At 40.8% G+C, this 126,397-nt stretch overlaps 3 protein-coding genes across 3 annotated transcripts; 1 reads left to right on the forward strand and 2 right to left on the reverse strand.

Annotated features, from left to right (window-relative positions):
- Positions 1–13,818: 13,818 nt before the first annotated feature.
- GTF2F2 (general transcription factor IIF subunit 2) lies at positions 13,819–92,516 on the forward strand. The gene is made up of 9 exons (XM_083883132.1): positions 13,819–13,945; positions 20,277–20,350; positions 20,843–20,861; positions 21,662–21,806; positions 28,530–28,568; positions 50,506–50,587; positions 82,277–82,376; positions 87,165–87,308; positions 91,680–92,516. Exons 1-9 carry the CDS (start codon positions 13,880–13,882, stop codon positions 91,797–91,799), a joined length of 789 nt encoding a protein of 262 aa, XP_083739258.1. The 5' UTR covers positions 13,819–13,879; the 3' UTR covers positions 91,800–92,516.
- On the reverse strand, positions 41,308–42,081 carry KCTD4 (potassium channel tetramerization domain containing 4; the record flags this gene model as incomplete). The annotated part of the gene is made up of 1 exon (XM_083883142.1): positions 41,308–42,081. One exon carries the CDS (start codon positions 42,079–42,081, stop codon positions 41,308–41,310), a length of 774 nt encoding a protein of 257 aa, XP_083739268.1.
- Positions 92,517–100,188: 7,672 nt separating the features above from the next.
- TPT1 (tumor protein, translationally-controlled 1) lies at positions 100,189–105,387 on the reverse strand. Its single transcript, XM_083855457.1, has 6 exons — positions 105,241–105,387; positions 104,921–104,994; positions 104,098–104,288; positions 103,264–103,369; positions 101,856–101,972; positions 100,189–100,419 (listed from the first exon to the last, which is right to left on the reverse strand). Exons 1-6 carry the CDS (start codon positions 105,266–105,268, stop codon positions 100,417–100,419), a joined length of 519 nt encoding a protein of 172 aa, XP_083711583.1. The 5' UTR covers positions 105,269–105,387; the 3' UTR covers positions 100,189–100,416.
- Positions 105,388–126,397: the final 21,010 nt, after the last annotated feature.

The raw sequence follows: 126,397 nt of genomic DNA on the forward strand, positions 1-126,397 counted from the left end.
TCCATCATCTTGTAAATACCTCCAGGTGTTTCTCCATGATCCATGAGAGGGTCATGTGTCTGCTCTGCAGAGCCTCACACACCATTGCCACTGAGGCCATGGCAGCCTAATGATCCTTTCCACAGCTTGAAGTTCTCTTTTTTTCTGTTCAGCTGCTTTGTATCTCTCCTGTCAGGGCAATGAAGGGCTGGCCTGACCTAGAGGGACATCTGAACTGTGTGAAAGCAAGCAAGCCAAGCTCCTAGTGCTGCTTCCCAGTGCAGCACCACTTCCCATCTGATGCCCCACAGCACCAGGAGATGGTAAATCCAAGTGGTCGGTTCCCATCGAGGGAGAAGAGGCACGATGGTTAAAAGCAACTTCAAGAAAAGGAGACCAGCTGGCTGCTGGTGTGTACAAAGCCTGTAGCCAGGGGGAAGCTGTCTAGAAGTCATGAAGGTGTTCCTGTTGTTTCCAAGGTAACTTCCATCTTCTGCCACCCAGGTGAGGCTCAGCCTTTATCATCATGTGAGCAGAATACAAATAATGGGTCTGATGTAGAAAACAAAGCTCACACAAAACCATGTGTTACCCCAGCTGCTCTGCTAGTGATTTCTCACCTTCTACCCTTCCACATCAGACTACTGAGGCAAAGTGGCAGGAGCAAGGAATTAATTCACCACAGCTGAGCCTTCCTGACTCACTGCCAGATGGAAGTCAGCTAATTCAAAATCATCACAGGTGGCTTTCCAACTGGAGTTATGACTCAAGAGCCCAGGAACCTCATCAGTGCACAGCTCTTTGGTGCCCACACCACATGGGCCTGACCTTCCCTGCATGCTCATCTGAGAGGATCCATAAATTGTTGCCTCAAAACCATCCAGGGATCTTCTAGGGAAATAAAGGAGTGAAGGCTTCTCAGACTTCATCTCTGTGGCAACCATGAGAGAGCTGGGCTGTTGTCACCAAACCAAGTGGCACTTCTTGTATGGAGTCACATGGGTCAGGTGCTATTGACCTCTGCACCACCTGTGACAGAAGTCACTGGATTTTAATTGCCTCTTCAAAACCAGCAACAGAGAGGAAAAGAGGAGTGAGAGGATGTGCCCACAGTCATGTACTGAGTGTGATACTTTAATCCTTTGATGAACACATTATTGTCCACAAAGGGAGTTTCCAAGGGCAAAGAAACTTAAGGCCAACACTGAAGACTTTGTGCAGTTCTTCCTGTCATTATCATGTTGTGTGCTGGCAGGGAGCCCACACCAAAAACACCAGCCTTCCATGGAGCCCTCCCAGGACACACTCCCAGGTTGTGGCCCTGCTGCTGCCCTTGGTCCAACATCTTCTCTCCAACACCTTTTCAGAACAGAGAACTCAGAACTCTCACTCAGAGAGGGACACAAGCCCCATAAGAGGGACCAGGCTAAGCTGTTAGGGCAGAATCGAGCACGAGACCAGCACCACAGTGTTGAGGGTTATGAAGAGATCGTCTTGAGGTTTCTTGAGGAGGTATCAGTATTGATACTCTAGCAGGACAAGTGCATGGCCAGGAACTAAAAGGGAATCTGCAATGATACTAAATGCAAACATTATCTGAAAAACTTGGCAGCAGGAGGCTCGCCTTTCCAGGTATTTGCAGCTTTCCTCCATTATCTGCTTCAGGTGTCAGCTCTGATTCACCCATAACACCCTGTGTCACAAAATGTCACATCGATGTGACTTTTTTAGAGTATTTCAGAGCACAAACCCCAGCACTGCCAATACTGAAGAGTTCCTAGCACTGTGTGCTAAAAAGCTCTGGTTTGGAATATGAACTTCAATTTGGGAGAAACAAATTTGGGACACTTGCTAGCATAGTTTTGAGGGTTTTGGGATTTTTTTTTTTTGCCAAATATACCCCCAACTAGAAGCCTTCAACCCTCTCAGGTCACAAATGCTGAGAAGAAATGTATTGATGCCTAAGAAGCAGCTCCTCAAGCTGCTTCTGGCAATGCTGTACCCCAGGCAAGGAGACTGGCTGAGGTCTGCTTCCCCATGCAGGGGTTGCAGCAATGCCAGGATGAGTGGATCTGTGAACAGGGAATCTGTCCACCCCAGAAGATCAGACTTCTCCATCTGTGTGCCTGAGCTGACCAGTAGGAATCTTGTGGCCTGCCCTCTTGAAGGATGTGGAGAGATCCACATTGCCTTGTAAGCTTCTGCAATGAAATTACGTATCACAACCATCAGCTGAGGCAACCAGTGAAATTTCTGTCCCATACCTCTTTGTCCAATCCTGCTCATCAGGGTCCTGGAAAATTGAGTGTGCGCCCTGGTCATGCACCAGGTGGTGGTGATTTTCTCTAGCACTCAGAGATGGGCACAGCCCAACAAATTGATACCTCCTGGGACATGGACAAGTGAATTTGTAACCTCTCATCTGGGTTTAAGCACACAGAAAAAGCTGGAATCTCGACCAACATCCAAATAGCAATATCAAGTGAAATTATACAGGCAGCTGAGGCATCATCCTAATTTGACTGCTATAAATCCTCAATTAGCAATTGAGTAGTCTTGGTTACAAAGTCATATTAAAAACTCTTCACCAGAAGGAATTCTTGGTTTAGCAGCGAATATGAGACAGTGAAAATCTGCCAAATGCTTGGGAATTTGAAATGCACTAGGCACAACTTCACAAAGGCAAAAGAAACCTTCTTTCTCAGCCTGTCAAAAGATGCAGTCTTCAACTCTTCAAAAGAATCAACTGGGATGAAATGATTCCAACAGGCAACATTTCTTACAATATAATTTTTCCATTTCTGGTCTTCCAGCCCTGATTCTCGAAGAAAATCCTACAATATCTTTATGAGGTAAATCTAGGAACTGTATCTCACTACTTTCCTGAATACTAATGTTTTAGAACACATTACCATCCTCCTCTCTGCACCTTTCCCAATTATCAATCTCCCAGTGCTGTACATCATGCTACTATCATTCTACAAATTACCTCCATCTCTTTTCTCCCTAGGATATAACCACCAATATAGTCTTTATTCCACAGGTGCTGTCAGATGTCTAGCTCAGACACAGGTCTAATTAAACGCAGAACAATTTTTCCCAAGATGCAGTTAGGTTTGAAATTCACCTCATCTCTCCTCTGGAGAGTACATGCCCCAAAACTCATCTGCTTTCTTCAGATATACTAGCTGGCTTCGGAAAAGCTATTACACCTACGTAAAAATCTTTATCTTGAAACCTTTGGCTCTTACAATACTAGCATGCCAAAAGGCTTCATAGACTGCAAGTAGGAGGGGCAGAATGTGACTGGGTCTGGTTTCTAAAAAATAGAGAAGTGACACTATGACATGCTTCACAGAAGATCTCAGATTCTGTTTCACAGGATACAGTGGGGTTTGAGCACTAATTTAAAATAAGTGCTCGCTTCTCAGTAGCAACAATATTCCATAGCTACAAACTCCTGGGAAACTCAGACTCCCCTTCACTCCTTCAGCCCCTGCCTGGAGGAAATACCTCTGTACTCCTAGAGGAGACTCCTCTCCATAAGGGAAGCAGCATTTGAGCTGCCCTTTCACTGAGCCTCAGTTTCCCATCTGTAGAATAAGGAAGGAGGACAGGCTCAGGCTTAGCCACTCCAGGCTGCATCTCCTTCACTGCTTATCCATCACTGCTTGTGTTTGCTCCTGACCACAGCCAGTCTCTCCAGACAGCCACCTGCACTGGTCTCTCCCAGGGGTTTGTGCATTCACTGTCAACTTACTGCATGAGAGGGGCAGTGTGTACTCCCAATATGTCCCAAGGCAGCTTTATAATAACTCTATTGTACATTTCCACAGTGGGGGAGGACTTGAATCTCTTCTCCTTGAAGCCAGGCATCCTAACTGAGACTTTCAGAGATGGCTTGGAGAAGGATCACATCTTGTGGAAGTCAGCAAACAGGGCAGAGGACAAAGGAATCCCCACAGCGTGGGCCAAGCCAATGCTGCAGCAATGCCCCCATGGGAAGTGCTGACAGTGTGGGACTGAGCTGTACAGAAGAGAAAACAGCCTGCAGGGTGACTCATTGAAGGAGAATCACCACAATTAATATTTATCCATTTAGAAAACAGAAGAGGTAAACTTTGACTGTGGCCAAAGTTTTAATAAAGCATGAGGCCTTTCTCATACCTGTAGTATTTTAAGCATTCTCCTCCCTCAGGTTGCTCTGTTAGCTCTTAAGGGCTGGGTTTACACGGCTCTTGCTCTCTCTCTCATCATCTCTAGCAGCATCTCTTTCCTCAACTGGACCTCTAATTTCCACAGATTTATGGCAGTATAGTACCTTTAGGCTTTGGTTGAAACTGATGGATGGTTTCAAAAGTTAGGGATGGAGCCACTGTCAAGCAGACACCTACAGAGACAACATGACCTTCTATGGGCTTCCTTCCCATAGAAAAATAAGCTAAATGATATGTAATCATAACATTAAAGGCTCTATTATAATGCAGAAACATAGAAGTACAGAAATAATGGGGTGTGAGCAGCCTAAACTTTGGCCTTCTTTAATGTTTCGCTACTTGACTTGGCAATTTTAATTACTCTTTCAAAGAATAATTTTTATATTCAATGCAGTATTTTGCAATGACATGTTAACTTTGATGGACTCTGTTTAAGTGGGGAAAGATGCCTTGTAATTTTCTGTTGATTTTCACCTTTTTTGCATTTTTCCCTCACACACTGAGAGCAGATTCACAAACCTGTGCACAAATATGCAGAGGATCAGCAATGCAGAAGCCATCCACATCTTTGTCCCCATGCCATGGATTATGGGAGGCCTATGAGTGTGATCCTCAAGCCTTGCACAGAAAGGCTTATTGAACTTGACAGCACCACTTGTGTGCAGGGAGATGACTCACTTGAGCAGGGGGCTGTGGAATCTGCCCCTACTTGTTGAGCCACTTTCTTCATAGCATATACTGGCTGTTCTGACAATACTCACGTTTCTATTTTCAGTCACTGCTTACAAGTACAGACTAACAACAGTGAGGAAATGGAAATGCTGCTACCAGCCAGCACTCTCCCGGCACTCTCAAATGCAGTTTACAGAAACTACATTATTGGAGAGGATCAGAATGGACAATTGCTCTAAATACATTTAAAAGATGTTATTATCTGCCAGAGACTTCACTTTTCCTAAGAGGAACGTGAATGAATATCTGGCACTTTCTCTAGCAGGCTAGAGGAGTAATTACTCCTGTGGTGACTCGGACTCTTATCTTTGACAAGTTGTCAAGGATTTCTGAGACTAGTGAAGTATCACAATGTTTTCAAAATATCAGCAAATTTTCTAGTGAAGAGCTGTACGGTTATGGGTGCTTGACTGAAGCACCTCTTAATGGCTGTCAGAAGTAATTTGCAGTGTTGCTCAGCAGAGGCAATGGATGGTTTAATATCCAGGCCTTTTGCTCTGCACAGGCATGTCATCTAAGTACATATTGTACCCAAAGGAAATTGCTACCCATTCTTTGTACATTTGCTTCTCTTTGTGTGAAGTTGCCTGCTACTCCAGCAGGCCAGTTCAAAGTCCCTCATCAAAACCATAATTGTGGTTCAATCAACAGTGTTTTAAAAGAGGGAAAATGGCTTCACCATAAGTGCTCCAGATGGATGTCATGACAAACTTACAACTCATCAAAGTGTGAGGACACTTTGTGTGACCTGCCTTGATTTTCAAAAGCTGAGTTTTATTGAGCAGTTATCTCAACAATTTTGTGTTGTTCTCCTTTCTAATCCTGCAGTGGTCTCCTTTCTGCAAAGGGTTCTGTATGCCTTGAATGCCCATGATGAGCTGGCAGGCACAAGTAACCTCTTATGTCTGGGTTTTCTTCAGCAGAAGCATGGTTGATATGTCACTGAGATCAGAACAAAAAGTCAAGGAAAGCAAAACAAAGAAATTTAATCTTAAGTCTGCTATTCATCTCTCCACATGCTGAGAAAATCCTTATGTAGTTTTCCCTTTTTCAGTTTCAGCCCTCCACATGTTGAAAAGTATTATACATCTGTATTAACATAGTAATAATACCTAAGATTAATAATGAAGGAAAAGCCTATCTCAGACAAAACAAGGACTCAAAGTCAGTCTAATGAGATTCCAGTGGAAGAGAAACAAGACTTTGTTATTCCTAGCATTGTTAGAAAGATAACTTCTCTTTCACCCCAGAAGTTCTCCATGTCAACAAAGAAAGTTTAGGCAATTTAATGAAGAGGTTAACATTCAGCTTTGTTAGAAAAAGCTTCAATGACTCATCCTCAAGATTATATGAAATGAAGAGTTGACCTGATCATGTGGAGATTCCAGAAATGACAAGTGTGTGTGAAACAAGGGATGAGCTTCAGGAAGAATGTGGATGTATCCCACAAGTTGCTGCCAGATGCTCAATCTGGAGAAGAAAGTGTTCTCACTGGTAAGTCTGCAGTTGTTAATGAGAAGCAGGCTATCAAGAAATGGCCTCTGATAATAAATAATCCTAGAATCATTGTATTTCTTCCCCTCAGCCCCATGTGTCATTTGCCAGAAGGTAAAATGAATCAACCTGAGGCCATTAGGGCTAGCTGTGATCTCTGCCCTTCTCATGACAATTTGGCCCCCACGTTCTCATTGGATTCCTAATCTCATTGGTCTTATTTTCTGTTTTCCTTGATTCCTTTTCTGTTTATTTTCCTCCCACTGACTGATATGCCATTTCTGTTCTTTTTTTTCATGTTTAAGCCGTAATAATTAACTAGAAGGCAAAATTTCAGACCTTATTTAACCTCACCCATCAATAGAAATCCAGTAAAATATGATCCAATTGCAGGTCTGTAACACTTCCTAGTTTATTTATTTCAGTTTGGTGGGAAAGCTGTTCTTTGTGGCAAAGAGAATGTATTTTGCACTGGTCTGTAATAGCATTGTTAGCTTATGCTGAAAGGAGACAAGCCACTCTTGCATAATCACATTTATTAGATCATTAGCACTGTTTTAAAGAAGTGCCAACAAGCGGCACATAGGGGAAAAAGCGAGTTATCAGCAAAGGCCAATAGGTGGAAAAACTATGGAGGGATCCTGCAGGCAGCACAGAGCAGTAATGAAGCAGATACCTCTGATGTCTCCAGTTAATTATCTCAGTGAGAGCTTGTTGTGAGGTGCTGCTGTGGTTGAGCTGCAACTAGGTGCAAGGGTAGGACATGAAGTTAGATGTAAATGCATGTGGGTCGTTTCCTTTAATGACAGCACTGACTGTCTTGGTTTGGGAAGACAGATATCTGCCAGGGAAAGCTGGATTTCCCCTTGGAATGGAGAATGTAAATCCCCTCCACCTTCCAAATTATTATAATTTTGTAATCAAAGGCTTTTCAGGCAAAGATTTGGGAATAGGAATAACAGTTCCTATTATTCTTGAAATATTGAGAATACCAATGTAGTACTACAGAAAACAAGCAACAAAACAAACAAACAAAAAATCATAGAAACCCTGACAGAGTCAGAAATATGACCTGACACTCTGTTGGTCAGGGTGTTGGAAGTAGTCTAAAGTAAGCGCTCCTTGAGTGGCAGATGTAGTTCTGTTGGAGTAGAGATGGTCCTGTAAAAAAAGGGTCCAGTAATGGTGAGATGAGTCTGGTCTTTCTTTGAGAATCCAGTGGAAAACCAGAATGCCTGGTGTTCCTACATCTCAGTTTCTATCTAGGTAGGAATGGTTTGGCTCCCCCCACTGGGTGGAGCATCTCAGGAAGGAATGATGTAATGTGTCATGTCACTGGTGAGCCTTAATGGCCCATTTCCAGAAGATATCCCCCTGGAGGGAGGATGTGTCATGGAAGAGATAAGGAACAATACCCAGCATGTTTTAGCAGCTGGCCCCCCTCGCCCCTGGAGTTACAAGAGATTAAGGAAGTGCCTCCCCAACTGGTTTCAATAGATGGAAGAGAATAAACATTTTTTTTTGTTACATAACCCAAGACGCTGACACGTGGCATTGAAGGGTCCCAGAGTGATCACTTCTGAAGCAGTGACACCCACAAACTAGTTGCCTTTGTTGCATTTACATGTACACACAATCTCAAAATCATATACACCTGCTGATGCTTTCAGGCTGGCAGGCTTCCCAACAGAAGAGTCCTGTTTTTCTTTAGGAGCCTTGTAGATTTGTTCTTCTGGTCACTAATGTTGTTTTTGCACAGTTTAGTCACATAGCCTTCTCTTAGTCTCATTGGGAAGCTCCCTCTGCAAAACAGTAGTTCATTAGGAGATAATTTATGCATCAATAATATACCTTGGTGACTCTGCATTGTCTATACCTATAAAATAAGGGGAATATCAGTGAAACAGAATCAAGTTTGTTTAATTATAACACAAGAGAAATAAATCCATTGAAAACAATTTTTTTTTTTTTTTGGTAGCTGAACAGAAAATGCCTTGCTCTTCATCAACTCATTAGTGGAAAGTCCAGGAGATGAGTGACTGTAGATGCTGCTGACCTTTTGTGCTGAGGTAGTACATTACCAGAGAAGAGGATGAGAAAAAAATGTCAAGGAGTGCAGGAGAACAGGTAAAAACTCAGTTCTATGTAACATCTTCTATACACCTATGATGAAAAGGCACTTTGGAAAGCAATAAGTTGCTGAGACCTCACATTACCTTTGTACTATTGCTAGGTTAAAAATGTTGCATGCTTAAAGTTCCTTCTTGAGAGGCACTGGTGAAAAAGGCTAGATAATGCTTTTTTGTGCCTGAGAGGCACAAAAAGTACCTTGAGTTAAAGAGAGAATGCCAATTTAATGGTCATTTTAAAAGAAATTATTTTAAATTAGGTACCAACCAAGTATCCAAAATTCTCGGACAAGTGTTTTCTTCCTTTGAAAGAAAATAATTTGCAGTTGAGTCTTTCAATTGTCTCTCTTCCCCCACTCCCACTCCTTCCTTGATATGGTGAAAATCCTAACAAGAAAGAGTCCAATCTGCCTACAGTCAAATTTACTGTACACTGTTAATATGACGGAAGAGATGGTATAGGTTGGAACTGCAAGCAGAGGTACAATGCCATAACCGTGAAAACTAAGTGTTCTCCAACACATAGCTCAGATGGGGCTATGTGGGGCTGTAAATATATAGAAAGAACTAAAAATTGTTAATTAATGAATGAAGGCTGCCCTGTGTTCAGAACTGCCTTTTTATATTGTGTTTTGCAGCAAAAGTGCCATGTTGAAAATTTCATACTGCCTAGGATTGTACTGAAATGGGAGCTCAGCCCTGTGCTTGATGTTTTCCAAGTCTCTGCCACAGAACAGCTTGGAGTAAACAAGTCTGTTATTAACATGTTGCTCAAAAGCAGTCTGAAAACACAAAAGCTCCAACATATATTTTTGCCTTGAAAAGATTCAGTGAGTATTTTTGCTGCCTCAGGAAATAGATACGCAGCTTGATGGGCCATGCCCTGTTTTGGGAATAAGTTACACAGAATTTCTTTTCTCTTATTCCAAAATAAATGATCATGCTATCCCCAGATGTTCTTTTCGTCTTTGCAGATTATTTCTTCTCTTTTTTCCAGCTTACACAGACCAACAGCACTACAAACAAGAGAATGATGCACTGCAGTTGAAGGTGGCAAAAGTTTGCCTTCCTCTTACTCAAGCAGTTTCAAGCAATGATGGTAGTTTTGAGATTTAATCCTCACATCCTTGTAAGTCCATGAAGTCTTTGCTGGCTGAAAATTCAGGTATTCAAAATAGACGAGAGATCCTTGCTGGCCGTCAGAGCTCTGTTGATGCTGTGTTGTACTTGTTACAGAGTAGGACAAGCAACGTTGTAACAGTCTCCCTCCATTAGCTCTCCTCTTCCAACATGAGTTCCCCACAGACTCTAATTTGTTGATCAGGAGGTCGGCTTGCAGGAATGAGTGAAGTTAGAGCATCAGCTGTTGGTGGAATAGTCTTCCCGGCTCAAGGCTCCCAAACCAAATTCAGCATCTGCAGCTGATACGCTCTGCACCTTGCAGTGAATCTCAGCTCTGGCTCCAGAAGCAAATATTTTTGACCCCATTACCTCCATGACCCCATGGAGGCCCAGCACAGCTCTGGTGTACAGAGCTGAACTCAGGGACTGTCCAGATTTGGGGAGCACTCAGCTCCTCCAGAATGTGGAAACCTCTCTGATGGTGTCCATCACCAATATCCTGTGGGACCACCAGCTCCCAGGAGCATATCTTCCCTAGTTCTTGCTGGGCTTTGAGGAAAGAAAATGGATTCCTAAATGCAGAACTCCTATCAGCTTCAGCGGGGCAGCACTGGCCTTTTGCATCTTCTGCTGCACTGGTTTTCACCCAGCATCACCAGGCTGCATCAATTAGCCTGTTCCTAAAACAGATGAAGAGAAATTTTGTGTGGCTGCTGATGACACTGCTGACTCTTCATCTCACCTAGCTGGACAAGGGGAAAATAAAGAGAGAAAGGCTGTGCAATTCTGAATTTGGCCATCTCACTTCTCAGACACATCTGTTTCCATGCAGGCAAGAAGAAAATGGGTGACTAACACACTGCTCTGCAGCTCAGCAGCTGGCCCCTGGATCCTCCTCCATGGCACTAAATGTGTCCCTGGCAAACACAAGGTTGAGATTTTAAATGAGGAATTAATGAAAATGCACTCTTTTTCCTGCTTGTTGTCCCTTTAAATTCAGTTTCCATGGAAACAGGTATGGAAAGGCTGTCTGGAGGAAGCCAGGAGAGATCACGGCAGGGCTGCCTTCCCCTCTGGATTGTCAGCTGAGCCACCCCAATTGTCAGGCTTCTACATAGGTTTTTGCTATTGTCATTTACACTTGGAATATGAGTGATGATTCCTCATGGATTCCCTCTCTAAGGAGTTCTGAGAGTTCTGGTCAGCCATGCTCCTGTTGCCTGCTGCTGGGCTCTTTGTAAGTGGAGCTCCTCTCCTTCCATCCAGGGGGCACAGGCTCATCTGAACCCCAATGACACTGCTTTGCTGCAAATGTCACCCCTGATAGAGGCATTCATTCCACTGCTCCTTTCTTTTTGAAATTTGCTGGTGCATGTGATCTGAGTACACAGACTGAGCTGGGAGCAGTGGCAGAGGGACAACTTTATTGTTAATTCAGTGTTTATCCTGGGAGAGCATTTGAGATCCCTCCTGGAGGACTGCATCCAGCCCTGGGGTTCCCAGCACGAGGCAGACACAGACCTGCCAGATAAGGTCCAGAGAAAAGAAAGTAAAATGGTTAGAGGGTTGGAGCACCTCTCCTATGAAGACAGGCTGAGAGATTTGGGCACGTTCAGCTTGGAGAAGCAGAAGCCCCAGGGAGACCTTTTTGCAGCCTTTTAGTATATTGAAGGGGCTGACAAGAAAGAAAGACACTTTTTATTCAGGGCCTGTAGTGAAAGGACAAAGTGCAACGGTTTTAAAGAGGGTAGGTTTAGATTGGGCATCAGAAAGAAATGTTTCTAAATGTTTCTAATGAAACATTGGAACAAGTTATCCAGAGAAATTGTGGAAACCTTATGCCTAGAAGTGTTCAAGGCTGTGTTGGATGGAACCCTGAGCAACGTAATCTAGTGGGAATTGTCCTTGCCTGGGGCAGGGGGTTTGGAACTAGATGGTCTTTAAGGTCCCTTTCAACCTAAACTGCTCTATGATCTTACAAGCAGGATCCAAAGCAGACTGTAAAGCATTGGTGTTTGTCTGTGTGGATCCACTCTTTTTCCAGGTGAACAAAAGCAAAGGGCCTTAGACCTACAATATTTTGGGGGTGACAAAGTCTCAGAAAATGGGGCTGGTCTTACAACTGTTGAGATGCATCCACTTCCATTTTTATTAGCATTTGAAGAGCCTCTAGTGTGTCTGTGTAAGGTTGTCTTAAAGAAAACTGAATTTTCAGTGGAAGTTGAGTAACAATATAAGATCTATCCACCCTCCCAGCTGAATTCTGCAGACAAACACAGTTCCAATGTAAAAACAAGAGCAATTTTAAAATGTAATTAATTTTAAATGTAACTAATCCTAATCATCCTAATAGTTCAGTGTTAGCTGTTGTTGCTTCATATACATATAAAAACATCGTCCTCCTTGGTTACCTAGATGCTTTTCTATAATTAGAAAGCCAGACTATCATATCTGAGATGTAATACTAAGATAATTCTTTGTGAACCAGATGAGCAATTTCTTGCATATTGTACCAAAAACCCCCTTTGCTTGCTGCTGGTATAGTCTCAGATAGAGTATAACCTTCACTGTTGAGCAGCTGGAATTCAAAGAGGGTGTAAACTTGTACTGGGGGGAATTCAGAGAGCAATGGATATAACCAGAGGTCTAGAAAATAGACCTAAGATACTGAACTGAACAAACTGAAGTTATTTAGTATGACAGGAGGCAAATCAACGGGCTACATCCCAGTAAAAGGATAAAGTAAATAAGAGAGGAAGATAAAATGTTTTCCATGCCATAGAATCATAGAGTGGTTTGGATTGGAAAGGACCTTGAAGATCATTTAGTTCAAACCCCCTGCAGTGGAGAGGGACACCTTCCATTAGACCAGGTTGCTCAGAGCCCTGGCCAACCTGGCCTTGAACACTGCCAGGCATGGGGCAACCACAACTTCTCTAGGCAACCTGTGCCAGTGTCTCCAGCATGTCCATGTCTTTCTTGTGCCCACAGCAGAGAGAAGGGAGGTACCAAGGCTAAACTGCAAAAGGGTAAAACCTCCCCAGGGATAGAGACAGTCGTAAAATAAGGACTTAGGTTTTTCTAAGCCAAATACCCCATCTCAGAGTAGGATGGGTAGGAGCTTTCTCTGTCCTGACATAGGACATTTTCAGTGTCTGAGATGCCCTCCTATCTTTGGACAGTCTGTTCCAACACTTCCTTGTGAGTTCCCTTTCTGGGAAGGTAAGCTTAGTTCTTTACTTCTTTATTCCCAGTAAATAATTCATCAGCTGTGTTTTCCTCACTTTCATGGCCTTTGGGCACACCATGATGCTCTGATCCCTTTTGCAGGAGCTGCTCCTCTAGCTACCATTTCACTCCCACACAGAAGGGCACCGTCGTGGCAGTGCCTCCTCTATCCAGGCTGCTCCTCCAGTTCCTCTAGATCATTTGTAGGCTGCTGTCTTTCTTCAGCATGCTGGGACACCTCTTCTGGTACAAGGAGGGAATAACTTTCTGCTCTGCTTTGCACTGGTGCTGCCTTGCCTTGAGTCCTATGTGAAGTTTTGGGTGCCACAATATAAAAAAGACATTAAGCTGTTACAGAGCATCTTAAGAAGGGCAATGAAGATGGTGAAGGGCCTCGAGGGGAAGCCGTGTGAGGACCAGCTGAGGGCACTTGGTCTGTTCAGCCTGGAGCAGACTGGGAGTAGGGCTCATTGCAGTTACAACTTCCTCCTGACAGGATCCCAGGGAATGGCCTGAAGTGTCAGGGGAGGTTCGGGTTGGATCTCAGGAAAAGGTTCTTCACCCATAGGGCGGTTGGGCACTGAACAGGCTCCCCAGGGCAGTGGTCACAGCACCAGCCTGACAGAGCTCAAGGAGCATTTGAACAATGCTCTCAGGCACATGGTGTGACACTTGGGGATATCCTATGGAAGGCCGGGAGTTCGATCCGATAATGGTAACGGGTGCCTTCGAGCCCAGGGCATTCTGTGATAACGGAGCTTTCTGCGGCCACCACCGACCCCGCCCTTCCCACGGCCCCGCCCGCTCGGGGACTCGAACCCGCGGCCTCGACGCACCGAGGGCCCGCCCCGCGCCGAGCCGTGCGAGCGGAGGAGGTTTGTCCCTCACGGGCCGCCGTGCGCCGGGTGCGCTTCGCTGCCGCTCTCGCCGCTTGTTCGTCTCGTCCGCCGCCCGGCCCGGCCCGGCCGCTGCCCCGCCATGAGCGACAAGGGCGAGCTGGACCTCACCGGCGCCAAGCAGAACACGGGCATGTGGCTGGTGAAGGTGAGGAGCCACCCCGCCGTGCCCGGGGTGGGCGCCATGAGGCCGGGATTGCCCGCGTCAGGCTCGCCCTGTGCCCGGGACAGCCGCTGTGCCTGTTCCCCTCCTCGGGGACAGCGCGGGGCTGGGCCCGATGCCTGCTGAGTAAAGGAGACACCGCAGGGAAAGTTGGGGAGCTATCACAGAATCAGAAAGCTGAGAGGTTGGCATGAACCTTAAAGATCATTTAGTCCCATGAGGTGGGTAGGGACATCTCCCTCTAGACCAGGTGGCTCAGGCCTTATCCGGCCTGTCGTTGAACATTTCCGGGGATGGGGCATCCACAGCTTCTCTGGGCAACCTATGCCAATGTCTCACCACCCTCACAGTAAAACATCTCTTCCTTGTCCTTGGTAGTGGTTTGTGACGAGCAGACATGGCAGTGTAACTTTTATTTCCCCAAAACTTTGAGAGTCGGAAAAAGTTTTGAGTGTGCCCAGATTCACGTCCTGATTAGAAAACTGTCCTCATCCAAGAAGGAAAGTGAACCCCAGTGTCTTGTCCTTACAGCTCCCTTGGCTGCTGGTAAAATACAGCTGCAGTGGAGGGGCTATGAAAAGGCAATGAGGGCATCAAATCAAATCAAGTCTCTTCGGTGCAGGGCCACACTCCAGTCTGGTGCCACCACTGACAGGCTGGCACTGCTCTGTTCCCTGGAGGGTTTTGATGCCAAGACATTTTGCTGCCAATACCAGGCATTGTTTCAGAAAGAGGGACTTGAAGCTGATGGGGGACCTTGCCCCCTCCTGCTTCAAGTCCCCTCTGGGCATGCTGCTCTTTTTCCAGACCTCCGTTTATTCTGTCTTGGGAGAAACAGTTTCTTCCTCCCCTTCCTCCTTTAGGAATAGGTTCAGACCATCAACTGGAAAGAACCTGTGGGGACAGGGTGGTACCCAAATATTAGTCCTTGGTGGTGAGGGGAGTGTAACACCATCATACTTCAGGTACATCATACTTCAAAAGTTCTTACTGTGGCCCTGAAAAATGGTTGGGGATTGCTTTGCTGTGCAGAGTTTTTGGTGGGCAGGTTGCTGCATGTGGCTTTTTCCATGTTGACCCCTGAGTGTGTGGTGTCACAAAGCCACAGTGGACACTGTGCAAGTGCTCTGACTGCAGTAGCTTTTCCTGGGCACTATCAATGAATGCTGGCAGCAGAAAGCTGCAGAGGTAGATCATGACATACTGAGTGACAGGATGATAAAATGGCAGATGAAATTAGGAGTTGAAAGATGTAACCTGGTGTGCATAGAGAAAAACTATCCTAATTATATGTGAGCAGCAGTTGGGTTTCTGCTGGTTGTTGTCATTCAGGAGGAGTGTTTTTTTTTCTGTGAATGGAGATATCGCCATAAGAACATGTCAAATGAGCAGAGTCAACATTAGACATGATTACAAAAGACATGGAAAACAAAAGAGAAAATATTGTTGTACCATCATGTCGCCTCTATCCTGAATACTCTATGTAGCTGTGATTTCATCCCCCCTGCTGTGGGAAGTGTCCAGTGGACCTGGGAACAGTACAGAGGAGAGCACCAGCTCTGGTCTTGGCAACAAGGAACAATGGCTGTGGTAACTCCTAAATAGGTTGTTACCTTTTAGGCTGGCAAGAGGATTGATTTGGAATCTGGTAGAGATCTGAAGCAAAGAGTAATGTCATGGGTTGATAAGGAAGAAGTGAATAGGCAAAGGTGAACAGGAAAGAATCAGTTCAAACATAATTAGAGATGCGTCAGATTAATTCATTAATGGGACTCAGTGCAAGCAAAGGAGGTTTTGCACAGTGTGTAGTTAAATTTTAGAACTTCTTGCAATGTTCTGAATGTCAAAATTTCCCAGAAGCTCAAACACAGTCAAATTCAGGCAAGAAAATTTAATTGAGAAATTAAAAAGTAATAAGCTGCCAAACTCCATGTCCGCTAAAACACCCTAGAAATTAAAAGATCATACTGGGGAAATGTATTTTCTTTGTATGTTCCTCCTGAAGTGACTGCCATTGGCTGCATTTGGAGACAGGACACTGGACTTGCTCGTCCTTTACTCTGATACAGTTTGATGCTTCCTGAAGCAAGGAATTTTCAGGCACATGTGTGCTTACAGTTGATGCCACTCTTTAATGAGAGAGCAGGACTGAAAGGAAAGCTGGAGCATTACTCTTCCAAGTAAACGTTGATGTAGTCCTTCATGATGTGTTCTGAACTTACATCTGTCTTCTTGTATATTAATGATAGTAAAAAACATTAAAAAGATGCTAACACTGATAGACCATAACTTGGGGTATTCAGGATTTTATTGTTTGATTTCCTTTGGACTTGAACTTGGAAACAATCACATCTGTTAGTAGGACTTCCAACTCAGAGGCAAGACAGTGTATAGTACCTGTACTTTTTATCTTCACTAGCTAGGACAACAAGGCTGGATTTATCCTACCTTTGAGGGAGGGAGCATTCAGCTCTGATGGAATAAAAAACCTGGCTTATTTGATTTCCTTTTATCATGCATTGTGCTAGCACAGGAAGTATTCCAGAGAGACTACTTAACAGGCAATAAAAAAGTGTAGTGATGAGTATTTTATAAGCATGAGCAGTAAGAGGTACCATAAAGAGAGTGAGTTGCTTTAGTACAAATCCAGAAAGCAACTGGATTTTTATTTTTGTGTTTTCAGTGAAAGCTAAGCAATAGTAAGATTTGGTTATGTACTTGTGAAGTGAAGCCCATTTAGTGTTAATCATTAGAATGTTAATTTCTTGTTCACTGAATGTGTTGGTCAGATTTTTTTTTTTATTTAATCTGCTACATTGTTCTATAGATAGAAAACTGATATCTTTATTTAATTATTTTTGTATGTTCAAAGAAAAATTAAAACATAGAGTCTGACATCAGCCTTAGTTTCTGTTGTATGCACGGCTGTATAGAGATGATTAGATGGATTGCTACGTAGAGAAAGAGCTAATTTAATGTTTTGCAGAAAAAATGGAAGGTGTTTTTTACAGATAAGGGCTGCTTGTGTGTTCCCTTCTAAAGGCAGGGTAGGAGCTGTGCCCAAGCTGAAGGAGAAGTGGAGCAGGGCCCTTGTGTCCTGCAGTGCCTGCAGCCTGCCTCGTGTACTGCAGCCTGGGTGAGTGTGTGAGATGAGTAAGGAGAGAACAGCAGTGGGAAGAGGTCCTGAAGTGATGCTCCTTAGCACGTCAGATTTGTTCGAGTGATTAAATTGCATTTTTTTCTTTTTTGGGGAGAGGAGTGTTCCTACCTACCAATCCCAGAATAAAGGCCACTTGTCCTGAAAGGCTACATTCACTTGGGCAGTCACTCAGTCCACAGGTCACTCTTTCTGTGGGTATGTATTTTTCAAAATCCTGCTGTGGGATCTCAGAAAATTCTGCCCTGTAAAAAACAGGTTGCTCTTATTTTCTGTGTGTTCTTTTAAGGATTTTAAAGAGTTTGATACCTGACTCTTTACCATAATTATTATGTTAAAATTAAAAGAAAGGTGCATAATGAGATGTCTACGACATTTAAGATTTTATTTAGTCTTTCCTGATTGTTTACGTCATTAGCATGTGGGTTTGTGAGTGGCACCTGGTTTTATCTGAAGTATCTATGGGTAGCTGGAAGTAATCCTTTGATCACAGCCCTTCATAACCCTTTGTCTTTCTCTGCATAGCCCTTGACTGCAGGCAGAAAGATGATTAAATGCACTCTTTGAGACTTTCTCATGCAGCTGAAAGTAGTATGATCGATCTGCAACCTCTTAATTTGACTAAATTCCCAGTCTGAATGTATTATATAGCAAGTCAGTGATTTTAACACCATGAGAGCCCTTCAATCCTCGTCCACTCATACTGAATGTGCATCTACCTTATTAGCTGGCAGTATAAATAGAGATTAGGTGCAAGCACGCAATTATATTGCTGTTGAGTCAGCTGGAGCATGTCATAGCATTCATCTTGACTTTAGAAAGAAAACTCTATCTGATCTGGCATGGAATCTGCTGTAGAAAGTTACCATTTTAAAAACTGAAAAAATATATGTCAATAGATTTTGCCAGTTCATGGCTTTCTGTTGTGCTTTGTGGTATTTTTGACCAAAGTTGTCTGAACTTTATGGGAACCTGGAACCTGCCATTTAGTTTGTCTGAGCAGTTGGGGCATCTGGATTTTGTAGTAATTCCACATATACTTCATGATGTGCCATGAGTCTAAATGTAAGTGCTAACTAAGCACCAGTTCCAGGATATCTTCTGGAGTTCTTGAAGAACTGATAAATGCCAAATTAATGTTAATTTAATTTGAGCTTTAGGAAGTTAGGAGGTTGTTCTTTGTCAATAAGTTGTTGGAACGGGCTTTTCTCCCCAGCTTGGCTTAGTTTTACTCTATGCAAGACAAAAATTAGGCTTCAAAGTGCTTCTTTGCTGCTTGAAACACAAAATGCCCCTAAGGCATAGCTTAGTTTAGTGCTCTTTCTTACTGGCTGTGCCTCACACCATTTTTCCACAGGCACAGGTGTTTTCAGTAGCTGTGGACTGTGTGAGCCAGGACAAACTGTGCTGTGCCAGTAAAGAACATGGCTGTAAAGTTCTGAGGAGTGTGCTGCTTGCCTGAGGCCTTTATTGTCCATTTTCAGCCCAGGTTACCTGATGCTGCAGATACCTTTGCAACTGAAGGAAATAGTGTGTAGGTGAGGTAACAGCACTGCAGCAGCTTTTAATCCTCAATTTATGCAGGTCTTGTTCCTGTCCCTGGACTCATCACTACTTTGTGCAGCTGTTCTGGAAAGTGGGTTGGGAGCTGCTTTGGTTGTTCCACTTGCTAAACACAAAATCAGCACAGCTGAAACATAGAAGTCACCCACTCCTCCTGGCTAGATCAGTCTACTCTTTCCCCCAGCTGCATGAAGGGTTTGCCCAATGCAGCAGAGCTGGGAATGGGTGATGGGAGGCAGATTTGCCTGGGCTGGTTCTGCTGTTGGAGGAGTGGCAGTAGGCTGTGGTCTGCTGCTCAACGTGTCTGAGGTTCCCAGGACTCTAAGCCTTCCTTCAGAGCAGAAATTGCTTAACTTTTCATCCCTGTGGTTGGTTGATTTTTTTCCCCAGAGAGATGATAATTTCTAATGAATATTTCAAAGTATAATTTTATGCAATAAAATATCAAGACTCCTTAGTTTAAGAATATGATATTGATCTTTTTCTGCCTTTCAGGGTTGGATAGTAGTATTTGAGATTGAAGTTACTAAGATTTTTCTCTCGTTTGAGATTATGTTGGTGTTATTTTTGTGCTACATTATTCTCTTTGCTCTCACTAACAGAATATATATGCATATATATATGTATGTATGTATTTGTGCATGTATATGTATATAACAGCTCAAGAAGTGGCCTGGCATGAGTTTCATAAAGTTTAACAAGGCCAAGCACAAGGTCCTGCACCTGGACTGGGGTAACCCCCAGTATCAATGCAAGGTGAGGGAGGAAAGGACTGAGAGTAGCTCTGAGGACAAGGACTTGGGGGTGCTGGTAGATGAGAGGCTGGACATGACCTGGCAATGTGCACTTGCAGCCCAGAAAGGCAATTCTTCCAGGGCTGCAACAAAAGCAGCATGGACAGTGTGTCAAGGGAGGGGATTCTGCCCCTCTGCTCTGCTCTGCTCCGGTGAGACTTCCTCCATGATTGCTGTGTCCTGCACTGGGACCCCCAACATAAGGACACAGACTTGCTGCAGCAGGTGCAGAGGAGGCCAGAAGGATGATCAGGGAGCTGGAGCACCTCTTCTGTGAAGACAGATCAAGAGAGCTGGGTCTGCTCAGCCCGGAGAGGAAAAGGCTCCAGGGAGACTTTACAGGTGCCTTCCAGTGCCTCACAGGGGCTGATGAGAAAGATGGGGACAGACTTTTTAGTAGCGCCTATAGCAGTTGAACAAGGAGTGATGGTTTTAAGTGAAAGGAGGGTGGATTTAGACTAGTTGTAAGGAAGAAATGTTTTATGTTGAGGGTGGTGAGGCAGTGGGACAGGTTGCCCAGACAAGTGGTGGATGTGGCACCCCTGGAAGCATTCAAGGTCAGGTTGGATGGAGCTCTGAGCAAACCAATCTAGTTGCAGATGTTCTTGCTCATTGCAGGGGGTTTGGACTAGCTGTCCATGGAGGCCCCTGCCAACCAAAACCATCTATGGCTCTCTATTGTTACTGTATTCAGCTTATACTTTATTCTGAAGTGCTCAGGGTAAAAGCATTTTAAGTATTTACACATATACAATTTGTATAGTATTTTGAAATCTGCTTTTCTTGAAATCTGTTCTCCTAGGTCCCCAAATACTTGTCACAACAGTGGAGTAAAGCTTCAGGAAGAGGTGAAGTGGGAAAACTAAGGATTGTCAAGTAAGCCTTTACTCTACATTTACTGGTTGCATTTCAAAAAAGTTACCTGCGTAAAATAAGTGTATGTTGCACCTGTTGTGAGACATAATCCTGTTTCTTGCCAACAGTGTGCATATTTCTCTGATCCATGAACAGTATTTGCTTGTGTAGTGATTAGGAATGTAAACTGTACAAAACTGTACTGGGGAGTCACTCTGTGCCATTACATGAGGTTTGATTTCCTATGTTTAAGGAAACCTAACTGTGGAATTTGCTTTTATTTACGTGTTTTATTTTGCTGCCTCTGTTCTCACATGCTGACTTTCCCCATTTATTCTTGGGCATCAGCATAACAAAAAATTGAACAGCTCAGGAGTGAAGACTAATAATAGAACTAGAATTCGAATTTGCCCTTTTATCAGGAGAGCTAAACTTGAGGAATTAACTTATGGAAACGTTAAATATTTTAAAATATTTATATGTTTATTAAATATTGCATATTTTCTTTTTCAGAAATCAAGGAAGAACAGAAGTAAGTAATTGCTTAAGTTTATGTTTTGAATTCTAAAAACTGTTTAGAATGTGTTGGTTTCTAATGTCACATTTTTTTTGTTATACCTCTAGTGAAGCATTGTGCCACAGAATCAGGAGGAGAGGATTCTGTTAGTAGCCCTGCCCACAGATGCCTGTGGGAATTGCATCAAGTCTCTCTGTTCCCTCACTTTGATTACCTTCTCTTCAAACATTTTGAGATGTGTTAGTGCAAAAGGTTAAGGAGGATGCTCAGCAAAAGCACATGGTATTGCTGTGAAGTGTCCCTCTCAAGTTCCTGGCTGTGGCCTGCATTTAGGGATTCTGGTTATCCAGTTCCCCCTTCCTTAGCTTCTGTATTGAGCATACAGTGTGAACGTGGCAAAGGAGCTTCTGGGCTGTATGCAATTCAGGAGTCCCAGGCTAGTAACACTTGTGGTGGTACTTCAGCACTTTTTCTGAGCTCACCTGGCTGTGTGAAACATTTTTCAGCACTCATACTAAGCAATGGCTGAAAATCTATTATGCCATATATTTTAATAAGTAAAATCAAATTGTTCTCTGGCTTCAGGAGGAAGTAATTTACAACTTTTTGAAAGCTGAGTAAATTTTATTAAGTACATGAAAGCTTTGAATTCTGTATTTCGACAAGAGATCAGTGGAAGGACTCTTATATCATCATTTATTTTTGAAATAGAAATGTGCTACACTACTTGTAGTTCTCTCTTTTTGTTTCCCCATGACTTGTGAAACAGTGTAATTGAGTCTGTTTAGTAACACTGTGGCAATTGTGACTGTTAGGTGTCATTTACTTTGAATGAAGAGCTCGCAAGCATCAATGATATTGGAGGAAAGCCTGCTTCAGTCAGTGCACCAAGGGAGCATCCATTTCTTCTGCAAAGTGTGGGAGGACAGACCTTAACAGTGTTCACAGAGACTTCAGTAGGTAAGTTAGAATTAAACTTGTTATGACTCCAGTATTTCTGCTTTCAACAAACTCCGTGCTGTAAAAGACAGAAGACTTAGAAGTCAGATTTTGGCTGTTTTGTTGTTTTCTGCGTAGATAACACTGTTGTAATGTTATTGTACCTCTCTGATTACTTGGTGTGATCAAGCAACTGATTTAAGTTCTCTGGGGTGATTATGTACATTTCAACTGAGTCTGCTGGAGAGGGCAGAGGGAATGTGCAATGCAATACAGAGTGCAGTACGTTGAGTACATTCTCCTGTAGCGTTTTGACTGAAAAAACATGCTTTTGTGTCCCCATGTATTTTTTGTATGAACTCGTATTTGTTTTTTTCTCCTTGAATTGGTGTCTGCTCTGAAAATAATTTTATAGGAATGCTGATTTTCCCTCTATCCATTTTTTTTTATTTAATCAATTCAAAATTTTGCATTTCCTAGCAACTAGAAAAAGTTATTTGGATTTACTGAGTAGAGGTTATTATATTAACTGGGAGCAAAGGGTAGTTAGTTACATGAGAAATGATTAGGATGAAGCACTGAATATGCATAGACCCTGTCAAAGTTGTTTTTGTTTGAGGTTAGCAAGCATGACATAAGCAGTCAATGAGTTTTCCTGAAATTGATTTAAATGCAAAATGGCTCAAATCTTTTGCTGTTGCGTTTAAGCTCATAGAGTGACAGTCCAATCAAAAATATACTTTATTGTGCTTTTCTTGCTTGACTATTTTTTGCTTTTAAAAATGAACGTGGCACGAATATTCCAAACTCCAGTCAGATTCCTTACAGGCACCATGTTTCTGAAGCTACACTCATGTGCTTAAATGTTTTGAGCTCCATGTCCCTTTTCAACAAATTTCTAAGTGAATGGCTAGTGAGAAAATGGATGTCTGAAGAGTGGACTGGTACAGATGTCCCAATTGAAAGAAAGGCTTCTACTGTATTGGATGCCAGAAAATCCCCATGGAAAAACCCACTATATTGACCATGGAAAAACACTCTATTAAAACTTACATATCTTTGCACATTAGTCAATCCACAGTAAGGCAGTAATAGGATATTGAAATTCACTGATTTCTAGGTTCACAGACCAGTATTAGTCTTCATATTATAATTAGCATATTTTTTTCTGAAAAGCATCGTGTTCCCTTTCTTTTTTTAAACTGCACCATGTAACACAAGCAATTTGTCAGTTTGAACCGTGGGCCAAAGACTAAGCTGGTATGGAACTGCAGATGTCATCTAGAAGGGTGTAATTGAGGAATTTGGCAAATGAAATATGGATAAAAAAAGTATTTCATGCACTATTATTCTCAGTCGATACCCTTATTGATGACTGACTTAAATCAACCAGAGCAAAAGGTGTAAAGCAGTTGAGTTTGTTTTGTACAGAGTGGGTTTTTTTTTTGATTGTGAGTTTGTGATTTGTTCCCCCCTCCACCTTGTTTTTGAGCACATTGAATGTCCTAAGATCTATTCCCTGTTTAGTCCTTTAACCCTGGGATCCTTATGTTGTAGTGACTGTCTTTTTGATGGCTTTTCTGAAATATGCTGTGGTCTTGGAAGATGCTGTAGGCAGTTTTTATATTCTGGATAATTCAGCACTTCACATTGACTCATCAGGTCATTTAGAGCAAGCAAAAAAGATCAAATTTGACAAGTAATTTAATATTTTCTGCATGATGTAATTTCTGGTCTTCTGAATGGATTTTCTGTGGGTTTTGTTTTGCTTTGTCTTAACTGAACTTGTTTCTCTTGCTTGTAGTGTCGGAAGAAATCCTTTAGTTCTTTCACTGTAAATGTCTGCATCTCTGGTAGTCCCATATTTGTTAATAGACAGCAGTAGGCTCTTCTAAGGTGCAATTTATTGTGTCCAAAATGTAATGAATTGCAGTTTCTTGCTCTTCTGCAGTGTGTATCTGAGCTAATAGGAAGCTTGATAAAGTGGCTGCCATCCCAGATACTGTTAAAAATCTGGCCTGTGCTGGCTTTCACACGTGCCGTGTCTTCTCTTTGTTTTAGTTCTGGGATTTCTCCCATTTCTTTTCTTTTCCTTTTTCTGTATTATAAAATAGCCCCAGTGAATAATACTGGGTACTCTGAAGGTGGTAGTTGCAAAGCACCTCCCTGATTCCTTTGCAAGGCTGTTGCACATGTGGACACTGTGCTGTCTCCATGGCTGTGCAGATCACTGAGGCCTGTGGTGGCGTCCCTGAGCAGGAGTGTGGCAAAGCTGGTGGGAAGCATGGCTGCCATCGTGTCTGCAGAGGGATCCAAAGCACACTTGTCTCTTGCTGTCTAGGTCTTGCTGTCTAGGCTGCTTGTGGTATTATTTCTGCATTAAATATGAACTACATTCTGTTCCATAAACATCACCATATGTACATCAACAGTTGCTATGCAACAATGCTATTTGTGCTTCCACTCATTTTATCTTATCTTTGTCATCAGCTATCATAGCTGTGGTTTTTTGGTGGGTGAAAAGCAGAAGGTTTTGCATATATTTTAATGTGTCTTATTGAACAAAATGAATTCTTATGTGTGTAATGCTAGCAACTATCTAGGGGTAATTCATGGGCCTCATAAGTAGGGTGTATTTGGTTAAAATTGTTTTCTGAGCTTCCCACTGGCAGATACCCTAGCAGAAGATAATGCTGTAATTTAACAGTAATTTCTTTCTTGGTTGAAGGAATGGGAAGACGCTTTTGTTAAACATTTAACTGCAAACTTTTCTGATTATGTTTATACGTTACTTCCCGTACTGCTTTAATTGCCTGATGCTTAATTTTTCTACCAGCATGTAGTTTAGATTTGCTGGATCTTAATATAAATAAAATTGCAGCTTTTTAGAGATGATAAAAATTTCTTATTGAATTAATTTTTGGAAAAATGTGCTACTAAATGACTTGTGAAAACACAGATCTTGGCAGGCAATTGCATCCCAGACTGTAAAGGACTGATGGGTGGAGAAGATTTTACACTGTAGACACAAATAAAGTATAGGATATTTCTGTAAAGTTGGATGAGATGATTCATTTTATTTCAATTTTGAATATATCTTCACAACTCCCCCTTCTTAAGTGGGATAGCCATAATGTCTATTTTTGCATCTTTAAATTTTTTCATGCTCTTTCTATCCTACTGAAAGTAAAAAGTGTTTAGAGAATTCCATTGACAGAACACATACCAGAGCTTTGCTTCTGAGCAGCGTTCATGCATGGATTGTCTCACTCTTTCATGCTTCACAGAACATTGCTGGCTTTTATAATTTTGTTTTTCTTCAGTTTCCTGAGCCTTCTCTCCTTCAGAAATTCAGTTAATGATGCTCAATTATTTTTTGTGTTCTTGTTCAACAATACACACTAGTCTGCCTAATATATCCAAGAACAGCTCCTTTATTCCCACATTCCTTGAATATTCTCCCATTGTTTTGAGTTGTTGGGTTCTTTTCCTTTATACATCTTCTCATATATGAAAGAACCTTTTCTGAGTTTGTAAGTGAATCACACCTACCATGTAACATACAATGTGCAATTGTATTCCAGTGAAAAAGAATATTCAGAGGTTTTTATTCTGTATTTTGTATATATTATTTTTAAATATCAACTATATCCAGCCATTAAAGAGATGTGAAGGGAACAAACCCTAATAAAAACCTTTCATTAAAGCAGTTACTTCTTTAATTACACTTATTTATTCTCAGTAAAATACAGTGTGCTCAGAATCTTGATGCCTTGTAATACCGTTTGCAGTTCTATTAGATAAGTGTATGAATTTCAGAAAACTGTTATTTAGGAAATAAACACCCTCACTGTTCTGCCCTCTTAGTGCAGCTTGATGAGGAGTTTTGGTGTGTTCCTGTCTACATTAACAGTACTTTCCAATTGTTTCTGTTCAGGCTGTTACTTAACCACATATTTCAGTCTCCAGTAGGTTTTGGGATCTAACCTAATGCTTCTTTGTTCTGTTATGTACTTCAGTCTTTTTTGGACTGTTAGCAGAAGCAGAAAACCTATCAGCAGCCTCATGATCAAAAGAAATAGAAACAACAGCAGCCTTTCAAATCTATGGCATTTATGCAAATTTCCAAACATTTTTTCAGAATCATAAAAATGAAACCCTTGGTCAGAAAAGGAGAATTTGTGGCTCAAGGTAGCTTAATTACAGAGATAATTTTGATGGCTCAAAATTTTGTGTGTATTAATTGAGATATACAGTCCATTTAGAAAACAGTTGCAGTTGCTTACATCATACCCCTTCTCCATCTCAAAAAAAATTGGAAATTATGTTTATTTAATTACTTCATATGCTTGTTTGAGGGTTAAAAAAGTACTGTAAAGCAGGTTCAGCTGGCTGGCAGGGATAAGCTAATTTTGTTTTCATTTCTGTTACTAAAACTATAGACTGTTAATTCCTGTACAAATTTAAGCAATTGAGGATATAATGCACAAAATATATGGTCTGTTAGAATGGGCCAAGTATGATGGGAATAATATTTTTGCATACTTAATTGATTTAAAGTACCTTTTGTTTTCAGTCTCACTGATGTACGTGTAAAAAGCCAGCACACCACCACCACCCTCTACCACAATGACAACAAAAAACCCCAACTAACCAACCCCAATCTGTTGATGTTTAATCAGTGATGTTTATAACTCTTGCACGTTGTAGAGGAGGCTGAGCAGCTGTAGTCTGCATTAATGAAATATGTTAAGTAGACATAGTACAACTTCCTTTACCTTCTTCATTATATTAATGCTGATAAGATTTTTAAAGCAGAACTTGTGACCTAATCATAACAAAACTGAATTGGCTAATGATGAGGAAGAAAAATGCTACTTTTTTGCCAGACTTGAATTTTGTCTGTTTTTTTGTCTCTGCTGCTGGGGGCAGATACGAACACACACACTTTCCCTGTAGACGTGAGGTACATTTATTGCTGTTTGAATCAGAGATACTCCTGGCAATATTTGAGTGTGATGTCTTTGGCAATAGTTTTGGTGAGGTAGATCTGGTCTTCCTTTGAAACTGAGTTGAAATTGAACAGCTTAAAGTCCACTTGCATCTCAGGTCTCACTTCAGACAGGTGTTCGTATCTGTATATTTTTATGTTCTTCATTTCATCCTCTCTGCTTCTTGTGTGTGCACTGAATGTTTCCTTCATTTAGCTACAATTGAGTTAGGGTATTGGTTGGGCATTTGTTTTATGTCATGCTGTAAATGTGCCAAATATGCACAAAAAATAATGTCAACAAGAAAATACTTGACAGCAAACAGGCTGTCCTGAATGTATGTCTGAAAGTTGGCAGGGATCTTTACTCACTTTGTGAATACTCATGGCTGGGAAGGACCATATAATGATTGTTTCTCATAGAGGAAGCAGGTGCCTTCAGCTGCTAAGACTAATGACAGGCACCTGGTGTAAAGAAAGAAGGAGCTGTAAGATACTGGGTTTTAGGTTTGTGTTTAGTCCTTAGGCTGTCAAGCCATCTTATTGAGAAAAGAGGGACAGAAGTCTTCAAAGGCAGCAAGAATCATTGACAAGAAAAAGGTTTTCTGAAATACTTCATGTTTTCCATTCTTTTGATACCCAGCCTGTAAATGACAGAAATTATCAACCTTACTGAACTTGAAAATTACTTTGAGTTAGAGCAGTAATTCACTCTTGCCTGTAAGTAAATAGCCTGTAATGACAGCTGTAACTTGCCTGAGTTGAAAGCAAAGGACAAGTATGTTTTACCATTCATTTCCAACTGTGTTTCAGGGAAGTGAAAATGTTCTTTTTGTTCTCTGCATCAGAATATGCATAAAAAGGAGAAATATAGGAGGAACAGTCAAATATAATACTGAGAAATTAATGGAAGGGTTTAATCTTTTAGGATTTGGTAGGGGTTACAACTCAGGTTACCACAATACATCCGCTGGCAGCCATTTCTTGAAATGAGGGATTGGAATTTCTTGCAGAAAGCTGTTTCCGAATTGTACTCAGCCATTCACCAGAATGATAATTTTTTTAGCAAATCACTTTGCAACACTGTATCTGTTTCATACATACTTACGATTCTCTGCTACATGGAACAGGAGATGTTTCTAATTATATGTATTGTACTTGACAAATACACATGCTTGACCAAAAAATACCAATGGACTATAGTACCATTTAAGAACAAATAATCAGAAAGGAAAAATCTTGAAGAAAGAAATTCTTCCATGGCCTGTAGAAAGGGTAGAGAAGAGGTTGATCAAGGTCAAAAATTTACCTAATGTCAATTAAGAACATTATTTTGCAGAACCCTGACTATTTTTGTAATATACAAAAATATTTGTTTGTCTAAACTGACCAGATAAATGAACTGAAATAAACAAATACTGTACATTGCTTGAGCATAGTCCTACTATTGATTTTGTATAAATGTGTAACTTTGTTCACAGAGTTTCGTCAGCGGTGCAATAGAATTCTCTCATTTAACAGTTGCTTTTTAATAGTTTCTCCCATTCCTGAGTTTGGGCACTAAAAGACTATTTTTTTTTGCTTCTGGTAGCAAATTATTCTTCAGAAGGTATAGTTATAAACATTAATCAAATGCAGTGATTTTGATTTTATCGTAATTTACCGTTCTTTACTTTGCAACCCAGTTGTTACGTGTAATTTCAAATAATCATCACAGAAACATAATGATTACTTTTCTGTTTATTTTTTTCCAGAAAACCAATCAGAAGAAAAATCAGAAAGTGGCAGTGCTGGTGAGTACAGACACTTTCTTTGAAGCACTTAAGAAATTACTTAATATTGCAGATTTTGAGTTTTGCTTCTTAAGAAATTAGTAGATTAAAAAAAAAAAGTCTTTTTTTTTTACATTTTGTAGAATATCATTACATTAAAAAATAACTTCATAAACTGTTTATCTGCTGTTCCCAAAAGTTTAAATTATTAATGTTTTTTATTTAAAAGAAGGGGAATAAAATGGTAAGGGAGAGGTTTAGAAACATAATGTTCTTTACAATGTTGTTTTAGATTTTTTATTTATTTCTCAACCTCTTTTTTTGTTTTCGATTTATTGTTTAAATAAATTGAGGTTTTGAATTCTCTTCTTTTGGTTGAAAAGTTTCTAACACATTTCTAGGTCTTTTGTTATTTGCTTCCAATTGTATAAACTAAGCAGCCATAAAAATAGTCCATAAAAAGTAGGATTATCTCTGATGCAGATGGATTAATAGTACTGGGACTAGAGTGGCACTTGTTAAGTGATAATGGCACAGATAGGAGATGGGTCATGTGAAAGATGTGAAAGAGTTTCAAAATCCTACTTTTCTTAAAAGCATTTCCTAAACATAAGTAATGCTAGTGGGTATTTAAAATGTCTTCTTGAAAGTACTTTTTGGACACTTAAACATGGAGACATCTGCTTTTCTAATATCTGACTTCTTTGAATTGCATCAAATATTGTCAAAAGCATATAGTTTGTGTCTGGCTAAAAGTAGGGTTTGGGTTTTGTTTTCTGTAGCAGGAAAAATGTAAAATGGAGATTCCTTCTATTATATTGGCCTAAGCCACTCAGAAGACTGGTGTTAGGAGTGTTATGGTCTGCAGACTTGTACTGAATCCAAGGTGTGTTTTATAGCTTGCAATTCTTCTCAGTTAATTGGTAAAACCTGTTCAATCTCATTGTGTGTGAATCGTGGTGCAGTTTTAAGATAAGAAGGGCTACTTCCTAGAGACTGGTAATTTTTACCACTTGAAAACTGAAATTCACTGCTGTGTAGTGTCTCGTGTAAATCAGATATTGAGATTTTAACTGCTAAAATGAATCAGAATTTTGATACTTTCATTGAGTTGTTTTTTAGCTGTAAGGGTGCACTCTTGGTTTTGCTTGGCTATTGTGGTTTGTTTCAGTTTGTGTTTGAATGGTTGAATTGTTTGCTCTTCACTCGTGGTGCCTCTTCCTTGTTCTGTGAATGTTGTGTAAGATGGCCACGTGTTTAGTTGTTTGTATTTTGTTTCAGCCAGAAGAATGAATTACTGTATGGTGTGAGCTGTTTAAATATGCTGACAAGATGAGTTGTAAATCCATTTGATGGAATCAAACTGGTTATGGATTCATTCTCTGAGTGACAGTAGTTGGTTACTGTGGGGCATATAAAGGAGGGCTCTCAGCCATCAGTTACATTTTTTGCTTATTCACTTTTTTCTCAAAATCAGATGACCTTTTCCAAGCTACCTCTCAAGTAACTGAGGTTATTTAGTACGCAATTTTTCTGTTAATCTACTGTTTCTTGGCCTACATCAAGTACTTTTGAGGCAAAGATGATGTCTTTTATGTATTTATTTAGCATGTTAGCATAAAAATATCCTTTTGGGTATTATGTAAGGTATATGTAAAATATGTAAGGTTTATTCATAGTAAGTAAAGAAAGTAAATCAGATATGACATTCAGAAACCATTTGATTTACATCCTTAAAACATTTTTACATTGGTAAGGTGCTATCAAACTTCAGAAGTTTTGTCATAAATCCTTAGTATTATGCATGACATTTTTTAATCACATTTATTGTTGGGATAATTCTAAACCACCTAGAAAAGCCATGATAGTGTTGCTACTCTACATGATGCTGTTTGAGAGAGACTGAGTGATACTGGATGAGACTAAAGGTCATCTGGCTGGTGTCCTGTCCTCAGTGGTGGTCAGCAGCAGATACCTTGAGCTGAGTAGAACAGGGTAGAAACACAATAGTGTCTCCCCAAGATACTTCTCATAGGATCATATAACAGTTTGGTTTTGAAAGGGACCCTTAAAGCTCACCTAGTCCAACACTCCCGCAATGAGCAGGGGCATCTTCAACTAAAACAGACCCCTGTCCAACCCAAACTTGAATGTTTCCAGAGATGAGCATCTGCCTCCTCTCTGGGCAACCTGTTCCAGCTTCTTCCAGCCATTAATGATTCACAGCTCAGGGAGCTGCAGAACCACAAGTGATGGTGTTTTACTTAACAGGACCTCATGGATTTTTCTTTTATGAGGGGTCTCTGTTGGTTGAGCCCATGTAAAATCTTTAGTATCCATAATATCTGGAATGATGTTTGCAGTCAAATATTCAGGAATGAAAACATATGTGAGACAAGTTTCCTTAAACTAAATTTGAGTTCCTTTTGCATTTTATAATTTTAGATCAGTTTTTCCATACAGAAATCCTATTTGTTTAGAGCTTGTGGTAAACAGTGCTTGGTGATTCAACTAGTGTTATTTAATGCCTGAAGGCTGGTTTATGCTGAAAGGGAAAGGAGGATAGCAAGTGACACAGTAAGCTATAGGAAAAGAGAAATGAGGATTGACTTTGCTTGGACCTATATGAGGATGAGCAAGCAATTTAAATCCAAATATGTGTATATGGCTCTTGTTTGTTTATGGCATTGCTTGCACCTACCTGAAAGTGCTGTCAGTGGTGACAGAAGCTGTGAAAACCAACATTTGTGCCAGTATAAAGTGTTACCTGCTCCCCCCCAATAAAAATATGCAGAAGATGCTGCTCGGAGCCTCTGTAGTCTGCTGAGAATGATACAGTAAAGAAATGCATTCTCATGCAAGAGCAAGTGCATTAAGTGCTGTCCTTGTGGAAGTGCATTATATGGAATCTGCATGGGCAGCAACTGAGTATATAATATTGCCCAAGCTTGGAGCACGTAGACAGACAATATAGGGTGAATTTAGTATTAAAATTTTACCAATTGTGAGCATATGAGTGTGACTGCAGACACAAATATACAACATTCAAACTGTTTGTAGATAACACTTCCTCAATTTCTTGATATTGTAGTAAAAAAAGGATTCACATGTTGATTATACACATGTTGGAATATTTGAAATTCATTGTAAGCGTGATGATAACCGCTGAACTCCATGTGATAAAATCAGCAATTTTTTGGTAAAGATAGAGACTTCTTATGATATAACATGGGATGGTATAAAGCTGCTAAATGCACATTTGATTTTGTGCTCTTTCAAGCAGTTAATTAAACTTCAAAAGCAAAACTTTAACTGATAAATGATTGTCAGGAGGAATAAAACAGTAACTTTTAATTTAAATACTAGCTTGCCACTCGGTGTTGAAGATAATTTGGATGCAGATTCTGCCATTTTCAAGATGCAGAAACAGTTTTTGTCTTGAAAGTATAACTGGGTTTGTTGGCATGTAAATACAACACAACTTAAAATACAAGCTTCCCAGTAGCTTTCCAGGAGCCATAATCAATGTGAGACTCCATTGGCAGCTGTTGAAATACACAAAGAAGCAATGACTCCTGCTTTAAGGTATGTGTAGTCAAAGTCTACGGTACTGGTTATAATAAATATTGTGGAGGAACAGGGAAGATGCAGTGGTAGAATAGCAAAATTTTATGGATTCAATGTAGATCGGCACTAACTGGAATTAAATTTTTTGAGAATTTGCGCAAATGTCCTTGGTGTCCTTAGTGTCTGGCTATTTATTTTAGTATATTGTATGAATAGTCTAACATGTATGTCTGAACCGACTTGTATAGTTTCTCTCCTGAGAACAGAACCTGATACAAAACAATAGGAGTTAATCCCATGACCATATTTTGTCCTTCTATGATGTCCATGTCCAGCTTGTAGAAGTACTGAACTAAACAGAAGCGTGCTTTTGACTTGTACCCGAGTTCTTTGTTTTCCTCATGACTCTTGAGGAATTCCAGGAATCTTAGCCATTTCAGGCATTGCAGATCATAACTTTACAAATTGTGTTTGTCTTCTATGAGGTATTTTGCCAATTATTGCAGTTCACCCACCTACCAGCATGATCACATTTGATGGATTCATACTTTTGGAGTACTGTAAATTCAGAGCCTTGAATGATGGATCAAAGGGGCAGAGGAAGATCAGATGTCTTCTGTCTTGGCCAGTACAAGATTGACATGTAACAGATGTAAGGCTTGCAGAAGTCAGTTTCAAAGTAAATAAAATGAGGTGGTTCTGCATTCACAATGTAATTGAATTCCTTGACAGAAGATGTGGACATCAAGGTGGTATTTGCTAAAGGCTGACACAACCTTAGGAGACGAAAGGGATATGAAAGATCATAGAATGATAGAATTGTTTGGGTTGTCTTAAAGACTTTAAAGATCATCTGGTTCCAACCCCCCTGCCATGGGCAGGGACACCTTCCACTAGACCAGGTTGCTCAGGGCCCCATCCAGCCTGGCCTGGAACACTTCCAGGGATGCGGCACTCACAACTTTTCTGTGCAGATCTTTTCCAGTGTCTCACCATGCTCACAGTAAAGAATTTCTTCTTAATATATAATCTAAATCTACCTTTTTTCTCTTTTAAGAAGCCTTTGTCCCTTGTCCTCTCATGACATTCCCTTGTCAAAAGTATCTCTTCTATAGCCCCCTTTAGGTACTGGAAGGTGCTCTAAGGTCACCCTGGAGCCCTCTTTTCTCCTGGCTGAACAATCCCAACTCTCAGCCTATGCTCATAGGAGAGGTGCTCCAGCCCTCTGATCACCTTTGTGGCCCTTCTCTGGACCAGTCCAACAGGATTGTGTCCTTTTTATGCTGGAGACCCCAGAGGTGGAAGCAATATTCCACATGGGGTTTCAAGAGAGCAGAGAGGGGCAGGATCTCTTCCCTTGACCTGCTGGCCACTCCTCTTTTCATGCAGCTCAGGATAGGATTGACTTTCTGGGCTATGAACTCACATTTCTGGGTTCTGTTTTGCTTCTCCTCAGCCAAAATCCACCTAAGGGGACTAAGATTGGAGGGACAACTGATTTGAGACACCCCAGGCCACAAAAGCCAGGTGGACACTGGGATGCATACCCAGTAGTGTCTGCACTGCCCTTAGGTTTCTTCATAGATGTCCACTTGTGACCACTTCACTGGAGTCATGATGCTGAGCAAAGCAGACCTTTAGTCTGATCCAGTGCAGTTACACTCAGGCTTTATTTCTCTCTTGCTCCCACCTGCCTTTTTTTTATTCCTCCAGTTCTATACTGTTGTTACACAGCTTCCACCAGGGCTATTTGATTAAAAGTTTCTTCTTTTTACACATGGAAATAACTTTTTTGGGGGAAAGCAATTAAAGCAAAGACGAGACCCTACTCTTCCAATATTATGTGTAGTAATTTATCTTTGCCTTTGGTAACTGCAGCTGCAGGAACACTGGAGGCAGTAGTGCAGTTGGAGGACCTGAGCTTTCTGTATGCTTGAGTCAGGAAACAGTCTAGCAAAGCTCATTTTGTGCTCTTCCTGAGCTGTCAGGCTTTTCCAGCCCCAGCATCCTGCCAATAGCAGTGGTGATGCAGGAGCAGTGTGTAGCTGTGCTTCGGCATATTGTCCTACTCATGTAGGTTGTCTGAGGGACTTCTGTGGGCAAACCCAGAAATCATAATCTTAGCGTGGCAGAAAAGTTGTAGAAGTGGTCTTTAATCATCATATGGGAAGGCATAAGATAGCCTATATGTTAGATTTCTGCCCTGTTGGGAAAGAACTTTATTTGCTGTTCATTTTAGAAAATGTGTTGGAAATGTCACAAGACCTGGCAGTGCTGCAGGCCTTAGATAATGTTAGTATTGATAGGACTTCTAACCTCAAGAGTACTTTTTCCTCTTTTTAGCTGATTCTTATCAATCTGGCCGGCAGGACCTTTAATTTGTCTCCTCTGAGATTACCGGTTTCAGCACTGAGAAAATGTACTGCTTTATCCCTAGTACTTGCCAAAGGCCTTATTTAAGTAGTAGAGAAGCAATAAATGACTGGATTTGGTGTTATAGTTGCTTGGTCTGTTTCCATCTTTTCATGCTTAGCCTGTTCATTGCTAGTTTGTTTGCTTATTTTTTCTTCCTAATTGAGAGAGTCTGTATCCACCTCTGACCTGTACTTTTTTTTTTTTTCCATTTCATCTGTTCACTAAAGTATAAAATTAAGAACCTCCTAGGAGCTAACAAATAGATTTCTGTGGAGCTGCAGCAGGAGATTTGTCGCTTGAAGTTTTCTATTAAACAATTTTTTTTAAAAAGCTAATTCCTCTGACTTTGGCTACAGTAAAGAAAATTTTCTCTTTGTAAGCCAGCATATGAAAAGCAAAAGGAGAATTTTGTAATTTTTTTCTCCTATTATTTATTTAATAATTTCAGTATTATTAGATATAATTTGTATTGTATAACTTGTGTGGGCTTCTGTTTTCATCACAAAACCAAGACCCTCAGCTGACACTGAGTGACACTGAGTCCTTTTCTCTTCATCTCATAGTGCTCATAAGCTCTCTCACCACACTTCTTCCTTCCCATTCTCACAGCTGGGGGAGTCCAGCACTGCAGACTTCCCTGAGCATCAGACTCCAGACTCTAGCAAGCTCCTTGGGACTTGATCTTCCTGGGGCATTTACCCAGCAAGTAGCCTTGGGTTTTTAAATCTGAATTCTTTTCTCCTTGATGTGTTTCTGTTGGTGGTCAAGTGCCACTCCCTTACACAGGATGTCAAATCTCTCCTCAGGAGCTGTGAGCAAGAAGACCTTGTGCCTCAGTTAGAGCAGGCTCTCCATACCTGGAACAAAGCTGCCACTGAAAGTTTGGTAGTGTCAAAGGGAAAAAAAAAAATGTATCCTGGAAAACCATAGTGATCTAGCTTTTCACAAAACTGAAATAATGTTTGGCGTGCAACTAGTGGAATCCCCCTTTAATGCCCAGAAAGATGATGGCTTTCATGAACTGTGTCTAAACCAAGATTATGTCCCCCAAAGTCACACCACCAGTGAACACGGCAATATTGTGGTAATTTTTAGCATTATCAGGAGAAGCTTATAGACATTCAGAATGACTCAGTTTATAGGAGTCATCTTCTAACGACTTGGTTTTGAAATCCTAGTGTGTTGAGCTTGCATATCATCATGTCGTAATACTGTTTTAAATGAGTAGCTGCTGTTTATAGCTATAATTATTGTACCAGCCTTGAGCAGCACAGATAGAAACAGCTTCTTGGGAGACTGTTGCATTAGCTGTGTGTGGTACTCCTACTATGAACATTTTTGGGAAAAGAAATCAACTGTCTAGTTCTACAGAATATTACGCAATTTCAGAAAGGCAGCTGCAGTTTCTTTTTCGGAGTGCTTTCTCATCCGTCTTCCTCAGGTGTCATCATACATCTTCCTCCTACCTTCCCAGTCATGCTGCTTGTTTTCTGGCATTTTATTGGGAATGATAATGATTTATGGAGGCAGTGTTTTGAGACAATGTTCTCTGTGATATACCAATACACAGGAGTTTCAGAATGTCTATTTCAAATGTAAATAAAACCCCAAATATTATTTTTTCTGATTCTAAATTTCTTGTGCCTTACTTACTGACTTTGTTTCAACACAATAAATTTTACAAGTCTCTCTCTTCATATAAGGATTCATTCATTTTTTTATACTAGTAGTCACTTTCCTGTCAATCTACCCTGGGTTGCAGGATAGCAGACAATGTTAGGTTTATGTAATAGTTATTTAGGAAAGATGATCCAGCCTAGGAAAATAGTATTTATTTTGTCACAGACCCAAGTGAACTTGTGCTCTTCATCCCCAGTCCTGATTTATCAGTCAGCGGCATTAGGGCAACATGACCCTTCTACACAAATAAATTAATGGATTAGACACTGCTCTTATTAAATTTTGTTATTTGTTGCCTGCCCTTATTCTGCTTGTATACTAATGAAGAAAGGAGGAAGAAGATAATTTTCTTAACCTCTTCTGGTCTTACTGAGTGGAAACCTTGTAATGCTTTTAAGAGGTGAAAATAACAAAGCTGCCGATTTTCTGCAAATGATGATGTAATTTTTACCTACTGTAGAAAAGAAGTGACCTGTTGTCACATAAACAGTTATAATAGGTACAAATGAAAAATAATAAAAAATAAGACATGAGCATTTGAAAATATCAATAGTGCAATTATGAGGCTGTGAGACACTGGTCAGTGGGTGAGTCAGTACTGAAGGTACAAAACTGGAGCTGCAATTTGGCCTTGTTGTGCAGCCTCTGTATTTCACACCATCAAGACTACCTCTAGAAACCACATCTGACTCTAGAAGTCATTGAGCAGTGAGTGATTAGAGAAATACTTTGAGTAGGCATTGTATATGTTTTTCCCAGTATTTATTCTTTCCTAGGCATCCCTGACAAAGCTCCACAACTGGCCTAGTGACAGGAAGGGGTACAATGAAAAAAAAAAGAAAATTGAAAAAATAGTTGTATGATGGGAGGTAAGAACAAGACAAGGGAAAGAATGTGAGGGTCAAAGGATCAAAAGTGGGGATTCTCCCAGACATGTGAAGTCTCTAAATCGAAACAGTTCCCAGTCACCAGGGAAAACTGGGCTAAAGCAGGCCTTAGTCTGTCATAGTGCACACTTGTAGGTTTGTTCTACAGACCTACAAAACTTGCAGGTTTTATTCTCATATAGAAATCCATGTAGCTGACACCTATGCCAGTGTACTGCCAAGTGTGGTAGAGTCCTTGGCTTCTCCTCCACCACTGGGGGAAGGTGGGCATCCATGTGTCAGTATTTTGGTCAGTTTGGCAGCCATTTATATTTTTCCATGAGTAGTCATTCAAGAAATGAATAGTGGCGAGGACATTATTTTGTAGTCTATGGAATTTAGTCCTGCCTTCAGTTGTCCTTTCTGTTGGTGACCCCTTTTTCTGTTCTTTGTGCTTGGTGACACCTTTTCTCACCTGACAAAACAGGCAGGGAGACAAGCAGAGCTGGCCAAGCCTGGGAGAAGGTTAAGTGCCTCCTTGGGGAAATGCGAGGAAGTTCCTTCTTATTCCAGCTGGAGCAGTTGAAGATCATCAGAGAAATTATGGTAATTGTCATTCCTTCCTGGTGCTTGTTGGACAGTTCTGATAAGTTTGTTGTGATCCAAGTCGTAATGAGAGAAAGGAGAATAGAAATATTTTGCATGCACATGATATACTAAGTAATGTTAATGTTGTTAGAACAACTGTGGGTATTTCTGACTTCAGCGCTTGATTTTGCAGCTTTCATATTGTCATAGTAGTTATTCAATTTGAAATTTCCAACTTTAAAGAAAAGACAGAAAAGGTAGCTGATGCATAACTGGGTACTTTTTCTGGCTCATCCTAGGAACTCAAGTATCCACCTGACTGACTGAACATGTGCACAGTATATTTATGTTATATTTGGTATGTTTATGGAGCACAAAAGAAACATTATTCACAGTATTGAGGTTTTATGTGGTCTTTTTGTTCATATACTAAAGCAAGACACTCCTGCTCTGAAAAATTGCTCACGTTTATATCTAGTGTTAAGTGTGTAATTGTAGCTGATGTGGCATGATTCAAGACAGTTGTGGATTTGTTTAGTCTGAATAGGGAAGGGAATTAATTTTTTTACCTTCATGTTCCTTTCTGCTGTGTAATTCAAAGAGCTGAGTGAGATGCCTTCAATCAGAGGTAGAATGTAAAAATTTCAGACCCTGATACTTGCAGAAATGCATCACTGCCCATGAAAAAGGGAGAAGAAACAAGATTGAGGTGTGTTGCAGCAGATGACTTTATATGTGTGTCATACATATCAGTCATAGAAATATACAAAAAATCCAGTGAAAATTACATAAGGTAAAGAATCATTCAATTTTAAACAAATAAACAAACAAACAAACCCGCAATAAACCAACCAGACAATAACACAGGTATTTATTTTAATAATGTTTTGAGAGATAAATTTTTCACTTAAAAACCCCGTTTTTTAAGTTCCCATTTGTAGGTTGAGAGGGCAGTAGATACTCTGAACCAAAAGCCTGACAAATAAATCTTTATGAATAGCTATAGAATATTCTTAGAAAATGCTTCAGATGGTTTCCATGTTACCTGTGATTATCAGCTTATGAACAACTTATATTCTGAAAGTATTTTCTACAATAAATGCAGACCCATCAAATTCTCTACTGATTTTTCATGAGCGAAAGTCATGCTCCAATAAAAAACTGGTGCTGCCTTCTGATAGGGAAGTGCTGACAATTGATTTCTTGGTGTTTGGCATCCTAAGAGCCCAATTGAAAGCCGAGCGACCACAACGTATTTTAGTTAACGTATATTAATTGTTTATTAATTGTTTTTTGCTTTCCTTCTTTTCAGCTGCAATTACTTTTTAAATCTCAGTCAAAGACCCAGGACAAATGAAGGTTATAATCAAAAGCATTTAAGTGCAAATGGATGATTTGACATCCCAGGAGCAACAGCCTCCTCCAGACTTTGTGCTGATGCAGGCTGTGTATTTGACAGCACTGTGAGCATGCTGCTTCAGAACTTGTGGGTTCATTATGGAGCTTTTTTAGATTGTCTTGTCACTTTATCTTGCTCATGTAGAGAATTGTGTCTACAAAGGGCTTTTCATGTAATTGTCTTGTGTGGTTGTGTTTCTAGTTCTTGTCCTAGAAGATCAACAGGATTTTGTATTTCTTTTAGGGAAGCTTTCACATTTGCTTTTCAGACAAGTCCTACAGATTCTTAGAAGCACAAGATTAGTGGTTAATGAGGATTTTTTAAATACATCAATTTGAAAATAGCTTGGAGGGGGAGGAAAGAAGATGACACATGCTGGTGGCATATGTAAACAATAGTATGTTACTATGTATCTTTTGTGTGTATATAATTAGTGCATTTGGACAAATTCAGAGAAGTTTTGGGAGACATGTACAGTTGTTCAGCTTGTATGCCTGAAATGTAAAGTGATCTGATTTTTAAACATTAGAGTCTGGAAAAGTTCCACTTAAAACCATATATTTTATAGAACCACATTTTTTTTATGAACTGTAAGTCTGTAACATGAGGACTAGATAGAACACTTCATCGTTTCTAGACAGTGGATTCATCCTGATGGAGTATTCTGGAGAGGTTGAATTCTCCCATTTGATAAAATCATATTGGAATATATTTCAGTCACTGCTGCCTGGTTTGGAGATGTAGCATCACTGTATTAATTCATCTCTAGCAGGGGACCTAGTTAACAACACCTGTTGTATGTTAAAAGTGAAAAAGAGTTTCAGCTTGAGGGACAAGTGGACCTTGCATTTGTATTCTCAGCCCTTGGTACTAAGGGTTGGTTTGTTCTCCCTAAAATCCAAAGTACAGCTGTTCTCAGACTGTCCTGTGTTAGCTGTTTTTCTTGGTTGTCACTTCTAGTATGGATTGTACTGCCTTTTGTTGACATTATTTTTTTCCTGTACAAGGTCAATGTTTTGGGAGAACTACTTAGTTGTTTTTTTTTTTCTTTGTTTATAAGCATTTTACTTGAATTTTGGGTTCATGTGAGCTGTGAATGACGATTGGTTTCAATGACAAACAAAGCTTATAGTTAGTGCTGCTTCTTGCCTTTTGTGATGATTTTTCAGTTTGCTTTTTTGAAGTGACTGGCTTGTAATACTTGTATTTAAATTAGTTACAGTTGTTCTATAGAAACTACTAAAACTTTGTTTAAAATATAAATTAAAAGATTTGATAAATAGTGGAGATGAGGAGAATGAAGGTATTTATTCCAGTACTAAGAGTGAATTGTCTTTAATGCCAGCAGGTGGTCTGTTCAGAACTGATAGTACTCATTGCATTTAGTAAGCCACTGTGCAGAGCAAGGGCTCTGTTTATTGCCTGTCCTTGTGAGCACAAATGACTGCTAGGAAATACTGACTGGCATTGTTGGATGCCATTACTGGAAATATGCTAAACTTAATGTCAAATACTTTTGTTAGCTATTTGATATGTATATATGATTAGAAAATCTAACATTCTGTGCAGATTGGACCCAATTTCTATAATCAAATTCATCTCCCTCAGCATTGTTTTGGTTTACGTGTTTCTGGCAATTGCTATTAGTGTAACAATATGGTGTAAATTTGGGGTTAAGTGAGTTGAGAAACCATTAAACTTAAAAATTAAGTTGGTTATTTTAAACTCTTGCAATCTTTTTTTTTTTTTTTTGTAGATTCAGTACAATAGATTACCATAAACACTAATGAACAGTCAAAATCATTTATTCCAGTTAAAATCCATTCTGAATTTGTTATGAGCAAACATACTTTAAGCCTGCTTTTTATATGAAAATTCTCTCACTGCTGTTCAGCAGAGCAGTTAGGTATATGCATGTTCATCACACAGGTACACAAAAATTCAGCTAGACTCTCTGGTTGAAAGACAGCATTGAGAAAACATATTACAAAGAGCATAAAGCATTCCATCTGTGTTTACAATGTTAGCAGATAATTCTTGTTAAATTCAGGCATAAAATTTTCATTCAGTTTAAGTAAGCCAGAGATAGATGTCATTATGAGATTTACATACCATTAGCTCACATCAGTTGATTAGCAGCTGAGCTCTGTGGTACAGGGCTAGTTAGATGCATTATTTGTGATGCCAGGAGGCTGCAGCTCAAGGAGCTTTACTGGCTGCGTGCTCGGTTCCTTTGCCTTTGTGATTATTTGATAAAATGCAGTGCATCACTGTGAACAATCGACCCTCTTGAACAATCCAGACTGGTCAGCAGTCTAAATCCACATTTTAAAGCCGTCATTATAGCCTCAAATTTAAGAGTTTCCAGGGTGCAGACAAAGGTGTTGTCCTCCTTCAGTACCAATCGTGTACCGTTTTCAGACTTTATGAAGTACTTGAATTGAATAATATTTGAAGATACTGAAAACTCCTCTGGAAATCCATCCAGCCTGCTTTTGGACACCAGGACAATTCTGGATTTTATTTTTGCAATGAATTCAGGAGCATTACAAAAGATTCTAAGTCCTTGTGAACGGTCGTGGCTGTCAGTTATTTCCAGGAAAGTGGTCTCTCGAGATGCTAGCTGTTCCTTCTCCCACCTTGATTTCACTGCCTCTGAGAGTACCTTAAGCTGGAAAAATTCAGCTTCTTGTGCCAGAAGTTGATTTTCTCGAAACCCTTCTGGTAGAAGAAGTTCTCCGTTCCGTAGGAAGTTGAGGATGTGTCTGAAAAGGAGTCCATCTCTGTCTATGAAGTAATGACCATCTGCATCAAAGGGGCACATTATTCTTCCATTTATGATCCCCTCCAGAAAAGAATCTGGGTACTTGGTCAGTGTCTGTTTTTGTGTGATATATAGATAACCACCGACATTCAGAGTAATCAGAGACGTTTTATATTCCTTGTCTAGCTCGGAGCTTTCAGAGTTGCTGTTTTTTTCTTCGCATTCGTTTTCTCTCCTGCTTGCTTTTCTCTCCATTATTGAAGCTAGGACAACAATACAGCTATCCTGCTTTGCTCTTGTCAGCTTACAAAGAGGGTGTTTCTTATTAAAAAGCACCTTTATTCAGCTCCAGCTCGATGTTGAAATGGAAATGCTGCTCGCATTGCTCCGACTGTCAGCTTGGGTTTGCAGTAGGTGGCGTATCAGCTGTGTGTGCAGGGAGATAGCAGGAATATGACGGTAAGAGAGAATTTGCATTTAACTGTGTAAGGGAAGAAGTGTATAACAACTGTTTGTTTTGTTTCTTTCCTTTAAGTCCAAGTAGTTTGCATAGCTTAGGGGGTTCTGCATAGAAATACATACTGCTATACTAAATGGCAACTTATTTTTAATACTTGAAGATGCATTTGTAGTGTTAGCTGGCCAAATTGTGTTATGTGCTTATGGTGTTAAACATCTTCATTTGTGTTTTAAGGATTTTTATTTTCACAAAGCCTGTTTTTTCACATTGTTTTTTAGTACTGATTACAGTACCTGATGCATACAGCAGGACAGCACAGAAACAAAAGTTGTTCCTGTGTGTATAAGGGAGGTGTCATCTGTGGAATGTGTGCACATGCATGTCACTCATTTATCAGTCATGTGTGCAGCAGTAAAATGTTTCCACAGTAGATACCCTGGAAGTGATGCTAAGGACTTGTTGGTCTGACTGTTTTAAGTTTGTGGCAAAAGCTTTTATTTGCAGTCAAAGGGACTATCCTCACTACCACAAGAACAGCAGCCTGATTAGGCTTTGCTTTTTTGCCTTCCTGTGTGCCATAGACAAAAACAGTTTTACAGGGAGGATTTACCATTTATATTGGTGATGGTTTTTAAGTCACCAAGGCTGCCTAGCATCAATTTGTCCTTTCTTGATAGAGAAACTCAGCTGCCCTGTGGAACAAAGAGCTTGTGTGCCTACAGATAGCTTTGAACATCACATAACACCATAGCTTAGCAACACTGGGGTACAGGGAGGCAGAAACATCGGCACAGCACACTGGAATCAAGTGCCTATCTTCTCTCCTGTACTTTGAGCCTCCCAGTTGCCTCTCAAAGATTTCCCCTTTAAATGTTTGCAGTCTGGAGCAGGAAAGATAAAGCTCTCCACACATCTCTATGGGCGTTTCCTTAGGGAGTGGACAGATGGGAGCCACTGCATGCATTCCCCAGCATGGATGGGAGCAAAGGCTTTCCTGAGTTAGACCTGGAGAGGAGGAGATTCTATCTTTTTCAAGATGTATTTTTCACTTTGCAGGTAGCTGTATCCTGCTTTGTCTGACTAGCAGTGGAAAGGCAGGTTATTTTTCTGTAAATTCTGCTCTAAGTATCTTATTCCTACTGCTCCCACTGTCTGTAAGGTGGTTTATTGATACCACAGAGTAATCACTATAATATTTTATTATTTGGTAACTGACTGTAGTGGAAATAAATGTTTGTCTCTCACTCTTCTCCTTGCCAAGGTATCCTATTCCCTAGTGCTGATACGCTAAATTTTTCTGCTCCTGTATGTGATATATTAAGCAGGTATTATTAATTAGGTTTGATTTACCAGGAATTAGTAATGGTTTTATTTTTAACTCTTTGATTCCATGGATATTTTAAACATAACTTCAGTCAAAGAGATTTCAATCGGTTTCTAATTTTTAAACATTTGGATTTTTTTTCAGGATTAACTCCTTTCACTAATGACTAAGTTATTCAAGTTCAAGTTACTGAATTAGTAATTGAGAAAATGAAAAAAGGCAATTAGTTTCAAGTAAGTCTTTTTTTTCCATTACAGGAGACATCCATTCAAATTTATTTTATTGTCAAGTGATGGAAAATTCACATAAAGTGCTTAAATTGTGCATAGCTAAAATATTGAACCATCTTATTGTCTTTTAAACCTTAAGAGAATGATTGGTGGTTCTTTCATCTCACACGGTGAACTTGAAATATTTTGAACCTGAGCTAGGAGCATCCTGGTACAAGTAAGTAGGGATTTCCAAGGAGAGAAGGGATTTGTAAAAGATAAGAAATTTTCAATGTCCAATTAAGCTGTTTGCATTTTAATAGACAGAATTTACAGAACAGTGTGTGTTCTCTTTTCATCGTCTTCTCAATGTTCTAACACTTGGTGTTGATATTTTCCACTTTTGTGAACAGGTAAGTATTCTTTGAAAGATCATGCAAAATCAGTTTTGTGGTTTGTATGATAAAATATTCAAAATGGATTTGGTGTGGAAAATATACTCTGTGGAGTTCATGAATATTTACACTTAAACCTTTGAGACTTGAAAAATTTAGAGCTGCTGTGAAATTTTCATCCCCACAAACCCATGTAGCTTTATTTCACTGCAGCTGACAGTCATCTGTAACACAAAATTAAAGCCTGGCATTTCTCAGCAAAAGTTTTCCACTTTCTGTGCCATATTACAAGATTTTCCCAAAAAATCCTCATTCTTCTTGTGCACTTGGTGATACATATGGTATTGTAGTGCATGTAATCTTAGTGGGGTGATTTCATATAACTTACTGTTTTTCGAAAGCATAGCTATGCTGGATTTTCTTTTATTCTGTCCTTTTGTCCATGCACTGAGAGATCATCCAGAAGTTCATTTTGGCAGAGATACAGAAGTATTTCTTGCAATCGAGTTAGAGACTTTGACCATTTTTGTGCTGTGAGAGTCTTTTGTGTTGTGTACCAGTGTCTGATAGCTGAGACATGCCGAGTGCATCTCAGATCTTCTTGCTTCCCACTTGGATTGAAATAGAGTAACTTGCTGTTTCTGCCCTATCCAGCTGAAGTGTCCTGCTTGCTAATGTGGGGTAGCAAACCTGGAGTGACTGTTGCTTCACAAGTTATTAGTGTCACCTGTATGCTGGGATTGCCATTGAAGTAGGGAATAGTGCTGGAATCCAGCAGTTGAAAGGATATTGTTTTGGTTTCAGATTAGCTCAGAAAATACACTGAGCACCCTTGTGCACACTTAGAGTGGCTATAGTAGTAGGACTCCCTTCCCAAGTTGCTCACGCTTTGGATTGCATCAGAAAGGCAATCCACAGGGATTTCCAGGTTCTCGCTCAGACAAACTGTCCTGGACACAGTGAGAATTCAGTGCTGGTGTCTAGCAGCTACACAGAAAAACAAAACCTAGGAGGAGAGGCCTAGGCATCTGCCCCTCCTTCTGCCCTACATGTTTCCTTTTGGAAAATAACCTCACTCCCACTCAGCTTCCACCCTCTTCCTGAACCTCCTGGTCTGGAAGCTTGAGTATGGCATAGAGCTGAGGATTCAGGACCGGATCATCATTGAAAAGTTGGTGCTTTACCAATGATTCAGCTTGCTTGCCTATACAAAGAACACCAGGTTTACTGACAGTCTGCTGTCAGTGAAAATAACCTGGGTTAAAGAAACCAGCTGTATTATTTTATTAGAGTACAAAAGAATATGAGGAAAATTCTCAGCTGTAAGAGGGAGAGAAATTTAGAAGTGTATTAGGAAGCCATGCTAATGCAATCTGTTAGGGTTATTGAGGCAGTTCGCTAGTCATTTAACATTGTAACACAGAAAATTGGTCAGGTTGTTGGACAATTAGACCATTCAGTAGCTCCTGTCTTAGAGTGTAGCGTAGAAATTCTCATTTCAATAATATCTCCACATGTTGATTAACATCTGTTGAAGACAAGCTCTACACAGTAATTAAAATTAAAGATTTTCAAATCAACAAGTCTGAACAATTTGCAGTCAAGAGTTTCTAAAGGGCCTGTCTAAAAAACTGTCAAAGTTTCTGTTAATATTTTTAATAATTTTTTAAACACTGCAATTCTACAAGACTGGAAAAGTAACTGCTGTGCCAATATCTGAAAGATGAATTGGATGAGCCAGGTATTTAAATATGAAAAGGTGCTGTATGAAAAATGATAAAATATCTGTTTTGGAAATCAATCAGTTAGAAATTAAGGAAGAGTAATATAATTCTAATCAATGTGGGTGGAGAGAAAATGGGTGGTGCCAATTTTTTCCCCCTTTTTATATTTTAATTAGAATTTGTTCAGCAAAGCAGGTGATGCTTTTTTCTGTTAAATCTTTCAGTATGTTTCATTTGTCATTTTGTAGTAGAATATCTACCACATTAGCTTCCCTACCATTTAGCTATACAGAACTTAACCTGCAGGCTTCAAACTGGCAAACGTTGAGCAGAAAATTGTCACTCAGATGTTGCTGTGATTTGGTTCTTGGTCCAATTTTTTTCTAGTGAGTGATCAAGGACGTAGTTGCTGTTAGTTTTGGAAATGATACACATGAGAGTACAGTCAATACATTGCTGATGCAGAACCATTTGTATAGTTGGTTTAGATAACATTTTATCACCAGATACAAAGTTTATATGCCCAGGAATACACTATAGACAGAGCTTGCAGTACTTATGTTTGCAGGAGAGTTAGGGCAGAGGCTCTGATCTATGTATAATACATCATTGACAGCCAAGCATGAGGTCATCATTCTGTGCAATGATCAGTAAAACAAACATAGAATGTATCACTGGATGCCTAAATAAGGGAATGCCAAATGAAAACCTGGACATCCTGTTCCTTAGTTGCATAACTACGAGGGAAGGATGGTCTGAGAAGGCCACTAGCTTTGAGGCAAGAGAGGTGCCACAAAATGCCTTTGGTCTGTAAGAGCAGAGCTGAGGTCTGGTGAAGAAAGAGGCTATTCCTGGTCCAGCCAACACACACAACAGCCTGGGAAGCTGCACAGCAATTTAAGTGAGCAGTGTGAGCTTACCAGGGCTTCTGACTTGGATGCTGGTGTGCTGATTTTGCCTGGGATAGAGTTAACTTTCTTCACAGTGGATGTTTTGGGGCTGTGTTTTGTATTTGTGCTGAACATAGGGTTGATAATACAGAGATGTTTTTGTTATTGCTGAGCAGGGATCACAGAGCCAAGGCCTTTTCTGCTTTTTGTACTGACACACTGGTGAGGAAGTTTGGGGTGCATGGGAGGTTGGGAGGAGACACAGCCGGGACAGGTGACACAAACTGACCAGCTGTCCCAGACCATGTGATGTCATGCAGAGTATATTAAGTGGGGGAAGAAGGAGGAAGAGGGGGGACATTTGGAGTGATGGCATTTGTCTTCCCGAGTAACTGTTGTATGTGATATGGCCCTGTCTTTATTCTAGCCCATGAGTTTTCCAGCTTTACCTTTCTGATTCTCTCCCTGATCCTGCAGTGAGTGGCTGAGTGAGGCTTGGTTGCTGGCTGGGGTTAAACCATGACAGCTGGGAAGCAACAACCCATCTTCTAACGGCTGAGGAGCTGGAGGCACATGTGCCCACAGCCTGTCCTTACTGCACTTTCATCTCCTTTTTCCTGCTGCCTGGGAACTGTGCAACCTGATTGTGGTCTTTTTCTCCTTTTTGTCTTGGCATTGCTCACAAGGCAAAGGAGTTTGTGAGCTCCAGAACCTGACCTACGTGCTGTCAAGTTTGGCTGTGAGAGACAACATTTCAGGAGAGACATACATGAACTGGACTTTCTCAGGCCAATAAGAACGATTAAGAAGCTGAAGAATTGGCATAATGGAAGGGTCAAGAAGACATGATTTATTTTTATTAGGCTTGATAAAGGTGGAGACTGCCTAAGTGCTTGGATGGGCAGAAATGATTTCCTAGCAGGCTCCTCAGCTTAGCAGTCAATGGTCCAACAACACAGTGGCTGGAAATCAAAGTCTAGTCTGAGTGCAGTCAAACTAAAAGATTTGATACATTAAAATCTCCAAGCTAATCCATCTCTCTCACTAAAAGCCACAAAAATCCAACCCCTATCAGACCATCTACTGCACAATTCCAGTAAATTTCTCTCCTTCCTGTTTATTAACATTGGCTTAAATGTTTCTACCATATTTTGTTCTTTGGTAATGATTGTCAGCAGAATTCCAAGCTGGAATCTGTCTCCCCAGCATATATATCATCTCACTGAGACAATAGTTGAAATTGCTTTATGAATTGGCACCAGGGCATTCAGGCAGGGAGGTCAGGGTGAGCATGCATCTGGCAGCTAATGATGAACCTATGGATTCTGTGGAGGAGCCTGTCTGGAGCTGTGCTAAGAGGGTACTTTGTACCTGCTATCACATGTTGGGCAACTGAGAGTGAGAGACACTAGGGAAAATGTCTTATTTTCCCTTCTCATCACTGATCTTAGCTAGTCTTTTGGACCTATATATTTATTTTGTACTATCCACTTTTAACAGGGAGCTACCACTTTCATGACTTATTCATTCATTACCTTCTAAGGCTGATGTGACTATGGAAACATCAAGGCAGATGTGTAGCATTTTGGATATCTTTTCATTGCATCTCTGGTCCTGCAACAGTTGAAGACAGACCCAAGTCTCTGAAATTGAGTTTGGTGAATGAGGTCTAATTAGGCTGCAAAGGGGGATAAAAACTGTGTTCCTTCACTACAGTCTTGCATCTGGAGGTTTGTGTGTATCTTTGTGCATTCTACTAGACTCTAAGGTTGTGTTAAAATCCCTAAGAGGGTCCAGGGAAAATGGAACATAAGCCTTGGTTTCTGGACTGTGGATGTTCTTGGACAGCAGACAAGCTTAGCTGCAAGGCAGTGTTTGGGAGACCATGCACAGCCTTGTACATGGAGTGATTGGAACATTTTGTCTGGATTTGACCGCAAAAGTCAAAAAATGTCATTTTGAGATTGAGCAAGATGCAAATAAGAAACCCAAGACTGATTTAAGTATGGCAAAAATGTCTTGTGATGAGATAATGCATGAGCTTAAATTGGTTCATTTATTGAAAAGATGGTTGAGAAGCAACTTGATTACAATTTATGAGTACTTTCAAAGGGAGAATACACCAGGTATTGAAAGGCTCTTTACCATAGTATAGAAAATCATAAGAAGAACCAACTGCTAGAAGCTGAAGCCAAATTCCTATTGGAAATTAAGCAGCAATATTAGTACCACTTTAGCCAAATAAGTTACTAGGTTCTGTAAAGAAGAAAGACCATAAAATTTTTCTGTCCATGATACATAAGAAGTCAGGCAAATTTGCCAAGTTGTCTCTTTTGACCTTTAACCTAGGAATCCACAAAATCACAAGTGTTTTAAAACAAATTTTCTCTGTTTCATTCAAACCTATCTGAAAAAATATGGCATTCTTACTGCTTTTAAAGATTTAGTTTGAATCAATCCAAGAAATTTTAGATTACCTAATTTTAAAATACATGATGTCTGAGTAATTACTTCTCGCATTATTCAGGGAGAGCAGACTTAAATGTCCAGATGTAGTAATATTTCAGTCTATAAGGTCATAGGAAACCCAGAGATGTCTCAGAGTGCCTTGGGTTGCTTGGGCATCAGTATTTCTAAGCATTTCTGTCATTTTTTGTGACACTGCCAGCTGAAGGTGACGATAACAGTGTAGTGTCCTCGGAAGGACATTTTAATACTGAGAGCTAATCAAGCCTTTAAAACTCATCCTTTCTTGCAATGCAAGGCTGTTCCAGAGGTGTTTGTTTAACACATGTTGCACTGGCTATGCCCAAAAGAAATGGATAAATTGACATGCACTCCTCCCACATCCACACATTATGTGCTAGAACATCATAGTGGAAGTGAAGCAGTTTGCCCACCATCACTTCTCTCTTTATTTCTGCATTAAGTTGCTTTTAATTTTGGGGTTTACCTACCTTTATGGTGTTGGCTGGTACTTCCTTGCTCTGTTAGTCATTGTTGCTTTAGGCAAAAGGTGGTCACACAGGGTAACAAAGTGACTGTGTCACAGAGGGGAATGTACAAAGGAATGTTACCCGAAGATGTGTATGTGCTGTCCTAACTGAAAGCTTTTACTTCTTTTCCCTGACTGTTACCATATGGTGTATTATTACTTCTTTGCATTGTGTTCCTTTAGTGTTCTTTAAAAAAAAAAAATTAACAAGAGGATAATGTGGTACCCTTTTCCTGAGAAAAAGAATTGTTTTGTTTTATCTTCCACTAATTTTGCATACTTTGATTATCAGGTTCTCTTTGTAAGTTATATTTCTCATAGTCGCTGATTGTATTAATTGCCAATTTACAGAAAATAGTTCCTAGATAATAATCTGTGTGCAACATCTAGAGAAAGGAGTTTCAATCTCTTATTTAAAATTTGAGCTCTGTGATTCAGTTTTAATATGTAAAACATTTGAAGGCAAAACAAGGAAGTCTAGGGTATACCAGTTCTGCAAACATGGTTCTCCAGCTTATTTCTTTGGCGTCTAAAGAGCAGAGATTTTTGAACTTGATTTGAGAACTTCGAATTATGTTATATTTAGTAAATTCTTAATTACTGAAAAATAATCCAAAGGTTGACCATCTTAGTGGATCTTATTTTAATGTCCAGTTTTATTTCATATTTTTTTTCATTCTAGATAAACTTGCCTTGGAAGGAATAGTGGTGCAACGTGCTGAATGCAGACCTGCAGCTAGTGAAAATTATATGAAGCTGAAAAGGTAGGAGTCCTTCATGACAAATAATACATGATATCTGACTTTGGTGCTTTTTTATTGCCTTACTAGGGAAGGGTGATTTCAGTATTATCATGGTCTTACACCAGATTTACACAGAATCAGAACTGATCTTGCTTTTAGGGTGGATTTACTGTAGGGAGGGGATGAAGGCTGCAGTGGGAGTTGTATCTCCCTTTGGTTTTGTCTGGTGGGATGATGCAGACTTCTGCATCTCATCATATGCAGAGCTCTTACTAGAGCACATGTACCTTTTCCTATCTGAACATATGACTGTATTCAAATGTTATTGAAGCTGAATTTCCTGAAGACTTAAGGGATTACATGGGTCTGCTTGGGACACACTTCTTGAGTGTGGTTTTCTTGTGGATTCAAGTTTAATTCCACTTTACATGGTGCCCTGCTAGACAAAAAGCATCTCTGAAAAGATATTTAAAATGTGCAAAATAGGAAAGAGTTTCTGGAGAAGAGCTAGACCTAAACTGACATGCTTCTTAGAAAAGGTAGTGACTGAAAATACCAGAAGCAGCATGGAAATCACAACACACACATTTAACAGGATCATTTAGCAACTTCTGAATATTTAAGTAAATACCTCTAGAATTTACCATGTGATTCATATACCTTATGGGTAATTAACTTGATGATGTTCTCTAATAATCAAATTTGGGATTGAATTGTGCCTTATATTAAGTGCATCGTTATGTATTTTAAACATGTGGGTTTTCATTAAATCCCTCTTTTATACAGTGAGTTTGTTGTAAATAGAGAAATTCAAAGCAGGAAATTTCAGGAAGAGAATCATCCATGACTGGTTTTAGAATTGTCAAAGGAAACACAGAAAATGCAAAGTGATGCTTTTCTCCAATGCCTGATGTGATTTCTATGTATCATATACATTTGCAGTATCTTGTATTTTATTAACCTTCTCTGTCATCTAAATTGCTCCAGTATTTCCTTACTGAGTTCATTCAGCTTTGACATTTTATGTTCTAGCTGTTGGCAAATTAGTACTATAAGTTTGTTCCTGTACAGTGAACTGCTTCATTTCAGATGGAGTTCTGTGATTACTGTCATGGTTTTTGTCATCAGTAGGAAATGGAGTATGAGATAAATGTAATGTTATAGAAAAGGACTCGTTTCGATCTGGCAGTTTTAAATATACGTGAATATAGAATGTAAGATGTATTTGCTTCATAATTGTTCTAATCACAGGTTTCTTGATCCAAGTGCTTTTTTCCTTTTTTACATAGTTGATCAGATAAGCTTCTTCTGGTAAGGCCACAGAAGGAGACTGAAACAGAACTGATAGCTTTAATTAAGTATTAACCAAACTTTGAATTTTTCTACTTTCTGTCACGCATGCATGGATGCAGCCCTCCTGGTCCTCAATTTTGTCATGTTCTACTCCTATAGGAGCAACAGGAGTACAAACACAAAAGCAGATTTTGTCTCTGAAAACAGTGACAGGTGAAAACAATGGTACTATTGTTTTTTCCTTCCTCTAGAAAAACTGTCAGGCTGTGTATTCCTCTTTCTAACTTTACATGTTGTTAAAGATTTTTTGCCTTCTACCAAGAAGTTAAAAAAAAATCTAATCTGTTGAGAATCAGCATGAGATTTAGCACATCTAGCAGTCACAGCTTCAGAAGGAATTGGTTTATATCCAAATACTGTATCTGGTATTTGAGTAGTAGGATCTAACTTTTCACTCTCTTTATGCTCTCCCACCCGCAACATGCTACAGTCTTTGCATAAAAAAAGGTGACAGCATTAAAGATAAAACACATACATTATAGAGCTGTGTTAAAATAAACCATTCTGTTCATTTTTCTATTTACTGTTGTGCTTTATATGAGAGAGGCTCTTCAAAGGTGGAATTTGTAATATTGATAAAACAGCATCTTTATTGTGTAGGCTTTAAGTGCTATAATACTAAGTTGAATTGGGAAGGAAATAAAATTAAAAGATAAATGCAGTTGCTTCAAATGTTTAATACGGGTTTTACCCACACTTCTGAGGGCCAGCCTGGCAAAAGTGTGGCTAATATTAATTAGCGAGACAGCATGATCGAGTGTGTCTTGAAAAATCAAAAAGGTTTTAATAAAGAAGGAAAATAGTACAAAAAATGAAAACAAAGCCAAGCAGAGTAGAGACGAGTCTCCTACTTGCTACAACACCTCAAAAAGTGTGGAGTTCCTTTGTTCTCTTTCTTTAGTACTTAACAGCTTAGGTGGGCTTTTTGGCCCTTGGCCCAATGAAATAAACAACAGACTTTGAGTTACATTCCTGGAGTCCAATCCACACTTCTGTGCTGGCTCCGAGCCAAATACAAGGAGAAACCCACAGAACTTTCCAGCTAACTTCCTAAAATGTCTAAAGGTAAACCAAAACTCTTTCCCTATTTGGAAGCACCTGCTGGAGGTGTAGGGAATGCATCACCACAATTTAAGATCTAGAAAATTAAACTGCACGCTCTCAAAATCTGTAATCACTTTTTTTCTGAGAGCTGGCAGTAACCAAAAAGGATTATATACTTCCTGGTATTAAATGCAGATACGGATCCTGTCTATTTTGCCATCTGCATCTGGGTCAAGGAGATCAGCTGATGGATGCGTGGCATGGCACTGGTGTCCTTGCTGTTCTCTGGAGTTTCAGCACAAGGATGAAGCAATGGTCTTGTGATGGGCTTGCCAATAGTTAAGGGGGAGATAAGTGTGACGTGGGGGTTTAAGGATGGATGATGAAACTACAGAAACTGGTGACATATGTGAATGAAAGTGTTAACAAATGTAGTAGTCTGGGAGGGCTTTTTCCCCCAGCTTTTGATTTGATTACAGAAAGAATGAAAATGGCTGATGTTCCCAACATGTTGCGTACAAGACACAGATGTGTTTCTAGGAATCACTACTCCCTAATTGAGGTAAAACAGAGGCTGTATGACCTTCACTTGGTATTCCATTTTGCAAGTTTTATTTTTGGCAGATTTATTTAAATTTTTTCAATTTTCCTGAAATTCACATTCTAGAAGAGGGACAAATACTGTGAAACTCCCACTATCCTGCACTAATAAAGCTTTGTGCTATTGAACTTCCTACAAAATGCTTATTAGCAGTGTGTTTCTTCTTCATAGCACCTTAATGATTGGTTTTACATTTGCAGATATTGGGGCTAGCTGGAAAATAATATGTGGTTTCCAAGCACCTGTCACAATTTCTGTCTTGTGGGAGTGGATCTCATGATCCCATTTAAAAATATTTGGACTGTGTGGGGAAGAAAGTAGGCAGACCATTCCTAACTGCAGACAGCTTTGCTGTGCAGTGTCACAGAAAATACTGTGCCTACACTACTCTATAACAGTTCCCTTCTTGCCCCATGGAGCCTGTCAGACAGTGGAGGCACATGTGAACTGTGGTAGCAATGTGTGTGTCACACACATGGCTCACTGTGCAGCACACTCTGTATTTGCACCAGGCTTGTGCCCCCACCATCTATATCATCCAGGTAGGTTGCCTTTCCCTTCTTGTCAGGCTGCCTTAGGCAGATTCTTCATCCTCCCTAGCCAGTCTCACAAGAACCAGACTATTTTCTCATTGTAGTCAACTTTCCACTGTGAAGATGCATTTTCTGTGCCTTAATTTTGTCTTTCTGAGGCTTTTAAGACATTTTAGTTTCGTGATCCCAATGTTTAACCACCTTGGATTAATGACCCCTCCCCAAAGAGAGAGATCTTCCAAGCAGCTTATCTGCACTGGGAAACATGGGGCACAGGAAGAGAGGAGTTCCCCAGACATGCAGGATCCCTTCAGGCTCCAGATGACTTGGGAGGAGATAAGAAGATTTTGATACTCCTAAGGGGTGTTTGCTATTCACAAAAGAGGGAAGACAGAGGGCTGGGGTTGTGCGGGGGAGTGGGGGGGGGAAGAGGTACAAAACATTCTGTTCTTTTTTTTTAATATACTTTCTAGCATATGAATTATATTGGTTATGGAAACTGATACTTTCTTAAATTTTGGGAGAGACCATTGATCTGATCACTGGATCACAATTTCCTTTTTTTTTTTTTTTTTTTTTTTTTTTTGTAAAAGCCTGGAAACAGGATAAAAAAATTAGGCTTTGCTGGCTGGCTTACTATTTTCCTTTTGTTTTACCTTAAAATGACTTCATTACAACATAGCATGAAATTTGCCTTCTTTCTGTATATTAAGTATCATCATGCCATATCAGACTTTCTGCCAGATTACCTGTTTCTATCCTTGCACTGGTTCTCACCTCTGTTCTCTTCATCCCTCTGATCATACCAAGCTCTCTTCCCCAATTCTCTCTCAGTTCGCCTTTCCCATTTCCTCACAGGGGAAAAAAAAAATCAGAAGTATTTGGAACACATCTTATACATCTCATTTTAAGGTAAAGTTAAGAAGAAAAAAAATATCTCAGAGCAACTTCTGCAAAGCTCCAATTCAGACTGACATTGTCAAGTTGAGTAGCTACAGAAAGGCCTCCAGGACTGCTCAGGTACCCTGCACTGGGGTGGCTGGGCACCAGGCTTGCAGTTCTCAGAGGAGGTTTTCAAGGCACATGTGAAGTGTAGCTCAAGCAGTTGATGAATTGTGTGAAGTGTTTGTTAGCACTTCTGCTAACAGTGGAAAATGGCAGGCAAAAAATTATGAATTCAGTACCCTTGTTTCATTCTCAAATGTGATGCTGAAATACTGGTCACCTTTCACAATGGCTTTTGGAATACTCTGCTTTGACTATACCTAATCTGAATTACTGAAGTCTCACAAATCATACACCAGGTGAAGAACAAAGGAGTCCTAGGATTACCAAAAGTCTAGAAGAGCCAACATTTAACACTTCAACAAGGCTGGTAATCCCTATAGCTTTCTTAAGGAATTTAAAAATACATCTTGGAGTGTTGTTAGTGAGAATAGTGATTGCCAGTATGACAGTAACAAGGCTGCAAGAATTTTGTGTATTTTCTTGCTTTTTCTTGTAAGAGTTTTCTACAGAGAATATGATGAAAGTCCTTAGAAAAAGCTGCTGGAGGAAACGTGCATAATAGACTGTTAGGAGTAATGGGTTGTAAAACATTCTGGAATAATTAATGAACTTCCACATTTGAAAAGTTATGTTTCTTTACAATCATATTATGGAGGCCTCTAGAAGTCCTGAAGCTTGGTGTTCTAGGTCAAGCAAGTGAAATTAAATTAGTGCAGATGAGTTGCTCACCTTTTCTAAAGTACTGAGAGAGTATTGACTGACTGACAGTTCAGTATATTGCTGAAAATGAGCATTATGCCAGGGGGTTGGGGTTTTTTTTTGGCTTGGGTTGTTTTGGGATTTTTCCTTTTTCACCCCCCCCGACAAATACTTCCTACTAGCAGAAGAAAATGAGTCATTTGACCACCATGCCGCTTCCTATTCTTGTAAATATGCTTAATTGGCTATGAATTTCTTTCCAAAATACATATGTATGCATACATCTGTACATTTTTCATGAAGGCTGACGTGCTGCACAAATGCTGCTCAGTTTGTTTGAGGTGGGAAGCCATTTTTATGCAGGGCTGAGATTGCATCTGCCTGTCAGTCAATACGACCTTGATTTTTCAAGTATTGAAGATTAGTTTCTCTGGCTTGAAGTAAGATTCAGCATAGTACAGAAAAACATTCCTGGGATGTTTTGAGTTATTCATCAAGTGCAAAAAAAAAAATTTGGTGCAAAAAAAAAATTGTTTTCATATGCTAGAATATTTCCAATCACAGTTTTTCCTGAGGAGTTATGTGCAGTTTGTAGGAAATTAATGTTAATTATGTTCATATAGGTTAAGCTGTACTGTTAAGATATGTATTTTTTATTATTCTTGTGTTCCTGGACACCCACCAGTTTTTAACAAATCAAGCAAATAACACTTTAATTGTGAACAATTGGACTGCAAAGTAATAGACACACTAGTACTTCCAGTATCTGTGTCCATTTTTGATCCATTTTTCACATTTTTTTTATCAGAATAGTGGAGAGAAGCAGGTAAGAAAAACAAGGTTTAAGTGAGATGAGCTCAGCAGCAGAGAAGTGGTTATTCTCCGTTACAGAGGTCAGGAGTGTTTTGTTTGTTTGCTATTTTTTTTTTTTTTTTTTTTTTGTGATCTTAGATTCTTTTCACTGTGCCTCGTCCTTTTCATTTTGTCTGTCATTTTTTGTTGTTCTCCCAAGTGGTGTTCTGAGACTGGGTTTTAATAGGTCCTTTGTATTACCATGCTTTTTTGTTCAGTGATATGAAAAAGGTTGTAATTTTAGTCACTGCTTCCAGCCATTATAATGACCCTAATAAATAAGGCATAGCCTACTGTTGGCAATGCAGCAGGTATTTTATTGTGTTTCTCTTAAATCTGCAGCTGGATGCAGAAGGTTGGTATGTTCTTTTTACCCCATTGTTGTCTTCAGCTTCTAGTAACCAAGTGTATACAGGCTAATCTGAATGGGATGGGGGGCAGTAAGAGGCAACCCTAATGTCTTATATTCCTTTCTTCTTTTTTTTAATACACTTTCTAGCGTATGAATTATATTTGTTGTGGAAACTGATACTTCCTCAAATTTTGGGAGAGACCATTGGTCTGATCACTGGATCTCAGTTTGTTTTTTTGTTTTTTGTTTTTTGTTTTTTTTTTTTTGGAAAAGCCTGGAGACAGAGGATTAAAAAAATAGGCTTTGCTGGCTGACTTACTATTCTCCTTTTGTTTTACCTTAAAATGGCTTCATTACAACATGGCATGAAATTTGCCTTCTTTCTGTTTTTAAATATCGTCATTTCCAGGTGAGAGTCACAGAATCACAGAATGGTTGAGGTGGGAAGGGACCTCTGGAAGTCATCTGGTCCAAACACCCCTGCTCAGTCAGGGCCACCTAGAGCTGGTTGCCCAAGATTGTGTCCAGATTCCTCTGCATTTCTCTGGAACTGAAATAGCTTCTGAATAGAGAGCATAGAATGTGTTCTGTGCCTTTTTATAAAGGTATGTTGTTGATAGAAGCCCAGCATGAAGATAATTTTCAGAAAGAGGAGAGATGCTTTGGGATGAATATTTAAAAAGAGTTTATGGCAAATACTCCATGAATTTTTCCTTATACCGTGAGGAAGGAAATGAATAGTTGTAATTGGAGAGTTCTCGTTGTCCTGGGTTTTTTTTGACATGAAGTTCATGAAACAGAGGCATTACATTTAAGAACATATCTAGTTTGCCTTTATGGTAATTAGCAAAATAGCATCCATTTCCTTTCTCTGCTGAAAGCAAGTGAGGCTAAAAATAGTCACCCTGGAGTATGTTCAGGCTTCAGTCGTAGCCAGCTTCTTCAGGCTGGAATAAAGCTTCACTCAGTACCAGTACTCAGCACCAGAAGTTCTGGATATTTATAATTCTAGTAAACCTTAATGTCACTGACATTGTCTCTTGAAACCAGAGTCCTTGGTCTTGTATAATGCTGGAGGTCTTTTAACCTTACTGTTTACCACAGCAACAATAATTACAGAGATGTCTCTGCTACTAAGTTGCTTTCCAGATTTCAATGAGGGACTTGTCTAGTATGTAGGAGCATCCTTCCTCTTTCCTGGGTAGCACATTCCTTTTCATCCTCTTTTCCATCTGTAATATGAAAGGCTCACTATAGTGGGTGAAAATCAGAGAGTTCAGTTTTAACTACCATGACTGATCTGGTGTTACTAATGTAAATAAAAAAGCTCATTTCTTCATCAGTATCATCATTTTCTCTGTTGCAGAATTCACTGAAGCTCATGAATCTCTTACTAGTCACCATTCCAAATGCTGTAGTCATGTTGAGTGCTGCCAGTGTTCTGAGTTCTGCAAAACTGCTTTGGCAACTACCAACCTGACAAGCTCAAACTTTCACAATATGTAGAATGTCAGCACCATACCACGTCTTCTATTTTTAAGCCACTTTGTTCACATACTGCTGATGATATTTGGAGTTTGTAACAGATCAGTAGACAGGTATTGTCCAACAGTTTCTTGCTGTAAAGGAGCTCCAAAAATTCTATATAATTGAGTATTAAAAGTTACCTGGTACAGAATCAAAGATTAGAATCATCAGGTGGTAAATTCTGTTGCTGAGGTATTGATTTCCTGGCTTATCAAAGTATTTCTGAAATGTATGAAGCTACAGGAAGGCACTGAAACAATGGTCTGAAAGGTGGCAGGGTGCATATGTCCCTCCAAATAGCACCTGATACTTGGGGTGTCACCAAGTTCAAGGAAATTCATAGATGACAAACTGTCCATCCTCTGTTTCTGTTTCTTTTTTGAAGGAATGTCTGTCTGTAGGATTCCAATGCTTATCAAACTGGGTTTTCCTGTGATCAGTGGGTGATTTAATTCCTGAAGGCATGTCAAAATTTCAGTGGGAGCTTAAGTCCTAGAGTGCCATAGGACCAGCTACACCATGGGGGAAAGCAGTAGAAGTATCTCCTGTGCCCCTCAAAGGCTCTGGGAGTGGAAAAGATGCCAGCTTTAGAAATTAATCACAACATTGCATTTTATGGAAAACTCTTTCATTCTCTAAATGCCTCAGATATTAATACAGGATACTGAAGCACTGCAACAATCAGTACTCAGGCACAATCCTGAAATGTTTTCCAAAAGAGAGGATATTGTGCAGCCGCCTGCTAATGCTTGAGTCTGGGATGTTTTTAAAAAGGCATAGGAGTTGAATTCAAATTAATGCCATAAAACGGAAAAAAACAGTAAATCACTTTCTTTTGCTTTAAGCAAGAGCTATAATGTAAAATTCTTTGAAATTTGCTCATCTAGTCTACTTAAACTCACTTTTTTTCTCTTGAGTCACTGGATAGAAAAAATGAGATTGCCAGTATCAAAGGCCAACAAATTGTACTTAAGCTGCAAATACTGTGAAGGAACTTTAAAATCATAAGAGACTTATTTATACTTTAAATCAAGGGCAAATAATTTTCAGTAATATTTTTTTCACAAAAGCTCTTCTACAGAGTGCTACTTCCCACACCTTGAAAGAAGCAGAAATTAATACAAAGAACCACTGCCTGACATACTTACGTGCATTCATGTGCATTTAACAATGTATATAAATTACAGACAATGCATTTGAAATTTAACAATTTCATATAAAAACAATGGCTCTCAAATTCTTTATTCTTTCCATGCCTTCATTTAAATACAGATGTGTCTGCTTATGGCTTTCAGAAAAACATATGCTGCCATTTTAATTCAGTTCCACGGCAAGACTGACATGACTGTGAGAGAATGAGGTGGTTTCTCTTTGAAATGGTATTTTATCAACATAATATGACTTAAATGTCATTTCTAGTGATATGTAAATCCTGAAAGTATTCCTTCCTTTCAAGTCTACATTGAGTTTGAAATTTGCAAGCTGCTTTGTGCTTTTTTATGAAATACATTTTTAACTGAACCTTGTATACAATAATTGCACCATTCCTGAAGTCTGTTATGATATTTTTACTAGACTGTTGCCTCTTTTGTTGTCAGTCAGTAGATTTGCCTGGGATTTAATCACTGTCATTTTAGTATTTGTGATACTTCACTGAAAATTTTTGCACTGTACACTAAGCCAGTACCACCATTAGGACTCAACACAAATGCCTCTGCACTAGTAGAAAGAGTATTACAACTCAAATCTGGCTGTATGTTTGTTGAATACTACAGTGAAACTGTTACAGGGCCGATGTGATTTATCCATACCTAAGATTGAAATGAGAAGCTTTTTCTGAGCTAACCTTGTACCTTGAATGCTGTGATGGCCCCAACAGGTAGGCATGAAGAGTGCTAATGGACTCTGCTGCTTAGTTCCTCCCCTGCTGGCCCTGGCAGAAAGCTGGAACTGAGGCAGCTTTGTGACAACCACCAGTGATCATTAAGGTTTAGGGTCAGCGTTACTTTAACTTATAATTTTGTTTAAGTTTGTTCTGTAGTATGTCTTCTGTAGAACACATAAATGTATGATAATATGCAAGGTCTTACACCTGGGGCAGGGCAGTCCCCACTATCAGTGCAAACCAGGTGATTGAGAGCAGTCTGCTAGAGAAGGGCTCAAGAATATTATTAGATGAAAAATTGGACATGAGCTGGCAATGTGGGCTCACAGCCCAGAAAGCCTCTCACACAGGAGTTGTAAAGATCTGTTTTGCTTTGGAGTGCCATGTTCCAGGTGGTTGCTCTGTGCTTTCCCAGTGCCTCACAAGAAGACTGAAATGTTCAAACCCAAAGTTAAAATGAATATTGCATCACCTGAGAGTTGTCAGCTTCTCCTGTTTCAGGTGCTTGCAAGCCACAAATTTGAAAGCAAGGTAATGTATAAAATAGTGAAACTTTGAGAGATTATATGCTCCTACTTGAAATTAAAGTTTCCAACAGAGTGTAATTAATATAGCAAAGCCACTAAATGGAAATTATTTTAAAAATGCTCTCATCTTCATCCAGGTTTCTGACACAGCTCAAGATAATGTTCTGCACTAAAAGTGACTGCATGCCTGAATTAGTATCCTATTGATTTCCAGGTGTATTGTGTTGGTAGGTAGTGATATATGTCATCTGCTCTATCAAAATAATTTATTTTTCTTTTCTTCGGGATCCATTGTCTCTGCTAGGGTGTTGTAACATAAGCTATCTAAAGCCATTTCTAGTTGAGCCATCTCTGAACAGTTTAGAAACTGCTGTGTGCACAGACCAGAACTTAGGTTTACAAGGTGGAGAAGGGCAATAGTGAAACCTGTAGCAGCAGACTGATGGGATTTTGGGGTGTTTTGGAGGACAGACTGACTTTTTTTTTTTCAGTTGATCATTGTGTTTTCTTCTATCCCCTCATCCAAAGTACTTTTCTCACTCAAACTTTAGGTGTGCTGGATGCTTCTAGTATTGTCAAGCACTCAAATACCTGCTGGTAGAAGTTTAGGGTGGCCCTTTCTGACTAAGGTGAAGTTGCAGTTTTATCCAAGAGTTATCTTCAGCAGCAGTTTCAAAAGAGAAAGAAATTTAAATCTGTGCTCAACTCATACAGTGTCTTCTATTGATAATTTATGTTTGATTTTCCAAATCCAAAGATTGCAAGCCTTCTGCCTTATTAATGTATTATTCCATCCTGACAGACAGTTGTGAGAATTAATTCTGCAATTCCAAAAATACCTGCCAGAAACTAACAGCACCATCTTGCAGGTCTTGGACACACTGAAACAGTAATTGAGAAAAGTGTGAACAGACTGGGTCCTAACCAAAGTTAATGGCAATGAAGTCTCTATGTTAGGTCTCTGAACAGGTCCCTGTTTTTTCAGGAATATCTGACTAACCCCTTTCTTAATGATAGTGGCAGAATCAGGAGGAACTGTACCCTGTGACTCGTAATATAAATTTGAATTACTGCCCTGCTGTTCCCTTGGACTGTGTGTGTGTTCTTGAGTGCTGACTGAGACATTGCCAAGAAGGAAGATAAAGAAGAAACAGTAATGAATTAGACAAAGAAATAGCTCACCAAAGAGCTTTCCTGTGTTCCTTCTGCTCTTGGTTGTATTCAGTTCTGAGGCTTTGCGCTGCATTCCCAACAACAGGCGTGGGGAAACTGGGGATTTTACAGGGTTCATTTCTGTTTATAACATAAGGTTCTGACTTCAGGATTCCAGTCTGCAGACGGTGGAGACACACAGGCTTCTGTCCTTCAGAACTAGTTGAACAGTGTTAATTCAGGTTAGGGTCAGTCAGGAACGTGACAACACCTTAAAGGTGAAGAATTTAAGTGTAAAAAAATAGCTTAACATGAGTCCTTATCTTCCCATGAACTCAGCCACTTGTTAACCCTTAGACCATCATGACTGTGACAATGCAGTCTCTTGAAATCTAAAACCAGATGGAGGTGAAAAAAAATCACTTTCAAAATGGTTCAGATTTTTCAAAAAGGTGTTTAATTGGGCCTAGAAGTAATGAGACACACATTCTGTCTGCTGAGCTTATTTTTAAAAGTTCTTGTGTCATATCTGAAAAGATCTTAGCTCTCCAGCAGTGTTAACTATAGCTGTTTCTGAGGTTAAAGAAAGCCCTGTGTTCAAAACCTGCTACAACGTTGAATATTATCTGTATTATAGTTCACTCCATTTTTTTCTAAGTAGAAAACAGACAGAAGAAACAGGAGCACAAAAATATCCATGGCCAGATTTCTTTTTGTAAAAAAAGAGAAGAAAATCCCTGCACTCTGGGATATATTCTGAATTGTGAAGTCATCTTGAAAGAGAAATTTCACTGTATATGAGTGTAGGAGGGAGTAGAAAAATATATGATAAAAATAGCAGACTACGTGGAAATCAACATCAATATGTGGATGCATACCTGAAGATGTTGTGATAATATCTGAGAGAGAATTACTTTTTAGATCTGTATTTACTTTTAGATCTGTATTTATATAGTACATTTCAAACAAACAAACAAACAAACAAAAACCACAAAAACAAAACAAAACAAAAAACAACAAAACCAAACCACCTGTATATAATTTTCAAATTAAATTTAAAATAATTTCTTTATTTTGAATTCTAATTTCAGCTCAGATATTAGCTTCTGTTTTGACTTTGGCAACTGCTTAGAAAAATCAAGATCATTAAACTATTCTGCAGTTGGTGGCTCATGTTGACAAAGATCTTTTCAACAAAGTCCATGAAAATAAGTACTCTTACTCTGAAGCGAAATTCAGGGAATAAGTACTACGTCCTGAAAGTATGAAACTGCGATCAAAATGCTTAGAGCATTAAGAAATCACTGTATTGTAGAAAAGACTCAGTTAATGAGAGGTTAATCAATCAAAGCTATGATTTTCTAAACAAGATAATGTTTTTTTAGGATCTCATGAAGCACATCTATGGGTGAAGCAAACAGAATTTTTTCATATACCATGTTTATGGTATTGGAAGCAAAAGATATATATTGTAGTTTCATGAAACATGGAACTTCACGAGGTTAATTTGTACTGTATAAAATAAACTGCCTTCTAACTCAGTACAGTAAAGCAACTGGGAAAACCACTGATATATTGAGCACTGTTTTTTCATTCTCTTGCTGTACCTAATGTCAGAAAACCACACTTCAGATATGCTCTTAAGTGTCAGTTGGTCTTTGTTATTATCGGCAGGAAGCAGGAGCAGCATATGTCTATGGGAATGCAATTTATGATAAAATACACCTAATTAAATCTCTTGGGGATTTATATTCACACATGCTGTGAAACTGAATCATATGAATATTTCCTAATGAATTGTAGCAGAATTAAAGCATCCATTTTAAATTTCTAACTGTGCACCTAAACCTCATTTCCCAGTCTTATACCATAAATTTAAACTAACATGAAATGCACTTTATTACTGCAATACCAACCATGAGAGGTACTCAGGGCAACTTGGAGAGAAACACCTACAGCACAGTTATGCTGCTGCATATTAGAGTAGGAGTAATGATGTAGGTTTTATAAATTGATGCCTAAATCACCCAACTGAAGTAGATAATTAAAGCTGTTTTTATCGCTGTTTCTTCTTTTAACTCATTTTAGCCCATTTTCATATTAGAAGACAAATACCTGATGTAGTATCCACTCTAGGGGTAAAAAGTGCTTCTCACAATTTGTAAAATCTTAGCAAGGACAAAGCTAGCAAAGAGATCTGTCAGGTTTAAGACATTTCATTGCAGTCCTACACAGTTTTTTTTCCTTCTTCTCTATCCTGTACTCTTAGATTTGCATGGTCTGGTACAGAAAGAATTATCAATTAATACATTCCTTTGCTGCTTTAAAAAATAAAAAACTAACTTTGTATGTCACTTGGATATTAGTTTGTACTCTGTGGAGGTGGTTTATTATATAGCATTTAGATTTTTTTAATTATTTCATTAAGCTGCATGTAAGTGAAATGCTAGGTGAGTAAATGGTAGATGTTAGCCACAGTGAGCATATAGGTTTTTGTTCCTGACATGCCTAAGAGCCAATACTTACAGAAAGTGAGCTACTGCTTTGTGTATTCAGTGAAGTAGATTAGCTGCTGCATAGTCTGTACTTGCTTTATGAAATTTGGCAGAACATAGATTGGAATATGGCAGTTATTTGTTTAATTGCCTTATAAGCTCTTAAAAATCTAAGTTGTTTTCTATTACTACTACTACTACTTCATGTTTATAAGTGTGCCTAGAACAGCTGAAAGAAAAATTTCACATGCTTCAATTACCTAAGCATAACATTTGTGGAAGTCTAGAAACTGGCTAAACAGAGGACAATAAATAGTATTGTACTTTTGTCTTCTATGTATATAATGAGACTTCAGCTGTATGAAGGAAAGTAAGACTTGTGAAAGCTGCTTGAAAAGCAGCTGCTTGTCTAAACAGACACAGTCATTCATCTAAATTGATGAGAAAAGGGCAAACAAATGATCAACTGATCTATTGTTACTATTTTCTAACAAAGATTTCAAATTGTAATTTCTTTCAATATAATTTTTTTCAAATACTTCAAAATTATATGTAATGAATCACCAGTAAAGCATTACCAGCTTTAGTGAATCCAAGCTGTCATATATTAGCTGTAGGAAATAAAATGGCAGACATACTTTATTTGTGGTTTTATTTCTCTGAAAGGGTCAATAAATTCAAATGACTTTATACACTTCAGGGACTTTCTGCTCCCTGAACATCTGGGTATGAGCCTGGAACGTGGCCCTTGAAAACCATAACCTCACTTGTAGAGGAATGGAACCAAGTGAAATGTATGTAATTAGTGGTGTGTTCCAATCTGTACATGTGCAGCTGTATGATTGCTGCTGTGTAAATACTGCAGCGATGAACATGAGTAATGAAAATCAGGAATTGCCTAATTTTGCATGAAGTAATTTCAAGATTATGGGCAGATCCATTTCAGAAGCTGATGAGTGAAGCACAAATATCCTATGTATCATCCAGAGAAGATGAAGAAGAGCTATAAGCATATTTTTCCACATGTGCCATGATTTTAATAAAAGAATAAACACAGAAGTCAAGTCTGGGATTTATGAAATCTGGTGAGTGCAAAATAGAAGTAATATTTGGTATAGATATCTGAAACTTGCTAAAAGGAAGCTCTTACTATGTTCAGAAAGACCAGTGTCCTTTTTGGAGGCAATGGAAGCATCAGGTTACATGGTCGGCTTTGGTGTTTACCAGGGTCTTTTGATGTATTTCTTTGTCTGTATAAGAAGTGACTGATGCACAAGGCATTTATTTGGCAAAATTTAAAAGGCAGATATCAAACAATGTTGTGAATTCATGTGATGCTGTACTAACCAGGAGCTTTTAGGCCCGGGTCCCTAAATCCTATCAAATCAAGGAAGACTTCCATCAGGTGCAGCAGTTATTATATCACCCCATTAATGGTGGTGTGGAATCCCATGTGTTAGCTGTATTTTGTGATCATATAGTATTGGGTTTGCTTTTTCAATTTTTTTCCTTTTCTCATGGGTCTACTCCGACTGTGTAAGCAAAGACAATACTGCCATAGTAGGGAGGGATTTTCCCCTGAAATAAAATGCAGTATGGAGGCCACCCATTCTGCAATGCTGCCTTCAGAATGGTTAAGTGTTGCTGTCTCTCAGGTGCTCTTCAGATAACCTGGCTTCTCACACTGGTTTGACAGTCACATCTCTAATCTTATTAATCACTATGAGCACAATCAAGTACACTGGACTAAGTTAATGTCAGATTAAAATAAATTGAAGCTGGCTTTCACTTCAATTTTGTATGTGAATTGAAAGTCCCCTGTGAAAAGAATTGAGGCTGAAAAGAGTCATCTACTCAGAGCTCTCAGGGACCAGGCAATTATGGCATCCTGCCTTTTTGCCTTCTATTTAGGTAAATCAGTAGCTTCATTCAGAGTATAAGCGTCTTCCTTACTTTTAAAAACATAATATTTTGCTTTGGTTTTGTTCAGAATTTTTTTGAAGTTAAAGAAAAAGATTGTTAAAGTTTAGGCAGAATGTAGAAGTACTTTCAGTTCATTGCAATATTAATAAAGAAGGGAAAGAAAAAGCAGTTTTAGAGTTTAAAAGCTAGATGACAAATGATTCTTATTCAGATACAGCTTCTTGCTGCAGCAAATAGGAGCCTTTTAGAAACAACTCTGTCAAAGTGACTCAAACCAAGTAGCTAGCAGCCCATCTTCGAGGAAGATGAAGCTCTAGACATTAAAAAAATCAACAAAAAACTCATAAAACACCCCTCAAGATTATAAGAAAGAGATACTTGAATCCATCCACAGTTTCTATTCCTCCTTGAACTATCCTTGAGGATGCCCTATTTTGACTCCTGGATGGAGATTAGAGTGCAATAGTAGTTTCACTATGTCCACCTACAAATGAATGTGTTTATCTAAGAACCCCAAGTAGACAAAACTATCCGATGTCCCTCTCCTAAGTAAAGTACAGAAAATTAGTACCTTAGGAAGACTGTTCAGGGGCCTCTCCTTTTTATTTGTTGGTTATTGTTTTTTTTCCTCCCTGTTGTGCATCTATTCCTTTTTGAAGAAATCCTTTTTTATGTAATTGTGACTTCTTGATTATTCAAAAAACTCTTCCAAAACCCTTCCAATTATCTGTAATGTGTTTCTGTCTACATTTTCATTCTTCATTTTCTCTATCTTTAGGAGGTGGGCCTATCTGAATGTCTGTGTGGATGCATAGGGTTGGTTCCCTGCTTGAGACTATCCTCATCAAGTCATGATTATGTTACTTCATTCTAAATAATACACTAACTCACAAACTTTTCTTTTTTACCTCTATTTTTATTGTAGTTCTTTTCTATCATGGGTGTAAATATCCAGTTTTGTCATGTATGTCCATCTTGAGAAAATAATTTAATTTCTCTGCAGTTTTATTGGACAGCAGGAATGAATGTTCCACTTTTTTCCTCTTATGACTGATTTTGGCTTAACTGTTTAGCTTGTACTCTATTCCAAAGTGGTAACTCTGTGTTTATTCACATAAGAAGAGGCCTTGTGTGTGAGGTGTCAGTGGCTCTGAAGTCACCTGGCTGGCTGTGTGGACTGTGAGTGGTGTGGGGAGCTGGCTGGCCTGGGAGTGCAGGGCTCTGGCACTCACCTGGCTGCACTGTCAGAGAGAAGGGCCTTCAGATGCTTCAGCAGTCCCTGAGCTGGAGTCTAAGGTAGATTTTGTCATTTTTGTCAGCACAGCAAGCCATAAAAATGGCAGTTGTGAAATGAAAGGAATTGCATTAATTTCAGTCAGCAGCTGCTGAGGATACTGGGAAAGCATATTTTGTTTTGGGAACATCATGTTTGGATTTCCAAAACAAAATTTTACAGGATTTCTGTTCCATGAAAACTTCAATTGTTGGCTTACCTCCTGATTCAAATCTGGGTTTTTTTCCTTGGAAGCACAAAAAAAAAAAAAAAAAAAAAAAAAAAAAAAAAAAAAAAAAAAAATCAGATTTCCAGACAGCCCTGCTTAGGCTTCAGTTGAAAGATTATTTTGGTTTTTTTCTACATGTTATTAGTAAGAAACTTTATTATATCTATGCTTTTTGCATTTGTATTTCTTTCATCACTGTTAGTGTTCCAGTGTGCCGCTTAAATTTTCTTTTGCCTAATTTCATTTCATTACTTCATTGCACAGCCTTCACTAACCTAAGTACTTCTTTGTTTACACCCTTGACATTCTCAAATGATGATGCTTTTCAGCCATTCTGTAGCTAAGCCATACCTATTTGTCTCATAGGCTTCTGATTACAGAGTAAATATGCAGCTATTTGGAAATATACACATTCTCTAATGTATATTAGTAGAAGCAGATGGTGCAATCTGTTCATTGATGGAATTCAGTTTCTGAAACTGATTTAATCTGGTTTGCAGCAAATACCATTCCAGTACCGTCTGTCATGAAACATGTGCAAAGGGAGATGTCCCATTTCAGGTTGTTTGAATTTCATTGCAATAAAGTGTTTACTTAATGTGTTACATGGGGTAAGGCATAACAGAATGCCTCTTGTAAAGGCACCTTGTTTCAATGCACAATACTGCGCTTGTTATTTGGTATTTTTATATGTTATTATTTTTCATTGCTCCTTTTGTATTACAATGCAGCGTCCCCTTTGTAAACCTAGTTTTCATGCAGCCATTAATAGAATTTGCTCTTGAGAAGAAACGATGGACAGTTACTTTCTTTGTTTATCAAGTGGAGAGGAATTTTAAATTAATTATAACAGCATTTTGTGTCATTTGGATTTTTTCCGGTTGTGAAAAAGAAGTTCCCTTGTTTCTTCAGAATGGAGGATTTTCCAAAATTATAAAGGCTGGATAAACTGTGTTCTGCTTCTGCTAAGCCAAATGCAGAAGAGAATACAGTGCCTAGTACCCGTCTGTAGGAGAAGAGAATACAGGTGACCTCACCCCTGATAAGTAACAGTTGTGTTTATTACCCAATACAGCCTTGCCCCTGATGAGTAACAGCTGTATCCAATAAGGATGAGTGAGATAAAACAGGGGAGGGGGGTTAGCTAGTAAGGGGAAGATCATTATGAAGTGGGGTCCTGGGGAGAGAGAATCACTGCCACAAGGTCAGTCTGAGTCTGCATTTAGAGCCTGCTGTTGGAACCTGCAGTCACAGTCTAGCTGGGTAAAAGCCTGCAGTCAGAGTCTGCAAACTAATACCTGCTGTTATAGTTTAGCAGGGAAAAAACCAGCAATCAGAGGCTACAGTAGGAGCTTGCTGCAGCCAGAGTCAGTGAACAGTTGGAGTCAGGATGGCTGAGCTGTAAAGAGGAATAAACCAGGACTCTTTTTATGCTGTATTTAACAAGAAGTCTGTGCCTTGGCTCAATTTTATCCTTTAATAGAGGGCTGCTGCAGCACTTGTCTTCTTTAGCTCAGAGATCCTGTGGTCTCCAAAGCAGGAGGTACTTGGCCTGAACTGCTGAATTGTCATAGAAGTCTTGAGGCTCTGTATAGCTGGAGAAACAGGCTTGCAGAGGCAGTTTCCTTCTCCTCACTTAGCACAAAATGTTTGCAGCTCTAGCAATAAAGAAAGGAAAGTGGTCGGTAATTTATGTTTCATTTCCTGCTGCAGTGAAGGATGTGTGAATCCTCCAAAACCTTTTGGAGTTATTAAATTTAAGGATGTGGTGAAGTAGAGCTAGTAGTCCAAAAAGCATTGCAGAAATAACATGATATAAAAGCATCTGTTCAGAAAAAATCATCTGTTGGGCTTCTTACCTTTCTGAGTAATTGCTTGACTGTTCTCTACATTTTAAAAATTAAATATTTGCTACCACTGTTTTTTTTTGGGGGGGGGGGGGGGGGTTTTAAGTGAAACTGTTTTCCAGTTCTTTTCTCTAGAATGTCTTCATCTCCTCTAGACTTAGAGCTAGAATTTAAAAATTGATCTCCCATGGAATTTAAACCAGTTCCAAAGAGCTTTCACAGCTATCACAAAAGATGGTTTCTGGTTTCCCCTAAAGATGCTTATAATTTTGTTTTTGTACAAAGCCAATAAATAATAACAACAAAAATTAATATGTCTTTCAAGATGATTATGTAAACCAAAAAGAACTTAACAGGAGACATGGCAGTAGAAAAAAGAACACTTCCTTTTTCATCTGATCAAAGAATGGCTTGGGTTGGAAAGGGCTTTAAGGATCACATGGTTCCAAACCCCTGCCATAAGCAGGGATACGTGCCACTAGAAGATGTAAAATATTAAGTAAATGTGATATCCCATGGTTGTTCCTGGAAGTATACCATGTATGCTGCTGAAGAAGGAGCAGATATCCAGCAGTTCACGTTATTCTGAGCTGACCTACATTGGCTGCTCTGTGTTCTCTGCCAACAGCAGTGTGTGTATTGTTGAGTCCAGAGAACTTCTCCCATTGATGTTAAGTGTTTTTAAAACATTTACAGCTGCAAATATCTCTAATACTGAGGTAACTTTTTATGAAGTTACAATTTTTTTAGCATTTTTAAGTGTGGTGGGTTAACCTTGAATGGCTGCCAGATGCCCATCCAGCTGCTTTCTCACACTCCCTCCTCATCAGGGCAGTAGAAAAAAATAATATGGAAAATATCATGGGTCGAGTTAAAGACAGTTTAATGAAAGCAGAGGTTGTGTGTGGAAGGAAGCAAAGCAAAAATATAGGTTTAATCTCTACTTCCCATCAGCAGGCAGTGTCCAGCCACTTTGTGGGAAGCTGGGCTCCAGTGCACATAGCAGCTGCTTCAGAAGAGAATGTCTTCGTAAGGAATGTTATCCTCCTCTTTTCTCTTAACTTTTATTGCTGAGGATAACACCATATGGCGCAGGATATCCCTTTGGTCAGCTGGGGTCAGCTGTCCTGGCTGTGTCCACTCCCAACCTCTTGCCCACTCCCATCCTCCTGTTTCCCTGGGGTGTTGGTGCTGTGTGGGGGCTGCTCAGGCACTTGAGGGGCTGCTGTGTGGAAGGCTCAGCCTGTCCCTGTCAGATTCAGTGGACTGATACACACTGTTTAACACTGCCATTTGAGAAATACATGCACACTGAATTAAAAACTATACAAGTGTTTGGGAAACTGATACTTTTCTCAGTAATAATGGTTTCACAGTTTATTAATATAGTAATAGTGGTTTCATGTTACATTTCATGTTTGGATTACTGACTAACAATTCGGTTAATGACAAACCAGTGAAATTTGTGTGGAGCATTTCTTCTTGTATGCATTTTGAAAATTGCAACCTTAAGTTTAATTAAGGAACACCATGCAAAGCAAGCTTTAAAACACAATGGTCCTTGGTCCTGAAATTTTGTTCATGACTTTTTTATTTTTTTTTCTCCCTTCCATGTGGAAGACATACTCAACCAAATTACGTGTGAATGGAGTCTGCCTTCACACAGATCTTATGGAAAACCCAATTATCCAACTTCCTGTTGGGGAAGCTAGACAATGTTTGTGCTTCAGCCACTAACTGTTTTTGGAATTTGTCATGACAGACAAATATTTGGGGTTTTTTTACTTTTTTTTTTTTTTTATTTAATAACAGAATAGATATGGCTTCACAAAGTCTGGGTGAGTTTCTTTGTGCTCACAAATAAGATGCACTCTTCTGAAAATCTCTAATTAAGAGAATACTTATGCAGCAGACCTCAAAGTGCATAGAGTTAAGTTTATTTCTTAACAAGCAAGCTCTCTAGGGAGTGTTCCTAAGATTATGCTCTAAACTACTAAGCTGATGTTGGTTTCTTCTTCGAAACAAAAGCAGAGTTATTTTTTAAGTTATATTTTTCAAATGCAAAACGAGTTCTTATGCTTTCTGGACTCAGTTGCCTTAAAACCTAGTCATGTCCTTGTTGTGCCTTGTGATTGTCAATGTGCTTTTTAAAGAAAGATATTTTGAAATAACTTTGACAGTTATTGGTTTAAAGCTATAGCAGAGCTTGAAGCTGAGTCTCCAGTCACAATCTCCTGATCCTGAAGGTATTTTCACTTTACTGAGAGCTTTTATCAGGGCTAATGGTGATAAAAGCTGTGGCTTTGATAAGCACCACCCTGAAGGTGATGCACAAAAGCCTAGTCAAGGCTTTTCAAGACAGTAACATCCAGGTTTGCTCTCTGCAGCAGCATTTCAAAGACCAGACCTTGAGAAAGGTGACTCAAACCAAACTGAATGCAGGGCTGCTGTAAAGCCTTCTTTCACAACCTGGCAAGCAGGAGTAGAGTCCTTTGGCAGGTGACCCTTTGGTGGCTCTTTTTCCCCATTGCCATCATCTCCCAGCTGCAGAGCAGCCCTGCAGCTTCCCAGCCCTGTTCCTGTTCGCTGGGTTCCGTCCGCACGGCTGGTTTCTGCCTCTGGCTTTGCTGCGGCTCCGTATCCTCTTGCTCTGCTTGTGGGGAGCACAGTTCCCACTTGAACAGGTGGGGATATCCAGCAGTGATTTTCCTGTGGAGGTGAGCAGATATAATATGTACTGAGATAGGGAGCTGGGGGGAGCACTTGTCCTGCAAAATAGGAGGAGATAAAATGTAATTAAACCACGTGAGCAGATACAGCAGAGCAGTAGTTCTGTACAATCGGCAAAGGAAACACAATTGGCTGAAAGAATCATGATGAAAGTTTAAAAATCTCCAGTTTTCTGGTTTAACTGATACATCTTTCAGTCTCTGTTGTGTTACCTCTTTTTTTCCTGTGGCTTGGAGGAGAAACTGGTGAATTTTCCACTTGGGGGATGAGCAAGACTGCTTTCTTTCCTGCATTTGCTTTGGTTTTTATAGCATAGGGTTTTTAGGGTTGCTGAACCTACTCAGCTCTTCTTTTTAACTTAATGCTGATTTTGTTTGGATTAAGCATGATTTCAGAGTTCAGTTAAAACTAATTTTATTCTGTTTGTTTGCAGGAAAGAGTGTTGGGTGGGTTAATTCGGCAATTCAGTGTGAGCTAATGCTGCAGTTTAGTGCAACCATATGTTTATACCATTGAACCGCAGCTGAACTGTGCAAGATTCCCCTCTAAGCTATCAAAGGCAGTGTATAGGCATTAACCCCTGGGCATGTGCAGTACATTCTCCCAGCAGCTGCCTTTCAGAGCCCTCTGCAGCAGTTCGTTGATGGTTGTTTCCAAGCGTATTTTAACTGGAGGGAGGGATGGATCGTCAGAAAGATATTCTTGCTATTCAGCATTTTAGGGTCTGCAGGCTAAGGAAGAGGCAGAGAAAAACCTTGAGGATTCCAGCCACCGAGGTTTTCTAGGGAAGGAGTCCAAATGTTTTCTGGATTGTCACAAACTGTTAAATTGTTTACAGTAAATTTTAACTGGAAGATCCCCAATTGAGCCAGACGCCATGGCTGTTTGCAGAACAATCAGGAGAGTGGTGAAGTATTTGGGAATTGGAGTTTTAGAGATGGCAGCATGTAGTTGGAGGCAGTGCTGGCAGCTGTAACTTGATAAAGACATTTTGCAGGAGAAAGGGAGGAGAGGTTCAGATTGAAGAGATGTAGCTGAGGTACTGTAGGGATTAATTTTTTTTTTTTTTATTTGAGGAATTGTAGCCAAGAGTTTGCCTCTTTCTTTCTACCCTCTTAGCTGTGGGCAGCTTCATTGTGGAGTGAATTGACTGAGCTTGTAAATCATCCACCCTTTTACCAGTAATTCAAGACCTAGGCCTTTCAGGGTATGGTAAAAATGTACCTTTTCTGCCTAACAAACTACTTTTTAAAATTCTCTTTTCTTGTCCCCCTTAGCAAAGTGTATATGACTTCTGCATCTGCAGACTGACAAGAACTATATAGCTTTTTGTTGCCTGGACTTAAAAATCCCTGTTACTTCTACCATTGGTTTCAAAACAGCTCTAAGCTGATGAGTTTTGGCAGGAAAACAAAAATTATGTAATTTTGAGACAAGTCGACTTGTTTTACTTTTAAAAATAATAGTTCAGAATTTGGAATTCCTCTTCTAAAATCTAAACTGAAATCATGTCTAGCAAGTAAATCCATTTGTTGTGGAGAAATTTGAGGACTGAGAAAAATAGGAGCAGGGAAGGAAATTGCATCTTTGAAAATGGAAGTGAGAAAGGAGACTTTATCTGGCTTTAATTCAGGAGATAATATTCATGTTAAAATGAAAGGGCTGGGCTTTTTCCGTCTTGCTTAGTTTGCTAATGAGTCAATTTTCCTAGATCCCCTTCTCTAGTGTTAGTAATGGGCTTGTGAGGCTGCTGGTGTTTCCCCCGGAGCCAGGAACCACTCCTGGTTACTCATCCCTATGGTATTTCAGATGCTGGCATCTGCCTGTGCTCTATAGACTGCAGAGTCAAAGGGCTGGCTCAGAAGCCTGTGGATCATCACATGTGTGTCTTAGCTGAACAAACCCAAAGGCTTTTCAACCTACTTTCCCCCTTTTGCTGTTTTTCAGGAGTATGTGCACCAGACTCCTGCCTGTCCAGCCATTCCTCTTGTGTTGTCCTCTTACAGCCTCTGTTGCCTCCCTCTTTTTCCATATGGGACTGATGTGTGTCATGTACATTTACATGGTTCTTTACAGCTCTCTCCCCAAAATCTCACCTGCATTCCCATTTTTCCTGGCATGTTGCCTAAGTTTTTGTTTAAGGTGTACCTTTTAATAAGGTGTACCTTATCACTCTGCCAGTCTCAAACCTTGTCTCATGCCTGTGGTCAAGGTACCCTTACATGCTCTGGACAACCCAGATGGGCATCCAGGTTTTACCTCACCCCAGTTTTAGACCTTTCTGTCACTACAATGAGTTATGAGTATAAGCAGCTTGGTATAAAAATCTACTGTGTTTTATCTGCTTAGAAATTAAGGTGAATTGCCCCATATAGAGCTACATGTAATTGAGCATGCATGGGTGCACTTTCACCCTGACTTAGTCCTCAGGGAAGACCATCCCCTTTAGCTCTGCTTTTGATTGTCCTCAAACTTATCACTTGTGGTGGGTGGGAAACTGGGCAGAACAGAGATGTTCGTGGTATATGTATTAATAAGAAAATACTGTAAGTATCTCAGGAAACAATAACAGAGAGTTCTTTTCCTTTTGGGCACTAATTGATTGACTACGATGACCATAGGTTGGAAAGGACTGCAAAATCCTGACTTTTTAGCAACTGCAAAGCTGCAAACGTCTCTGTTCTTCCAGAGTACATGAATTGTAATAAAGAAGTGTTTGTTTCTTTGCAATTAATGGTAGGACAAGAGGAAACAACTTCAAGCTATACCAGGGGAGGTTTAGATTGGAATTTGGGGAGCATTTTTTCACTGAAGTGGATGCCAAGCATTGGAACAGGCTGCCAAGGGTAATGATTGAGTCACCATCCCTGGAGACGTTTAAAAGGCCCGTAGGACATGGCTTAGTAGTGTATTTGGCAGTGCTGGGTTAATGGTTGAAATTGATGACCTTTTCCTACTGAAATGATCCTGTGATTCTGTGATTGGTTGGGTGATTTTCTATCAATCAACAGCCTAAACAGTGCTGAAAGGGCCTTTTCACCTGAGGGGCAAGGGGGTGATGCTGTGACCCAAGTCATGAAAGGACAAGGAGGGTGCAGAGGCTGCCTTGCTTTACAGGGTGAATGGGAATCTCTACCCTTAAGGATATCTGGTCATCGCCCCCTTTCATTGCAAAATGTGGTGGGTGCTGAGTAAAAAGGGGAGGCAGCAAACAAAACATAGAGACCTAGACCTGGACAGACAAACCTAATGGAGGCAGGGACAAGAAACAAACTTTGTCAGCCACATTAATCGATAGGCTACTTATAACCTCATTTAATGTAGAAGATAGCATATAGTCATAGAAGATACCTCTGAGGTATGATTCCTTTTTGAACTGAGCCTCATATAGAACTCTTCCACCTTGTCCCCAGTGTGGACCAGGCAATGCCAGAGCCCGACTTCATCAGTGTCAGATTGCTTCTGTAGAGGTATCCGTAGACACATGTGAGCATGATTAAAGAATATCTTTGATGTCAAGCAGATGTTAAAATTTTCTTCATGCTAATTGCATTAGTGCGTCACTTAACATGTTTAAAGTTGTGCGTCAAACAGAGAGAAAATGATTCAATTAAATCTGTCCTAGAATGTTAAAATAGGTCTTATTTTATCTTTACATTATTTGTTCACACAAGGTTAGCTGAAAAGGTTTTACTCATTTGCAATACTAAACTCAGAGAGGAAAACTTGGATTGATTTTAATCAATTATTCATTTTTTGTCACTCTAGAAAATAAAATGCTTAAGAAATTCTTACTTATTGTTGAATTGCCATTTATATCATCTGATGTTCTGTACTGGAGGAATATACAAGATGTAGAATTGGAGTCTTCAGTTGTGACTGTGCTGCCTGAGTATTAGACATGAAATTATCATATATGCATATGATTCATTGCTTATCCTTCAACATATATAGTTGAAGATGTCAACTTCAGAAAAATCTAATATCTAACATGATAATTGCAGCACTTTTCTTGAAATGCCAGAGTTTCGGGACTTAAAATCAGTTATAAATCATATCCTGTATTAATAATCTGAAACATTTCATTATTTAATGCTGACAAATGCACTTCTTTATGCCATTTTCATTCAGCTCATGCTCTTCTCTGTCTGCCTGTCTAGTCTTCATAAATGGGGACAGACTCACTTTGCTTTGACTGCACTGGAGTAACGCAGAGTGTCTGAAGAACAGTGGATTCATCCGTGCAATGGAGGCGGCCATCCGCCTCCATGGAACGTGAGGCAGTTGAAATGGCTCCTTGCAGTGAAATACAATGTGCAGGATTTGTGTGTTCTGATCTTTCAGAGTATATGACAGATTGTTTGGTGTAGCAACAGATTGTCATTTTTATTATTTGATAGTGTGTGTTTTTAGTGGTGTGGCCATTCTGGTAATTTCCTATGTTGTTTGTGCTTGAGCAGTGCCATGGGTTTGTTTTAGCAGAAGGTGCACCATGGGATGCTGAAGTCCCTTAGTCTTCACAGAATTACAAACTTTTTGAGTTTCAGTATCTTATAAGAATGTCCATCTCTTGTTGATCACCTGCTTGCTTCTTATATCACTGCTATTCTTGCTTGGAAGAAAAGTCAAAAAGATGTTACCTGAACCGCAGCAAAGTGCAGAAGTCCAAATGAACACAAGAGAATTATGTGTGAGGCTATATTGTTACATTTATTTTATGAGTTTGTTTTGGATAAGACTTTTCAGCATGTACCTACTTCTGTCATATTTGGGATGCTTAGCAAAATATTAGAAAGGAAAGAAAAAGCTTTGTGGCCCATACCAGGTACCATGAAACTTCATGTGATGCAGCTGGCAATGCCTGTTCTAGTACAGAATTACTGAGAAAGGGATGATGAGAGCATTAGTCCTTGGCATCCAGTTCCCTGGTATTGGACTGGGAGCTTCAGTGAGCAATCAGAGAAAAGCTACAAAACTGTGCAAAGATGGAGAGTTTGTGTTTCTTCCCATCCAAAGCTTTGGGCAATGTGCCTGCTCTCATCCAGTGCATCTCTGCTGGATGATAATGCAGAGAGAGAAGAAAGACAACTTTTCCTTTTTTGCAACAGTAAGGCTGACTCCTTACTTACTGCATTGTTACTTACATTGTGTAGGTATAGCCAAGCTCAAAAAGGTATATAAACTTTCCTCTCTCTGTAAAATAATTTCTTTAGAAACACAAAGAATTCAAGCCCTAGCAGTGCTTCTGATTAATACCTGCTTCAAATCTTTGAAACATTTGTTTTGTGAGAAAAGATTAATCACAGTAGATTATCAGTTCTAAAGGTCTTTGTTTTTTTTGTTGCTGAAGATTACATGTATTTAAAAAAACAATGAATATCTCTTCCTAGGAATGTACATACTGTCTTTATCTCTCTCCTTCTGTGGGCTTGCTACATGTTGCCAAGTCCTAAGGAATTATTTCCAGTCTGTTTGAATGGTTTTTCCCACTTATTCAACTGTAAGCACAATGTCAAATCAAAGCTGCAGTATGAAATGTATGAAATTTTCCTGGGAAATGACCATGATGAATTCGATGCAGTGCTGGTTACTTGCTATATTTCAAGGTGGAAGAGCTATATTTGATCTTGGGGGTGGAAGGGAAAACCACAATGCGCAGGCTGGTGGTTGCTAATTCATTGGCAGTTTTGGGGAAAAAATATCTGCATTTTCTCTTTATTGTTTTAGGCCAGATATTAGCATGCATTGTGCCTCTAGCTATTTCAACAAGAATTCAGTGTAAAATTTAATTCCTTGGAGATTTGTGTATCATTCAGAGTCATAACTAAATCTTTTAAGTCCTGCAGATCATAGTAAAAAGTAATAGGTAAAAAGCCACTGCTTCTTTAAATCAGTGTCACCAGTGACTCAGAGTATCTATTGATTTTTTTTTTTCTTTATTCCTACCAGCAGTTTCAATTAAGATTCAGCAGGTCCACTCCGAGAAAATTCTGCATAAAGCACTGCCTGATAATCTCGGTTAATACTGCTTTTTAAATTCTGTTTAAAGAAATGAACACGTAAAAGTAATTATATCTGTAACATGTTAAAACATCTATCTAAAAGGCTAGTGTAATTCCCAGTTTATAGCTTTTGTTGTGTATGTTTGAGTGTATAGTTACTGGAATGTATATGTTTTTGTATGTCATCAATTTTTTTCAGACAACAGCAATGCAAACCTAAAAAGTCAATTACATTCCCTCAGACATACTACTTTCTGAATATAACAGAATTGCAGCATAATTTTGAAAAACCCAAACAACCATGCTGTATTTTGCCTGCAGATAGTGTCTGTATCCACAAATCATCTGGACAAAATTATTATGGGCTGTTTGTCTTTACCCTTTGTAATGTGCTAAGCAAATTTCAGTGCTTCATCCGCACGTGAACCATTTGCTAATTTGGTGTTTATACCGTGTTTGTCAGTTCCTTTATTCATGCATTTTTGGGAGTCCAACTCCAGATGTGCATCAGCTATTATTCCACATAGGATTGTGTGACAATATTCCACCTGGAGGTGTGGTGGAAGGAAGGTAAAGGAAGGTAATCAGAGGCTCTGTGAAATTGTGAAAGCTGCAGAAAAATAAATGGGAAGGGCAGCCATTAGGGAGAAGAGCAAGATGCATGTGTAGAATAAAAGCTATTAATAAAAAGGTTTGCTTCCTGAGTCGCCATGCTTCCCATGTAAATTTCCATATTGGCTATAATTGTTTGCATTAAAAAGTAGTATCAGGAATGTAGTGTATTTTTAGCTTTCACTACAGCAGTAGAAACAAACAAAAAAGGGTTAACATTTTACTGTAAGCCAGTTTTCTAAAGACCATCTGAGATCTGTAAGATCTGTGGTTGTAATTTGGAAACCTTTGGGAGGAAATATCAAAACACAACACAAATATCTTTGAAATTTCAGAGATGTACATTTGTAGCTGATTTATTTGTTACTTGCTATGTACGGGTATTTCTGAAGTCTTCTGCCATTTCACAAACAAACTTAGATGGTCCCTTTCCATTTCCACTTGGTTGGCTTACATAGCTTCTATTTCCTAAGTAGGCAGTAAGTTTTGCTTCATTTTTAAGATTGTGGGTTGGAGAACTTTACTTGTTTACATGTACCTTCACTTCTGTCGACCTTTGGAGGGACGAGTGTATTAGTTGAGAAGTGTATTAGCTCTCTTACACAATTAGTTTTCTACTGGTTTGGAAACTGGCAGGTTAACATAAAAGAGCTGAAATGCATATCCTGCATGGTGAGTGAAAAATGTTAAGAAATAAATTGTTAGTGTACTTTTCTGCAAAGAAGAATTAATTTAAGGAAGCCGCACTGAATGGGGGTTGAAATTTCCTCTATTGTAATTTTAAAGTGCCACATCAGGAAGAGGCCTTGGACATGAGTGGTGTTTAGAGTCCATGGCTGACAATTCATCATTGAAGAGCTAATGTTCTTTGGCTGTTTACCTGAAGAAATGGAGGATATTGTAAATTTATATTGTGAAGAGTAATGAATGTTAAGCCCAGTGCAAGGAGGATTAATCATGAAAAAATGCCATTGTTGGATGCCTGGTGCTCCCTGAAAATGTGGCACCATCTGATGTATTTAAGTATTGTTAGGACCCTGTGCTATAGCCATTATGAGAAGGACTCTGGAGCAGTATTGCAAATCAAATAACTTAATCTGGGGCGCACAAAGTTGGTGCAGTGGCCTTGGAGGGAAAGAGAGTGACAAGAATTCCCAGCTGGTCTCAAGGAGCCCCTATCTCATGAACAGGAGCAGTATCATAAACAAGTTGAGCAGGAAATCTTTATGAAAAGGAAAAATGGTGGGAGAAGTGAGATGAAAAATAGCTAGAATACAGGAGAGGGAGGACTGGAAAACTCCCTAGATCAAAACAATAAAAAACAATGATCTGGAAAAAAAATTTAAAGAATTAAAGCCAAACTATATAAAATTTTAAAAAGTTATTGAGATCAAAAAGAATTCTAAAAAGTTATTGAGATCAAAAAGAAAAATACTAAGCAATGGAGAAGTAGAGAAAAGAGAGATTTGTAGAAAAGAGAGTGATTTAGTTTTGGCCTATGCCTCTTTGTGAAACTTGAGTTCAAAAGACCTTTGGTAACCAGATCAAGAAAATTTTTAAAATAATTTCATTAGTTTGAAGGCCAAAAGTTAGTCTTGTGATAAGCAAAAAATGTTCACTGTTCATTTACCTTCCAATTGATCTTCCTTCAAGCTAAGAAAGAAACATGTTACATTTGGACAGAAGGCAGCATTGATATAAAAATGTAGAATATGAGACAATGGTTGCTTAAGAGTAGTTAAAACTACAGAAAAAATAACAAGTCTGCAAAGATTCGAGAGGAAGCAAGTTTATCTATGTCTAAGAAAAAGTGTCCCCCACCTACTGTCCAGCAATACCAGCTATGAGGGATGATTTTCTTTCTTTCAAGTTGCTACAACTAGAGAATTTATTTCTTAATTTAATACTTCCTTCAACTGTCATTTATTTAGGTTGTTCAGGTGTTAAATCAGAAACACGCTGAATTTAAATTTCATCTTTTTGGGTGTAAATGATATATTTACAAAAATAAATCAATGATCTTAAACATTTACAATTGTTTTTAAAGAACTGTCAGTTTTATCATTATGTTTTGCACTTGTAGACATGTAGTTATTATTTGAATTAATGTCACCATATTAATTTTTCTTTGGAAAGAAGCATCACTGTGCATTTATTGGGCTGTGTTATACTGTGTTTAGTGGAAATTAACTCCTCTGCCTACAAGATACACCTTTGGAAACAAAACGGCTTCACTGATAATTAACACGTCAATCAGATGTGCCATAAAGCCATTGTGTCTGAAGGGCCATTGTCCTGTGCTTTTCTACAGCCTGGATTCTTGCCTCTTCATTTCAAGTAGAATTTCTTGGGTGCTAAATCTGAATTAAATGGATCACTCCCTCTACATTAACATATAGAAGCTTTAAATTACATCATCGGGATGAGCTTGACAGGATGTTCTCAACCTCTGACCTTCTGAGAGTCTTTCCCAAAGAGGACTGAAGGTCACCTATTGTTATCTGTGTGACAGAGACTTGATTGAAGCTGGGTGGATTTTTCTGTCTTTATAATGCTCTTAAAACTTATTTGCACTCTCTTACTGTACTGTAATGCCAAAAGAAAGGTCACAGACATTTATGTTTTTACATTTCAATATCTAAGAAAGTCATGGATTAGTAGAGGTGGATGAAAAGCTTTTTCATCCCTCAGCTGCATAAGCTGTGAGATTTTGCATTTGTTTGGGTTGGATTTGATCTTTTTCAAGAGCAAGGGCGTTTTTTCAATCTAAGCATTAGGCTTTTGCAGTGAAATTTGTGTTCAAACTTTGTTTTTAATATCTTCTCTTCAGTTGTTTGATTTTCAGCATTTCAGTATCTTCTGTAGCATAGAGCACCCTAATAGTTCCGTGTCCTTAAGCAAAAATAGAGTAGGAAGAACTTAATCCAGAAGAGTGCATCTGTTTTGCCTTAGGGATTGTTTGCAACTGACCTTTGGTAATGGCTGGTTCATAACTGCAGATTTTTAGAATTCACTTTGAATGTGTGGTGCTTGCTGAACTTTTTTTTCTTGTTTTCTTTTTTGTAGATTACAGATAGAAGAATCTTCTAAACCTGTAAGGTTATCACAGCAGCTGGACAAAGCTGTAACCACGAACTATAAACCAGTGGCTAACCATCAGTATAATGTAAGTAGCTTTTAATGTTTTCCCGTCTTTTCTTCAGGAGGAATTTGGCTTAGGACTCCAGGACTGCTCTGCTGCTGTCCAGCAGCTCTTTTGCTCACAGTTGGCCATTGTCTTTGGCAATGCTTCATGTCATCTGGTTTCCTCCTTGATTTTGTCTTCTGGAGATCTTTCTGTCTCAAGCCCCCTCACCCTTGGGGCTAAGATCTGCCAGTTCTAAGGGTCTTGTATTATCTGATGGAGGGCAGACCACCTTCACCCAACCCTTTTTAGTGGCTTTATTACATTCTTCCTCTATTTTTTTTTTTTTTTTAAGTAATTTCGACATTTGTGGATGAAAGGCAGTTCTGGGTTTGTGCTATGAGATGTGGAAGCACTTTTGAGCCAAATAACTTACCTGCTGGAGGGTAAAGGACTTGAAAAGAATGATTAGTTTCCAGTCCTTTGGAGGAATTGGCAATAAGTAGAAAAGAGTAACAGCTGATAATTTTTCTCAGTTTCATACCTTCACAGTACATGTTATTGGCATCATTGGCTTTGTCAATATTACACCCACACTGCTCTTCCAGATCAGTTGATGTACATATAAACTATAATGTCCTTTTCCTTAAAGAACCTCTTTGAGTATGTTAAATCTGAGCAACATTAAGTCATACTGAAAATGAATCACTGTGTTATTCATTTAAACTTTTAGACTTTGTATTAAGATTTTATTTACATAAAACAAGTGACAATATACTGGATGATATTTAAGGATTATGATCATCCATCTATTGCCACGGAACCAGAAATAATAATTTCTCTCTCATGGGGGTGTTTTGTAGTAGTTACTGTTCAAAGTCTGCTCTGTACATGGGTGATCATGCCAATATAACTATTCAGCTGAGGGAATGCCATTTAACTAAAACAGTCACACTGGTGTGTCCTACTATGCAGATGCAGGTTTACATGAGTATATTGTTTAATGATGCTGCTGGTGTTCACCTTCTTTTAGTTCTGGAATAGGTTTTGGTCAGGTACAGCTGCTCTTTCTAGAGGGATGCTGTTCCATTTCACTGACACCAGCATAATTACAGCAGTACGACTTCAACCTAGAGATGATCTTTGTATCTTTATTCCAGCTGCAAACTGCAGGTCATCATTTCATTATGGAAATATAAATCTTGTGTGAGATTGAGGGGGCATAACCAGGACATAACCAGGCCTATTAAAAGTGATTATGCTCTTGTGTCCTCTTTGTAATGTTTTTATTGGTTACATAGCTTTCCATGGTCATGGACATGTATCAGCAGTGTGTTTAGTTTTCACATCTACCTTAAAGGTGTTCTGGTGGGAAAAATCTTGTAAGATGTACTTGAGCCACTTTCACCTTGCCTTGACTATAACAGCCGAGGCATAACGACTTTCTACAAAATCTTTCTTTTCATTAAGTCTTTTATTAAGATTCAGGTTAGATCACTGAAAGGATATATAACTGGGAGATAAAGTCCATGAACTTCTAAAACTTCTTGGTTGAATTTTTCTGCTCTTTTCAAACAGCAACTGCTTTCTTTGAACCTGCTGCATTGCATGTAATCATATGGGTGCTGTGGTGGGGACAGGACTTTCATAAGAAAGAAATAAAAATGTACAAACTGTCGTATATGCTAATACAGTCATCATCTGGGCAGTTTCTGAGGGAAGAATGAGTATCTACTAAGTAAGACAGAAAGAGTTAACATTTCTTGAAGGAAAGACTATAAAATGGGCTTAAGTGTGGCTGCTCCATGTACCTATAAATGAATGTAAGGTAGGAAGGAGGAGGGAAATAAATTACATATGGATGGGGAATAGCAATAGTTTGTTTGAATTCAAGGACTGGGAAAGTGATTAGGTTATTTTTGCAAGAAATTATATTAACCCTACATTTTTATTTGAAGCAATGGCAATTGCATTACAATATATGCTGAAATTGTAACTTAGCTTTCCTTCTCTGGGGAAGAGGCCTCCATTATATCTGTAAATATTAAATATGTTTACAAAGTTGCAAGGTTGATATTCTTGCAGCTGGAACCTTTCTGTGACTTAATTACTTTTCATAATAGAGCAGAAAAGTTCTTCAGTGGTTCTGGTTACTCCTTCAGAGGCTTCTTTTAATGGTTTCTTTGTGGTCCTCTCTTCCCAATGTCCTGTACTATGGAGGCTGGTACCCATGCTCCAGGAGAAAAGAAAACCTTTAGGACTACTTTAAAGCATCTTTAGATGAAACTTTGGATTTATTCTAACTTCTCTATCACATTTGTATTCACTGTCTACCAAAGCAGTTACATCAGCTTCAGTATTAATGATACTTTCAAGAAGGCAATTTTGGCAGTTTTTCAGCAAGCTTAGCAACATCCTGTGAAGGTAAACAAAGAGAAATTGATTTCAGTATAAAGTCTTCTGGGGATAAACTCGCAGCTTCTCTGCTAAACAGCTTATTCTAAAATGGTCCTTCCTTGAAATCAAATAGTATTTGAATGTTTTTAAATTAAAAATCCACAAAACTTTAAAGAAATGTAATTAGTTTACAATGTAGGTGCATTCTATTATGTGACTATTAAAAAGTGCTTTAAGCCTACTACATAAAAGATCCTGTTTGCAAAGAAAACAGAAAGGAAAAAACTGAAAGGCTGCATTGTAACTCGCTATGAGCAGTGTATTCACAAGACCAAAAAGAAGAAATCAGCAAGGGAAGACACCAGGCTTTTTTTTTTTTTTTTTAAGCACTTCTCAATGTGCTCTGTTTTTAGATAACAGTGAAAACTGTTGCTGAAGGAAACATTAGAGGGAAATGCTAGTGTTCCTAATTAGAGAGTGGGCAACTGGGGCCCCAGCTGCTAATAACTCTTCAATAAGTGGAGGGTTTGATATCCAGTTTTCTATGTGAATTGATTTTATACATTAATGAGTTAAGAATATTTGGATATTCACATGACATTTTTATAATAATTATCCAGAAGAAGCAAATGTTTTGACATGCTGTTGTTTAAAAGAAGGCCAGTGTCATAGGTTTATGTTCTTCCTCTAATGTCTGTGGTGCAGCAGTTCTGCTGTGGATCATGGCAACCAAGATGATGCACTGTCAAGCTGTTTTGCTTGATTGTACAATTTGCTGTGTTGCAAATGTTACTGTTTTGAAGATTTATTCTTCTTTAAATGCAGTAGCTAAAGAGTTAAATAATTGCATTAAACTGTTACTGGATAAAAATCCATTGCATGATGGGTTTGTGTGGTGAGATTATAGCTTTTATAATACTACACAGAGTTAGAAAAGCAGGCAAGGATTTGGTTGCACATGCCCATTTTAGGTTTAAAGCAGAAGTAAGAAACTTCAAGCAACAGGTTGGGAGGAATTGCTCTGCATCCAGTTTAATGATGTACATCCATTTCAGAATGTGAAGGAGGTAGCTGGCTGGCTGAAGACCTGAGAACTATGGCAAAGGTGGCTATAATGTTTAGCCACTTTGGGACAGCTACCAAGAGATAGGCTATTTTCACTCTGAGAGTAGGAGGGAGTTAGCTGGCAAGGATATATAAGAAAAAATAAATTGTGCCATAAAACCAATCTTTCTTCTTAAAAATAAGACCTTTAGTATCCAGAGATGAGTACATTTTCCTTTCTAGGCTTTGATCTGAAAGTCTTCCTTTGGAGAGTCAGATTTGAGCCATCAGAAGCAGAATGACTGCCATACAGAATTATCCCATTTACAGCCAGACGAGCGTCCCTCACTGATCACATGCATCTTTTCTGCTGTACATTGTGCCGCTATGGATTCACCCACACAGTTTGCCTGAAAGCATTTGATGATTGCATGACTTACTCTACCTTCTGGATCACTTCTGTTGGTTCCAAGGAGCTGGATGGTTATTCTGTTTGAGGGTGGTGTTGGGGGTGGATGGGGCGATGTGCTGGCAGGTGTCACGGTTGGTGCTCTCCAGTGATTGGGGTTTGCTTGGGGTGCGCTGGTCTGTGCTTCTGATGATGAATCAGAGGAAGTATTTTTGGAGGTGATAAAAGTTTCTGTGAAAATATGTAGTCATCTGGTGCAGATTATAATGGTTAAGTAACTTTTAATGTACAGTTTGAAGTAGGATGATGTGTGGCAAAAAGGAGCCTCTGCCTGCTTAGAAGGTTTGGTTTTTCGGGACTAGAGTAACTTCATGTGTGTTATTCTGGTTTCTCCTGAATAGAAACCATCCAGTTCCTCAAAGTGTGTCTTCAGAGATTGGTTGTGTATTGATGGAGTTGATGCCTTGAGTGCTGTTTCTGGAGAAAATGAGGCAGTGTCCAAGGTCCTTTGGGAACATCCTTTGGGCATGTGCTTATTATGATTGTGGATGTAGCCATGTTGGTCTGTGGATTTTCCTAAGCATGGCAGTTTGGAGGTTGTTTAACATTTGTCATTGTACCTCTGAAGCTGATACCAATAGAGGTGGAGTGCAAATACCATCTTAGTTTAGATTCCTGTGCTATTATTAATTCTCTTTCCAGGTTTGGGCATCTGCAGGCTCTGTGTCTGCCTTTTTTTTTTTTTTCTAGTTAATGCAGATACACACATCTGAGAAGCTTATTGTGCTGAGGACAAAATGCTTAGCTTATGTTCATAAAAGAATATTTGAATGCTCAAAAGAAAACTTTCTAGATGAAAAGCACTGAGTCATTGAACAGTGTTTTATTAAATAGAAGAGGGGTTTTTTGTAGCTTAATGTTCAGCACTGGGAATTATACAGCATTACATATGAATGTCTTTAAAACATGTTTTGTAACAGATTGAATATGAGAAGAAGAAGAAAGAAGATGGAAAGCGAGCTCGAGCTGATAAACAACAAGTGCTGGACATGCTTTTTTCAGCCTTTGAGAAACATCAGTATTACAACATTAAAGACCTGGTGGACATAACCAAACAGCCAGTGGTATGTATGGAAAGTCTTGTAAATACAACCATTTTCAGTAGTTAGTACTGTGTATATTTTACATACCCAGAAAGTAGTTTAATATCTATTATATGCCTTCGAAACTCCTCTCGAAATATGTTTTACAACAAACCGAAATCACCAAGTTCTAAGTTCAGCATTGTAGGACAGTATAGGATACCAAACATTGCAGTGAATGTGCTTTTTCTTGACAGAGATGGTTTAAATAACCTAAATGGCCTCTTTTTCATTTATGTTTGCTTTAATACTAGGAACCAAATTCTGTAATGCTCTCATGTCTCCCCTGCTACTCCTGTTCTCACTGAAGCTTAGTTCTCTTGGTAGTAGTGAGCTTGTGTTAGTCTATGGTTGGCCCTTCTCTCACCTTCTGAATTTTATTTTGGCACAGGAACAGGGGTTGCTCTTTTTCTGTCATGGAATTTTTATTAAATGCAGGGATTATCCATGTTAGGAGCTCAGGCATCGTGACAATCCAAAATCACTGGATTTCCTTTACAAATTGGGTAATCTTTACATTAAGAGTTTAGGTGGTTGATACTTAGGATTTATTTGGGGTGTTCTTTTAAACACTGTTTTAATACACAGACAAGAAAAATGTCAAGACATCTGCACATGTGATGGTTTTGTTGTCTTGCAGTGTCTGTCAGCTTTTTCATGTATGAACCATAACTTTCCAGTTCTTTCCCTTCTTTCCATGTTCAAGTTTTCCTTGAGCAGACCAGGCAAGAGTGGGAGGGAGACAGTGACATGCAAAGGATCTTTGGTGTTTTTGATGTTTTTCACTGCCAACTTCAATATCTATCCTCAACCCACCTTCAGATTTTAAGGGGACTTAATTATGTTTGAGTCTAAATGGAGCAACAATGTCAAAAGTTGTTAGAGCTAAGGCAGAATAAAGAACAGTAGCAGCTGGATTATGGAAAAAATAATCTGTAAAAAAGGGGGGCAGAAATGAAGATGCTTACTAGTTTTGCTCACTTCACACTTAGAATGAAGTGTATCTGTCAGGGCATTTGTATAAGTGAACAATCTGTTTGGTTAGAAGCTGCATGAAGATATTACCCAAGTGAAATCCATGTAAGTTCACTGTGTTCTAGTGCCTTGAAAGAAACTTGAAAGTTGAGTAACATATCCATGTCTTCCATTCATTTATCTCGTGAGTCAGCTCCCTGTCTCTGTGGCAAAGAAGGTGTGTGGGTCATGGGAGCTGAGAAGGAGGAAGGAATAGAAGGAAGATATGGAGGAAGTGGCAAGAAAATTTTAAGTGGGTTTTTTTTTTTTGGTAAGAGAAGTGTGGCAGTCACTATCTCCATCACTTTGAATGCAAGTCAGTACAGATTTATCTCATCTACCATGATGTCAGCTTGCAGTAGTCACCCACAATCCCACTTAAGCCACTGGACATCTTGAAGTTACAAAAAAAAAAAAGGCATTTTTCTTATGTAATGATAAATGTAAATAGTAAATTAAATCCCTACTACAGAATATGCTGCATGTTACACAAGAAGTTGCTGCCATCTTTGTGTCATGAAATCACAAAACATGTCTTTTCTGAATGTAAAGTACTGTTATATTAGAGAAACCTAGATTTACTTGTTTTTCATTCTAATGCAAAATAACAATTTGCAGTAGTAGGCAAATCTTTTGCCACCTACCCAGATATAAGTACTGAATGCTCCTTGGAAATATTGCAGTAATTCCAGACTTGGGCTTCATGGCTGAGAACATAATACAACTCTCTGTGAGGAATCAAATATTTGTGAAGAATGAAACCAGAATGGAGCCAGTGGTTTAAGATGAACTGTATTTTTTAAAAAATTAGTAGAGTGCTTGGATTTTTTCTTTTATTTTAGCTTTAAGTAATGGGTATCCTAAATACAATGGGGTTTGTTTCCCCCTCAAAGTTTCAGAAGGATTTTCAGAGCTGGTAAGTTAACTCCTCAGAATTTTTTATCCTATAACTCCATGATAACATTTCACTTTATATAGAAATACATGAGGAAAGATAGAACAGAGTAGAGGATGCTTTTAATATATGAACAGATCACCTACAAATGAGCTTCTGTGCTAGAATTATGTGTACATACACACACTGGATCCCTTTCTGAGAAAAAAATTGTGGCCCCCTGATTAACAATCACCAGGCTCTAAAACTCAGTATTTGGCATCACTGGGAGTATTGTGGGCTTTCTCTTCATGCTGTAGTATCACAGCACTATATTACAGCTTCAAGATATACAGGCCAGCCTAGAGCAGTGCAGACCCAGGTGGGGAGTCCTGGTTTCTAGGAGAATTGATCCTGCAGGAAAAATCATAGCATCCCCTGAACTCATCTCTTAAAGCTACTTGCTGTCAGGTACAGTACATCACAGTAGGATTATTCATGTTTTACAATTGTCTAAAAACTCCAGCGGTTGAGTGTCTGTGCACGCACAGCAGTGTTTTGGGGTTAGCGCTCTCAGCTGCCCTCCCTAACATCTCTGCTGCCTGGTTGGTTTTGTTCCATTTCATTATACTCTTGGAAGTTTTGCCCTGAAAGAAGCAGAACTGCCCAGGTAATTAGGTCTGAAAAGTAGCTGAAATTAAAAATAGCCTTCATACAGCTGGATGGGTGCGTTTGGGTGGATGGTGTGGAAAGTTCAGCCATGGTGCTTTCACTCTACCTGAGCCCAGCAGCAGCATCCCACCTTGTGACCCAGCTTCCCTGGCAGACTAGATCTGCCACCTCAGGAACTGCACATGAATATACCTCAGAAGTGCAATTATGAGAGATTTTTTCCAGTTCTCTGTCCGTGTGATCTAGAGTAGAATTTAACCTTGCAGCCAGGTGTTTCTCACACCCATTCTGCCATGCTTTGAACTGTCTGTCAGTGACACTGCCACATGTTCAGGGATTGCAAAGCAGGCAGTAGATATGCAGGTGTGCACATCTGCACACACCCGTGCGGAAATGGCTGTTTCACCTGCTCCCGGCACCTTCTACACCGTCCGCGGTGCATCGGTGTTGCAGCGAGCCTGTGTGTCCCGGGTACCTGACGGGAATAATGACGGCATCTCTGCAACAGACGGGGCGTGCGAGGGGACAGCGGTGATCTCCTGCTGCCACCTGCTGGGGTTTGCATCCGGTGCCTCCAAAGGCTGAGGAGCCATCCCTGCAGAGTGAACTCCCTGCTCCTGTGCCCAGCTGCTCTGCTCAAAGGAAACACCCTAAAAAGAGCTAAGAAATGGGTTCATATCTGTGACGCTCATCTTTCTTACATGTTGGGCTGCTTAGCATACTTCTGATGTACAGCTGGAGAGGGAGAGTAAGGATAAGTTCCTCTAAAAGACACTTCTTTTACTGACTGACTATTTCCTAGCTTTTCCATTTAGCAAAGGGGAAAGAGTGTAAGGAACAGACCTTAGACAATCAGCCTTTCTTATTTTCTTGTGTCTTCAACATGTATTTGCTGGCTTGGAGTATGTTGAAATTTATGCTTAGTGGAATTCTAGATGCAGAAAATATGAGCATTTCAACAATTCCAGTTCATTATAAGCATTCCAATAGGATTAAATTGCTCAAACTCGAGCAATTATGAATTTAATGTGGGGATTCTTAAACTGTGGTCTGTGGTTGCCATGACAATCCACTCATCTCAGTCCCAATTAATAATTAAACAAACAAGCAGGCTCTTGTGACTCTTAAAAATTACTGGTGTTTATTACAAAGAGTGAAGATGGGCAATATCAGTGAGTTGTGTTTTGTCAAATATTATACCATTGGTATAATAGCTCTACTTGTTTTGGTTTTTCTCTTTATCTTCCAAGTCATAATATTTTAAGGTATTAGAAAATTCTCAGACACACACTCAGCTTTCCTCTAAAAATGAGGCCATAATAAAATGCTTAAAGCTTTGCAAAATGGCATGAAAACCAACAGCTTGAGGCTTTGGCAAAGTCTGAATAAAGCAAGGATTTTCAAGATAATCCCAGCCCAAGCAGGAAGAAAGGTCAAGAGCTTTTAGCTCAGTTGGAGGAATTCCAGTAGGAGGAAGACGTGAGATAATAGTTCCCAAGAGGTGCTGGTAACTTTATTTCAGCAGCCCCTGGAGTACTTGCATCTCAGAGGGACTGCCTGGGAGCCGCCACCCCTGGGGCTCAGGTGTTCCCTGCTGCATCCCTGGGGCTTGCACTAATCCCTGCTGGTGCCTGAGGGTCCAACTCTATCCCAGAGTCCTTCCCACCCTGGTTAGTGCCCCTCAGCCAGCCAGGCTGTCTGCCCCTTAGGAACTGAGTCCATGCCCTTGAGCAGCTGTGTAGGAACTGTTGCAATTGCCTGCTTGTTTAATGGCATCTTTTGTTTCCTTTCAGATATACTTGAAAGAAATTTTGAGAGAAATAGGCATCTACAATGTGAAGGGGACCCACAAAAACACATGGGAGCTGAAGCCAGAATACAGACATTACCAAGGAGAAGAAAAGAGTGATTAAAAAAACTCATTTATGATGTAAGAGTGATTGCACTGAGGGGACTGTGGTATTTGGAGACAGGACTGAGCACAGTGCAATTCTGCAAGGATGAAGATAAATTAAAGCAGCTGATACTTTGTAATTTTCTGTAGCTTTTTTCCCCAAGGAATATTTCTTATATGTTTCTATATATGCTCTGTCTTTTGACAGGAAAAATTTATAGAACAAAGTTGTATTAGATTTATCCTTATTAGAAATCTTTTGAGTTCTCCTCTTACTTTTTCTTGGTAGCTTTGTGGCTTTTCCAGGCCTCGATAACTTTAATGGAAAATGTGTCTTAGAGGAACACATAACTTTGTGTGTTTAAAGTCCAGTGTAACCAGGTTAATACCCCTCGGTTCTGCTGGGATCTCTCAGGGCTTCATGTGGAAGCCTAGAAATGTGCACAACCCTTTGTGCAGTGTTTGTGTGGAATGGACATGATGCTCTTCTTGGTATCAGGCTTTAGGAAAAACAGCCACAACCATGGTGCTCATCACGATCCTTAGACTCCCTGGGAACAAACCAATGCAGTTAAAAACCCATAAAGTCAGTGGGAAGATGTCAGTCCATGTGATTACTGAGAAAAAAATGAAATGTCTGTTAGGTACAGCAAGGAATAATTTTATCTTTTGTTTGGTTTTTATGCTGATACCTGTGTTTTGTTTAAGCATATCAATAAAAGCATTATTTTAATTTGTACCACACAATGTTCTACATTATTGACTGAACATCTTGTGATTTAAGTATAAGTGGTATAAGTCTGAAGTGTTTTTTCAAAGCATGTTTTTATTCCTGGCTTTGCCACTGGGTTCCTCTCTGGTTTGGGAAAGTTTGCTAAATGTGTCTGTCTCTCTGTTCCCCTGTTTTTGAAATGCACACTGCAAGGATTGTCCCTTCAACATCCTTTCTACGAGGGAGCAGGGAGTGGACTATTTAATTAATTCTCAAAGCTTTTGTGTTAAAGAAAGTGCAAAGAGCACTGAGTGGGATAACTTCATGATTATACCCATAAATGAAGCAGAAGGGGAGGTTTGATAGCTCAACTTTCACATTCTCATGTCCTTCAGGTGTATGCATCATTTCTGCCCACCCTAATGGCACAGGAGGTCTGTGTGAGAAGCAAACATTGCATTATTGGTGCACGGAAGCAATGAAAGGCTCAGAGTGGTCAGATGCATACAGAGGTTTGTAAAACAACTCTTATACGTAACTCACACAATTTTGCTCAGTTCATTTTTTTATAGAGTTGTTTGTGTAGGTATCTCTCTACAGCTCACTTTGGACTGGGGCTCAGCATCCAGTGGCATTAAGTGCCCAGTTCCCAGGAGAGGAACTGCTGAGAGTTTTGAAGAGCAGATTGCATTTGAGGGAGTTGTGCTTTCATAAATACTGCCACAGACTTGTGTCTCCTTAGGCCCTAAGCAGGACCCAGACTGCAGATGGCTGCAGGAGCCATCTGAGGATGGTGAGAGGAAGGCAGGAAGTCAGCCTTTGTGTCTTGCTGGGGAACATGATGTGCTCCCAGGCAGTAGCCAGGGCCTGCTCACACTGCTGTCCTCATTGTACTGCTCGAGTCCTCTGTGGAATTGTGTTCAGGGATGTGTAGGATGAGAGCTCTTGCCTTTCATGAGCTGGGCTCCTCCGTGGGATCCATGTCCTGTTTCACAGTTGAAGCTGAAGCACCCAGCAAGTCTAGGTCAGCTTCTCCCTTGTGTTGTTCCTCACATGGTCCTCTAAAACCATGCAGTGGATGCCATGAAATCCTGATTAATTAGTGGTGTAATTCCTTACCACAGGTAAAAATGACTGTGCCATTTCAGAGGGAAATGGTTACCTTGAGTGGGATCTCCAGCAGGATTAGCTGAGCAGGAAAGTTTTTGATCTGCTTCTATTTCTGGTTTTATGCGAGCTGCTTCACAGTTTGTCTTCAGTCAGCATGAAATGCCTGAACATGTAAGTAAAGGAGGTACTGACCTGCAGAGGGCCTTTGGATGGGGTAAATAAGCTCTTCTCAGGAGTTAGGGACAATGTCCAGAGCACTCACGTTTTTTATGGGGTTTATGGTCTTTGCAAAGGGCTGATTTTTTATGGGTAGAGTAGAAGTAAACAGAAAAAAGAAGTGGAGTTTTCAACCAGTGAGCAACCAGAGAGGTTTACAAGGTGTACTAGTTTGCTTGCAGCCTTCTGTGGAGTAGCACCAGTTATAAATAATGAGGAGCAGGACAATGAGGAAACACAATTTCAAAAATGGAACTAGGAAATGCTATATTAAACTAAGAAAAGATAACCAGTGGAGAGTACAGAAGCCAGGCATCTTGTGAATGACTTTACCTGCTTGCTGCATGATTTTGAAGTTTTTCTATCATGTTAGGGTGCAATTGGAATTTTAGCCCCAAAAGCTGCCACAAAATCCAAGTGGCATAAGAGAAGGGAACAATGAGCCCACAGAAATGCTGATCTAGAGCATAAAAGATGCTCTCTCCAGTGCTTGCAGCAGGACCTGTGCCATGCATTCAAGGGCTCTGCTGGCTTCTGCTGCTGGGAGCACATTGTGAAGATGAAGGTGGAGTTTTTATGTGCCCTTTTGCAGGTCATCATCCAGCCTGCAGCTAAGCCATGGGATCTTGTGATACAAACCATCAGAGACAGAAACAGAAAGATAAACATGCTGCTCTGGGCCCCATATTCTACCTTCTGCAGTAACCCAGGGTACTGCAGGACTAGTCTAAATTCATGCAAGGCCAGGATAATGATTTGAGCATCACTAATAACCAGAAAACTCTGCTGTGCTTGTTTTGCACGAGGCCCTTATGCAAGCGCTGTTGGCAGATTTCCATCTGCCAGAAGAGAGGAGAAGGAGGCTGGAGGCGTTCAGGTCTGATTCTCTGGCCCCCACATTTGGATTAATTTAAACTTTAGACTCATAGCAGTGATGAACAATTCCCTGCTGGTCTTTCCATGTGCTGCTGTCTCCACTTGATGCTGAGCTCTGCTCATGCAGATGTTCTTGAATATTAGTGGTCAAAATGTTGCTTGGTGTGCGGGTCCCACAGGCATGAGAAGTTTCTGTGTGCTAAATGCTATTAAATGAGATTAAAACCACGTCCTATCTCCAGCATTGCTTGTCCAGAAAGACTGGTTTGAGTCATTGGAAATTTCATACTTGGTAAGCTCAGGCAGTACCAGCAGAGGGACCTGAGCAGACATGAGGTGACAGCCACCCCTTTTGGAGATCCCCTGCTCACTTGACCTCCCTTCTCTTTCCCCCTACCCCAGAGAAATAAGGAGAATCCAAGTAAAACTTGTATGTTGAAAAAGAACAGTTTAAGAATTGAAAAATAGTAAAATATAGCAGTAATGGCAAAAAAAAAAATAAAGGGAAAAACAAATTATGTACAAGTGCTCACCACCCTCTGATGGCAGACCCCCCTTCCTGAACCCAGGTCAGCCCCCCTTTATGGGTAAGTCCCCCCTGTTTGTACACTGGGCATGGCATTCTGTAGTGTGGAATATCCCTGGTGAGCCCGGGTCACCTGTCCCAGCTGTGCTCCCCCCAGTGTCTTTTGCATCCCTTCTCACTGGCAGAGCCTGAGAGAATACAAAAATGTCCTTGACGTAGGGTAAACACGACTTAGCAGAAAAACAAAACATCGGTCTGTTATCAACACAGCTTGGATTCCAAATCCAAAACACAGCACTGTAACAGCTACTGAGAAGAAATTAACTCAGGATTGAGCACAGCTGAAAGTCAGGACACAGTGGGACCAGGATGGTACCTGCTGCCAGGCATTGCTGGCAGGCTGGGGCAGCTGCAGCCGGTGCGCGAAGGGCAGAGTTGACTCCCTGAAACACCTTTTTGTGGGCAACGTGAGGAAGCACCAGCAGCTGCAGGCAGTTCTGTGGCTGCAGCAACCACACAGCTGCAGAGGCAGCAAAATCATCCCTCCCTGCTGCCATTCTCTACTTAAAAAAAAAAAAAAAAAAAAAAAAAAAAATCAAACAGCTGGACTGCTTTGTGCCAGCACACCTGCACCTTGCTGAGGATAGGAAGAAAGAGGCTTGCTCTTGAAATGCCAGCAGTGCTTCCTTCCTGTTGCTGGTGGTTACAGATGGGGAGGTGAATCCCAGCTGCTAGCTCCCAGGATAAAGTGTGGGCTGCAGAGAAACAATGGTTCAGCATTTTTATCAGTGTGTCCAGCTGCTGCCACATTGGCATCACACAACCAAAATGGTCTTTAAAAGGTCTTCAAGGGTGTTTGGCTCCTTTCTGCCAGAAGTGGAAGGTGATGAATGCAGCTCTAGTGGATTAAAATGCCCAGCAGCCATGTGCATCCTCAACAACATCCTGCCTACCCACTCCTGCACAACACACTTGCAGGGTTGCCAGGATTTGCTGGCACCCAAAAAAATCTCCCTCAAGCCACCAGCCCTGGCCACAGGCACTTGGCTGTGATCTTTCCACAACAGCTTCCAGCTGCAGCTTCAACCAAGCAAGCAGCCAAGACACAGGGACTGCAAACCAGCAAGATTGTGCTTTTGGGAATAGATTTGGTTCTGTTTAGGGCAAAAACTTCCAGGCTTGGCTAGGTTTTTTTCTTCCTACCAAGACATTTATCCCTGAGCTAATAAACATGGTGTTCAACTGCTGCTCTCCCACTGTTTGCTACAGTGACACAGAGATGTCCTTGTCCAGAGCAAAACATCCCAGCTTATAATGGTAGAAACACCCTAGAGATGTGGCTACAGAGCTAAAGCATAGTTGGAGGTACACAGGAGCAGAGGGAGGCATCCTATCTGCTCCAAGCCAGCAACAGAGTATGAGAAAGCAGAAGTATCTTGATGTAGATATTATTGCTTTTTAATGAAAGCATCCTCCCTGGACAGCTGTCACTGAAAACACTGCCAAGATTGCAGTGGGCTGACCTGTGCCAACTCAACAGCCAGAGACTTGCTTAGGGAAGAAAGAAATTGCACCTTTTCCATTTTTTTCCACATATGAAAAAAAATTAGTCTTGTATTTGACAACAACCATGTTCTAAGCTTATTGTAATTGCCTCCTGGCTGTGAGCTAAACTGAGTTAAAAAATAAATTCACAAAAAAAGCCCACACCACCAATCAAACCCAACTGCGTTTCCTACATACTTTCATTTAGAATCTTCCCTTTGCAGGTTCTCCCTCCCTTCCTCCAAAGCTGAGGGCTGCACAAGATTCCCAGACCATCACCCACTTGGACTCTGGCATCCACCCCCAGCCCATACTGTGGGCAAAGCTAAGGACTGGGCACCCCAGAGGGGCAATGGGGACACCAGTGCCTCTCCCAACACACCAGATGTTCCCTGCACCGCATCAACACCCCCAGGTCTGCACCCTTTCTCCTCAAAGCAGACGGCCAAGCAGCAAAAGGGTGCTGTAGCAGCATTCTGACATTAACATCAGTCACTGGCACATGGAAAGCGTTTGGGGTTTTTTTTGTTTGCTTCCAGAGGGCAAAAATAGAGTGGATTTGTAGGAGGGGTAGCGAAGCTTTAAGACAAAAAGGAGACATTGAGGGGGAATAGTGGGGTGGGAGGGCAAAAGGTCAAAAGGGCCATGGAACACGTGCCCAGCAGCTGCTTCCCTCAGCCCTAAACCACAGAAGTATGAAACTAAAAAGGCAGGTTTTTGTCTTCATAAGCAGATCAGCCTTGCTTCCCCTATCAGCATCCAGGTTGTAGCGGGTGCAGGAGCAGCCTCCTGGCCCCACTGAGCCTGAGACCCGAGCCAGCATAAGGCAGGTTTCTACCCCGATGCTTAACCTGCTCTGTGAGGCTCAGGGAAATGGAGTTTGGATCTTTCCCAAATCCACTGAAAGTATCTTTCCAGGAATGCAAGATGCAAGCCTGATAAGCACATTTTAAAGCTGTCCTTCAGTTCCAGCTGTATTTTAAGCAGCACCAGGGTAATTTATTGTCATGGGGGAATTTATAAATTTAGTAATTCCAAAGCTGTTTGAAGTATGAAGACTTTCCTTTCCGAATCAGTTTTGCTTTTCAGGGCCAGGAAAGAAATAGCTACTTGAGATGAAGATGGGCCGGAAGATGAGGAATTACACTATGAGGAAATATGCATTCCTTCCTTCCCAAGGCAGAGCTAAGTCATGGGCTGTGGACAAGTGCATTTCCCAGCATGGGCCTCCCCCTGCACAGCATGTGGTGACTCCCAGCCCTCCCTCAGCCTGACTCCACAGCAGTGCAGCTGCGACAACCGCCTGTCATTGCCGCAGTCCTTCCCTGCCACACCCTCCCTGGTGCCTCTGACAGACTTGGTGCTGCAGAGCAGCAAGACTTACCCTCTTCCCTGGGAAACTGAAGGCAGCAATGCATTTTTGGGAAGTGCAGTGAGTGCAGCAAGAACACTTCTCTTGCAGCCCACTCAAAAAACAAAATTTCACATCTCCAGAGCCTTTGAACTGACACTTCCTTACAGCATGCTGAAAGGAGCCTTCCCACCAGAGGCTGTGTTGTGCAGAAAAGCACACCTGCTTGGAGCAAAGAACTCCCTAGTTAGGAATGTTTGCACAGAGCAATTAAATACCCCAATGAGCCTGGAGTGCAGACAGGATGACACACAATCTGCCATTCAACCAAGCAGCAAGGCTGTGCTCATCGTGCTTTGAAGCACCTGCTTTTCAAAGCAGCACCACATCTGTACACATGTGCCACGTGGCAGTTTGCTCCAGGCTGCTGCCCAGGGCTCCCAGCCTCAGCAGGACCAGTGAGGCAGGGGGAGGAGTCATTTCCATTCCCACAGATCACCTTCACGGAGTTTTAAACTTTGACTCACAGGAAGTGGGAGCCAGGGCTATGAGGGGTAGCACAGCCACACCAGCACTGCCCTGCCCACACTAACTTTACTCAACTGAGAAGTCTCCACTAAGTGTTTCCTCACCCTCTCCTTTAATGCTCCCATTTTTAATGAAGATGCAACTGGAAAGGGAAGTTAACATCCTCACCTGGCCCTATTAAATTCATCCTCTGCAAGAAAAGCAAGACTTGCCTCAGTGACTTTATCTAGGCTTTGGACCTGCCTCCCTGCCTTTCAGCCCAGCTGGGTGAAGCAGGTTACACCAAAATAGTACCTCATCCAGAAGATCAGCTGACTCAAAATACTTTCTTGAACAAGCTTAGGGAAAAACAAAAAAATATATATATATACGAAGTTCCCACAGAGCTAAAATAGGGTGTATTTAACCAGACAGGAACCTGAGATAACTAGGGCACACTGCACTCCCTCCTCCAGTCTGTCACTCCTCCCAGCCTGCTGCCACATCTATCTCACCCCTGCAGAACCTCCCCTCCACCTCCACCCTCCAGCACCAGGGGCCAAGACCTGACAGGAGACAGCAAAGATGCAAAAATTTTGAAGGAGAGAAACAGTTGGCAAGTGACCATGCCCTCCTCCCCTTTTGGCACCTCAACCTCCTATGCCTCTGCCATCACTGCAGCACGAAAAAAGTTAATGATTAGCAGTCCAAGGCAACATCTCTGGTCAGGAACACGGTCAGCAGGCAACAGACACCCCCATGCTCTTAAGTGGGGCTCAGAAGGAATTTGTGTTCCTTTATTCAATCCAAACTGCCACTGGGTCAGGACAGGCAGAAAGCGCAAGGAACTTGTTACTGTTGCATCTCAAGAGAACCTGAGAAGCAACAGTGTTTGCTCCAGGTCTGTCAAACAGATGCATTCCCTAACAAGAAACACAGCAGCAACTTAAGTTACAAAAACTCAGGCAAGCCTCCTGGTTTGGAGGAAGTCTAGGGCTGGCCAGGCCATTCCAACATCTCTCTCCAAAAGACCAAGTACAGAAAAACCCCAAATCCTGCAACTTGGATGGATTCTAGTTCCTATACTCCCCAATAGCTGTCAAATACAAAGTACAACAGGCAGGCTGTGTTGGAAAACAACAATTTCACCTTCTCTCCCCAGTATTCCCATTCAGCCTCCTGCTTTGATCTTGGAGACATACCACAGCCCAGGAGAGGCTCAAGTACTCTTGTCTGACAAAGCAGCTCAGCCAGCACTCGGCTTGAGTAGCATATATTCCGTTCTGGGATGTTTTTATTATTTATTTCTTAACTCTGGAAGAGATAAGTCTCTGCACAATCATATAAGATGAAAGTGGTCCATTCCATTATGACATTTCTTGGACTTTGCCTTATTGACCTCAACCTACTTTTGCACTCCAGTGCCACAGGCAAACTGTGAAATCTGTCTGGAAACCATCCAGTTGTATTGCACCTGCACCAGCCGTGCTACTGACAGCACCCAATCCATGGTGCAACCTCTCCTTCGAGTCACCTTGAGACACACCAGACCAAAAGACATCACCTAGAATGGGTTTAAATGAGTTTTATTTAGACAACCTACATGATAGATGTTTTTTTCGTTTTTTTAAAACAATGCCTCCACTCCAAATCAGGGTCAAAATAAGTGAATAAAGCTCAAGATGACATCAGTCCAGTTGTTAGACATTGCTGATTCCTGGTGTTGTGCCGATGAAGAAAAAACAGCAGCCAGCTATGAAGACAAGTGATCCAAAACCATACTGTTTGATTTGTTACTGAAACAAGAGTAGCAAATGTTAGTTTAAGATCATGACAGTAACAGCAAGTTTCTGTAAATTGTTTTTGTATTCCCTAATTCAATCTGGGCTGCCACTGTCAGGCAGGCAGAAAGCGCAAGGAAGTTATTTTTGCATCTTAGTGCAAACCAGGGAGCAACAGGAAAAATGCCCATGGTCTATCAGAGGATGCTGATCATTTTTACAATTGTACAGAGCAACTGGCACCCACCAGCTGCTGAGCAAGCCAGGTGGAACACTCATTCACACCCTTCCTGCTTCACCCACCAAAGTTCAGATTCCTCTCAAGTCAGAGCACATCCTAAACAAGTCCCAGAGCTTACAATGTATCCACTGCCTCTAAAAACAGCTGCACCAAGAAGCTGAAGCAGGTTTTACTGCACATGGGAACACCCTGCTACTGTTCTTTTACTCCATCTTGAAGTAGGATGGAGTTATCCAAACAACACACCCAAAAGGTGCGCCCCTGTAGAGGAGATATACAGAAACTTTTACTCCCAGGAGGTCCCTTCCAGGTGATCACCTGTTCCAGGGCCAGGACAGACACTCCCCCTCCACCAGGCTGTGGGAGGTGTTGTGTCTGTCTGGCCAATTCCAGTATTCCTTTAATTGGGACACTCTCCACACCAGTGTCTGGCTCATCTTTACATGACTTGCATACCAGAAAGCCTGTGAGAGGCTTTACAGATAAATTTAGCTGTCTATATACAGACTTTACAAGTCCACAATGACTGGGCAAAGCAACTGGTGATCCTATACTGCAGTGAATTCCACAGGTCTCGAAGAAAGCCAAAAACCCACAAGTGCTGGGATCCAAATACTGTCATGTGGCAACCACATTCCAATACAGAGCAGTTAAAGAAGAGCACAGGAGCTGTCCTGAGCTCAGGTAGTTGGAGATTCCAAACAGAATAAGGTTAAGTACCTGGTTAAGTATTACTGTGTTCCCAAATTTAGGGCAATATTTAAACTGACAGTTCATGTATAAGGGCATCAGATTAAGTGAAAGATGGAACATGACCATTCAAGGTACTTCACAATTAATCCCCAGAAAAGGGATCCAAAGTAGAAGTGCTCCATTTCAGAGGACCTGCTCTTTACCCAATGGCTTAACCCCATTCCCGATGACACAGATCTCACCAGGGCCATCCCTTCTGCATTCCTTAGCCATTAAATCACCATAAATCACCGCAGTGACAGTACATCCCCTTTCAGTACAACTGAATAGTACTCAAAGTTTCAGGCACTTTGAATAATATGAAAGCACCAATCAGGCTGCACTTATACAAAATTTAAAGTTTTCTAACTGGCAGCTACTACTACTGGCAGCAACTTTAACAAGGATACAGGAGAACAAGAGAGAGATGAAGGAGCTCACCACGTCGCTGGGCACATTCACCCACTTCAGTACTTACACATTTCTCGATTTCTAAGCCGTCCTTAAAGAAAATCATATATGGGGTCACACCATCCTCACGGAAATCCAGGAGAGCCACCATCCCATCTGGATTCATGTTCTCCCCTACAAAGAACTTCAGAGGAATGTGGCACTAAGACATTTAATTGGCTAATGCTAGGAGAAAATGCATTTTTATACACGAGTAATGGATCATCACCAAGCTCAGTGTAAAAGTCTCCATGACCAGCCACAGGGATTTTCCTTCTCTGCAGCTTGCTCATCTTAGTGCCAACCATGGCTGACATCCCACAAGAAAGGGATGTTATCCAGAGGGACCTTAACAGGTGGAGAGGTGGGTCCATGGGAACCTTGTGAAGTTCAATAGGCCAAGTACAATGCCCTACACCTGGGTCAGTGCAACCCCAAGCACAAATACAGGCTGGGCTTGAGAATGGAGTGACAGGAAAAAGACTTGGGGTGTTGAATGACCAATAACTCCATGCAACTCAGCACTGTGAACTCGCAGCCCAGAAATCCAAATGTACCAAAAGAGGAGTGACCAGCAGGTCAAGGGAGGTGATTCTGTTCCTCTGCTGACACCTCACCTGGAGTGCTGCATCCAGCTCTGGAGCTGGGATCCCAGCTGTGGACCTGCTGGACCAAGCCCAGGTGGGCCACTAGGATGGTCAGAGGCCTGGAGCACCTCTCCTTTGAGGATAGACTGAGAGAGTTGGGGGCTGTTCACCCCTAGAGGTGCCAGGGAGACCTTACAGCACCTTCTAGTATCTAAAGAGGGCTACAAAAACTCTGGAGAGGGACTTTTGACAGGGGCATGTTACAATAGGACAACAGAAACTGGCTTTGAAACTCAAAAGAGGATAAGATTTAAATTATATATTAGGAAGAAATTATTTACATTGGTGGTAGTGAGGCACTGAGGCAGTGGCACAGACTGACCAGAGAAGCTATGGATACTCCATCCCTGGAAGTGTTCAAGGCCAGGCTGGATGGGGCTCTGAGCACCTGGGTCTAGTGGAAAGTGTCCCTGCACATGGCAGGGGATTGGAACTCGATGGTGCTTTTCAACTCGAAGTATTCTCTGATTCAATAATTTCACCAGACTGCTAAAAACAGAGTAAGAGACAGCAAGAGCAAAGTGATCCACCTCCCAAGTCTAACTGCACAGTCCCTGAATTCCATAACAACAAATGTAGCTAACTAACTACAAGCATTGCCAGCTGAAATAAGATCCCCTAACAGCTAACTGTCTTTGGCTGTTTCTCCTCCCTGACTCTCAGGGCTCTAATACTCCCAGAGAAGGGCAGTTTAGCATCCTCACAACAGCAGCCCTCAAAATTCTCAAAAGCTGTTCAGCAGATGAACCAATCACAACTTACCAATACTACTGTAAGGAGATAACTTACCTGGTAGTTTTTGAAGTTGGCAAGGATGTGTTTGATTTGTTCTGCAGCCCCAGTCATGAAAGGCTTTACTCTCTCTGGCTTGTGCTCCTCTAGTCTGGCTTTGATTCTGGAAGGAGAAAGAAAGAATGCTCTGAAAACACATTCTAGCTTAATAACTGCACTGACTGGCAGGATGTCATAGCAGAGAGAGTAGCTACCTGTCTTGGATTTTGCTGCCTTCCCCCTCACTCCCTCTCAAAGCCCTCAAATCTTAACTTAATTTTACAAGAGAAACCACAGAACACTACCTGCCACTCCTACCATGGTCATTTTTACGACCAGGCTAGTGACAGGCAAAAATCAGCAAGCCCTTTTCACAGCAGCAAGAATATCACCCACCCACGTCACAAAGCTTCATTTTCAGTACTAACCCCACTGAACACCAACCAGCAGAAATTACACTGTGAGCTAGCAAAAAAAACCCCATTCACACAGCTTTTTAGCTGTTTATATTGTCACGCCTGAAAAACTTCAGAAACTTTTCTTTACCACCTCAGTCCCTTCCATATGAAGGTTTGGCATGGAAAATACAAAAGAAAACAGCAACATTACACGTAAGACCCAAAGCACATGATCAGGTCCTCTAGCTCAGCCAAGACAAACACAGATAGTCCAGCACTCATTCTTTAGGGCTCCAGTTCTGCCAAGCATTAAGACATGACTCAAGTTCACAGCCAGTTTCACACCTGTACCAGAACTAGCACCAACTAGGAATAAATCCAATGCTGTTTTTATAATCTCAAGCACATAAAACCACTGCAACCCAACGGACAGGAAAAGCCCACCAACACTTACGCTTTCATGTAATCCTTGATGTACTTCTTGTAGGATTCTTTTGTGAAGCTGGTCTCCTGAAGGTGGTGGTTAATTACTATGTCAACACCAGTTATGACCGTGGCTTCTGTTCCATCTCCCTCAGGACCTTCAGCAGAGGCATTGCCACCAATTAGAGAGTCATCAATTTGACCCTCTGTCCTGGTGACCATCTAGATTTAGAGACATCAAAAAACTTAACGGTTCTGCAAAAAACCTTAACACTACTGCTCTTACACACCTATGACCTGACAGCAGGGCACAACTCCAGAGACACAGTTCAGTGCAAGGAACCTGGCTGCAGCTCGAGCACTAATTTCCCAGTGACAGGAGAAGGGGGAATGGGTTCAAATTGAAAGACAGTAGATTTAGATTAGATATTAGGAAGAAATTCTGTAAGTGGGAGGCACTGGCAGAAGTTGCCCAGAAAACCTGTGGATCCTTCATCCCTGGCAGTGTTCAAGGCCAGGGTAGATGGGGCTTTGAGCAACCTGGTCTTATGGAAGATGTCCCTGCCCATGGCAGGGAGGTTGGAACTAGATGATCTTTAATGTCCATTCCAACTCAAAGCATTCTACGATTCTATGACTCCCAAGCACGACTCCCCCACGGTGCCTAACCCAAACTCCATTACACTCCAGCCTGGCACAGGCACCACCCACGGCACTGGGCTAAGGTGGGTCTTCCCTTCTCTCCCTCCCTCCTCGCCCTCCGCAGGGCCGCCACCCCCCTTCCCCACCGGCCGTGAGTCACCGCGGCAACGCTTCCTCCCTCCCTCCCTCCTTCGGGGCGGGCGGGCACTCACCTTCCCCTCCACTTCCAGGCACAGGCCGTCCGCCACCTCCCGGATCTTATAGATGTCCGAGAACATCTCATCCTCTGCGGGGGACAGACAAACAGACACACACCCCGAGGGGCGTCATCCTCCGCCTCCCGGCGCCCACCACCTTCCTCCCCTGGCTCCCGCCCCCGGCCCCCCCGCCCGGCCCGGCCCGGCCCCGCACATGCGCGGCGGCACCGCCGGGCCCAGCGCCCGGGCCCGGCCCGCGCGTCCCCCCCCCGCTCCCAGCGCCGGCCCGGCCGCCCCTCCCGGCCGCGCCGCCCCTCCCCTCCCCGCGGCCTTACGGCTGATGCAGTCCCGGTAGATGATCATGGCGGCGGCGGGGGGCGGCGGGGGCGCGGGGTCTCAGCGCAGCGACCCGGGCGCGGGGCGGGAGCGGGGCGGAAAGGGCCGAGTCAGCGCCTGCCGGGGCTCATATAGCGGGCACGGCCCCGCGCGTCACCGCGCACGCGCACTGCGCGCCGCCCCGCCCCTCCCCGCCGGCGGCGCCCCCGCGCGGCCGCGCCCGGAACCGCCACAGCGGCCACCGGCAGCGGCAGCGACAGCGACAGCGCCCCGCCCCAGGGGCCGGCACCGCACCGGGGCCTCCCCTCAGCCTCCTCCAGCATGAACGCACCGAGTGACCTCACAGGGCTTCCCCTCAAGGCCCTTCACCGCCGTCACGGCCCTCCTTTGCCGCTCTAGTGACCCAAGTCTTCCTTACATTGTGGCACCCAAACCAGCCCCAGCTCTGGAGGTGAGGCCACCCCAGCCCAGACCCAGAGCAGAGCGGGACAATCCCCTCCTTGCCCGGCTGGCCATGCTGTGCCGGGTGCCCCCCAGGCCCTCCTGGCTCAGATTGGGCTCAGATCAAGTTTAGATTGAGCAGAACTGGGAGCAGGGCTCGTCCTTCTGGGGCCAGGGCTGGCAGGGCCCTCTGGAGAGAAACCAGTCCTGCCTCCTGCCAGAGCCGGGCTGAGGCCTCTCCCTCATTGCCTCTGGTTCCATTTCATGGACTTCAACACCAATTTTCCCCTTTCTTCCAATCTTCTAATCTTCTAAACTCTCAGTATCACTTTTCTTTTTGCCTAATTTCTTAACCAGTGTCTGGGATGTGTGATATGTGTGATCACTGGCCCTCTCCTCATTACTCAGAGTTGCTGAGCTGGGATGATCACATTTGTACTTTCTTTTTGCCAGTTGGTGCAAGATGGTACGAGTTTTGGGTGCATCTATGTGACCTTTCTTTTTCCTCAATTTTTTTTCAGGGAGGCAATTATGTATATCCGCTCTCTTTTCCTTGTGTTGTATTAGGAAGCATCTTTGCACCCACATTTTCCAAACCAGCCTCCCATTTAACACAGGCAGCCTTGTAAATCCACACACTGACTTTCCAAGGAGAAGTGCTCCTAGCTTTTCCCAAGCACCCTGGGGAAGCACTAATGCCCATGTCCCACCATAGCCAGGGTGTCCCCTCTGTGGGCAGCCTGACAGGTTTGTGTGTGTGTTTGTGGGCTGTCCTGGCTGCTTCCAGCTGCTGCCTCCTCACCGTGGTCCCCACACGCTGCTGAGGGGTTCAGACCTTGCAAGGGCTGTGACACAGGGACACAGAGAGTCATTCACCCTACTGAGTGTACATGGACATGCATTTGCTCTACTGGGCACTGCACCTCTTCCAAATAAGTGATGTTTTCAAAACAGGGAAATAATCAGAAGCTGTTGGACTCTTCCTGTTATCAACCCCTCAGGGAAATCGAGTTGGGTATGTTCAGAGACACTGCTCATGCATTTGTGAAAGGGGGACTGGGGCAGGTATATTTTTCTTATTTTTCTAAGGATAAGTGAGATTAGCCCAGTCGTCAAGGTCGAGATGAAAGACGGAAGGACAGTAATGCCTAGACCTCTTTTTCCCCCTTTGGACATACTTTTCTGCAGCAGCCTGTCAAAGCTGAAACAAATCTAGACCTCACTTGAACTCTGATTCTTAAGAGACATTGATAAAATACTTTCAAAAAACATCATGGGACCTGAAATGCTTAATGCTGCTAATGATCCTGGACTTGGCAGAGACATCAGGGCACAGGACACAATTCCCTGTCCCTCACTTTCCTTAGGCAGTAAATTGCTCATTGCTTTCTTTGTGTGTGCCAGTGGAGCTCCTTTTTTATCTCCTCCCCTGCGCTTCCTTCCTTTGCTCCAGATATCAGTGCCCTTTTTTTTTTTTTTTTTTTTTTTTTTCAGATGGTCTAGCTGCTTACATAATCTAATTAAACTTATAAGTTGTTCTCTGCTGGTTTTCACCTTCAAGACTACTGCTGCTATTTCAGGCCTGGAAAAGGGGCTTCTGCCCCAAAGCTTATCCTATTTTTTTTTTCTCAGTAGCAGCTGGCCTGATAAAAGATAGCCCCTCTTTTTACAAACCACAGTAGAAAAAGAGCAACTTACATCTTTAGCAGTGTGTTGAGTGACAGGGGAACATTTGGCTCCTTCTACACAGTGTAATATGCAGCTAAAAACATCCAGTTAGTAGGTGTGCTTCAATTTGGTTTTATATTCAAGAGACTGTTCTAGAAAAATGGATATTTCTGCAGTAGTCCGGAAACCTCTTACAAATTCATCAGTTGACTCAATTTGCTGAAGTCAGGGTAGAAAGCCTTTAGCACAGTGTGAAGGTGGATAGACCTTCAGGTTGCTTTGCCTTGCCTGTAGGTCTGCATTAAGAGTTGAAGGTGTAAAATGTGAGATGTCATTTAAAAATGCATCTGTTAAATGGGTCAAGGCTCCTGTGCGAGCACCAGGTTGATGTGGAGTTAACTGAATCAGTATCAGTCTGAAGTTAGCAGTGTTTTAATTGGCATAGGCTTCACTGAGGTACCAGTGCTGAAATTTTGTTGTGATCCCATATAAAAAGAGAATTATGTTATGTGCTGATACTTTGTGGAATAGATTTGAAAATGCTTTTTTCCCCCTCTTTTTTCAGAAAACAGTGGCATATGAGTAAACCTTAGTGTTCCTCACCTGCTTTCTGTCCAGGCAGCCTCTTCAAGCACTTCTCACATCCAGCCAGAGTTGAATTCACATTTCAGAGTGATAGGTTAAAAATGTGGTCCCTCCCCCCACCTTTTTAGCTGCCAAAATGATGTGACAGGTTTTCCTGATAGTACACCTCACCTTTCGTGTTGTGTAAATCCCGAAGGGTTGATGGAAATCCTGTGGATTTATTGATAAGTCTTCTAATAGTATCTGAGGAGGATTTCCTAGGCAGGTGTCAGCAGAGTCTCAAAAGAAGCCTTTCTTATGGAAAGCCACACCTCAGATAGTTATGAATTACTACAGTAATACTTTCATCAAGTATTAGCATCTGGATATGGCTGTGCTCAACTAATTGTATCTTGGATTAAAGTGCCAGATGACAGCAAATACTACACCATTCTTTCTCTAAATAAAGAGTACACTTTCAGCCCATTATGGCAACTCCCATTGAGCTGTAAGAAAAGGGAGGAGATCCTGCCTTCAGCTGTGTCTCCTGCAGGGTGCAACCAGTGGAAATAAAGCAGAGATGAGGCTGGAGGGAGAGGTGATACTGGGCTATGACATCAGGGGTGGCACTAGTGTGTTCTTCTAACATTTGTAAAAGGCTGTGGAACTCACAAAATAGTGGTGATGTTTTACATCATTGCTGGGTGTGGAGGAGAGGATCCTAAGTGTGTGTGTGTATATATATATATATATATATATATATATATGCACACATACATATATATCTGCTGGTAGAAAGAAACTGGAAAAATGAAGATTAAAGGACTAAGCAAGTCCTGGCACTGCAGAGAGGCTGGCAGGACAGTCTGTGCCCAGTGCCCCCTTCCCCAGTGCATCTCCCAGCACAAAGGCTTTGGGAGAGAGGATACATGTGATCAGCTCATGTCTTCACAAATCTGTCTGGAATATAGGACTGAAACAAAGAGCTGTGACTTTGTAACTCCTCTTTCAACACACACAGATGGAAACTGTAGCTTTTAACTGGTTTCCTTCAAGTTCTTTCCCTGGAGCATTTCCAGGCCAGAAAGATTTGATCACTATTTGTTACCCCTTCTTATTAATTGGGAATTGATCTTACAAAGCCAGACCATCAGTTTGATTCTTTCAGGTGAGTTTATGTTATGAATATAGTCAGTCTTCCAGTGCTTGGCAATTCTTCGACTGTTTTGGATCTCAAGCCAAAATTCATAATTTAGATTTACTTTGGCAGTGTACTAAGCCAGAATTCCAGATCCCAAGATTAGTATTTGAAAGAGTAGAGCTTTGATCATTAGTGTAGCTTATCAGCTATTCACAAATGATAGACCATGTTAGACTGGACTAGCTAGATGAAGGTATCCTAGACAAAGGCATCACTTTTTAGAGTACAAGGAAGGTTTTCGCTTGAGCAAGAACGCCTTTTGCACTCAGAACAAATGCAGGTGTTCTCACCTTGGCATTTTCAGTATTTACAGTTCCTCTGGCTGCAGCCGGGACCCTGAGAGCTCTGCTTCTCTCGTTGGGAGCTGCACTTCTGCCAACAGACACAGAGGTCACTGCGCAGCTACAAACCCCTTTCACCTGTGGCACTGCTTGCACCAGGCCAGCTCACCCCAACCCTGCCCTGGGGGGTGTGAGGCTCTCAGCCAGCACTGCAACTGCTGAGTTTTTAGGAAAAACAGGACTGTGATTCCCAAGTTAAGGACTATGAAGCAAAGTGCTGCCCACCTGCAGTTTTACACTTACTAACTTTATAAACAGCCAGGTGACTGAAAGGGCTGTGGTGGAAAACCTGTACCTGATCCTTGGGTCTGCTGCCAGTGTGTCCCACTGATGTGCTGAATGATGGAATAGTGGGTGCATTCATTAAACTGGCAGTAACATTAGGTTGGGAAGGACCACAAGTGTGTTGGAGATTAAGATTGGAATTAAAAAGTGATCTTGACACATTGGACAAGTGGCCTGAATTGTTAGAAGGCATTTGGACAAGGCCAGCAGGTCAATGAGCAGTCAAACATCTACTAAAAGGAAAACCTACCAAGGGCTTTTGAACACAAAGTGGAAGCATAACATTCAAACAAGCTCTGAGCCACACATTACTAGGAATTGAAGGAGTGTGTAGGGGAAGTGCTGCCTTATCCTGGTCCTGGCCCTCTGCTCTGTTGTAGGCTTCTGCTGCTGGCAAATGCCAGAGAATGCTGAGATGATGATTGCAAGCATGACATCAGAGCTCTCATATGGATGAGCTCCTTATGGGTGCTCTGATGTTATGCTCGCGAGTGCAGAGCAGAAATGATCAGACACACACAGGACAGAGAACTGGGCAGCAGTTCTACAGAAAAGATCTGGGATACTGGTGGATCCAAAGCTGAATCAGAATCACAGAGCCATAGAAACATTTAATTTGTAAAAGGCCTCTGAGCTCATTGAGTCCAACCATTAATCCAGCGCTGCCAAGTCCACCATGTCCCTGAGTGCCACATCTACTTATCTTTTAAATACATCCAGGGATGGTGACTCAACTACATCCCTGGGCAGCCTGTTCCAATGCTTAACCAGCCTTTCAGTGGAAAAAGAAGTCCTAATTTCTATTTCACCTGTTCTGAGAAAAGCCAATACCATATTGGAGTAGGTAAGTGGCGATGTTATGTGTAAGAAATTTGTGCTGTCACAGATACGAGGGGCTGAGCTCTGTTTGGTGGTGCTGGTATTTCCTGGATCACTGACTCCAGCTTTAGCAACACACTTTGAAAAAAGGTATGGAGTGATCAACAAGGGTTCACAAGAGCAGAGGGAATGACTAGAAGGATTATGAGTTAGTTTGTCTTGCTGCAAGGAAGATTTAGATTAGCCATTGGAAATGCTTTCCAGTACAGCCAATAGAGAAGCAAAGAATAAGCTGTCTACCTAGTTCTTGGTCCCAGCAGGTTTTTGAGAATAATCTAATTTGTGGGATAATCTAGTTCTAGCTCTGTTATAACAGAATAAATCTGTTTGTGGGAGATCAGAAAGCATGTTAGATCTGTTATTATTGACACAGATAATGGCTGATTCTGCCCCACAGCAAAGGGACAGGCTGCCTCTAAGTCCTTTTTAACCCTATTCATCACTCAGTGACTCTTACATGAGCTATGTGCTGTCATTTATACCTGTTTAGAGTGGTTACACAATTAGGATAAAAATGATATCCTCAAATCCCTATTCAGAATGACCAAGAGGGTTTGGAAAAGGGACATTATGAGGGAGGAACGTTCCCCTGCTTGGCAAGATGGGTCTGCATGGAAATCACATGTACACAGAAGGAAAAGTGTTCGGGTTCTGCAGTGCCCAGAGCTTTAATCCTAGTGAGTCCCTATTTTAGTCCTATTGAAATGCAATGTGGTACAGTCCTTTGACTCAGATTAGAGGTATTCTGCAGAAAGGGCTCCTTCCATGCCAAACCTAAAGCAAAGGTGAGCAGGGATCTAATTTCTTGTGTTGGCTGGGCCTCTACTTAGTCCATGGGCAGTAAACCTGGATGTCCCTCTGCAGAGAGATCCATTCTTACAGCATAGTGGAGGTTTCATAAAGTCATCCACAAAAAAAAAAGGAAAAAAAAAAAGAAAAAAAAAAAAAAAAATCAGTGCATGCCTGGCTGGTTCAATTGTTTTGCAAATAATGGGAATGGAATTTATCCTATTTAACCTCCACAGCAGAGAGCTCAAGCTGACTTCTCATGGAGTAGCTGCGCCGGCTACATAAGGGAAGGGGAGCTGGAACTGGAGGCAGGGGAAGTGTCTTCCCCAGCAAGGACTCAGTCCCAGAGTGGGACTAATGTCTAAAGTCAGGGCTGGGATGAGCCAGATATGGGGCTGGACACAGCGTGGCTGCAGCACAGCACAGGTGGGGAGTGAGGGATGGGCCTGAGCACAAACAGCTGGGGCGCCCTGGGAAAGGGCAGGATCAGGGCCAGGCAGGGCAGCTCAGGGCTCCATCCATGGAGGTGGTTTTATTGCAACGTGAGCCAAGGTTACAATTTCTATCCACAGGCACCGCTTCACTTCGAAGTTAGCCAGTGCTTCTAAAGCAAACGTCTCTGCCCAGTTCTTCACCCTGAAGACAGCTTCAGTTAACTTAGTGATCCCTATTGAGAAGACTCAAAGAAGAAGATATCCTCCCATGAGCTCTGTATTTTCGTGCCAGACTTAAGGCTTTCTGGACGCCTGTGCCATGTGGAGACACCCCACTAGATGGCAGGACAGGAGCCGGTGGATGTCAAGCAGGGCTCTGCTCACCTTGGTAGGACGCCAGAGCTTTTTCCACTGCTGTTGGTACCGTTCCCATGTCACCTGAAATGCTCCAGGACCGGCGCAAGTAAAATTCGATCCTGGGCCTGTAACTGATGCAGCCACTCTGGCTCCTGGCCAGCTGGATGCTGCACACAGATACCATTCACTCCAGATAATCAGCATCCACTCGTGATGAACTGGGGTCTGTTGAGATCTTAACCATTACAGGAGCTAATCTTGCCATGCTCAACTCATTCAGTTGCCATTTTTCAAAATGGCATTTGCTTCAGAAATCTTATGAAGCCTGAAATTAAGTTCTGCCATTTCAATCCATCCCTATGTGCTTTTTAGGTCATCATTACACAGTGTGAGCTCTCAGTTTTGTCAATAGGGAAACAATCATCAGAGCACGCAGCATGTTAATGGTGTTATCCCTAGAATTCTGACACTACCAGGGGGTAACACATTTAGAAAACAAACTTTGCTGCAGATGCTCCAGAGGAAAATGGCAGGATTCAATACCCATTATAAGGAAATGGGTAGATGAACCTTTTGATCTCTCAAAGCATCACTTTGAAATACTGTAGGGAACAGCAGGCAACAGGACTAAAAGATTCCATTTTGGAAAACAGCTTCTCAAATGGCAATCCAGTTACTTGAGGTCGTGTCATCTGGAAATATAAAGCTGCTGTCATTTTCAAAGATCTCAAGACAGATATTTATTATTTTCTGATAAGAATTTTGTGTCCACTACATTCCTCCCTTCTGTGAAAATCAAAAAGGTACCTGGGTGAGGATATGTTGGACATTTAGGAGGTATCTCCCAGCTTCTGAGTGGTTTTGAATTGTTTTATTGTTCCAGAAAGGTATGGCAGCACTGTAGGAGCTATTCAAAAAGGGGAATTTTAAGAGAACGATGAGAGAAGAAGGTGTTTGCAGATTCTATTCACAAATATGCTCTGGGGAAATAGGGACCGATCTGTTTATCTATCTGTGAGATGGATGATAATCTGAGGCACTTCAAGATAAGAGTAGAAAAGGACCTTGAGAGTTCAGTCAGCCAGTCTTCTTTCATCAGGGGGATTAGTTAGACATGCACTTCTCTGGGGAGATGTTTGCTTACCTTGTTTTTCAGATTTTCTGATGCTGGAGATTTCCATCATCCTCTGTAGAACAAACGCTTACTGAAAAGGGGGTGGGCCCTACCAATCCCCTGTGAGTGTTGCACATATAAGATGGCTCATAACCTGTATTAATGTGGATTTAGAGGTCTGTCTGATGCTCAGATCCTTATGGAGCTCAGTGTGCCCCATTCTACATAGACACTTGGCCACACAATTTCTGTATTTATTAAAAAAACCCACCTATATTATTTATGAGTATTTTCACACAGATGAACAAGGGTGTTCCTCACTGTTTGGTTCCTTCACTGGGTCAGTGGGCAATGGAAGTCTCTCTTCACAGCTGTGACACTGTAGGTAGAGAGGAAAAATAGAAGAACCAGCTCATCTCATGTATTTCTTCAGGAGTTTTAAATAAAAAAGCAGTTTAGCTAATGAATACAATTCAAGGCAGAGTTTCCTGAAGTGATAATGGATAATTCCATGAAAATAAAAGAGCATCTCACAGTGCTGTCTAAACTGTTAATGAAATTTTAAGAAGGAAATAGAGAATAAAACCAGAAACATCCCTGCCATATGTCTGTATACACTCACAGAGTAAATACACACACACATTTGTATATAATCGTTGTATGCTGAAATGTCAAGTGCCATGTGCAGGCCTGGCTTCCCAGTGTCAAAAAGGTATGATAAAAGTGGGACCAGTACCAAGAAGAGAGGCACGGAGCAAAATATTAATCTAGAATAGGACACACCATCTTTAAAAAGAGATATCTGGGGCAGTGGGTGTGGTGGCAATCTTTGAAATTAGCAGCAGAGCTGAGAAAATTAAAACAGACCAACTATTCACTGTCTGTCAGCAGACAGGAAATATGGGAACATCAAGAAAATGATGATGTGATAAGTTCAGAAGGGTCAAAAGAAAGCTCCTTTTAATACCCTGTGTACAGTTACCCTGTGAAACTTATTGCTTGAGGATGCTGTGGATGCCAAAAGTTTAGATTATTGCAAAAGCAATTAAAAGAATTGCAGAAAGGGCTACTAAGCACTCCTGGCTCAGGAAGAAGCTCTACAGCGAAGGACTGCTGGAGGTCAGGAAATTTAACACTGATGTGTTGCCTTCCTCTGCATAGATTTGTATGTTTTTTCAGGAAGGAGTTTGGAAGATACCTCTGTATCCTTAAATGCCCTTTATTAACTTGTCAGTCATATGCAGCCTTAGGGAAGAACGTTTCTAGAAACACTGAGGGGGAAAGAAAGTTGCAAGGAGGCTAAGGAGTCATCTCTGTCTGTTTCTCTGCCCTGAAATAACCCTTGGTAAACTGTGGGGCCATGCTGAGGTCAGGGAGGACTGCTGCCCATTCTGCCTCACCAGCTCCCAGCTATGCCAATTACATTAGCTGTTGCCCTGAGGATTTCACCTCATCTGATTCTGCTGTCTCACAGTTCTGACCTGGTTTTAACATTTGAAAGAGCAAGCAAAACCCTCCTCCCATGTGACAGGTGGTTTAGCTGCCACCAGCTTCCCTGCTGCTTAATGACTGTGCTCAAATGCCCAGCCAAGGAGGTGTTGGATATCCCTGAGTAAGCAAAGGATGACAGAGGTGCTGTGAGGTCAGGCTCCCTTGCTTCAGCAGGGCCAAGAAATCACATCCACCCTCTGCACTTTTTTGTACAGCCACAGGCCCCCTCTGTGTGTCTCATTTTTAAGTTGTTCTGCAATGTGGTCTAGTGTTCCTGTGTTCCTCCAGCTGTGGCTCATCAGGCATTAAATCACAGCAAATTTCCTTTCTGGGACATCTTGCCACACGTGAATACCTCAACCCACAAACATGTAAATGTGTGCAAGCAAAGTGCATCGGGACATTTATGCACATCCAAAGTTGAGCACACATATTTTTCTGCTGTAAATAACAACCACTGTGGCCATGGTACACACAGTGCCTGTTAAGTTTGGGCTTGTTTTTCCTAAAAGGTCATGCTATTCTTCAGTTTTGAGAAGCTCAAGAGTGTGGGTGGGAGCACAGTGCACACTTGTGAGGCAACAGAGAAATTCCTTTGTGTCAAAACTGGTGCTTACAGCCTCTCCTCTCTGCGATGGCAGTGTGTGTATAACCTTCCTGCCTCAGATTCTCCATGCATGAAATGAGGCCAGTAATGTTTATCCACCTCCTGCAGGACTTCATAGAACAAATCATTACTACTCCATGGGGATAGGAAACCAGGAAGAAATCCCACTGAAAAATGATTACATATGGGAGCAAGTGAATGTGGAGAAATGAGGGAGGCGTGGGGGCGTAGCTCTTATAGCACAAAGCAAACGATTCTCCTCTGAGAACAGCATGAATATGGAAACCATGCAACAGATGCACTATGCTCAACATCAAATATATGCAAATGATTCTGATAATCTTTTTGGTGCATTTTCTCACTATTCATGAATGAGTTTATGCTGAACATCCTAGAGAGAAGCTGCTTTTGGAGAGAGTGGATGTTGCAGACACAGGGTGAGAGTGTGCAGGGTGCAATGTGCTCATGGTGGCCAGAGCTGTGCTGGGCCCCTAAACAGCAGGATAGAAATTGACCCTGCTTCAGAATCCTGTGGGGAAAGGCAAAGGGGTGAGCTCCTGCCAGGCACAGAAGAGCAATGCCATGAAAATGGGGATAGTTTTTATTTCTTTCTGTTAATCCGAGTTTACTATCCACTGCTTTGGATTTCTGCTGGTGGCCAGTGCTATTTAAAGACTTGGCTTTCATCCAAAGCCCTCAGTCACATGCTTCACACAAGAAATACAGACAGAAAAATAGCAATTTCTCCATTAGTTTATTGAACAAGTCTGCCGCTGCTGAACACAAAAGGCACCATTTCAGTTTCTGCATGCAGTCCTGTTTATAAGCAAGCTGCTTCCCTGAGGGTCAGCTTTTTCAGAGGAACAACTTGATTATTTGTGAGTATCTTTACTACCTGGAGTCTGACCTAGGTAGACAAAGGCTCAGGGCATGATTTTTACTTGCAATTTTTTTTTTTAGCATTTCACATGAAAAGTGCAAATATAAAGGCTGAATCTTCTGATTTTTGTAGCCCACTGAAAATTAAGGGCCAGGAAAGTTGTTTTTCATAATGTCCTTGATTTCTGATTATATTCTCCATTCCCAAACACAGCCATGTTGATTGGTAGTTATATTGACCAAATGTGTTTCTTGATTCATAGCTTCTCTTCTTGGTGCAATGCAGCCTTAACAAATTATTACTTGTTTTCATAGGTAGGGAAACAAAACTGTGGAGATCATGGATATTCAAGATGGATAGTGAGAATCTGAGATCTTGCCTTGATAATAATATTTCAGTGGTGCTGATGCTGAAGTTTTGTCTACAGAGAGGTACAAAGCTTGTTTTCACAGTGTGACATTTGGCCCAAGTTACAAACTGTTAATCTTGGAAGAGAAGCATAAAAAAAGGGCTGAGTTTTGGACTGACAGTGGGGAACTCTCCATCTCCCAGCCCTGCTGGAGCCATGTTGCCTTCTAGGGTGTTCAGGGCTAAACCTGTAAGTATGTTTTTAGGAATCAAAGTACTTTTCTGCTTCCCAGCAGAGGCAGGAGCTTCCCGTGATGCTCAGGTCTTGTTCTTGGCACTCAGTTTGGATTTCCATTTCTTGGGTTTCAGTCCCTTGATTCATAATGTGTACATGTGGCCAGGAACAGAGCACACAGAAATACCCTGAAGAGTCATTGCTAACAGCTCAGAAGTGCAGTCTATGGGATGAGATCCCTTTAAGACCTCAAGGAAGAAGATTGAGTACTACAAAACTTGTAAGAATTGCACCCTCTTGTTCAAGCTCTGTTGCAGAGATGTGAACAGCACCAGGCACTGTTACAGCCTTTTTTCATGGTCAGTGCAATTTCAGTCATATTCAAAGTTCTGAAATCCTTTTTTTTTTTTTTTTTGTGTGTGTCATTAATGTGAAGGACCTATAGTTTAAAAACTGTAACTAAGAATAGCTATGAATTTACCAGAAAGGCACAAAGAGGAGAAAGACAGACTTGTATTATCACCACAACATTTAAACAATATATTATCATCTATATATATCTCTCAAAGATAAAAAATATATAAAAATGCACACAGTATTAACTACTGTTAGCTTATATAAAAAAAAAATTTATGTGAAAAATATGAAAGCTACAGACTGTATATACTGCACACCTGGACTTGCATATTGAACTCATGGAGAAAGTACTTTAGTCTTCTCACACAAATGTCCAGTAGACATCTGAGAGCTAAAGACTGTTGAAAAGTTCTGGTTTTGCCTACTGTGTGATACAGTAGTAATATTGAGCTGGCTGTAGTTGTTATATTTTTTAATCATGTAGTTTGCAAGACAAGAGCTGTGATTTTCAATGCAATGTTTTATTTTTCATGCTCTGGCAAGTGACATCATGGCTTTGTTTTGACTTAGTTCAAACACTAATTCTTATGTTAATAGTGTATAGTAAGAGGAAATGAAACATTTGTGTAATTGCAGAAGTGAAAGGCAAAAAAGAAAATTATTTTTTAATAGATGGTCACAGAGTGACCCCACAGTAAGGTCAACACTGCCTGCTCTGGCTCCTGTCTGGGGTCAGGAAAGGTCTCTGGGAGCTGATTTTGGAACCTGGCACAAACTGGCTCTGTCATGTGCTACTTGGGGAAAAGTTCAGACATCCAAATCTGGGTTTAAAAACAGGGGCAGTGAGAACTAAGATGCAGTTCTGACAGAGGAGATTTATTATCATCTTTTTACTTGTCCCACAGAGCTCTCGACTGCCCTTTTGGCTGTACGTTTTAAGATTCATGTTTGCAAGCACCTCTTCAAGTATGAAGTAAGGTTGGGAATGGGGTGGAGTCTCTATTTGTGTGTGTGTTTTTTAATGGAAATGGAAAACATTTCAGTCTATGCTCCTGAAGATTTTAAAATTGAGACGTACTGAAGCCAAGCTGGACCAACCTATGAGTAAAACCAGCCAATCTCAGTCAAAAATGCAGAGTGACTAAAACTGTGCCTTGCACCATTGACTCCTCACCCCAATGGCCACAGTCAACTTGAATCGGCAGAGCAGAGCCTCTGTGAGCTCAGAGCACTGTTGGAACACACCTCTCTGATTTATACAGTGCAATACTGACTGCCAGTGTCACAGGATGTCACTAGGTGTAATGTAGACTAGACAGGATCATCTGCTTCATAAATTCAGTCACATCTTTTGCAGCAGCACTTTAAGTGCTGGTGCACATGGAGTATTTTGACATTATTGTATCCTGCCTAATATTGGAAGATCAGACCCTTGGTTCAGGATGAGCAGTCAATCTCCTTGCAAGAATATTTTGCTCTTGATTTTCATTCAAGGCTTTTCCCCCCATTTTTACTACACTAAAAGTTATGGTCTGAGAACATTGCAAAATAATAATTGGCCTCCTACCACCACCCTCTGAAACTAAACTGGCTTTTCAAGAATTTTCATAGTACATTGCTCACAAGTCTGAGAGATATCAGCTAAAACTTGGAGGCAAACCCAGGTCCGATTAATGAGCCTGTAATTCATTAACATTTACATGGCCATTTGTTTCAGTGCATTTGAAGTAAACAAAACAGGGAAAATAAAGGAGAAAGAACTGAATATCAGTGAGAAACTCCAGGGCCTGATGCCATTGCCACTTGTCAGATAATGGCAAATACCTCCAAACCTTGCAAATGCACTCTGAGGTTGCTGGAACTGTTGAGAGGGTGGATGGAGCAAGAATGCTGTGGCCTGCCTGAACATTCTTTTCCAGAGAACTGATGTATTTTGCAGTGGATTTAGAAGATTTGATAGGAGAAAAACCAAAAAGCTATTCAGTTGAGCTTTCTGGGTAAACTGATTTTGACCAAGAATGTTAATTAATGAAAATGCAAAAATGTTGCTCATTGTTTCTAAAGCAAAACAGCAGAGCAAAACATCTGCAGCCCTGGCAGAACAGCTCTGATGGTAAGAGTCCCGATTCTGATTTTCCTGCTGCAAGAAGTTCTGCACTTCTGACAGCACACCAAGAATTCATTCCTGACGTTGTCCTCCTGCAACATGTAAAGGAAGTTTTGAAGGTCTCACTGCTGCTGCAGTTCTGTCTCCTATCACAATTGTTAGGGGATTATAGTGCAATGAAGAATTTAAGAAAATACTTAGAACTGTTTCTGGGCTGGTATCCAGAAGCCTGTGTTTGGCTAAGTTTAGGGGGCTTTTGGGACACAACTAATCCAATATTTGAAACCTGTGAAGTCAGGTATGTTAACCTTTACATGGAAAAGACAGACACATAACTATGTGCTAACATGGTCAGAGGAGCTTGGTTTGGGAGCTAATTCCTTCTGCACTGGTGACGTGGGCAGTGGCTAAACTATGATCTTTTTTGCTGATTAGAGACTTGCTGAGTTAATTGAATGAGCTCTGTTCAGATAAACCAGATGGAGCTGCAGGAGTCTGCACACCACTGTTATTTTCTCCACCTAGTCTTTAACCACTCCATTTAAATGCCTCTACCATGTGCTGGATTGTATGGAGGAAGATCATCTATACTGTACATTTCATTGCTCACACTTTCACCTCTCCCATTCCTTTCAGATGCTGTATATTTACTGATCAAAACCCATTTTTCTGAGGTTCCCCTATTTCTGGAACAGCTTTTGTTCAAGGTTTTAGAAACAGAGAACAGCCTGTTTATAATCTCAAAAATTCAATATTACAATGGAGTCTGCAGTGAAAATCGATGTAAGAAAAAAGTGCTGTCATTTACATATTGCTGAGATACATTTGGAACAAAAGTTGCATAACTTCTATAGTTACCTCATTTTCATACATATACAATTACCTCCATTATAGAAGCCTTTCAGGTAGGCAGTGTCATTTAAGATATAGAAATAATAAAAACTGTGGATCTTTGGAATCACATAAAATCCAGCGTGTGTAAGAACTACAAGAGCTGAGCTAGTTTCCTATAAAATTTACAGATATTACAAATCTATAAAGTTTAACCCCATACAGGGGGAAATATATAATCTATTGCTAAGTGCTGTGCTCCAAGCAGCCTGGAAGGATGGCCATGCTGGGTATCCTGAGTTGTGACTGCAGTGATCTTCCAGGATCCCTCAACCAATCCTCCTGTCCTCCAGGAAATGGAGACAATCACTCAATCCCCAGACACCTTCCTCAGAACATTCCTTCTCTCAGAATCCTGAGTCAGAAGTAGCTTTTACCTGTAGTGCTTTCCTCTGGAACAAGCTACCTAGATGCCTTAGTCCTCATGGCAACTATCACTGAACTGGCAAACCATCTGCTTTCAAAGCATCACTTATCCTTTTCACTTACAAAAACCTCTCTTGTCATTTCAGACAGTCTAGCACCAGTAAAACCTTCTGCACCATTTATACAGGCTTGTTCGCCTTGTATCTCGTCTCAATATTCCTTTGCACTATCTTCTCTTGTTCATCTTTGTTACTCTTAATTGCTTTTTGTCTCTCTTCTCCCTGTCTTCTTGCTGGCTTTGCATTTGAAATGAGAAGCAAGGAAGTTTGTAGGCTGGTTCTTTGATTAGCAAGACTGGAATCCCCATGGCCTTAGAGCTGAAACAAGGCCAACCCGCTTTTGGCATGAATTAAACTTGCATTTTTAGCTGTGTTGTAGGAGGCCATCCAAGGTTCTTCGATGAGGTTTTACTCATGATCCAGCTGGCAGCCTGCAAGGTGGCTCTGCCTTGCCTCTGTTCTCTAGCCCTGAAGGTCAGAAAAAGTTGTTAACACAATGTGTGAAGTCCAAGCATTAATGCCACTTCCCCTTCTTACTGCAAGCCAGAGAGAAGGGCAGAGGAAATAGGATGAGGTGTTAAAGGCAGGATGCATACTGCAACCCCTCAAGAGTATTTGCTCTGACAGGTACTTGTGGCTAAGTCCTGTCAGATGTTGAGACAGTCTAATATTTCAATGCTCCCAACAGGATGAACCCACTTCAAATCATGCACTGCTGCTTCTTCTGTTACACTGGTGCTGCTGCCAGTGTGAAGCCAGCTCAGCTGCATCCGCTGGCAGAAGCCTGGGATTTGATGGGTGCATTCTGTAGTTAGTGAGGTGAACACACTCATCAATCAAATGGGAGCAATCACCAGCCCGAGTAAAGGGCCAGAACTGTGTCTGGGAATGGGAAGAGAAAATGGGAAGGTAAGGGAGCATCTGCCTTTTTGGCAGTGAGCTGCTACATCCGTGCTGATTGCAGAACAAAGACTCTTTTTACAGGTGTGGGGCACATCACTCTGCTCCCTGGTGCTGTCTCCTAAGACATGAGCATGTCAAAAAGCTGACATCCACTGAACCAAGTGTAGGGAAGGATAACTGTGGGAAACAGACAGCTGCCATGTTTCATGGAAACCCAAGATGTCTATCTGTGCTTCTTCAGCTCTGGAAGACAATTGTTTCCCCACTCTGCCAAGTTTTGTTACTAGGAGCAGTGGAGATTTGACTTCCTTTGCAGTATCAGCAAGGGATCCCACTGCATATTAAAGGTCCTGAGTGACTTGTTCAGGACGTGGTTTTTGTGACAGACAACTACCACAAGGACAAAATCCTACAGTTGTTTTTCCCTGCTGTGCAGAATAACCTGTCTTGCTCAAGGTTAACAGCAATCAGCTCATCTCAGCCAAACATTGTGTTAGTTTGGGTGTTGTCATCCTGTGGATCAGCATGCCTGCAAAGCAGGAGAATATTTCTTCAGGAAGGATCCTGCCTTTGCAGAACTTCTTATTTTTTAAAAAAATAAGTTACCTAAATGCTTCATTTGACAAAATTTTATAAAGTACATTTTTAAATTTAAAAGGAAGGAAATGGTATTCAAGATGTTGATAGTGAAAGCTAGGTTACCCAAAGCCAGACTGGGGTAACCAGAAGAAAGGCTGTATTATTTGGGTAATGATTTAGTGCAAGGCATTCTGTGAACACTAGAGGAAAACCATCAAAACTTAAGAATCAGGAAAGAGAATAGTGAAGCTCCTTTAAGAAGTTACAGCACTGAAAGTTTGAAATTTTCCTACATAGGCAGTTCTGTGTTCTGATCAACCTAAACCCTGCACTGTGAAGGACATGGCTTGGGGTCACCTGTCAGCACATCTCCCTGACCATTGTCTCGTTTGAGTCAGATTTCTTTTACTGTAGAACTACTTCAACTGCAACTCTGCTTTCACAGGTTATTCTAGTGCAAATATGTATTTCCTCTAGCAGACGCTTCCACAAATATATGTTTCCCCCAGCAGATGCTCCCTACTATCCCTGGATATTGAGTACTGCCTGCAAGGGGTGTACTGAAAGTGGCAGAAAACATACCATATGTGAGATGTTATTTAGTGCCACCTCAACCTCTCTGTCATCCATTCAATGTTGAATCATCTCCCTTGTGGAAAAGGTCAGGCTGTATCTTACACCATATTCTGTCTGGTTTTTAGTAGGACATAGAAAAATGTTTGCTTTTCTTTGTGTTGCATCTACCAGCATTTAAATCGGCATTGTTTCTTCCAGTTGCTACTTGTATAGTGCAGTGCAATGTTGGACAAAAGCCTCTGTGAAGCAACTGTGACTGATCTTTATTTAGCAAGGATCTGGAGGATCACCTGTTGAGGTTGGAAAGTGTTTTGTTGTAGTAAAAAGCCTCCTATAGAGCCTTCCTATCTGAGCAACTTTAGCAGCTTTTCATTTCATTTCAACATCAAGCCCAACACTGTGACGTACATAGGAGTTATTATCTCTGTATGGAGTCTCAGAAAAGAAGATAAATCAATCTCCCAGGACCTGCTGCAAGATTGCAACACTTTCAGAAAATTTTGTTTGGTTTACAAGTTTACATTTACTAGAACTGCCTTGCTGGACTCTCGTCCACTCAAAGCCCAGAACTGGCCTAAGTTCCGTCACCCTCAAAGCCCAGAACTGCCCTCTGTTCCTTCACCCTTCACCCATTAAAAGCAAATAACGTGACCCTTTTATATCCACAAAACAATGACACAGTAAAGACCTTTGGTTCCTGCAAATGCCAGAGCCCAAATCAGATTATAAAAAATATTTATTAAAACAAAGACTACTAAATAACATTTACTTTACTCCTGGTTTCACTTTCCTTTCTCCTTGATCTCTGCACAGTAGATTCTGTTACTAAGTTAGAAACCTCAATTGTCTTGTCATTGTACATGACATATGTTAACAGCTGGAGGAGGAAATGTCATTGAATAATTACAAAAAAAAAACCCAAAAAAACCTCTGGAAAGATCCTTGAGAGTCCATCCAAATGCTTGGGCTGGGTAATTCAGATTGTAATTATGTCTCAAAAAGAGCTGCTTAACAGTTTTTAAAAGTCTGTGATAGTGAAGGTACTGCAAACTCCACAGTCAGTCTCATCTAGCACTGTCCACACCGTTAGAAAGTCTGTTCTATGTCTAACATAAGTGGTGCACAGATATTTAAGTTCCTCTTTATGGCTAACTTTCAGCCCTGAACATAATGTTATTCTAATCTTTTTAAAGACTATTTCTTTCAATTTTTTCCTTACAGACCGTGTTTTGTATTCCTAGCCTTAGTTTCCTAGCTCTTCTCTATATCCCTCCTGAAATGCACCACACATAGCTGGATGCAATGCTCCAGGCTGAGGCTTTACCCCTGGCAAACACAATGGAAGTACTATTTATTATGTCTTACATTTTAACACCTGCCAATATCACACTGTGTGTCTATTTTTCCAACAAAGTCATCTGCTGTATGATTGAGAGTCAGATGAAATGCCCTTCAGAGAGAAAGTGCAAACAACTGAAGGTGAGGAGGCTTGCCAGGGCAGGGAGCTCTTGACTCCCATGTCCTAGACTTGCTTTCAGCACACAGCCAATGGAACATGAAAAATATAAATCAATTATGTAACTAATAATTGTAGAAGTTTCCAAGGGAAAAAGATAACTCTCCAGTGGTTACAGCTAGTGACAAAATGACAAGGCAGTTTGAACAATACCTGTAGCCATTTGTGTCTCTCCACTAACCATTCGTTTAAGCAGTAGGAGACTTGTCAAAACTGTTTTCACCACTGCAGAGATCAGAAGTGAAATGATTTTCCATTTTAAGCAGCAGTGGAAATAGCAAAACAGGAATGAATTCACAAAAAGCAGAGCTCTCTGGTAAAATGGTTTGAGGGCTGTCTTCTTTTGCTAAAAACAAGAAACAAAAAATGTGTGAGGAAATTTAGGAGCAGTAAGTTTAGGGGCCTTGGAATTAATTAATTAAACTGTAGCCCTACACAGCCCATTGGGAAAGAATTGGTGTTTGAATAAAGTTGTTGTAAGACTGTGCAAGCAGTAGCACATGTGGAAAGATGCTGAGCACCTAAGTCAATGCTGGTATGACGCAGATGCCAGGCTCAAGGCAGCTTGCCAAAAGTAGTCCACTGTCTGTCGCCAAAAGCATTACGTACCTCATACGTAGTACGGATTGGGTTGAGAATACCACAGAAGATGTTACTCCGAGGACCCATGCAAAAGTCACTAGTGGTAACAAAAGTTAACCTGAATTCTTCTGTATTCAGAAGGACACAGCTGAGAACTAGCAACTAGGTACTTAAGAAATGTGATTGGGTGCAAGATATAACATGTGAGCAGGAACAGATTTTCATCAGAAGTAATAAAACCCATCTGCCTGCAGAAGGAGCTGCCCAACCCAAGATCAGAGTGGAACTAAAGTCCTTCTTAAAAGGAGGCGGAAATTTGAGAAGTCAGAAAACCAAAGCAGCTGCACCAAAATGCAAAATTACTCAATATTAGAATCAGTCCAAATGGTCTCTGTGCAAAAAGAAAGAAAGGAGCTGTTCAAAGTTTATCTCAAGTAAGATCATACTACTACTTGCTGTAGATATAAAACCTGTAAAGTACTAGCCAGTTACTAGGAGTTTCAGGAGGGGGTTAGAATGTGAATACCAGTTCTGAGGTGGGAGTTTGTAGCTAAGTTCTGTGAGGCCCACCTGCAAAGACAACTTTGCAACACTGTGATTAGAGTAGTCAACACTGTGACATGAGCTCTGTAGGCTATCCATCCTTTAATGTAAATAAATCCTGAAAAGTAAAATTTGTGGGAAGTCTGTAATAGCCTTGGATTGCGTATTTTCATTGTATGAAGGACTTATGGCATACTGGAACCCAGATTTTGTATTCCTTGTGCTTTTTCAAAGATTGCATGCAAAGCCACATCCAGCTTCTTAATGAGGGCTGAGCGGATGTTACCCCATTTCTCCCCCAGCCAGTAAGCTTAAATACAGGTTCTCAGCCTCCAGCCCTGCCCTGAGACTGGCGCGGGGAGCAATCCCGCAGGATGCTTTGCCCTTTCCGGGCTAAGGCACGTCATCGGCCTGCAAGGCAGGACTGACAGCGGCAGCAGGGCTGCACCGTGGGGTAAGTCCTTACAAGCACTCCTGGCAGCTCTTCAGTCAGAAACAGAAAGTACCGAGTTGCCAGAGCACTCTGCCTTTAGGGGCAGCAAAAGAGCTGATTCCAAGTATTTCACAGGGAGCCCTGGGCTCTAGAAGTCCTGGTTGTCATCCAGTCTTCACGGACTGGTCATTGCTACCTGTATAGCGGCTGAGACCTGCCCTTTTGGAGAGCCCCTTTCCTTCTGGACAGGTCTTACAGCAGTACACAGCATTGTAAAGCTTATGTACTGAATCCAGAATTTCTGCCCTGGCAATGCAATGAAATATAGCTCGAATGGCACAGAACTGTGTAATACTACTACTACTATTGAGTCATGTGTGTAGCCCTTCTGCCAAAAATATTTAAGAGGATATTTTAAAGAGCAAAGCAGCTATTTAAGCCCACCTACCGCTTTCTGTTCCTCCACACAGCAGGTACATAAAGGTTCCTGTGCCGCTTCAGGAAAGCTCAGCCCGGGTACTGCTGAGTTGTCGCTGACGGCACAGGCGCCCATATGATGGTAAAGGGGCAGAATTCATGTCCTTACAGGTAACGATGAGGAAAAACCCTG

Source organism: Zosterops lateralis (assembly GCF_965231275.1).
Source record: "Zosterops lateralis genome assembly, chromosome: 2".
NCBI lineage: Eukaryota > Metazoa > Chordata > Aves > Passeriformes > Zosteropidae > Zosterops > Zosterops lateralis.

Excerpts from the sequence above, each read along its gene's own strand:
- GTF2F2 (XM_083883132.1), top strand. The coding sequence starts at position 13,880 with ATGAGCGACAAGGGCGAGCTGGACCTCACCGGCGCCAAGCAGAACACG. Across the intron at positions 21,807-28,529 it reads GTTCACAGAGACTTCAGTAG|AAAACCAATCAGAAGAAAAA; the intron begins GTAAGTTAGAAT and ends ATTTTTTTCCAG. Across the intron at positions 82,377-87,164 it reads TGGCTAACCATCAGTATAAT|ATTGAATATGAGAAGAAGAA; the intron begins GTAAGTAGCTTT and ends GTTTTGTAACAG.
- TPT1 (XM_083855457.1), bottom strand. The coding sequence starts at position 105,268 with ATGATCATCTACCGGGACTGCATCAGCC. Across the intron at positions 104,289-104,920 it reads GCCTGGAAGTGGAGGGGAAG|ATGGTCACCAGGACAGAGGG; the intron begins GTGAGTGCCCGC and ends CTCTAAATCTAG. Across the intron at positions 101,973-103,263 it reads CCAACTTCAAAAACTACCAG|TTCTTTGTAGGGGAGAACAT; the intron begins GTAAGTTATCTC and ends ATTCCTCTGAAG.